Source organism: Scatophagus argus, chromosome 10, assembly GCF_020382885.2.
Source record: "Scatophagus argus isolate fScaArg1 chromosome 10, fScaArg1.pri, whole genome shotgun sequence".
In the NCBI taxonomy this organism is placed as follows: Eukaryota; Metazoa; Chordata; class Actinopteri; family Scatophagidae; genus Scatophagus; species Scatophagus argus.
The window spans coordinates 5,840,643-5,984,821 of record NC_058502.1 but is presented as its reverse complement, the minus strand read 5'-3'; the positions used below and the strand labels follow the sequence as shown (position 1 = coordinate 5,984,821).

At 41.0% G+C, this 144,179-nt stretch overlaps 4 protein-coding genes across 4 annotated transcripts in view; 1 reads left to right on the top strand and 3 right to left on the bottom strand.

The window, feature by feature from the left end:
- six2a (SIX homeobox 2a) overlaps positions 1-557 on the bottom strand; it is a 3,755-nt gene extending 3,198 nt beyond the window's left edge. The window contains exon 1 of the mRNA XM_046402826.1: positions 1-557. This exon is cut by the window's left edge and continues 505 nt beyond it. Coding sequence (XP_046258782.1) covers positions 1-55 — 55 coding nt within the window. The 5' untranslated portion in view covers positions 56-557.
- Positions 558-79,361: 78,804 nt separating this feature from the next.
- On the bottom strand, positions 79,362-123,889 carry srbd1 (S1 RNA binding domain 1). Its single transcript, XM_046402121.1, has 21 exons — positions 123,747-123,889; positions 123,233-123,297; positions 122,614-123,031; positions 122,026-122,265; positions 121,539-121,705; positions 121,138-121,255; positions 120,897-121,035; positions 120,544-120,640; positions 120,155-120,341; positions 115,284-115,387; positions 114,603-114,710; positions 113,640-113,797; positions 112,968-113,058; positions 112,560-112,667; positions 101,610-101,701; positions 98,893-98,975; positions 89,023-89,129; positions 87,802-87,963; positions 87,082-87,231; positions 82,409-82,593; positions 79,362-80,474 (listed from the first exon to the last, which is right to left on the bottom strand). The coding sequence occupies exons 2-21, from the start codon at positions 123,295-123,297 to the stop codon at positions 80,182-80,184; spliced, it is 3,072 nt and encodes a 1,023-aa protein (XP_046258077.1). The 5' UTR covers positions 123,747-123,889; the 3' UTR covers positions 79,362-80,181.
- Positions 123,890-125,238: 1,349 nt separating this feature from the next.
- On the top strand, positions 125,239-130,174 carry cd74b (CD74 molecule, major histocompatibility complex, class II invariant chain b). Its single transcript, XM_046401983.1, has 8 exons — positions 125,239-125,394; positions 125,498-125,583; positions 126,898-127,067; positions 128,145-128,215; positions 128,571-128,589; positions 128,799-129,011; positions 129,313-129,363; positions 129,542-130,174. The coding sequence occupies exons 2-7, from the start codon at positions 125,510-125,512 to the stop codon at positions 129,354-129,356; spliced, it is 591 nt and encodes a 196-aa protein (XP_046257939.1). The 5' UTR covers positions 125,239-125,394; positions 125,498-125,509; the 3' UTR covers positions 129,357-129,363; positions 129,542-130,174.
- On the bottom strand, positions 130,121-133,993 carry LOC124065977 (SLC35A4 upstream open reading frame protein-like). Its single transcript, XM_046401985.1, has 3 exons — positions 133,875-133,993; positions 132,788-132,886; positions 130,121-132,616 (listed from the first exon to the last, which is right to left on the bottom strand). Exons 1-3 carry the CDS (start codon positions 133,887-133,889, stop codon positions 132,419-132,421), a joined length of 312 nt encoding a protein of 103 aa, XP_046257941.1. The 5' UTR covers positions 133,890-133,993; the 3' UTR covers positions 130,121-132,418.
- Positions 133,994-144,179: the final 10,186 nt, after the last annotated feature.

Here is a 144,179-nt window from a genome sequence, read left to right as displayed (position 1 = left end):
CGCAAACACATGCCACTTGTTCCTGCGTAAAACCAAACGTCGGAAGCATGGACATGGCGACAACGTAAATCAGTACAGATTATACTGTGCCTCACTTCCACGTTTCTCCACTCAGTCTCACATTAAATCAAAACGCGTTAAGTCCATAAACGGCAAAGGGTCTCCAAAAGCTTAAAACTTAAAACAACCCAAGGTGAGGTAACATCCAACTGCGTGTTGTGGACCAAACTCAAGTCCATTCAGCCATGCAAAACCCCAGGCGACAAATCCTCATAAAGTTGGTGAGAAAGAGAGAAAGTTGCTACTCCTTCCACCGTCCTCCTCCACCTTTTCTATGCCGTTTCAACATAACCTACTCCGGGAGACCGGGCTCGCTGGCTCGTTTTAATAATATTATTCTAAGCTGGCAAGACAGGCGATTATATGAACTCTGATTGGTCGGTTATCTGACCCGGGGATGGTGAGGATAAGACAATAGCCTTAGTCAAATTATTTGCCATGGTTACGCTGTCACTCAAAGTAACCTGATATGCTTTGAGGTGGCTCCCTGGCAAAGTCAACCTGATTGTTCCCTTCACGACCAGCCCGCCTACCAACGGAAATATTGCTCAGATTTTTCGTCTAAAACAGTTTTTTTTCCTTTCCCCTCACTTTGACGGACACCTCGGGCAGCCAAAGAGCGCAGAGCTGCGGCAGAGTGGTTCCGCAGCTGGAGGAAGGATGGCGCCAGAGCGCACAGAGTCGGCTGAAGTATGTCTTCAAGCCTCAAGCGGCGCTCACAGATCATTCAAGATTTTCACATTTCGCCTGGATCTTTAAAGTTAGTCACTTCATCATTTCATACAAGTGAAATGACAAAGTAAACTGCCGACCACAACTGATGCACCCACTAATGAAAAGTGCGCAAACACAGGCCTACCTGATCAGCTTCCAGCTGTTACCGTGAAGCAATAATTAACATAAAAAATAAAAAAAAACAAATTTATTGTTATATTAACAATCAAAAAATAGATTTGTGCAGTTGAGCGATTTGTGTTTCCTTACCTCCTATCAATTTAGACGCATTTGATTTACGTTCACCTGAAGCTGTCAAAATCGTCATTTTGTAAATCGCAATTTATGCAAAGTGTGTGTGCAGGTGATTAGAAACAGCTGACAGCGTCGCGCTTTAGTCATATCAATAAATGTAGCCATAAAATGACGTCAGCAAGAGAGTACAAGAGAGTGAGAGCTTCAAATTACAGAATCAGACAAAAAATTGGACTTTAAGATTTCGAAATAAATAAAGCAGGATTTATTTAGAAATCAGTTTGTCAAAAAATATCTGGCAGATACTGTGCACGTTATGGCAAAGGAGCTTGTTAACTTAGCAACTAATTCAAGTATTTTTAAATCCAATCTGACAATTCTATATTTTTGATCCCCTGAAAGAATATTATATGTCTTTATTAAGTGAATATTTTTTGCTTAAAATGTTTTTGAAAATGAGGTCTAATATGTGCAACAACGGTGATGATGAATCCACGGGGATTTTAATGAGGGCTGAGGCGGTGACGGCAGGAGCGCACGGAGTGACAAAGTGGAGGTGAGCAGCCGGTCCAGCGGTGAAAGAAGTGTGAGTGTGAGCCGCAGAGCTTCTTGGACGGACAGCAGAGGAGGAGAGTCAGTCTGTCGGGCAGCAGCACAGAAGTAAAGCGACAGCAGCACACCGGTGAGAGAAAACTTTCCGTCTGTATTTCTGTCATCCGGCTGAGGCGCTTTGGCGGGACAGCAGAGGGAGATGGAAGTCAGAGATTATCAAAAATCACAAGCAGGATTGGAAAATTAGATTTGGGGAACTGTCTCGAATAATCAGCTCAGTGTGATAATTAAGATGAAATGTTAGGGAGACACAAAGAGAGGAAGAGGGAGGCAGTGGGAGAATTGATTTTAGTCGTTATTATTCACTGAGGACTTTTTGTCAGACTGCAGCGGTGAAGCAGTGATGAGCAACAAAAACACTCTCATGTGATTTGCTGCGGTGATGTCAGGCACATGTGGCGGCGTGTGTGTCCCGCAGACGGACACGAGTGTGTGTTATTGACTGCTGGACCAGAGATTGACCAGTTGGTAGATTTCTATCTCCTCACCATGGGACTCCTTCATTAGAGATACGATTGTCAGTCACATCCACACTCAGTATCACATCACTCCACACTGTTGCTTCAAACAACACACACCCACACACACACACACACACACACACACACACACACACACACACACACCTCCTGCGGCAGCAGACCTGTTTATTACCGGTGAACCACAAAAAAGCTCCAAAAGACCCAACTTCAGAGAGAAAAATAACTTCTAACGCGTGCTAAATGACAGACAGGCAGAGAGCAAAAATATCAAAGGTCTAAAAATTAATCTCAAATCATCGTTATTATAATCAGAAGGGTTTGACATTTCATATTTCCAAGCTGCAAATAAATATCATCAGCTCATCTAAGGTCTTAGCCAGGAGCTGCACAAAATCTCAGGGAGCTAAATAAATAAATAAGTAATTAAATGAGCAGATCCAAGGTTCCGTTTTATTTCAGATCAACACCAATTCATCAATATTTTCCCGATGTGCAGGCCTGTTGCGATGGGGTATTTCGTCCGAGTCGTGGCTGTTTTAGAGGAATTATTGGTGTAATTATAAAGCTGGTTTATCACCAGAGAAGAGGAGTCCTGTAAGAGGAGCCTGATCCCTGTTTCCGTGTTGTGTTCTCCCTGTGTTGTATAAACTGACTTGGGTTTCGCCTGAAGCGCAGTTCAGTGAGACTGCAGCATTAAAGCTGACTGATGGTAATCGTCAGGGGACCGGGGCTCGCCTGAAATGGATAGCGAGAAAAACAAGGAAGAGATTTAAACTTATAGACATACAGCCTATAGAAAATCCCATAAACTCACTGAGAACGGATGACTTTTATTCCCAAATAAAATAAATTAATAAAAATATAAAGAGGAAATATTAATATTCACACTAATATCTGTTTAAAAACGACTGAAGCGTCAGATATCTTAATATAACCCCGGGAATATGACATTAAATTGCTTTTTGAATGTGTTTTAATTTGGTTAATTTGATTTGATTCACGAAAATCGAAGAAAGCTCGAGCCCAGAGAGCGAAAAACGGATTTTAGATTATTCCAACACACACACACACACACACACACACACACACACACACGAAAGTGAGCTCAAAACACACATGAAGCTCTTCGACTGGTGACTAAACGCGCAGGGGTCCCACGATTTTCCTGTCAAGTTATCACCTAATTTTGACGCTTCATTTCAGTGGTCATTCAGACTGTAAATATTATTGAAAGGAAAAAATATCAACATGTTGCTGCATTTTATTTTATTTTCTATATATATTGTTAGGTTAAGTTCCTCATTTTTATCAGTTTCAACTGTTAGGATGGTACGGTATGCCTCATCCCTAACATTTGTAATCAAAATAGATTCCCGGAGGAGCTCCACATGAAGGCCATGAGGGGTCTCATCAGCTGTTACTCTGATGAGAGGACACACTGTGTGGGCGTGAAAGTTTCACAGGTAGCCTAGTTATCTTTATATCGTTTTATGACACGCATCCAGTTTTAATCTGTAATCACTGCGGAACACAAAACGGAAGTTCAATGGCATGAAATCTTGTTAACTTGAGGTCTTTTGACATGACAAAGTCAGAGATTAAACACCTGCTCCTTCGGTCTTTGTCATAACTGAAAACCTATTGACTAGAATTCATGAGAATCGTCTGGAGAGGAAATATCAGAGCAAACCAAAGTGCAGCGAGCAGTTAAAATGTGAATGGAAATGTGAAGAAGATTGGTTGTGTTGAGGCGTTCACGGCCGCTGGGTGTGCGCCCCGGCAGTGACAGGGCACATCGGGGTCCCATATCTGGCCCTTGACAGTGTTTGTAAACCACTTGTTTCCACGGATCAGTTTGATCAGAGGGCTCCGGCTCTCGAACTGTAATTATTACCGGCGCTGAGGAACGGAGATCGCGTTTCCCCTAATAGCCAATCACCCCCCGCCCCCCCCCGGCTATTTTCACAACCTCCCACCGCTCACCTCGGCCGCTCTCCACCAAGACCTGCACTAATTGAGCTGATTATTGCAAGATGTGTGTTTTTGGAGTGTGTTGCAAATAATATGTGTTGTGGTGGGAGCATATAGGCAGAGACGTGGCGTTTATTCTGTATTTGTGCTACACTGACGAGACAAGAGGCTGATGAGTAACATTCTTTAGCTCAGTCGTCCAAATGTTGGGCAGAGAGAGAGGGGGAGAAATTATTAAAGCCAGAAGCCTGTGTGTCTATACCGGCTGAAGGGATATGAATGAGGGCCTATCCAATAATTGGTTGTTTACATCTATCTTGTTACCCCAGAGGCCAGGGCTGTCCTATAGAGCAAAGAGGAGATTTCAATAAACCGCACTGGCAAGCAGCAGGGAGGGATGGGGAGGGACCGAGGGGCGGGGCAGAGGAGAGTGTGTGTGTGTGTGTGTGTGTGTGTGTGTGTGCTGTGGGGGCTCTGACCGGTCGGCAGGTTCATCAGATTGGACGGTTTACATTTCAGGCCCACTCCGCAATGTGAAGGCCTGCACAAAACGCAGCAATTTCACGGGCTGTTAAAAAACGTGTTGGGTGAACCAAACATCACCTTCAGTTTGTGATCATGTAGAGAAGACAATCATTCATGTTTTGAGTCAGCTTTTTCAGTGTCAGCCTCCGTGCATTTATTGTGAGAGTCATTTTGTAAAACATATACGACTGAATCATCTTAATTCAAGATTTTTGCCAATGTGGGCGACTGAATGCTGATTTGAAGCAGACACTCAGTTTCGATTTTTTCAGATTTTACTTTAAATGGCAAGAAAAACATTCAGTGATAACAAAATGTTGCACTCTTGTTCATAACTTATGACTCAACTCTCTGCTTATTGAAATCAAGTAATTATAATATATATTGTATTAATAATAAGTAATATATATGCTAAACATATATTGGCATAAAACATAAATAAAACAAATTGCTATTCCACAACAGGCAGCCACACAGAGCTGTCAAAATAATAATTTGCAAATGTAATCATAATCAAAACTTTGCAACTGTCCTGCAGTTCTGCATGTGGTTTGTCCAAGCCGTGTTGCCGTACCACAGCAGAAGTCGTTGCCTGACTGCTGGGGGCAGGTACAGTCAATGTCAAACGCTGCAGGTCACTGTCTGTCTGTTGTTACTTTCAAATGTATGAAAAAGTGGAAAACGAGAATGTGATATGAAGGCTCTGTAGGCAGCATCACAGGAAATGAGATGGGATGATGGGGCCTCCTCCTGGCAGATCACATTTGGTGCTCTCTATGCTGACTCCATGATTACAGCCTCGACGGTAATAAACTTTCCCAGGTCATTAAATTCAGTTTTTTTCTTTGATTGGGTATTATTTGTCATAGCATTTGATGAAATACCTGGACAGCATCTGATAAGATAATCAAAAGGGCATTTAACGGGTGCATCAATCTGAAACTGGGTACGCTGCTTTCAGCAAATAAAAAGCCTGCTAAAATCCTCTTTGGCGCATTTACATTCCACATAATTACAACCTGAGCATGTTCTGGAGTATGGAGAACAAATTAAAGGCCCTGCAATTAAGCACAGGCTGTGCACTTATGCAGTTTCAGCTGTTACTCTCCGGAAAAATGCCTTAACCAACCAACACCCCACTGCACACCACCCACCGCCGCCGCCTCCACCACCACCACCACACTGCTGTGGAACAAACTTAACTCCCAGACTGCAGCTGGCCTGAGCACTGGAGCAAACAGCAACAAGTGTCTGTTTTTCTAAAAGTCTGGCCATTGGTGCTGATGCATGGCAGTGTGTGTGTGTGTGTGTGTGTGTGTGTGCATAAGAGAGAGAGAGAGAGAGAGAGAGAGAGAGAGAGAGAGAGAGGGAGGGAGGGGGGGACTCTTGCTGCTGAGGTTAATTTATTCAATCAATCACTCCATTTGATTCCTGTTTATTTTCAGGAGTCGCACGGTCATTTCAGCCTCACACTGAGCCCTTTATGCACTGCCAAGGCGTTTCCCCCTCAACCGCTAAGACCGTATAGCATGCATTCGGCTATAATTTGGAGAGGAGAAGGTTTCCAGCACTTCTCAGAGATTTCACGGTTCCTAACCTTTATGGTGAAATCCCCTCAGACCTGTCTCTCGTCAAACTCGCAGAGTGCAGACATGCAGGTATACGAGCTTCACACATACACTGATTTATGTCAACGCTGTGGGCTTGCTTTAAATGACTGCAAACACACTCCACGGTGGAATTATGTATTACTGTCTACAGTCTGGCAAGCGGTGCACAGGGCAAAGTGTGCAGCCTTTCCAGGGATCTTATAGGCTGTATGTTTTCACTGTGAATTTTTGTTTTTTCCAGAACCAGTTAGAGTTGCACAAAATAGCACTTTTCACTCTCTGCTTTAGGTTTAATCTGATTAATACACTTTTCATACATTTTTCCCATTTTTATGTGGGAAGAAGGCTGAGACATGGAACTGGCTAATGATAACCTATTGTTACTGATCGCATAACATTTCAAACAGCAAAATAAATACCTCTCTTGGCCACTAGCATGAGGGAAGAGTTTACCCCACCCCGAAAACAAATAAAAAGAGGACTCGACTATGATACCACAATGTTATTTCAGTATGAATGAGGCCAGAGCTGGGATCAGATCTTATTTTGGAAACTGGTTTTACTAAAACAGTGAAGGAAGCACAGAGACACAAAACAACATGTCAAATTTCCCACAGAGAGCTCTGCAGCTGAAGTGCAGTTTTACAGTATGCCCGTTTGTTGGGTTATTCACTCTCAGAGAACTTGGCTTGAATGGCCAGGGTTCTATTTATATTCAAGAAAATGTGTGAATGCTTAAATTGAGAATTCTCTTTCAGTCAAACTAGGGGACTTTGGTATCCTGTGTGAATCTTCCAGATCTTACAGTATGGTATTCCTTCACATAGAACCCAAGCTGCTTTTCACTTGAAGTAAAAGTCTGCTGAGTCGCTTAATGTTTTTCCCTCGTGCAACATTCTTCCTTTTTTACAGTGTTGGAACTCGTGTGTCAGGAAAGAATTTATTAAAAGCGACCCGCAGTAATTAGCAATGTGCTAATGCTTGAATTTGTATCCATTCCTGTATGCAGGGCTTTTACAACGCTTTGTGGCTTCACTTGAAACACAGGCTTGACCCCGTGTCACCGGCCATATGGGCAGTAAATAGTTTCATGATAGAGTCAGCAGTTGTAGTGATACTGTATCGGGGAAAAACGTCTCATTATACATCATACTACATGGTGTTTTTATGGTATTAAGATGATTGACAATTAAGGTTTGATAACGTGATTGGTGCTTCCTTTTACCGTGTCCTCCTGACATTGGTTTGAGGGTTTTTTGTCATGAAGCCTCAGCGTGTGTGGGCATTGAAAAAAGCAGACGAACATGTCAATGTCAAAATTAATTTCTGTGAATATGCCGTGGCATGGTGTTCTAATTGTGACATGACAATGATATAATTTGCTTTTCACTAGCATAAACTACCCGTTGTCACTGAGGAGTCAGTGCACACTGTACATCCCAGCTGCAAGATACCATCAGTATTGATCTCTACTGACGGATTATGCTATCTGCAAACAAGTGACAAGTGTCAAAATGCTGATGTTAACATTTAACCATGTTCATTATTTTAGCTTGGCAATTTTTAATTGGTGCCAAAGTCAAAGTATGGCTCACAGCTGAGGCTAATGGGAGTTTCTTTAGGTTTTTGTGGATATTTAGTCATAAATCAAATTATTTCCAAAGACCTCAAGTAACTTTTATTGGCGATATTGATTCATGCTGTCACCACGGCACAGACCACCAGAAGAGGAACCTTCTGATTGGAGCTTATTAGCTTTGCTGCTTTGTCTTTACAGTAAAATTCACATTTATCTTTTCACAGCTTTTTTATGTGCTCAGTGTCTTAACTCAGTGTCTCATGCTTTGCAAACCTCAATCCCACTTTGAAGAAATCCCATTAATAATGTGTTTGCTTTCATCATCTAAATGACTTCTCTCTCATTAAACCAAACCATCCATCAAACTTCTTGCCATATTCCGCTCACTATTGGACATAATGTGAGATAGTGCGAAGATGAAGGCAAGTGTTTGCTTTGTAAACAGAACTGTGGCATAGCGTATTGCTCATTTGTTTTGATATGGAAGAATTGGATTTCATGATTGCTTTTTAATTCTGCCTGCAGGGTACATTAAAAGCCTGAAAACCTCTGAACACTTTGTCCAGGAAACTAACAATTATACTCAATCTGAGCATATGGCAACCGCAGCTATTTGAGGGAAAAGGATGGGGCTTAGTCTGAGGAGCTGCCTCATGCATCATTACACTTTACTAAGGTTTAGGTTCTCCATATAGCAGTGCTGTTTATGCCAGTGATTCAACATATTCCCTTTAAACATTCTTCAGAGTATGGATTGTAACATTAACACTTTCTCCTGACAGCAAATATTTAGACACATGAATATGCATGTCCATATTCATATAATAGGCATGATGCATATAATGTTGGATGTGAACCTCAATCTCTGGTGTCAAAGTTCTGCGCTTTGAATGCGAATCCATCCACCCTGACCTCCTCCCCTTAACCTCAGTACAGTAGCTACGGCAAGCCATTCTTTCTAGATCGAAAAAAGACGCTTGCCAGTAAACGTAATTCAGACAGTGGAGCGGCAGCTTAACTCTTGAGGTCCTCTTCAGATCCTCACTGACTGAAACTGAGCCCAGCTGCTTGATTTGGGTCAGCAGTAGGACTGACCCCCTGCACTGATAGCTTATTTTGTGGGTCAGCTCTCGTTACCTCCACAGTATGTCCATATTACAGTTGCCACTGTATCAAACCGGTGGTCAAGTCTTGGTTCTGGCTCTATTTTTATTATATCGCCTGAATGCAAGACAAAGAACTTTCTGTTGATATCTCTGCATCAGCAAGGATTCGTTCATGTACGTTTTCCCTGAGAGTGAGTGTAGTGGTTTACTGTGAGAGGCCTCTCCAGACCACCAGGAGAAAGTCTGAAACAAGCTGATAATGATATACAGTATGAGCTACGGTAGACCCAAAGCTTTTTGTACCAGCTCTGCAGGTCATCCCTAGTGAAGACGTGCCCACCAGCGTGCAGGGAGATGATGAGCTTTCACACAAGCAGAAAGAGGGGATTACTGTCAATTGCTCCCAAATTGCAATAATACCCGCTGCTGGGCCACCCACACATGTGCTGAGAGACGAGTGATAAATTGCTACACATGTCCATTCCACAGTGGCAACTCGGAGCGCACTGTCCACAACGAGCTCCCTTCTTTCACGCTGTGTGACATGAGGAAACAAGTGAAACGGCTTTTACTGTAAGAGGCATTGAAAATTTCAAATGTTTCCTTGGATATGGAGCTTCAAAACAAAGGGCTGTTTCATTAGATTAGACGCGTTGTCATGCTAAATATTTCCAGAAATATCATCTATAAATCAGATTTTTCAGATCAGATTCTTTTTTCAGAGTTTTTCAGTTTGCTAAGAAAAAAAGTGAAACCCCTGCGTTTGATTCTTTTACGTTTCATAAATCAAATCGGATCTCACAATTGTCATCTTGCGTTTCCTCACATTCTACTATTTGACACATGCTTTTTTTTTACAGTCTAAATGTTATCATTTATTTTCATCTCATAATTCCTACTTTAAAAGTTTGACAAAGTTCCCCTAAAAATATTAAATTTCTATCAACACCACAACTTTTATTGCACTGAAGAGCAATATGTTAAAGAATTCCACCACACAAGCGCATTTTTTAGCAACTCAAAATGAATACAGCGTATCGCATTTCGAAACTAAAGCCTCCAGTGTGTTCTCGTGTAGGGATACACAGTAATTAGTTTTGATCATATCATTCCTCAGCGTAAGAGCCAAGCAGATGGCTAATCCAGTCCCAGTATCTAATCAGAGCAGTCATTCTAATGACAGTATAATTTCATAAGAGGCCTTTGTTTCAGAATATTCAGGAGCAGCACGGGGGGAGATCGGAGTTATTAATCATCAGCACAGATTGGAAACAGGCCCTAATAAATGACACATTTGCTTCCTGTCTGTCTGTGTTAGAGGAATGGCAGAATGCAGTATGTGTGTGTGTGTGTGTGTGTTAGTGTGTGTGTGTGTGTGTGTGTGTGTGTGTGTGGGGAATGACATGGTTTGGGTGTGTGGGTGGACAGCAGCTGCAGGCCTCTCCATGTGCTCTGAATATGTATGTGGATGTATGCCCATGTGTACTGGTGTGTGTGTGTGTGTGTGTGTGTGTGCGTGGAGGGTGAGGTAGGTGTGTGTGTGCGTGTGTTTTGTGTCTTCAGTAGTGAGAGCTTCAGAGTTCAGTCAAGTTAATAGACGAGGCTTTAATGTAGAATTTACACCTTCAGGTCAGGGCACCAAAAGCCTAATGAGCGCTTACAGTGCAGCTGCTGACTCAGGAGTGTGTGACAATGTGTGTGTGTGTGTGTGTGTGTAGTCTTACAGTTGTTTTAGCTCACATAGAAGTCTTTACTGCTCTGGTCATCACCATCTCTAATTTCACTATCTTCTGCCTTCTTTCTTTATCTCTTTGCAGTAATAACAACGAAGCCGTGAGACGTTTCTAATACACGCGAAGAAGAACAGAGGAATGTAAAACGAAACAACGCCCATAAAGTCAGATGTGGCAGTAAAATCCAGTCATGTTTCTGTGTGAGCACCACATGGAGACACCAATCCGTGAAAAGACATATTATTTACAGCACTGTGGGAAGTCACAGCCCAGCATAGACAGACAAAAAATATATAGACGCACGAGGGCAGGATCTTCTTTTAGCCAACTTAAGGCTCACAGCCGTTTATCATGTTGGATCTCAGCTCGCTGTTTCCTGCAAACCGCACGTAGCCTGATGTTGTACTTGTACCTTGGGAAGGAGTGTCCTGGGGTCAGGAAGTGAATACAACACACACACACACACACACACACACACACACACACAATCACAGATACACAGTGAATCTTTCCCTGACTTCCTCACATGATCTGACAGGTACACGTTAAATCCATTCGCCTACACACACACACACACACACACACACACACACACACACACACAAAGGCAAGTCCCAGCTTTGCATCAGGTTGACAGAGGGGGGCAAGAAGGGCTGTAGCAGCAGAGTTATACTTACATCAGCCCGTGTAATATTATCAATAAAAGCCAAGAGGACAGCAGCTCACCATAACTCACGACAGGCAGGGAGCACCACAGCTGTTCAGAGTTCATCTTCCTCTGAAGCAGCGGGGGGAGACGAAGAGAGATGTTTGAGCAGGGACAAAGAATGAGAGGTAATGGAGAAGGAAAAAAGACAAGTAGAAAGAAAAGAGGACAGATAAAGACACAAAAGCGGGAGGTGAGTAACACTAATTCAAGACAGATTAGATTAGACAGATAAGACAAGTTATCAGTAACAATACTGTCATCAATGATTAGTCTATTGATTTTTCATCTCATCATAATCAACCAACTGTGTGGCTAAAAGTCGTGCAGGAAAAATGTGAAAAAGTGCAAGTGACGTCCTCAAATTGTTTTGTCCAATCTACATTACAAAAACTGACACGATTAAATCTAACATCATATGAAACAAAGATGAAACAGAGAAAAGCAGCAAACTCACACAACTGAGAGGTGAGAACCAGAAGATGGAATGATTCAGTGATTATCATAATATTATTTATTTTCCATTTTTAATAGATTAACTGTCTAATAGTTTGAGGGTCTTATTTGCATAAACAAACTTTTAGTTGAATGATTAGACTGTATTATTGTTTAAAAAAAGTCTGTTGTCCAAATGAGTTATTGCAAGCTAGTTTAAATTAGAAAACTAATTAGCCACTGGTAATAGCAACTAATAGTAACTAATAGCAAACTGACAGTGAGGATTGGTATTAAGGACTTCTGTTGATCGTATGAAACAGTGAAGCACCAAAAAAAATGTCTCTTTTTTCTTCTCTCGCTCTCTCTCTCTCTCTCTCTCTCTCTCTCTCTCTCTCTCTCTCTTTCTTGGTGAAATTATGTGTCACGTCTCATTTTGAAACGATGCTCTTTAGATACTTCATCACCGGCCCTCTCAGTTTCACTGCAGACGCCGGCTGACCTCATCGAGTGACCTCACCAATCACAGATCAAAGTCGTCGGCTTTCTGGCTGCTCAGGTTAATCAGAGGACCACCCTGAAGAACCAATCAGGTAACGTCTTAGTTGACTTAAAGGAATTAGGCTGCTTTTGATGAGCAATTCTGAGCGTTTCCTGTGGTGATGCGCTGATGCACATGTTTGAGGTCCTTCTGTTTTCTCTGAGCATGTCAGTCAGTCTGGTTTGGGAGGTACTGGATACTTTGATTTCAATTACATCAGTCGTTAGTCATTTTAAATGGTTTATTCTGGGCTGATTGACATGGTTATGCAGGCAAAACAATGAAAAAATAATTAGTTTCATACATGAGGTAGTGTGAGTACTACAAGCACTGAAACTTCATACTGAATTTTCTTGTATTGTTCATACTTTTTTATTTTTCTTATTTAGATTATGAAATAGTCAAAAACAAACTTAATGTTTGAAATAAACCTTTGAGAAAAAGTATTCCAGTCAAATTGGAGTCTGAATTGTGTGTGCGTGTGTGTGCTTGTGTGTGTGTGTGTGGCTAAGAAAGGAGGGCTTGTATCACTTGCCCCTTTTGAGGGGAAGTGACATGAGATACTTAAAGACCAAAATTGCCTCACTTAGCCAAACAAACTGGCTCTCCTGACATACACACTCATCCACACAAACACACACACACACACACACACACACACACACACACACATCTAGAGTTCCTTAATGGCCAATAAACTCAGGATGTTCATTCCTCCTCTCAGGCTCACAAAAACCGAACAGCGAAATTATTGAGGGTAAACGGATTCCACTGTAGCTCTGCCTAATGACCACACACACACACATGCACACACACACACACACACACACAGTTCGAGGGTCAGTGAAGGCTGAAGTAGATAGGATGTACCCTAATAAGCCTAACATGGTTTTTTATAAGCCTTCAGTTCTTTTGAAACAACAACGGCTGGGAGAGAATGCAGGCCTGCATATAAAAATACTGAGCTTTCTGGAGCAGGACTTTGAAGTTTTTTCTGCTTGATCTCAACTGAAGAGACACTCAGGCCCACAACACATACGTGTCTGTGTACACAAAAAGACATATTAGATAAGATTAGACTAGTGTGAAAAGATCAAACACGCAAAGAAAGGGATATAAAGTTATTATTGCCAACAATCTTACAGATGAAACTCTCACGTCCTAAAGAATTCAGAAAATATAATATCTGATTGGATAAAAAGGATTTGTGTCATGTAACAGAGGATCTTAATAGGAGTCCTGAGCTCTAAGATCATACTGAGGGACTCTGCACATAAATAACCATATAAACTTGAAACAGAGGAAGTACAAAACGCAGTCCAGGGGTTTTGATGCAGAGAAACACACACTGTTCCCAAAAATTTATAGGACATTTCCTTACTTTTCTTGATGCTCCCATCTGACCTATTCTCAACTATTATTGTTGAATTCACTTTCCCTCCAAAGGACAAATTTTCAAATTTTATTGTAATACCACCACAAACTTAAAGAATTCTGTGATTAAGGATGGCTAGAAAGGGTGGAATGGGCAAAGCACAGTGCAAGTGTGTGTGTGTGTGTGTGTGTGTGAGAGCGAGAGAGACCCCCACCCGTCCCAATACACCTAATGGTTTCTTTCGGGACCATATGTCCTTTGAATCAGCACAGCAGCAGTACGGCCTCTACAGTTACAGTCAGGTTCGGTGTGAAAGACAGACATGTTGTATAATAGAAGGTGGGAGGTGGAAGGTTGTGTGTGTGTGTGTGTGTGTGTGTGTGTGTGTGTGTGTGGATTGGGGTTGGGTGGGGGCTGCAGAGCCTTTTTGAAGAAGCAGATCTCTCCGTATTGCTTTACCATCAATAAATCCAGGAGGTCGCTATAGTGCTGACATAAATTAGCCTGCACCCCAAAACCCACCTACACCCAAACCACCACCCCAACCCTTTTCTTAAGCACACACACACACGCAGCTGATACACGCCCCAACACTCATCAAACTCCGGCTGACCCTCTACATCAGTTGATGTCATGTGCTCAACTGTGCACACAAACAGTCACATGCAAAAGTGCACTTACAAACAAACACAAGCATCCATTTGCACACACACACACACACACACACACACACACTCACGCCCAGCAGCAGCAGCACCACAGACACCCACAGAGTTTTGGGTAATTAGCAGTCTTTCTCGGTGGTGAGTGCGTTTCCTCTTCAGGGTCACTGATAGCAAAACGCCTGTTAAACTTTATATTCCCTGATGGGACGGAAAGGAGAGCGAAACAGAAGAAGAGTACACTCATTTACACAGTGCTCCGTGTTCGTGTGTGTGTATGTGTGCATGTTGTGTGTGTGTGTGTTGCTGTCTGGGTGGTGTTTCCATGTTTAGGCCAAGCCTTGTAAAGGTGAAAGGATACTCTTTAACCTCAATTTAGCCCGAGCAGTGTGTTTGTCAGGAGAAGAGAGACAATGTTTGTGGTTTTTATTCTCCCACACGGCTTCTGTCTTCAACAGTCCAGAATATCCGTGAAAAAAAAATAACAAAGTCATCTTATTATCCTTATGAGACTATGCTGTCTCAATTAATCGATTAATTGTTCTCAATATTATTCTGCAGTATTCCACAATACTTGAGCTATTGGGCCTTTAATTATTATGTACTTTTTAAGAATAATAAAATAATATATTTGCCTTCAATGTGTTTTATTCTAAAAAAAAATAATAGAAGAAATACTAATAATAGAAATTATTCTTTGATATCTGGAATAAAACTGAACTGAACCTAAACTGTCTGTAATAAGAAGTAAGAAGAAATAGGAAAGACATGAAAAATTAATAAATTAATAATCCCTTCAGTATGTCTGTGCACACGGCATCACTCATGAATCAAATAATTTCCCTGTTTAGAAAAGTAAAGGGGGCGTGTGGAAGATTTTAACAGACTCAGCAAAAAAAAAAAAAAAAAAAGGCAGCTCTGAGGTACTTTGGTGTTTTAAAACATACACACTTTGTGTGAATTAAAGAGATTCTGCAGATAGCTCTGAAAGCTTATCCTGTGCACCTCAGCAGATTCTAAAGCCCTTTTTCTTATGTGATCATTTTAGGTAATTGAATAAATTCCCAGAGCTCTGTGAGGAATTAGAAGAAGATAGACTTTGGTCAGAGGAGAGCTTTTAAGAAACCAGGGAACATACATCAGAGGCCCAGCAGTCGATGGTAATGTGATGAACGTTTACATTTACCTGCCTCTCACCTTTCCTGTTGGTATACATCCACAGTCTAAACTGCTCTCGTCAAGGCATCCGTCCAGTTTGTTTTCATAAATATACTGTATCTCTCTCTTTTTTTCCCTCTCATCTCTTGACCCCACCTTGAAAATGAAATATTTTGTGTTTCAGTGAGGGGGTTGAGTGGTGTGTGTGTGTGTGTGTGTGTGTGTGAAAGAGGGGGCAGATGCCTGGTTATGATGCCAGAACTAGCACTTCTGGTTGGAAAAAAGGGGTCTGAGTTTTCGTCAGACGTGCAGTGCAGACAGACAGGGCAAAGGAAAGGCTTTTTGAAAGCACAGTCCAAGAGCAACAGAAAACACTCCCTCTTGACCGTGTGGTCAGAAATGAGTGTAGAGGGAGAGGCAGCATCTGGCGTGTCGCCCGGGGAGAAGGGGGAGCAAACATGCCCTGCCTTGGCCTGCAATGTGCCCCTTCTGCTGCCAGCTGCAAGCTGTGGGTATATGGTGGAAGAAGAGAGAAAGAAACATGGAGGGAGACAGGTAGAGCCGAGAGGGAGAGACAGGCAGACAGATAAGAGTATCAGTGAGAAAGACAGGCAGACGGTGAGTCGGAATCATGTATAGAAGCACCAGGAAGGAGGATAGTGAGAAGCACGGAGGCATATCATGAACAAGGTCAGAAAGACACCGCTTAGAAGAACAGGAAATGATACAGGATATATCCTCTCTCTCTCTCTCTCTACACTCTCCGTTGCATGGGCTGTAAATGACAGCGCTACAGAGGGAAGTTGACATTGCTGAAGTATGAATTTCATCCGTTCGTGTTTTGCGGAAAACACGGAATCAAGGCTGTCTGTCTGGATCAGGGTCTGGGTCCTTGACCCCTGAATGTCCCCTCCGGAGCAGACAGCAGGCTTTTATTGGCCAGTCAGATTCAATATATTAAACACTGCGCAAGTCTATTCTCAGCTTTTGAGTTAGTCCTTCCAAATGTGGTTGTGATATGCATTTGGGCATGGATATGAAAGGTATTTCAGCCTTTTGGATAGACACCGTTTTCCTCACAGCAATTTTTTGACAAGCTAGCATGTACGATAACCTCTAATAGAGATGCTTATATGAAACAGTAATCACTGAAAACTGATGTTTGTTCTGCATTTTAACAACCTGTGATACATTTGAGTCCAGAATGAAACCAACACGGAATAAAACAACCAAAGGTGGATTCGTTATATGGATCCTCTGAAAGTAATAGAAGATGTTGCTCTCAAACAGGACAAAGAAATGCATCAAATATGATACACCCTTTAACAGTGCAAGGTACAGACTGCCAAAAATTGCCAAAATGCTACTTATAAGGCTTGGCTGGGGCTGGACAAGACCTCAATCTGAAGCACAAGCAATACGCATGTAGCATGCAAGTTTACATATCTGTGTACACATGTATATTTACACAAAGATACACACAAACACACTCACAGAACAGTAGGTAATACGATATGCTCGGCTATGGAGTGGTGGGGTAAAGTGAGACCTTCCTGTAATCAAAAGAAACAGCGTGCTACAATAAAGGATGTTTTGAAACGGTCTGTGGCCTGAGGGATGGATCCCTGAGTTGGAATGAGGAAGAGAAAACAGACACTAAGTCGAGTGTCATACAGAGAATAGAACAGCATAAAATAGAACAGAGCAGCAGAAAAGTGGCATTGGTACTGTCTTAACAGCATTGTGTGGTGTTGAGATCTCTTTTCTGTTTTCCCATTGTTTCTTTCCCTTTCTCGCCTCTTCTTTTGTCTCCTCCTCTCTCCTGACATTGCAGGTTGCGGCGTGGTTGTGAATCTCTTGGGCGCCATCCATCAGTCGAACGGATAGCGGCTTTGCAGCAGCAGCGCCACAGCAAAAGGAGGGCAGGGTGGATTGCCTTTCCAAAAACCACCAGAAACACCAGTCTGGAATCAATCTGCTATTGCACTACTGGCCCTAAAACACACACTTGCACACACATTTTAATCTTTAACCCTGGTGAGAGCGGCCCGTGCTATTTTTCATCCCCGTACGTTTATGCGTTGTGGTGTTGTATCAGGTCTGGGATATGGTTCTCCACTACTTGTCTGACTTCACCTGCTGCTGAAGCTCTTTACCAGAGCGCTGGGAGTTAACTGCTGCCATAAATAGTCAAAGGAGTGTGTACAGCGGTCTGCAGGGCGGCGCAGGGCAAAGATATATCTGACAGGAAAAGAGCATATCTCCTCTCCATGCTACCTGCTGTAAAAAGTCACGATTCCGCATTTTAAACGTTCAGATCAGAGACAAGTGGATCTCTACAAAAAAATAAATAAATAAATAAATACAGAGAAAGTATGTAAGATGTCTGCTGCGCACTCAATCTGATTTACTAGCTACTGTCTCAAAAACAGACTGCACTTGGACAGAGCATTTACAACATGACGTAAATCAAATCAGTTCAGAGTAGAAGAGTATCAGAGTTCATTTTTAAATTTCTGAAGCCACAAAGTTTGATTTTGCCCTTTTTTCCCACTTTTGAGGCTGTTTGACCTAGGAAGATATATCAGTCTGATAGATTTTATGTTTTTGTGCTTTATGTATCAAGCAGTACGTTCAGGACAGTCTGGCGTGAAGAGGTGGACATATAAACAGAATATATACAGAGGCTTCATTCATAAAAACATGCTGAGAGTTTGTCTTCAGTTTTTTTTTCCACAGTCATTTGCAATAATATTCAGTCCTTCTCAATAAATACTGTATCTTAAAGAAATCTATCAAGATTGTTTTGTTTTTTTAGCCCATGGAACAAGAAACATGCAATACAATGTTTAAATAAATCATTCTCGTGGTTGCTCTAAATGTACGAGCTCACTGAGTAAAAAAAGCTTCTGGTGTCAATAATATAATCTATATTTCCAAACAAAATGTTACTTTCACTATATAGACAAAAATATTTGGACACACTTTATTATTGAATTCAGATGCGGTTTGGGGCTGTTTTTCAGGGGTTGGGTTCGGCCCCCTATATCAAGTGCTTTAATGCTTCAGCATACTAAGACATTTTGGACAATGCTATGCTTCCAACTTTGTGGCAACAGTTTGTTGAAGACCCTTTTCTATTCCAGCATGACTGTGCCCCAGTGCACAAAGCAAAGCTCCATAAAGACATGGTTGGATGAGTTTGGTGTGGAAGAACTTGACTGGCCCTCACAGAGTCCTGACCTCAACCCCATCCAACACTTTTGGGATGAACTGGAACAGAGATTGTGAGCCAGGCCTTTTGGTCCAACATCAGTGTGTGACCTCACAAATACTCTACTGCATGAATGTGCAAAAATCCCCACAGAAACACTCCAACATGTTGTTGAAAGCCTTCCCAGAAGAGTAGAAGCTGTTATTAAAGTCCCTGTTGGTGTAATGGTCACATGTCCCAATACTTTTGTCTAAATAGTGTATTTACTATCAAAAGAAACGTTGTTGTTGATGTTTTTCCCCTTTGATTTCAAATCAAGTTATGTTTGTGGCGGCCAACTGCTATCATTGCTGATGCTGAGGACTGGTAGTGCCAAACCAAAGTGGTCAGGGTTCTCAAGTCAAAGATGCCTCTGTATGAGTTGCAAAGAGGAATTATTCTTTGATGCTGAAATGAACCAATGCAAACCACATTCATCTGTTAACCAACTGGTTTGAGACTCCAGGGCCATCACGCTCTACTAAATGAACAGACAGTGTATTGTTCCTCTCTGGCAATTTTAGCTGAATTAAAGGTTAATTGCGTAGAATAAGTATGCAACTCCTGCGAATGGTCCACATTTCTCTTTCCATTGCCCGGGTTTGTGTGTTGGGTGGGAAAGATATCTGGAATTTATCAATGTGTTCAGGAAATGACAGGCGAGTTTTACCTAACTCAGTGAGTGAGCAGGTACAAAACCAACAAGTGGGAGTGTGTGAAGTGTGTGTGCACACACAGGCAGGCATATGTGCGCACACACACAGAAGAATTCAGAACTCCCACCGTCATTTTTAATCAAGAATATGATCCCTCATCCCATCTGGATTTCCTGACTTGGTGGGCTGCACCGTGTACACAACACATCCATTTATGAACACACACACAGATATGCACACTCATGCATATTCAAACATGGATAGACAATCTGTGGAGTTGCTGAAGCTGAGACCACCAACTGTATGCTGGGAGTTTGGCCTTAGCCATCACAAAAGAGCAGATGGTCCTGCTCTCAGCTTCAACAGGGGTAGCCATTGTAGTAGTCATCCTGACACACACACATACACAGTATTCAACCCAAAAGCAAGGCTGGCATGAAGGGAGAGTGGAAGTGGTATATTTTATTGTAAATACTCATATATTTCAGTCAGTCAAGACTGCATGTGTCTGTGTGTGTTTGTGTTGTATCTTCCTTGTCCTTTGGTTGAATTAGTCAGGTAAATCTCTGTCACAGTGCTCCTTATCACATCATGATCCTTGCTGCTCACTCAGTAGGCTTGTGTGTGTGTGTGTGCACGTGTAAGTGTGTGTGTATGAGAACATAGGTCAGTAAGATAACATTTGGCGGACCACCTGCCGGGAGGCTCAGTTTGCTAAATACAAAGGCTCATCTAACCCACCTAACTGTGTGTGTGTGTGTGTGTGTGTGTGTGTGTGTGTTGGCAGTTTACCTGAACAACTGAGGTGAAAAAGAATTTGATTACTGATAATGTTATAGGACAGGAACCGTGTAAAGAAGAAGCGCAAAACATGGAAGCAGTGAGTTTTTAATCAGTACAAGAAGATCACACAGACAGGACAAGCAGATACAAAAACCCAATCGTTCTTTAAAGCTCTTTCATCCCTCTCCTGTAAGGGTTTACTTACAATGTCATGAATCCTATATCTTAATCTAACTTCAGCTTCAGAACAGTGAGGCCTAAATGAAACCAATTTATAGAGACCAATTAATAAATGCCATCTCTGTTTGAACTGGTTATTCTTAAAGCTTTTCCTGTGACAGGAACACACAACCACACATCAACTCCTCTCATCAGTCCAGCATCGAAGGGAAAGCCTTAATTGTCGGAGTGCTACTGTCTCATAATCTGGAGGGTGTCATTAGCCTGAGTTACATGATAGAAACAGACAGGTACAGATGGAGAAAGAGAGGACTAAAAATACACATGACCTACATGAGTTCAGCCATAAGACCCAAAATGTAGCATGAATAAGTTTATGTCCACAAAAGATCAAAAATGAACTGAAGACATTTGTACTTTGTGTGTCTGTTTAGCTGAGCATATACACAGGGGTGTGCATGTGTAGGTGTGTGTGAATATGCCTCTCAGGAATTTTAATTGTCTAAGACAAAGGAGGATTTAATTTTTTCCCAGTACATCTATCTTTCACTCCTTCACTCTCTTTGCTTCTTTTTTTTCACCGTCCTTTCTTCCATGAAACAATAAAATCGTCTGGCCTCTAAGTTATGGAGAGCTTTTGAAGTGGCTGGACGAGCCAGTAAATTTAGTGGGCACCTTTGGGAGCCGGCTCAGTGGTGCAGTGGCTGTGCCTATATTTCATGAGTGCATGTGTGCACATGGCTGTGCCTCTGTTTCTCCGTGTGACACAAATGGGCTTAGATTTGGGGTGTGTGTGTGTGTGTGTGTGTGTGTGTGTGTGTAAATGTTCCTGTGTCTCTTTATTTCATAGTCACGCTGATTTGTGGCCGTCTACATCAGGTTTCCCAGGACACTGTAAATCTTGCTGGACAAACTGCATTAGAGACAAATATGCATGCACATGTTTGTGTATGAGTGTGTGAGCGAACTTGCATGAGGCCTACATGTTGTGCGGCTGTGTGTTCTGGGCAGTCGTTGACCATCTGTGGCCAACCGGGGGCCTTTTTTATGCAGTGTCTCTGGTACCACTGATGCTGGCTGGCCTTTATTGGAGGTCATTCTGCAAGCTGGATCTGTGGCAGAGGCAGCAGGTAAAATAAATATCTCCGTTTGTTCAGTCAGGTATTTTTACTTTCACAAGAAAGAGACCAACATCAGTGTAAAGAGTTTGCAGTTTTATCACGTTCTCAATTTGTTTAAGCATATGATGAGACAGATTAAACAGGTGGTAAGTTGTTTGTTGTGGAACACGTGTGCTTTGTGGTGTGTTTAAGTGCAGAGTCCTAACAGAAGACAGCATGACCTGTCGTTTTTTTTTTCACCACTAATTTTTTTGAGATCAGCTTGGTCTGACTGGGTCCCGTCCCTTTTTAGCCTGGTGACCTGATCCTGTCTTTAAACTAGCACCACCAAAACCTTCTACTTAACAATACTTGCAGCTCCATGTATAACAGAGCTGCTCAGCAATTTTTGAGACATATCATTTCTACAGAAGCTAGAGTTATAATTGTTAAACAAGCACTTGCTAAAATGTTAAGCGACCAACATATCGGGTGAAGGTCTATGAATCAATGACAGCATGAACGTTAAGCAACCCAACACCATTCAGTGACAGAAGATCCCGTGTCACTTCTTGGATCACATTTCTAAGAATAACGAAGAATAACGTATCTTCTTCGAATCTCCATTTGTAGAAAAGAACAATCGAAAGAAGTTTAGACTGGAATAATGCAGCCCTATATGAAGATGAACTGTTGCATCCTGTCGCTCAAGAAGTGATTTTAAAGCTTTATCCATGCTACAGCTATACGCAGAGTAACTTACACGACATTTAGAAAACTGTCCCGCGGAACAGGACTTCAGCAGGGACGTACGGTTGTTTGTTCGACTGACCCTTTGACCTTTGGATGTGAGTCACCCGCTGTCCTGCAAAACCAAGTCCCCACACATCCCTAACTTTAACCATCCAAGCCCCTTTAAGACCTTGGTCTGCCGCCTTCTCATCTCTGCCTCCAAGATCTGTGATATCCTGATGCACTCGTGTGTGTTGAAATAATACTAATTCTCCCTTTAAGCGCTGTTGGCACTGTGTTTTACACCCATCACAATGTCTCAATGCATTCAGTGGAAAGAGCAGCATTTGAAGTTAGGAGGATAAGGAAGGAATATGAAAATGGTAAAGAGGGAAGAAATAGACAAGCAGATATGAGCTGAAGCAGAAGGAAATTAACTGCTTATTTACACAGAACGTCTCCCTTTGTAGCTTTCTGCTCCTGTCTGCCCCCCCCAACTCTCTCTCTCTCTCTCTCTCTCTCTCTCTCTTGCTCTCTCAGTTTTCCTAGACACCTGTGCAGGTCTAGTGTTTCAGCCGAGTCCCTGAAAAATAAATGGGGAGCTCCAATCTCTTAATCCACTCGGCTCCACGCAGCACGTCACACGACACCGCCACGACCGCCCTGATGCCCAGACAACACTGGAGGGAGAGATTGTTTTGTCTGTCTGTGTGTGTGTGTGTATGTGTGTGTGTGTGTGTGTGTGTCAGGCAGAGAGAGCCAAAGAAAGAAATAGCAACAACAAAGTACACAAGTATAAGGTGAAGTGTGGGGGAAGTCTGTGTTTGTATGTTGATGTATACTGGTAGTTGTTCTGTTCAGTTTGCACGTGTCTGTTTGAATGTATTACAATCTGCATGTATTTTAGACGAGAAACTGAAGTTAGGAAAGGGGAGGCTGACTAATGTTTTTTCATTCAAATCAAGGTCCTCCGTTCACAATTTCTGTGTGTGTGTGTGTGTGTGTGTGTGTGTGTGTTGGGATGATACCCTATCCACAGCAATCAGTCCGACCTCCACTCTGGAGTGAACTGCTCTCAATGATTAATGGATCTGCCTCTGTGCTTGGTCGCCGAGGCAACCAGAAACCCGATAGCCCTCAGGAATTCGCTAGCTTGCCCTCAAAGTTAGGCTGTGTGTGTGTGTGTGTGTGTGTTGCTAGACTGTGGGTGGGAGACAGAGTGAAGCTAAATGTGACTCTTTGGAAAGATGGAGTTGATTGTGGTAAAGGTGGAAGAAGAGGAAGGAGAGAGGTCTGATTCAGTCAATAGGACAGGATGAAGAGAATCCCACATTATGTAGTCCTTATTGTTTTCTTAAGATGTTAATACATTTAAAGTTCTGTTATATGAGAGCTTCACTCTGTCTTAAGTAGTAAGTATTGTTTTAGACCATTAGTCAAGTCACTTTTTTAATTTTATGGTCCAATACTAGGGATCAGGATTTGCTTCGAAGGGTTTTACAACACACACAGCATTCAACAGTCTGTCTTTAGACCCTTCATTTGAATGAGGAAAATCTTCTCCCAAAATTACCTTCTACAAGAAAAAAAATGGAGGAAACCTCGAGAAGAGCAACACAGGAGGGACTCCTCTCCCACAATGGACAGACAGATATGCAGTAGATGTTGTGTGGACAGAATAGATTCTCAGCAGAAAATCAGTAGTACAAATATGATGACTTAAATGCAGATTGTTGGTGAAGACGATGGATCCAGATGGACAACTGAGAAGCTTCAGGGTTGCTTTGTCCGTCGTTCATGTCTGATTGTGACCTGGTATGTTGAGGCTTGTGTGAGTCCCTTCCACCATCTGAACACACTGATGAGTAAATCCATGCTAACTAGATGGCGGCTCTTCAGCTGAAGTGCTGCAGCCCAGCTGGTGGACTGGTTGCCTGACAGACCAACTTAAGACTATGATGTTATTTTCAAAGGGTCACTTAACAGTTTATTGATCTGGAAACCGCGGAGGCTCATTAGACTCGCGCTCAGGGTTAGTGTGGCAAACATGCAGTCGAGTCTGATACTTTGAGACCAGTGGATAAAGATAATTTTTTCACTTTTTAACCCCTTTTAGCAAGCAAAAAGTCACTTTCTGCACTGATTCTGGTGAGGCGATCAAGAGCCACAGAAACTAATGCTTTTACTTTGAAGTTCTTCATATGTGTAATGTTTGAGCTTTTCAGTGTCTTTCATCTTAAGATGTTAATCTATCTCTTAAATTAGAGGCTGAGTATCAGCTCTCACATACAAGTTGTATGTGACTAAGGGCTCAATGTAATCATGTCTTTGCGTATGTGTGTGCGTGTGCATGTGTGTGGGTGTGTGTAGATATCTTGCATCAGTGCCATTGTGATAGTCGAAGTGAATCTCTAGCAGGAAACCACACAAACTGCATGTTCTTCAGCATGGATGTGTGTGTGTGTGTGTGTGTGTGTGCATGGGTGTGTGATTATGTGAGAGAAAAGGGGCACTCAACATATGTGCATCTTTGTTTCTCTCTCTGAGTGAGTGTGAGACTGAGGCCTGTGAATAAAACTTTGTGATTTTGCCTTCCTTCATCTTTACAAAACTCATCTGACTATCTAGAACGTGTAATGAAATAAAAAATATGTGCAGTTTGTCTGCAGAATTAGCATTTTGGCTAAGAGAAAGAATCAACTGACACAAACAAAGGAATTAGGTAATTTACATGGTAATACTGAAATAAACTTTTCCCTTGCTCATACAGTCAGATCTCTGTGGTTATTAATTTTGGGCGATCATAAAGTATGCATCCTTCCCAAAGACATTAGAATTTTCTTGTAAAAAACAACAAACTAACTAAGGCCATATGTGTACGATTTCTTTGATAAGTTCAAGAACAAAAACTATCAACAGTCCAAAATATGTTTCTGATTAATGTGTTTCACTGACAGATACTGATCGGACAGTGGTGGTGTTGGTGTTTAAACGTACTTAAGCGTGCATGTGAGTGTGTGTGTGTGTGTGTGTGTGTGTGTTTGTATGTTACTGTCTGGGTCTATGTGTGTATTTTTGCTGAGTGACGGACGCAGCGGGGGTATCTGTGACAGTGTGTCAGGCATGTAAACGCAGCCTGACCTGGTCTGCTATGGCCCTCCAAGTCCCTCAGCATGTGCGCACAACACACACACACACACACACACACACACACAGGCCTGATTAGTAGGCATGAATTGAGACACCCAGCAGAGTCTGCATTTTACCTTTCAAATACGCTTATTTCTTAATATTATCATTAAGCAATAGTGAGAAAGAAACCATCACGTTTAACTGCGTTCTCTCACTTAGAAATGTACTAAAACAGTGAAATATTTTAATTTTATTTTAATACAATTTTGTTGTTTGAAATGTTAAAAGCTCTTTCGTCTTACCTGTCTACTGTAAAACATTTTTCTCCAACGGTGTCCTCATTATGTAACAATTGGAGTAAAAGCAAAGTAAGTGAATTCATTAAGAGAATTCTGAACAGTCCTCGTCTGGTCTCCTTCAACTCTCTAAACTTCCTCTCTAATCTTAGTTGAATATATGAGGTCTAAAAATATAGTCCTGAGCAAAGAATGAAGTCACACTCCCTGTGTGTGTGTGTGTGTGTGTTGTAATCCAAGCTTCTCTGTTCTTTGTTTTGGTAGTCAGGCTGGTTGAACACGCGTGTTAGTGCATGTGAGCAATTCTGGAGGAAAATATTTGATTGATGAATCTCATTTCCAGCTCTTAAATGATTACTCTTCACCTTCTGTGTCTAACTCACTTGTTTAAAGCACAGCTGATAGAAACGCGCACATAGAAGGAACATTAAAATAAAAAAAATTTAAATATTAAAATGTCTCACTGTGAGACAGAACCATGTAAGTAAGACTTTCTGTGACTAATCGTATAAGGGACACCTTCACTCCCTGTAATGCCATACAATACTACAAATTTATAACAGTATACTGAATTAAACCTGTAAGATTACGGTACACCTGGAAGCCATACAGAACTACAGCGGAAACAGAGGCATCAAACTCAGGTGTACATTTTGTACAGTTTCTACACAGTTTGCCAGAAGTTTACATATTCAAAAAACTAATGAGACGTGTGTTTACCTTCTAATGTTGATATGCATGATTTTATGAGAAGGTGCTGCAGTTAAAAGCAGAAAGGGCCTAGAGGTTGGAGAAGCGGCTTGTGATCGGAGGGTCACCGGTTCGATTCCCCCTCCGGACAGGCAGGAAAAATTTGGGTGTGGTGGAGTGATTAATGCCACAAATGCTCCCCCCCTCCATTAGCCGGCTGATGTGCCCTTGAGCAAGGCACTTAACCCCCAATATGCTCCCCGGGCGCTTGATGCTGCCCACTGCTCCTGTGTGTGTTTCACTGCATGTAATTTGCTGGGTGTTGCATGTGTGTGTTCAACTAAGGATGGGTCAAATGCAGAAGACGAATTCAGTGTGTGTATGTAAAAATATATATACTGTCAATAAAGCTGATTCTTAATTCTTATACCTGTATATCTGTGCGCTTGCAGATGTATATTGGTGGCTGTTTGTGTGCATGCATGGGAACATGGGCATATGTATGTGTAGGTATCTATAAACAAACCAGAGGCTCAAGTGGTCAAACTTCAGATTATTTCCAACCACTGAGGCAAAAGCAGCAAAAGTGTTAAATCACGATGGAACATCTGAAATGTCCTCGACTGAAATAAAGACACATCTGTGTCTCTACCCAGGAGAGAGTTGAGTCTAAGTTCAATGAAATGTCTGTTCATGTTGTGTGTTTAGACACAACATGATAATTGTTTGTGACACTGAAGCGAAAGTCTCAGCCGTCGTACTGCAAACTAATAATCCCTGTAGGTGTGTGTGTTGCCATGGGTGAGAGCTTGGCAGAGAAAAGACAGGAGGCAGGTGGGTGGGAAGAAGGTCCACGAGGGACAGAGACAGAAACAAAACCGTGTATGTGAACACGTAGTGTGAGTTCATATGAATGGGTGTGTGTGAAAAGCAGAGATAATAAAGAAAACATGAAACTGAGGTCAGGTTATCTGTTACAGCTCAATTATGCTGCACGACAACGAGCCCGACTCAGTCAGTGATTGGACCTGTCATTTGTCGATGAATTCCAGAATTGTATTTAGTTCGGCGGTTTTACGTTTAGCTTGGCCTGTCAGCCCGTCTTTCACACTCCGCGTCCTGATGAGCAGCTGAAAGTAGTCATAATCATAACACTGATGTCAGTGTCTCCTGCAGCAGTGACACCACAGTGCTGTGCCCTCGCAGTTTAAGGACGACCTGTTGGTGCCTGTGGGTGCATACAGGTGTAGCATATGGGTGCACGCCCTTAAAGTTGCAGGGGCAAAAATTTAGGGGTAAGACTAAATCCCATAAAATTACCACAACCAACAATGAAATGATTCTCCTAACATGCAAAAGTCCTTATTCTTTCGCCACTGCTGTCCAAAAACACATCAGCTGGGAAGCACATGGAACATTTTTGTGCTCCTTCCTAAAGAGATCGCAGAGAAAAGAAACCTCGAAATGTCTTATCACAGCACGGACAGATCGTTCATATAAACAAAGGTTTTCACTGTATGGGTGTATGCATCATTTGTATGTTTTGTGTTTAAATAGATGGAAAATCCCATGTTGATACATCTGCGTGCACACACATGTGTTATCCTTGCATGTATGCATGATGAGAAGCCTGACAAAATGAAAGGCGGCGAGTGGAGCAGAGTTCAGCACAGGCCAGACCTCCTGCCCTAATCAGGTTACATGATTAATGAGGGGGGAAATGGGCTCATGTTGTATTAAGAAAATGTGTGTTTGAACCCAAAGCGACGGGTATCAGCAGCCTAATGCATCAGCCATCGACTGGACACCTGAGATCCACGGTCTGCTGCGCTGTTAGCTCGGTCCCGGCGGAGGGACGTTGCATCGATTCTCCTAAAATTCCCTCTCATTCACTCACTTTCTTCCTGTTTCTCTTTTTTTTCCCATCCTTTTCCTAATTAGTTTCTGATTTTATTATTAATTTATGTCATTCCATGCCTTTGTTGCATTTCTTTCACGCCTCCTTTGTTTCATCTAATTACCCCCTTTTTCTGCTTCTCTTTTCGCTCTGCTCTTTTTCAGATCCTTAATCTGTCTTCCTCGTCTTTCCTTACAGTGCTGCCCCGACATCCTCACTGGGTTCACACACACTGCACAATAGCATCAGTGTTTTCTCTGTCTGTTTTTTTGCCTCATGAGTGTTTTAGGTTCATTTCTGGCATTAGAGCAGTGGCCAACACTCAACCCTCACAACACAAATATTGAACAGTCATTTAATCTCTGTGACTCGTGGCACCATAGATTTGTCTGATATATTAGCTAGCCCTGCCTCATCCAATAAAGACTACATCCACCGAGTAACAGTGTGAAACACTCTGTAGCAGCAAAAACACCACCGGTTTCCACGACAAGACAAAGGTGTATTCATTATTCATGTCCCCAGGTTTCCACAAAAAAATAAGAAGAATTTGAAAAAAATTATCTGAGGGTTTTTGTGTCAAAACAAGATTTACTTTTAAGCAGGGCTACAGTTTTACCTCAGCAACTAAGTGACAGGCACATTTCAACTCAGCTCCTGGCCCTGCTGAGTGAAAGTAGCAGTTATGTTATTGCTGGGAGCCAATTAGACAGCTTCTGCGGTTCTTTGAAACCGACTGTATCTTGACACTCTCTGGGGAGGTGAGTTGTTATGTGCACAGTAGCTGATGAGTGATTATAGTCTGGATTCAAATACAAACACAGCTAAACCAGACCTCTACTCATTTTCCCCTGAAGCAATATTCAGTTTTCTATCTTATCAACGGCAGCGATTGTGGTGCACTAAATTGCAGTGTTACATTAATGTGTTTGGGTTGATTCCTGGCCACGCTTGTGTGTAAGTGGCTGCTGAGTTTAGTGCAGCGAGGGACAGGGGCTGTAGGTAGTTAAAAGCCAAATGGTCACGGGGTCCACAGTAGCAAAAAATGTCCTTTTGGCAGAAAAGCTATGGTGTATTTATAAACAGTGAAAAAATCTGGATTAAAACGAGGACATTTTGTGACACAAAGTTGAAGTTTTCCCTCCTTGTGGTGTCATTTTCTCTGAGTTTACTCCCATGTGAATAAGCCAGATTTATGAATAATCAGAGCACAGTCTGTGTTTGCTCCCCTCAACTGAACCATCATCTCCAATGAGATAGTTTACTCTGAAAAGTTCAGCGACTGAGTCTAACAAAAGAGAAGTATAAGGCGTTCATTAAAACAAAATAACCCCCGGCTCAGAGAATCAAAGCAATAACGCAAAATGGATAAATAAATAAATGAATGAAATGAAGAATCAAGTCAGGAATGAGGAGACCGCAAAAACCCCTTGAGATATGGAAACAAACCTGCAAGATATAGACAAACAATTAGCGCACCAAGTCACCAGTAAAGATGATTCACTGCTGCAGCGTTGCAGCGTGATGTACACACACACGCACATACAGACTCCCACTATGGATTCTGCAAAGACAGCAAGGAAAATATCTGTGTTTTGAAAGTATTACCAGTCATATTTTCATATTTCTTTCCCCCCGCTGTTATAATTTTCTCCCCTGTCAAACAAATCAAAACGCCAAGACCAAACGGAGGCTGAGGGAGCGGCTCACATTTTCCACTGTCAGGTTCACAGACGCGCTGCTCTTACAAACAGGCTCTGTGCGAGGAGACGTGACCTGTGTGTGCTTGTGGATGTGTGCACTCTGACTGTGTGTGTGTGTGTGTGTGTGTGTGTGTGTGAGAGAGAGAGAGAGAGAGAGAGAGATACACAGTGCAGCTCATTCTGTTTAAACTGTTTCCTCTTACATATGCAAATATATAATTATTATTAAATAATTATTAAATACATATGTTAAAATTTAGAGAAAAATTTACGACCCTATTTTAATTAATTTTAATGAATATTCTGATAATTATTCTGATAATTCATTATTCTGATTACTTTAATAATCATTCAATTTACTATCATCTAATCACTCGTGTTACAAGCTGATATCAGACTCAACTGAATTGTAAAATGAAGCGGTTACAGTAATATTCTGTACTGTAGATTGACAACGCTGACTTTTTTGGAAGTCATGATTGATGTTTGCTGTAATGCTGTGTGAGTGTTTGTGTGATGTGGTAGAAATGTAGTTTAGATTTCATGACAAGAGATTGTGTCTGGGGTGCAGATGTTTAACCGCTTCAGCATCGGACTCCAGCTTTCATGCTGAGGGGACCTTTTCAATCTGTTCACTTACTACAAACGGGATGTTTTCATTCACTGAAGTGAGTACGACATTTTTAATGGGGAAGTTCAAACATATAAAATGAAAGAATGTGAATTATTCAGCAATCAATTTGGATTTTAAAATGCTAAAAATTGTAATTCATGTTAATAAAAGACTAAATGAATTCCTCTACACTGTATGGCCCCACAAGCCATCTGCTACACTACGCTGAAACTAAATATATCATGGCAAAAAGAAAAAAAAAACTGGGATGATGAAGCAAGAGTCCATTTCATCTCCCAAACAGGATGGCCAGGCGATCCGCGGCCTTCTGGTTACATTTCCCCTCCGAGCGCCATCCGTCATCAAAGGGTCAGGGGTCGGGATATTCATCAAAACAGTTTGTGCAGCGTGAGGTACACAAAGGAGCCTCTCAGGATTAGAGATGGCCTGCTGTGTTTATGGCTGTCTACATTAAGACCTATCCCATCATCACCCGGGCCTGCTTGGTGTGAACTCATCAACCATTCCAATGGGCTGACACGGCAAACCATCGCAAACACAGCTCTCTTACCACACTCCCTTTCTCTGCAGCTCCGCACATGCCAAAGGAAGTAAAGAGTAATCAGAATGTACTTTAGGTACGCTTCTGAGTATTTCTACTTTTCTGTTCTTTCCTTTCTGCTTGTATTTTCCTTTTTAGTCACGAACACCTGCTGAAGGCTTACTGGAGAGAGGCTAAAGAGCTGAAGATGAGGGAGATTTAAGACACACTTTTAAATATATACTTATAATCTGAGATTAGCAGGAGGAATAAGCAATCTTATTGAGCTGACTCTGCAATATATTGAAAAAAACTGGCAAGGAATATTTTATCTTTGTTTATTAGATTTCAAAACTCTTTCTGCTTCTGCCTCAACAGGAAAATCATCTCTGTTTACTGTGGCTGGAATGACGGAGGCAGCACACAAAAATGTGCAAATCCCTCTTATTATCATTAGTGCGTCTTGCAGTGTATTTCCTGTGTTATCATCAGAGTTAATGCAGCAGTTCCTCTATGGTTTGTCCAGGATAACTAGTCACATGGTACTCATCCACAGACTACAGTTGATGCCTATTGTGTTTGACATGCGTTGATTGCTAGACAGCCGGCGTGGAAGAAGAACTTGCCCCAAGCGTCCGAGTGGCCTGTTTAGCACATTATTTTGGCTTTCATATTTTCTTTAATACGATGTCTGCCTGGACCTGCGCAGCAGAGTCTGGAGTAAGAGTTAATTCTAACGCCAGGATGAAGTTGTGACAAGCTAAAGTCTGCTTCCCATGCTGCTCAGCGGTGAAAAATCTCGCACTAACAAAATGGAGTCCACAGATCTTTCTGCGTGTCTCTTTCTCTCTGTGTTCCTGTCTAACGATCGTGCTGGCTCCATTAGCTTATGTTTGGACACCTGTAGGCGCTCGGGACTCGATGAGGAGGGCTGTCAACGAGGGGCTTTGGTAAATCGAGAGATTATCCAAACAGTGGGACACTAGCTAATAAAAACAAGCTCCCCATTCACTGCATTAGCGCTGCATTAGCGCAGAGGGTACGGAGAACAAGGGACCCAGGGGTCTGAGTGATGCACAGCTCAAAGCTGTTAAAGGGTTCTTCTGTAAATTATTAGTGATTTATTACAGGCTGTATTCATTATATTAGTTATTGGAGTGTTTCCTTGTTTGAGGAAGGTGAGCAGGAGCATGTAGTTCTGAGACAGAGACATCAGGAGGACTGGAAATCCAAAAATGAAAATAGTACAAGAAAAATATCTTATATTGTAAATGAACTTCCTGTATTCAGAAAAAGATTAATTAATCTGTTAATTAGATGATTAGTGAGGCTATGAGTTTTACGCTTGCAAAGTAAAGTAACAAAACCTCAGTTGTCAGTTAGGTTAAGGGACTGGCAGTTGAAAACATATCTTCATATTTTAACCAACTGAATTCGTGTAACTGTGAGCTTTGCAAACGTTAGGACAAGCTAGGTCATATACTCAGTTTTCTGCAAAATTAAAACATCTTATATTTTTTATAAATGTATTTTTCCTAGCAGAAAAGAAAATGTTCTTGTATGAGAACAAAAGCTCCACCAGCCCTTTAGTCCACCCAACCATATCTCATTACAAATGCAGACAAAAAAAACACGCCAGCAAGTGCAGAAGTAATAATTAGGAAGCAGCTTGTTTTACAGCTGGCTGAGTTTTCAGAGTGTGTATGCTGTTGGTGTGTGCAGAGGCCAGAGAATACAGTAAGCACTGTACAGCAGCCTCACACAGGGTGTGTACGCCGGTCATGGGCATAAACGTCAATTTCTGGCCATGACATTTATTAACTCCTACCAATACGACAGCTGCTGTTTTCTTTTTTTTTTCTCAAGGCATGGAAAATGAAATCATCTAATTTCCTTCACATAACCTTGGGCTTTTTGTGAAGTTTCTTGGGGTGAATTAAGGGAAAGGTTTCAATGCATTAAATCATTTATTTACACAGTAAAATGCCTCCTTTTCCACCAGTGACCAACACAGCGTGGGTGCCTTAACACACTGTAATCCATTTATACAGTCAGTTAATATATGGGCATGGGGTTAAGGGTTTAATTTAAAGCAAACGAGATTGGCTAAAATAAATCTGCTTCATGTTTCTCACTAATTCATATGCAGAGTCCTCACAGTCCTCATGTTTTAACTTATATGCATTTTGAGAGCTTGTGTGTCATAAAGAAAGGCTCCAAAATAAATACATTACCTAAATGTATTCATTTGTTTATTTAAAGATTTGCAAATAATAACTTTGCATATATTGTATGAGCAGTTTTAATGCCAATAAAGCGAGGCAGTGTAATGCCATTAGGGTATAACAGCTGCTCTCTGAGGTGGTAAGGACGCTGCTGGCAATAACAGTCGGAAAGGGGGAATTTTCCTTTTATTAAAAACTGCTTTGGTGACTGGGAGTAAATTCATTATCTGACTCTATTAGCTCAGCAGAGCGGGAATAAACTACTGAGGAGGTACCACAAGATGCCTCAGGCAAATGTGTGTGTGTGTGTCAGGTTTTCTATCACTGCTCACAAACAACAGAGAATCTCTTTAAATTGACTGCTGTCACTTTCCTCAGTAGTTGCTGTGCTTTCACCTTTTTAAAAAACAGAGATGATCACTGCAAGATTATCCTTTGAGGCAGATTTATGGGGATAAATTGAAAAGAAAATGTATGCATCTTATTTTTGTCACCAATAACATTTTTTTAATCCCTTATCCAAACAAAAACTTTGAAGACAGAATGTTTGTTTCTCACCACAAACAGCAGCGGGTGACACTGATAAATATATCTGTTGTGTTGTCCACAGTGACATGTAACATATGTTCAGACGCACACACACTGCCATACAGTGTGGCCCTCATCATTTATCATTAATACATTTATGTCATGAGAAACAAGCAATCCAGGCAATCGGCTCATCTTCTCCGTCCTCCCATCCTGCTTGGATTTACAGCTGAGTCCATCTCGGCCCCTGTACATCCACTCATCTCCCACCACTTCAACCAGCTCTCTGCCTCTTCCAGCCTGTTTCTCCTTAAAACCCATAATAATAATCCCTCGAAAAGCCTCTCCCGCTCTGTGTTTCCCCATTCTCAGAACAGAAACACAATGGAAGTGCAGAGGAGATCAGTCAGTTTGATGAATGCATACACATCTGTGGGAGATTTCCTCTGTAGATAAAATGAACACGTTTTTCTCTCCCACTGTGAGTTAAAAGTGTATCTGAAAGATAACTTTTGCAGGAGTCTGCATTGTTTGAGAATAAAATAATGACCTGAAAATTAACAAAGAAACTAAGTTTATACTAACATGTAAAGCACATTTCAGTCGTCCTTCACATCATTTCTCTGATATGGAAACTGAGTTGATGCTCATGCTCATAATCTGTGGCTTGTAATAACACTGATCTAGAGCCTGAAACACAGCGTACTGACATTACAACAACAATCCACAGTAGATGTAAACTAAAAGGCTCATCAGGGTGAGTTTGTTTTGTCACCACACAAAATCACTCAATATCAGCCGCGATACAGATAAGACGAATTGCGATGCTTAATTTGACCTCACTGACATATCTCCTCTTTGCTGTTTTTCCTTTTTTGCCCTTCACTGTGATGTGCTGCGGTGTGGAGGCTGGAGGTGAATAATTTGTTGGTGTGGCGGTGACAGTGGAGGTAGAAGCCTACAGGGCTTTAGGGACCAGACTGTGTGGGCCTATCAGGTTGCAGTATTGACCTGAGGTCTGGCTTGAGTTGGAGAAGAGAGCTCAGAATGAGAAGGAAATCCATGAAATGAAGAAAAATCAGTCTGTGTGCAAGAGAAGGACAGAGAGAGGAGAAAGAAAGATGAACAAAAAAATATTTGATTATTCTTTATCTTCCTAATTAATCATGGGAAAGAATGCTGATATTTAAAAATGGAGCACCAGACTCCAGTAAAGCAGTTTTATTTAAATAAAGAAAAACAGCTGCGTTCTAAGAGCCCATCAAACATCAGCAGCACTTTATGGTAGCATCTCGTTTGAGGCTAAAGCAGAAAAAAAATTCAGTTCTCAGATTACGATTTCTTAATACCAGTTATAAATCGTCATGATTAAACCAACAGAAATGCTTCTGCTTTATGAAACAGAGGCCTTTGTTTGTCTTTTAACTTGTTAAAATTACCTTCTCATAAAGAGAAGCTGTAGATGACAGAAGACAGTTTAGCATAAATCAAGTAAACTGAAAAACTATTGGTTCATGTCAGAAGTTCATCATTACTCTTAGCTGAGTCATGTTACAGTGACACTTGACTTACACAAAAGTCATATGAAAGATGCTACTCAGAAGTGAAGCAGGATTAAACGGAAAGATATTTCCAATTGTTAACTCCCTGTGCACAGGGTGAAGACTGAATTATGAATATTAAATAATCAGTTTTATGTTTTATCTGATAAAATTATGGGAATGTGGCCTGATGTTCTTTGTATTTCTGCATTAATTCTTACAATAACGAACTACATGCTCCTGACTGTGTTTTTCCTGCCCTCCAGAAAAATAAATGACCACAAAAGGTTTAACAATGCCGTGAAATACCTGTAAGACATAGAAAATCAGTCTGTCTGAATGTCAGATGTAAAAAAGGTGCACATTTATATTTTGTTTTTCTGTAAGATGCTATACGGCTGCAGCTGACAGAGGACTGTTTATCTCTACCTGACCACCGTTTGATGGCACCTCGGTTGCGTCTCTGCTGTCAGCAGAATGGGCTGAACACCTTCTAATGGCGGAAAGACCTGTTGAGCCTGATTTAAAACTTGTCGTTCTGCACAGCACCCTTTCCTGCTGTGCTGTGCAGCTCATTTGACCCCAATCCATATAGCTGACTCTTCTCTGCTCTTATGTTTTACATTTACACAAGGCTGTGGGACTTTAAACTGCCTCAAAAGAGAACAATTCAAACTGTGATTTCTACTTGATTTTTTTCCTTCTTTCTTTCTGTGTGTTTGTGTGTGTGTGTGTGTGTGTTCAAGGGACAGGACTCTGTGAGGCGACTGCCTTCCACGTCGGGGGCCGATCAGGAACAGATGGACGAGGTGATGACCCCCCTTGGCAGGCCAGAGCGGCGGCACAACTGCCACTCAAAATCCCAGCATGTGGATGTGTGTGAGCGAAGATTTGTGTGTTGGAGGACGATGGGGGGTTGTGTTATGGCTCTTAGGGTGCAACAGCAAACGGGGTCCCCATGATTTGAGTGACTGACACTGCTCCAACATCTGTTCCACGGAAAACTCTCTCGCTTTCTCACTAACCATCTCCCTGACTCTCTGACGTCTCTCTGTTGTCTCTCTCTCTCTCACACACACACACACACACAGGAGTTAGGTGATCTTTTCATTTTACAGTGAAGCCGAGAGGAATGGAGAAATTACATTAGCGCAGAATAAGATACTCCATTTATGATGTGGCTCTTTGCAGGGTTCTCTGCATGGTTGACAGAGGAGGCTGCAGACGGCACTGATGCCTTTACCCTTCTCTTCTCCTTCCTCCCTCATCCCCCACCCCACCCCCCCATCTCCACCTCTACTCCATGCTCGACGATCGGATTTCTCTCTGTCCATCAGCGGAGAGGGAGAGGTTGTTCTGATCAATGGCAGGAAACCAGACGATGGGAAGGGAAGACGTGAAACAGATAGGACCCATAACCTACCTACCAGGATACGCCAATCACTTCTTTCTCTCTCGTTCTCCATCTATTTCCCGCTCACTTCTGTGTTTCTGTCGATAATTCAAACACACACTCTAACACAAACAATGAACAACAGTCCACACGCCACACATACAAACATGCATCTGACCGCAAACATGCTGCAACCCCCCCCCAAAAAAAACCACACACACAGCAGAACCTGGTTTCAGACTCTGATACGCCAACACACACACACACACACACACACACACTGCAGATTACACAGAGTGTGTGTAGCCTCCCCTTTAGGCTGAAAGCATACCTATTTACCTGCTCCTTATGGGAGAGTGACTAATAATATACAAAATTAGAATATATTTTTCTCCCAGCTCTATGCAAATCTCAAACATATTGCTTTCAGTCTCCAGGGGGCCACACATTCCCACACATGAATATTCTTAGAGGCACACAAACACACACACACACATACACACCACACCCAAGATATGTGTAATTAGGGTAGACAGAGAGAATAGCTGTCTCGTTTGAGTTTATTAATTTGTGGTATTTTTATTGCCGTTTATCACCGGCGTTTTATGGTGGACAACACGGCTGCTCATTCCTCGAGGCACTTATTAGCAGAATGAGCACTCGCTGGTTATTTAACTCTATTCCTCTGGATCAAATTATGCAGTATTGGATCCTGGCAGAGTTATGAAACTAACACTGTTAATACGACAGGAAAAAGGTAGAGACTTCATTATACTGAAAGACTGAACACGATCCCACTGCTTCACGTGTCAAAAATTCATTTGAAAACATTCTTCCCCAGATATGATGTGAGGACTTGCAGTTGCACGTTTGAGCGCGATGCACTACGTGTGTGTGCGTGGCCATGTGCGCTGTGTGTTTCTGATCGACATGGTGCAGAGTACTGAGCCTTTTTGCCACCACAGCTAACTCTTAACTCCTGTCAAAACATGGTGCTTTAAATTGAATTAAGACTCCATGCTGTAGTCCCCGCTGAGCCCCCCAACCAACGCCTTTAACACCCTACACTGCTCTGGAACACACACACACACACACACACACACACACCTTTTGCATGCTGGGACATATGCAGAAAGACACACAAACATGAGCAACAACCTTGAGTTGTACACATGCACCTAAATTAATGACGACAAATGAAACCAAGCATGATTTTAAAAATCAGCCAGAACTCAGTGAACGCACACATGCGGCTAACTGAGAGTATTTTAAGTAGGATGAGGCCAGCTCAGCCTTGAAACTCTGTCGCCGTTAATTCACTGCAGCTGAAACAGAGACAAAGATACCTTTTCAGTGTCTACAATGCTGGCAAGAGTGTTTGCAAACTAAAGTCTTAGGATTTTCACTGCCCTCCTTAATAAGTTTTAGCTGAAGTGAAATGTGTGTACTGATGGTGCGTGCAGCACGTTCAGAGGGCTGTGTCGTCACTACGACCGGGTCAGATGAATAAACAAGGTTGTTATCTTATTTATTTATTCATTTTTAACTGTCATAAGGACATTTAGAATAAAAAAAGGCTGAATCTATGATGGGCATTACAACTGGTTCGTACTGTGTATTCTGATCTTAGTGGCATTTCAGCCCTGATATTTGCCACTGCGGCCACATGGAAAACTGTCCAAAAATGTCCAAAAACCACGAATTAGGAAAGCAAAATTAACTAGCAAAGCCTTGCAAGTCGAGGTCGAGGCAAGTCGAGGCATTTTATTTTTTATTAAAGAATATATTCTGTCATTGCTGGATACAAAAAAAAAAGAAAAGAAACTCTCTCACACTTTGCTGTTCACACCAAGAATGTGAGTCACATGGAGTTTAAAAAGCAGAGATATTAGCCAATAATTCGCTCCATACTTTTTGTCTGTCTGGCTTTTGTCTGCTGCAGTTTGGTTTCTGCTCCATAAGTGTCGATGTTCTGCGTTTTATCCAAAGATTAGCCTCCAATTTGTTCTGTGTGTTGTTGGCAGTTCAAGTTGCTCTATTAGAAATCATGTTAAAACAATATTGTCTAAGTGAGAGGGTCATTAATCATCAGGCTGACAAGAGCTCTGGACATTGTTGACGAGTAATGAGTGTGTTCCTAACCTTTAATACATTCGGGCTGCTGTTGGTCAGGTGGATAATTAGTACACTGATGATGGTACAAAAATATTTTGAATTTTTCCGTAATTCTGGTGATTATGTGACTTTAGTCAACTGAGAGGTGCCATTTAAGGCAGGAGTTCTGTTCAGTTTTTGCAGTTTGAATATTTGTCTGATCTTCCATGTTCAGAGCAGCCAGGAAAATATTACATCATTTCCAGATATTTGTGTGTGTGTGTGTGTGTGTGTGTGTGTGTTTGTGTGCTCAATTCTGAACTTCAACATTTACACTTTGAGAAATAAAGATTACAAAAAATTGTTGCAAAAAATGTAAATTAATTCATATCACATATATAGACAAAAACAAAAAAATGTAAAGGTTGTAAATGCTGTTCCTTTTTTTTAAAACATAAATTTTGCTTTGCGTTACTCATGACACAACACATTATTTATGAAGGTTTGTATCAGCTACATACATTAATGAATAAGCTCCTGTTCTAGTCTGGCTGCCACAAATGAGAGTTAAGTGGAGTGTGGGACATAACCTTTGCTCGGGGACTGAGTAAAAGGTTACTGCAGTGTGTGTGTGTGTGTGTGTGTGTGTGTGTGTGTGTGTGTGTGTGGTGAGTTTTGAGCAAAGGCCACTGCAATGCAACCCAACACCAGCTCTTTGTCTGAGCAGCAGCTCACCACAGACTGAACCAGAGTGATTCACTCTTTTCCAAACGCAATTCTTCAGTAGTGCATAAAATTTTAATTTCAAGTGAACATTTCCGGCTACAATTACATGAGCTTAAATTACTTAACTTAATAGATAATTACATGAATATCATTCATTTTTTGTGATCACCTGTAGTTTTAACTCAATCGTTTTTTGTTTTTTTTTTTTACTTTTAATGTTATCTATTTTTTAATTTTTATTATTTTATTTCCCTCCCCAATTTAAGTATTTATATTTCATCTAGTTCAAAGTAAATTCTGCGTTAATGTAAAGCAGCTTGTGATGTTAAATGTATTCCATCACTGACAGTAAAATTCACAGCTTTAATGAGCTATACGGAGTTCACAGGTCTTCTCCTGGGGGGACAAAAGGAAACATGTAACGGTTAAGACCCGAAAAGTTCGCAGTTCTTTTATACCAATCTGACATTAAGCTTTATTCTTCTTCTTTTTCTTTTTTTTTAATAATTTTTAAACCACCTGTTGTATGTGAAGTTTTCAGGAAAACACTGAAAGTCTAACTTTTAATTTTCCCACGTTGTAGTGAGGATTGCGTTACCATATCTACCATAAAATGTGACACCACTTGTGTTATGTGTGTGTGTGTGTCTTTCCATCCCTCCAGAGACATGACAATTGTTTGTTGTGATATTGTAATGAAGCCCTCAGGCCCTCTTAAACTAATCAGCCTCTGTCTCACTCTTGCAGATAGATCGGCTGTCAGGGCTGTGGGCGAGAGAGTGCAGTGAAGCACGGCGTCTGCCTTTTGGCCTTCGCCTTGTGTGACACACATTCCCTGCCTTTCCTGCCTCACACGTTAGCATGCAGTCTGCCTATCAATCAACCAGTCGACTCTCCCGGGCCGACCTCCAGCTGTTGTTTCTTGTCAGTGTGGAGGTGATGATACATGAGCATCATTTTAAGGTAATACAGCCTCGGCTCAGCTCAGCTACGGCCAACTACTATGCAATTGTTGTTAGTGATCCAAATGAGTTAGATCAGGTTACTTATTAAAATATTAGTTTAACCTTTTTAAATTGTCAAATGGTTTTGTGATATTATTTACAGAAACGGGCATGTTAGTTTCCTGTTTTTAAAAATTACTAATTATTTTGTCCCTGTTGCTGTTGCTCATACTCAGACTCACCCTGAGCATCTTCTGCAAAATAATAATAACAATAATAATAATGATAAATATATCATAAATCGAAGTCACACATGAATCATAGTCAATGCAGATTGGCCTGCTGGACTCATGACGTGACAAAAGAATTAATGAAACTGTGATTACAAATTCACAAATTTGATACATAAATGCTTTCATTTTTCAGAAGATCAGCTTCTCTTGAGAACTTCCTATTTTGATATTCATGCATTATGTACATTTGATTTGTAATAAATGTTGCTTTACAGATAGAAGATATTCATAATAATATTCAAAACTTTTCCGAATCGACCGTGTTGTTGCTCTTTTTTAGGGACCATCCGAATCAATCTGAAGCTCCTCCTTTTCGTGCTTTTGTCAATGTTCCAGTTAGAAAAGTACATTTAATTTGTGTACATGTGCGAATCATTTCACTTGCCTGTAAACTGAACAGTTAGTGGTCACCCACACACACCATAAACACTGTCCATACACAGACCTCCTTCCAGAAGCAACTTCCTGTCCGGGATGCCGCAGGCATGTTTGGCATGTCTTACATACTTGATGCATTTGTTTCTGTTTCGGCATTTGTGTGTGTGGTAAATAAGAAACACAAGAGATGTCACACACATCTGGCACGGGCCACAAGTCTGATCTTGTATGCGTACAAATACAAAACGATACATGAAAACACACAAACCTTAAGGCAAAGAAACAAAAGTAAAAAAAAACAAACAACCCCCCCAACACACACACACACAAAATGCTTACTGTTTGATACAACAAAAAAGATCATTTCTATATATTATATATTATTAACTGATATGCTATACAACCAGTAATAAAATTAACTCTTTCCTGGCACGACATTACAGTACAAAGTAGATTGCTGAGGACACCTCAGCAGCTTATCAAGCTTACAAAACAAATTACCCTCCTGAGAATGAAGTGAGACAAAACCAAGACTGGTGTAAATTAACTCTCAGTGAGTATCTGGGTCTGTGGCATGGAGTGTGTGTATGTGTACGTGTGTACGCAATGCTCACTTGTATGATGATGATGATGATGATGATGATGATGATGATGATGATTGCTTAATTGCAGGCAGCTTGCAAGTGCAGTGTAGAGCTTATCTGGTGTGTGTGTGTGTGTGTGTGTGTGTGTGTGTGTGTGTGTGTGTGTTTTGTTCACAGGTTGTAGTGCAAAGGGAGTGGCCTGCGGTGGCTGTGAGAGGCATGTAATATGTTTAAATAGGGCAAAGTAGTGTTTGGAGAATTGGTAATTACTTACATCCCTCTCTGGCCATAGGAACACTGTCCAGATCTCAACCCTTCCCCACACACACACACACACACACACACAAAACATGATATGAGACCCAGTCAAACACACAAACACAGTCGGTACCAGTGAGTCACTGCCAATCATCAATAGGAGGACGCTGGCTTGTATAGACAGTTTCAAGGCAAAATGCCACATATTTGTGTTTGTAAATGTGACCTCATGTTACATGGCTTTGTGGTCCTCTCTGCAGGGCCAAAGCTCACCGAAGATGATCCCCATTGCCCTGCACTGGTTTGCTGCAGAACAGGCTGGAACTCCTCCCAGCTTCAAATTCCACTGCAGCAATTTGGGGGGGTAGCTCTGATTATTATTTAGACAAACGTATGGTTTAAATATCTATCTTGTCTCTGCAGAGTCTGTGTCATAATGGAGTATTTAACAGGGAATGTGTGCATAATCCAGTTCTTGGAAAGCAGCATCATTACCACATAACACAAAGTGAAGTGTCGTTTTTCTTGTGACCAACTGTGAAACTCTGAGAAACCATAAATATCACTATAACAGTCTCACAGAAGTCAGCAGAAAAACCTGGTTTATTCTTTGTCCACAATGTTATGCAGTCAGTCCTGAGTCAAGCCAAAAGAAGCCTTTAATCCACTCTTGACAGTATGAATACTGATGATGGTTTGAACTGTCAAATTGACAAACTACATGAAATATAAAGACATTACTGAATAATGCAGAACAAAATTCAACAAGTGGACAAATTTAGCTCAACATTAAATTTTAACATAATTAAATAGCATGAAACAGTAATGCTACTGAAGTGGTTCTGTATCATAGTCCTCTCTGTCAAGTCGTGGCCACACCAGAATGTGGCGCAGCAAAGTCCATCCACACGGTGAGCGGTCCTAGAAGCTCAGTGACGTATGGCCGCTTGCTGAGCTACTGTGGCTACTGCTCGCTGCTAACTCACGGGCCATTTGGGAATGTGCTTGTCCTAACCAGTCACAAAAGCTAACAGGACAATATGTTGATGCAGTTTACGCATGGAACATACCTGTGCCACCGACTTTAAAGCTAAAATAAAAAGAGAGGTGCGACAGAGGAAACGTTCCCTGATAACTTCCTGTATTTTGGACTATCTGGCTCTCTGTCTCTCAAAGGTCAAACATAAACTTGCAAAAGACTGTTTAAAGTGCAAGTGAGACCAGGCCTTTAGGGAATTTTGTTTATTTGCACCACCCACTTCAACAAAGTGTGCACATCTTGTGCTTATTAGATGAAAGTAGCAAAAGCCATTGCTGTACTTGTGAACACGATGTAGGCTGCCATTCCACTGTTAAAACAAGACTGGTGGTCTTTGCACATTTCTGATCACTTTGTGGCAGGTGTGACATTTACTTGACAGACCGACTCTGTTGGGGTTATGTCTCGCAAGTTTCATGGAATTACAAAATGCAATTAAATAATTAATCTATATCATTCATTTGTTAATATGTAATTAATCATGCTTAATCAATAAAAGTTAATATAAAATTATCTTTAAAAGCCTTTACTGTTCCTTGTCTCTCGTGCCAAGGAATGTCAACTCAACTATGCTAAAAAGGCTTTAAGTATACCTGAAAGCGTGATGTGTTTTCCACAAATTAAAAAGAGTACACTGACTTCAGAGCTCAGACAATCAACTGAGAGTGAAGGAATGTCTTTGATTCAGCAAAATAAACTATATAAAGTCACGTCTGTGTGCCTGTGTGTGCATGTGTGTGTGTGTGTGTTTTGGGTGAGAGGGTCAGAAGTGGCGCCAAACTCGATTCCGAATTGAGTGTTAAACTCGACTTTCCACTGTCTCCCCTTTTACCAGTTCTGGCACTTAATACAAGTGAGCCATCGAGTCGTGACCACAATACCACATTCTGCGTAAGAGGACCTTTTCCTCACTCATAATATTGACTCTGATAATGTTTTCATCACTGCGTGGCAACAGCAGATCAGATGAACAGCATTCTGCACCAGACCAAACACACGACGGCCTCTGCGTGAGTGAAGGACAGAACGACTTATGTTGCTCTTACCTTTTTACCTCTGAATCAATAAAAGACACTCTTTCAGTTTTTCCTGAGTTGAGAGGCGAGTGTGTGCAGCTCGCTCATCAAGGCGCGTGTACTCGCTCTGCTCTAAGAGGTCCATCGCGCTGAGTGTTTCGAGAAAATGGACATGAAAATATACAGAATTGGCTGTAATTATATGTGAAGGTTTATTTAAGTTTGAGGGTAACATGGGGGGGGGGGGGGGCAGACAGAGATCCAGATGAGGGCCTTGTAGACTGGGTTAGTTCCCGCGTGAGTGTGTGTCCATGCATGTGTGTCTGTATTTCACATTGTGGCTTGATGATGTTGTCTGGGCCAATCTGCCGGAGTGAATGGTTTGAATTTACTAGCCCACGACAGTCAAATTGTCCTAATCACTAAGTAAATAGATACTTCCCCAAGCTATCAGGGTACACACGCCGACAAAACTGCCTGGGAGGAGGAGGTTGAGGGGGTGAAAAAAAGAAGAGAAGCCCTCTACTGTTAATTGTTGTTTTCCTTCTTATTCCGACCTATAAACACCCGGAGTAATTATTCATAAGTGCCACTTTGATTCGGGCAAATTTGTTTGAAAGAGGCTTAAGGTGTTTCGCTTCAGTTATTCCCTTACAGAGTGTGGGTTGTGCACGGAGGGTCTTTTCCTTGCAGCGTTTTCAGCTAAATTGAAGCTGAGAGTCGAGGGTTGGATAGAATTACACACCTTGTGCCCCTTTCTGAATGACTTGCCTCTAATCTAACCCAATCTGGCTTTCTGCAGACCTTATGGTGCTATATTTCTTTACATGCGTTGGGTCTTAAGATAGAATAACAACTGATGAAGATAATCCACTCAAATGAATTAGATTTGTTAAAAAAATGCTTTTAGCTAAAGTGAATCCACCACCTCTTGTAAACATTTAATTAAAGTTTACAGTGGATTACGTCCTGGAATTGGAGTCTATCTTGATTTAAAATCACAAACAATGCGCGCACTCATAACTCAGGAAATTTGCTGGGATAAGCATGTGCAACAAGGCATTTATACCACATTAGTTTGGTTTCTGAATACAAAACAATATAATTCAACAGCCAAACAATCAATAGATTCAATCGTTTGAGGAGTTTTCATACGGTTCATGTTTTGAAATTGAATTATCCAAACACATACATAAAACAGTATCAAGTAATTTACAGCATCCATACACTAACGCCTTCGGCTTCTCCTGACGACATGGCTGGAGGTATGTTGACCTTTCATAAAACAACAGACACACCATATATGTCATAGTATGTTATTGTATATGGAAATCAAGGCCTCGTCAGGTTTGCGTACGGTTCACCAGTGATTTGAACATTAGAGTGTAGTTCAGGCCAAGTCAGCAACCCTACACCGGGGTGTAGAGTGTCTGTCATGCCGGGTTTACACTGGACCCAGGTCTGGAACAGGAGAAGTGAGGATACTGTGACACACCGAAGACTGAAACTCTCAAGTGGAGCACGTCGCACACAGTGGTGGAGGTGGTGGTGGAGGTGGGGGGGCTGCGATGACACAAAACGCCACCAAATACACTTGACACAAATATGATGTTTGATCATTTTCCACTTTGAAATTTAAAAAAAGGGAAAGTTATGAGTTTGGCTGGGAGGCAGTTTTCTCCCTTGTGGCCTAAGTTGGAGGTGCATATCATAACATGGAGAGATCTGATTCACATGCGTCAGTTTTTAAACTTGTAGCAGACTGATGTTCGATATATTACTGTGAAATTAACTAAATAGCTCACAGGAAAAATGCGAACTTAAAATAAAATTTCATATAAAAAAATAAACATGCGCGCTCACTTGACTTACATGTTTTGGCTTCCCTAACTGTACATGACATGCCTTTAATTCGAGGATTCTCAAAGGAAAAAAAAAACAGATCGTCTAGACACTCGTGTATCAGATGTCCACATAACGTGGCTTATAGGAGCTCCAAGTCTTCTTAACGTACCTAAACAGCAGCCGCGAGCTTTACAGTCTCACATTAACGACAACACCGAATACCACAGCCCATGTTTAAGCTGTAAACTGTAAATGAGGCAGCTCAGTGTGTGTGTGTGCAACAGTGAGAGCTACACTAACAGCTTTTGAGCAGTTTGTAATAGAGACACAGTTTTTACAGCATGTGTATGAACGCGTGCGTTTCTGTGCGAGTGTGTTTATGGGCTAATTAGGATCAGAGTTACACCATAATTAGTTTTGTGGCATTCCCGCAGCACAGCATATCCTGTTACAACTCATATGCATAATTAGAGAAAATAAACATTCGGGGCTGTTGCTGGTTGTTATAAATCTTTCAACACTTTCCTTGTTTTCCTCTCTTTCTCTTCTCCCTCGTCCTACTGCTCTTGTTTTGTCTTTCTCACGTCATGTTTCCTTCCTTCCAGGTTTTCATTGGTAAAAGGCGAGATGTGGCATCTTAACAGTTTCTATCACATCCACAGCAAAACCTGGCTCTGCATCGAGAAAGAAAATACACACACACGTACTGTTTGTACACACACACACACACACACACACACACACACACACATTTAAAAGGCATCCATAAAAGTGAAGACAGAGCGAAGACAGAAAGCAGAGTGTCCATAAAAATCTAAGGGAGGATCAATTAAGATGTAGAAGCCAGAGAAAATAAAATGTCTCTTGCAGCACACACATGCACTCTCTCTCTCTCTCTCTCTCTCTCTCTCTCACACACACACACACACACAGACACACACACACACACACACACAGGAGGTAAGTCTGCTATCTTTTCTGGTTCTAATTTTCAGCTTCAGACACACCAATCTGGCATCAAAGAACTGGCAGTGACGAAGGCCGACTGTTGCGTCGTCTCACTTCGCGTGTGTCTCAGTCAAAAAGTTGCACTTGAACACACCACAAAGACTATAGCAAATGCTAGTATCTAAGTTCTATATAACTCTCCGCACCAGCAGGTGGCGATAGTCTGTGTTCGTCATTCGAAAAGGAAATCTGAAAGCCCAAGGACAGACATGATAAAGCAGTGTTTGCCTGCCCTTTTCACAAGCTTTCAGTTGTGCCACATTGTGGTGAAAATATTCGTGCACTGGAATCACTGAGTCTTCTGCGTATTCTCACTTGGCTTTAATAGTTGCGTTTCTGTTCTGGGGCACTGACTTGCTTAGCTGAACAGCCAATCAGAGTGATTTATCTTCACTGTCGACTCTGCTACTGATTCAACGCGGTCAATTAGCCGAATCGCCACTGACAAGGGCTGACTGGTGTCCACAGAGGCTCACCAGGCCAACTGTCAGCCTGGTGTGTTATGGGCCTTAGTGAACATTGCTGTTTTTGGTAGCAAGCTGACTTACACAGCTAAATTTGTGTAGAGCAGAGCGCCCCCTGTGGCGTGACTTCAACACTGTCTGAGCAAATAACAGTGCTAAGAGCTTATCACAAATATGTGATGAATAAAGACACATAAATCCTAAGTCAATCACTGTCGGTGGGGGAATGTTGGTCAGCTAAAAATCTAAGAGTAAAAATAAACCTTTTTCCTTCTCTGTCGATCTGTTTCTCTCAGCTCTTCCTGAATGAGTCCCACAGCATTTTGTTTTTCACATTGGCGCTCCAGAGCAGACACATGATGTCAATCCTTCTATTTATTATGTTTATTTTGCTCTCTCTCTCCCCATAACATACTGGAAATGTCAGCCTCAGTTTCGAGCTATGTGTCTCTTGGCTGGACATTAAAAGACATGACTGCAAGAAGTCTATTTTTCCTCGGTGTGTGTTTGTGTGTGCGTGTTACTGACAGATTTTTCTTTACACTTCATGCTGACATTGACATTAGCCATTTAGATCTGTGTGTATTTGTGTTTCTCCAGAATCACAGCCATGCTCACTTTGCTGCAGTTGACGTGTGTATTTGTTTGTGTATGTACAAGTGTGTGTGTGTGTCTGCTGTCATATTTACAAACCTTTCTAATGAGAAATTATTGAGGTGCAACACTGAATTTTCTTCGCCACAGGTAATCTGTTTTGCCAGGTGACACGTCTATATTTTAAAACCACCTATTGCTCGACAGATGAAATGAAATTTCGGAGCAAGTGAAAAGTTATCCCCTAACTCCCCATCTGTCCACTGCTTAGCCTTGTGTTTACAGCATGGGCTTTAAAATGGTTGTGACCTGCGGGTGTTTATAAGGCAAGTTTAGCTTGTGAACATCCCAGAAGTCCCCGAAAAAGAGTCTCAACAGGGGAAGAAATTAGTTCCAGAGAAAACAGGGAGCAGAGGGAGGAAGGGAAAGGGTAACGTGGGGAGAGGGGAGGGGAGGACAATGGAAAGATGAGGAGAAAAGGGGCACAGAACAAGACTTCATCATGTCTGGCTGTGTAACCATATCTGAATCGAATGTGAATTTGCAGTGTAGCAGCAAGACAACAGCAAGACCCCTTAATTTTGGTGCAATTTAATGCACACAACCCCTCTACAAAATGTGAAGTTAAAAATGTGCAAAGACGTACAGGTGCGTGTGTGTGTGTGTGTGTGTGGTGGGAGCGCTTGTGTGAGGCATGCAGACTTGCAGATTTGTGTGGACAGAGAGCAGATGTTTAGAACGTGCTAAATGACTGACTTGTTGATAATCAGCCTGCCATTAAACGTGCTAAGGTTTACACGCGTGTGCACATAAAAACCTGAGAGGTACATGCTAGTAGCCATGTCCAAGCGGAGCACACACACACACACACTCCTCTCTTTAACTAACTGAAAAACAGAAAACATTAAACAGATTATACAAGAATTATGCATGCTTGTTTGAAAGTAAACCCATTGATCTAAATAACTCTTCATTTAAATTCAAAATAAGCAATGTGGAATGTTATCACGTTGCCCTGTGACGATTATGTCAACATGCTTTCAAAACGTATTCTGTCATACAAATTTAGATGTTTATCTGCCTGTACTATGACATGTTGGGTGTAATCATATATGTTTGGTGTAATCGTGACGGGCAGGATTAGTCCATCACAGAGAATGAATTGGATAGATTTCAAGTAGTTAATTTGAGCTAAGGTCATGTAAACACTGCCTGATAGAATGGGTTTGATTTCCATCAAATTCACCAGGGACAGACACACTTCACCCACACCCACACACACACACACTCACACAGTCAGAGCGACATTCAAACACAGAGGCACCTGTACAAGCTGAACATTAAAGTATAGTGATTACTTGTTTAAACAGAGAGTTGGGGATGGAAAAGAAAGAACAAAAAAAAACTCCAACAAAGACACACACACACACACACACACACACACAGTCGCTGCGGAGCCCACTCTGTCGAACAGCTGCACTTCCTCATGGCTCCGACTCAGCACATTTCCATCAACCACCTCTGCCAGACCACAACACACTCCAACAACAGCCCATTTCAACGCACACACACATGCACGCACACACACACAGCTGAGTGCATTAGCTGTGTAGATTAATGAAAATGTCTCCCTGAACAAGAAGAGAATACCTTGCACTGTGAAATTGCTTGCAGACTGTGTGTGTGTGTGTGTGTGTGTCTCAGAGGCGAGAACAGCATGTTTCATCTCAAACCTTGTTTCTCACTGCTACTACCACCACTACTCTCTCGTTCCTTGTCTCTCACTCCTTCACGCTCCCTCGCTTGGTCATTCATTTGCACTTGTCAAGAGGTAGCCATTAAGGCCCAAAAGCCCGCGCCGAAATTTTATTACAAAACCATTTGTATTCCTGAAAGAAAAATAAATCCAACATTCCCTCCGACTGCATTAGGGCTGCGGTTTGGTGATTTGTTTAGGTTGATAACACTCACGGCCCACCAGCCACTCCAACACTGATGTGACTGGAAAATAACTAGACCTTTTCCTCTGTCCTCCCTGCTTGCTTTCTTTCTTTCTGTCTTTCTTTCTGAGGGGCTGCACAAAGGCCCTCTTCTGAATGTTAACCAGCTGGCTGTAACATCGAGTCATACTTTATTTGACTTCTACGAGGAGAACAAGACATCTGATGAAGAGGACTGCTTATGCACTGTGGCTCTATATGTCTGTGGAAAGAAAGAAAGAAAGAAAGAAAGAAAGAAAGAAAGAAAGGTGGGGAACTGATCTCAATAAAGCAGTTGGATTTGCTCAGAGCTCTCGTAAAAGCAAGTGGGCCCAATCAAAACGACCAGGAGGGAGAGGGCTAACAGGGCAGATTGTGTCCCAAAAGTGTCCTATTGACTGTTGGTGCTCGTGTGCACGGGTTTCTGGTCCAATGAGTGTCACTTTGTGTGAACTATCACATGTGTGCGTCTCGTTTCATAGAATGGGAGCGTCGGAGTGATTCTCCATTCACAGTTTCAAACCAGAGCTACAAATTCCTCCATGCCCTGCTCAAAAACTTGAGCCTGATCTCCAGACTGTTTGTCTGGCTGTTTCATGGTCGCAGTGATTCTATGACAGTATCCATACACAGGCGCGGGAGGATTGGGGTTTCATCTTCCTGACATAGTAGCAATTGTACAATGTGATGGCCTTGGAAAAGTAATGGCTGTTCACATCGAGCTGCCAAAACGAAACCAAACTCTAGATGACTGGGGGAATGTTCCCACATCTCTTGTTAAATTGTCTGCTCATTCATTTTGTGCAATTGTTTTTTTTTTCTTTGTGTCTGTCTGTCTTTCTTTTATCCCTTCTTTTCTCTCTCTCTCTCCATTGGGCTTTGTTTGAAGTCTGGTTTTGGCCAGTAAAGGGACCCCCCCATTCTTCTCATGGCAGTATAAATGACAGCTAGTGAAACATGATACACTGGCCCACCATTAAAAAAAAAAGAGAGAGGCCACGATAGCCATGCCGCTCGCTCTGTTAATCAAATTCGCCGTAATTGTCATCTGAAGATTTTAAAAGACGCAGAGGGGAAACCGTAAGACGAATCTCTGAACCTGTGACCCTGGGGTCAGCGCGTGTGTGTGTGTGTGTGTGTGTGTGTGTGTGTCTTCAGGGATCGTCTGAGAGTTTGTATATGGTCATGCTGAGTTAAGGAGCTGTGTCTGTTCTGGATGGAGAGTCTCCTAAGGGAGCTTGTCGTCCACCCACTCCTTGTCTCTCAGTCTGGTTGTCTGTTTCTATGTCTCCCCATTTTAAATCCTCCCACCCGTTCTGTCTGCTTCAACTTTTTTACTTTTCAAACTGTGGTTTAAAAGCTAATTTTACCACAACAGTTATAAGGCAGTGTCATGTTTTAATTCCAACAACTGACACAATAAAATAAGTCTTTTCTTTGCAAAAAAAACAAAAAAACTAATGACTTTGATTAAAAAGAGAGGAAAAAAGCTCAAGAGAGTGTGTGACAGTTTTGGTCATGCTATTTGCACATGTATTTAGCTTTCCTGCATGTTTTTTCTGTTTCTATCGTTCTTTGTCCTAAAGCAAAGGATCAACCAAATTGTTATGGTATTTATACCCAGTTTATATATAACTGCAGTGATATAAATTACAATTTATATATAATACTAACTAAATAATAAATATTTCCTCATTGATGAATTTTCTAAGCATAAATGTCAGGATCACATATTTCAGTGACTGCTCAGGTTTTAGCTATTTAAGAATGAAAGCCAAGGTTTGGACGCTGCACATTTTTGACCATTTTTCATTTCCCAGCCGATCCGCAATCCCAACCCTCTTTGATCAGAGAAGGTCTAACCGGTTTCATAGAGTAGGTGGTGGTGTGTGTGATCTGTGAGCTTTTCAGTGCCATCCTTGATGCCTATAAATAGAAACAACTATTTTGTTTTACCACATGCCCAGTATGTCAATCATGTGTTTTGTAATTGTCTAATAATATGCCCTAATCAGCCCTAATTAACCAGGTCAAACACATTGTACACCTGCTGTATTCAATTCCAATGCTGACTGAAGAGTAATAATTATCTGTGAGTGTTTTTATGTTGAAAACGATGTTCAATTTCCCCCACGACTGCACGTTAGCCTGTTGTTCTTATCCTACACAATGAAGAATCAAGGAAAGAATTATAGACAAATAGGATGACAAGCAATTAAAGATATGAAACACATGACGGCGCCAATACATGACATGTGGTTAAGCTCTTTTTGTGCCACCAGGAATCCACCCAATGAATTAAATCGAAGCAGCCGACTCCATTGGACAACCTGCATGACTTCACATCACTCAGTGAGCGTTTCACAGGGTAACAGACCGTATTACAGCACCAGGCAAATATGCACTTTATCGCCTACTCAAGTCTTTGATTTCCCTTTCTGCTCCATTTGGATTGACATAAATTGTGCAATATGGTAGTCTTGATTTCTGCTCCAGGTGGACAGGCAGCTGGCTGGAGCAAATGAGAGACACAGAGAGCAGTATGGGGTCAAGTTAGCTACAGAAATTTCAGTCTGTTCATCCCAAATGAAGCATGTGAATTGTGACTGCGTTTATGTGTGTGTGTAGGGGGCGATTCACACCAGTGCACTACTGACTAAACATTTAACAAGGCACTCCAGTGATCCTGCAGGCACAAGTGTTTACCCAAAGTCCTGACCTCCTTGCAATGACACTTTCACTGCTGATATAAATATCACACCCACACACACACAGCAGCAGCAAAGATGCAGGTAACTTAATCCTCATTGTCCTCCATTCCCCCCATTGGCTGACACTTGCCACATGTCCCTGTTCTCAACCAATCAGATCCCCACGTCCTTAATGACACAAAGGATATTTTTATACTAAGCACTTGTTGTTGAGAGGCCTTCTGTAAAAATTGTGTTAGGGTGGGAGTCGGATCATATTGGGTTGCAGAGTATGCATGTGTGCGTATGTGCGCGTGTGTGGTTTGAAACTGGATAAGTCAAAGAAGCCTGTGCTAATATGTCCTAAAGAATGCTTATGACGAGGTGCTAACTCGCAGTGATTGCAACTGGTAGCGGCAGAGAGCAAGAGAGAGAGAGAGAGAGAGAACACTCCAGTTTTATTTGGGTGGCTGTGGAAAGGTCCCATCATGCCTCATGTTGACAGGACATTTGTCAAACTGGAATGATGCAACTGCTCTGAGTCTTCTGTGTCATGTTGCCTGGTTCCAGTTACCCCGGTACATTTCATGTTGCTGTTTCAGACATTTTCACAGACAGAGATTCATGTGATTCTGAAAATATGTCTCCTATCTGTAAATACTGAGTGCCACCGGTTTTGTAGGGGCATTAAGGTTGTTCCCGAGTCAGTCAAGCCAACATCAGCGCTGTCCAGGATTGTACCTCACAATACGATCACATGCTTCAACAACTCCAACCTATACAGTAAAGGTATCAAAATATCGTTTTATGCTTGACTTAGAAAAATTGCTTTGCTGAAAAATTTAATGAGTCGATTTAACTGGTTAATCGATTGTGTTATTCCACTTCTTTCTTTTTTTTTTTTTTGCACTATGGCAAGTCACAGAAGTGTACACTTGACTGCTCGGGTCCATTGATTGTTCGGTTTAATAAAGCTGGGAAGCTATGACTATGGTTTTTCGTTCAAAATGTAAAGGAGTTCTTCACCATTTGCTGCATAGCTCTCCCATAAGATTGTCAGACTTTAACAGGTAGTTCAAACCAGCCAGTGGATATCACCCTTACCCACAATGCAACTTGACTGCAAACAACTCAGTGCTTTTGGGTGTAATGTAACTCCAAAACCCCATTTTTTTTCCTTTTCAAACTTAGTAGTCTTTAGTCCTAACCAAATCTTGACTCAAGCAGCATCACTTGAGGCACTTTAACAGAACTACACGCAGCTCCCCATGGAGCCACAACTTCTCACAAAACCGATAGTATTCTCCAAGACCTGTAAAAAAACAAACTTTAATGAGTAAATTCCATGAAACTCATATACTGACCACATACACCCAGGTCACTCCAATGGAAAACAGTACAGTACAGCATATTCCCTGCATTCTGTACGTGAGCAATGGATTAAATACTATCATGATTAGGTGGTTTGTAGCTTCAAAATTGCTAACAAATTCCCCAGCTTGGGATGTATCCACTCTCACTAATCTCGCTGATGGGTTAGCACACTCTGAAAGGCTCTTTGCAGCCCTTGTAATTGAGGAAAAGCCCTCATAGCAAACTGCCACTGCTGTGTTAACCACATGGAAATGTGTGTGTACAACATGTCCGTGTGCATTTGCATGCATCTTTGAGTGCACGGCCAGCCATACGACCACAAACCAAGCTGTGTGTTAAGGGTGGAATTTATGTCAAAAGTTTTCATATTCAGCAGTCATTTCCTTTTTGATGTTCACAGTCAGTGTGTCCAGGAAGGAATTTTCTTTAACTTTTGGCTGAGAGAAACAGAGAGGAGTGGGGATGGGGGTGGAGTTCAGGGGGAAAAAGGAAAAACAAAAACTGTTCATTTCTTCATGGAGCTGCAAAGGCAAACCCTCGTCATAACCACACCCTTTGCCCTCATGTTCTCTCTCTTCTAACCGCAAATGTTATGATACAATTTTCCTCTCCCTCTCTTTTTCCTAATTGTCAAACGCTATCATGCTTCCATCATTCATTGTCAGGCTTAGGTGTGTTCGTGCTTTTATGCGTCTCAGTGCTATGTTGGCATACCTCACTTAAATGCACATTCACATTTATTGACAGAGGTAATGGGTTAATGTTAATGTCAGTGCATGTTTGCTTGTTTTATTTTCTAATGTGTGTTTTTACATGACTGTTAGGTATCTGCTGCCCGCTTTGTGCACATTTGTATTTGTGTGTATAAGAAAACACACACGTCTCTGTTTTCATTTCGTTGTGTGTGCACGTACGTGCATTCACGTGTGTGTCGGTGTTTATCGATAGAGCTAATGGATTTTCTGCTGGCCCAAAGTTTGTTTGTTCAGTAACCCAATATGGCAGTTGGTTTATAAGTCAGAATAGAAGCATGACTCATGACTCTGTCTGACACAACTGTCAATGACCTGACACCCATATCAGGTAGCAGGGGAGAGAGAGGGAGAGGGAGAAAGAGGAAGAACTGTGATAATCGATAGACCATCAAGATAGGATGACGTTTAGCCCGAGGAGCTGGAAAAGAAAAGTTTAAATGTTTGAATGGAGGAAACAAAGTCTGGAAAACAAAGCAACACAAAGGGATGGAATGAGAGGGGAAAAGAGGGACAGGTAGCATTAGGGTGTTTATTTTTCAATCCCAAAAATCCCTGACCTTAACAATTAAACAACACACAATCGAAGCTGCTCATGAAGTGTTCTATGATTCAGCATGATGGCAGACAGAGCATTACTCACACAAGCCAGATAGTCAGACTGTCCTTCTCATTCTCTGTGCCACATGAAAGGAGTCTTCAAGGCATATCCAGCTCATGAAAGGCATTTGAGTTGAGCCCCTCTATAAAATGTTGTATGTCTGATGGTGGCTGGGAATTTGAAAAGGGCTCTTGTGACAAAGAGTGACTGAGATGAAATCATGGCTGCTGAACAGCATCTGGATATGCACACAGGGAAATGGCTATGAAGAGAGATTACATCAAGCTTTATGGAGGGACACACAGATTTACATGCATCAACTGCTCATGTAAGCATCCATGTAAGTGAAGACAGACTTTAAAGCAACTGGACACCACTGTAATGATAAGGCCTCAGCATGATGGCATATCTGCATTTCCCAGTGATTGACTGTATCACAGTTTTATATTGTACATGAAAGGATTTCAAGCAATGTAACAGCTGACTCTTGGCTAAGCCAAGTAACAGTAATGAGATTTCCATTTTGGCTTGGATCACATGCAGATTACAGTAACAACAGTGGCAGATTTATCACTCCCGTATTCTTGGGCAGGGTTTTCACTTGCTCACACAAGTAAACAAAAAGGTTACACTCATTACTAGCCGACAATCGTCGCTTCGTTGAGTAAAAATACAGAGTCAGTTAGTCAGTTACTACTCAGCGTAATTAAGTAATGTGATCGTGGTGGTTCAACAGACTCCGCAGCTCACTTTTAATGCTTCCAGCTTTGAACAAGAAAACTGCAAAAAGGTCTTAAATAAGCTCTTGAAGCTACTCGTCACAGACAAAGCCTCAGCATCCTCTCAAGTTCATGATCCACGCAAAAGGAGCAGCACTGTTGTATGCAGAGACAGGAAGTCAATGTTGCACTGTGGAATTAGAATCAGGAGGAACAATACTTGAACAACCAACGTGGATCTTCAGATTGTGCTTTTTTTGTTTGTGTGTTGAAACACTATATTCCACTTTTACAAGAAAAAAGAGACTATGAGGACGAGAACTAAACATAGCAGATCACAAGTTTAGCTCGAGTTACTGCAGGGTAAACTTCCCCAAATTAAATAGACAGCAGGACAGTGCTACTATTGTTACTCTCAACTTTGATATACTAGCAGAAGTTCCAGTCTTACATGGGGATTTTTTTGTAACTTGTAAACCCACTAAATAGTGTATGTAATGATGTGCTCATTGGCTTTGGAAGTAACACTGAGGTGTGACAGTAGGTAGTAAGCTAGTTAGCCAAACATGCTGACATTTGCAGCTTATATATGAGCTGCCAAATGTAGTGTTTATTCCATTCCAATTTGTGGAATTGATTCAATTTTTCTTTTGCAGAGGCTGAAAAAAGGACCAAGGACCAACCTTTTTATAAGCGGAATAGAACTTTTTCATCTTCAGCTGCACATTCATAAGCTGTACAGAGGACAGGTTTTGTGCTCAAGATAAGGGTGCTGAATAGAAAATGCTATTAAAATATAAGATTCCTAAGAGGGGCGGCACGGTGGTGCAGTGGTTAGCACTGTCGCCTCATAGCAAGAGGGTTCCAGGTTCGAATCCCGGTCTGGGCCCTTCTATGTGGAGTTTGCATGTTCTCCCTGTGCCTGCGTGGGTTTTCTCCGGGTACTCCGGCTTCCTCCCACAATACCAAAAACATGCACATTAGGTTGATTGACTACTTTAAATTGCCCCTAGGTGTGAGTGTGAGAGTGTGTGGCTGTTTGTCTCTGTGTGTTGGCCCTGCGATTGACTGGCGACCAGTCCAGGGTGTACCCCGCCTCTCGCCCGTAGTCAGCTGGGATAGGCTCCAGCTCCCCCGCGACCCTGACGGATAAGCGGTATAGAAAATGGATGGATTCCTAAGAGTCATAGCTAAGTGAATCCGGCTAAGGGGTCATTAACACGTTGTAAATATATATGCATTGTGCTGTAAACAGATACACTATCCGAGGTAAAAATGGAGACAATAAAATGGCAGTTAACAGGGGATAAGTGAACTCAAACTTGGATTAAAAAGAACAAGATGTACAGGAAATAAAGGCCGAAGGATCAAATGAATGGCAGCAGATTAAAATCAAGAAGACAGCATAAAAACAGAAAAAAAGGAAGGATAAATTCATGATGGAAGAAGTCAGGAATGCACAGAAGTAAACAAAGGCCAAAAACAAGTGAGCCCAGAATAAAGAAAAAAATCAAGCAAAGCAGTAGAAATCGAACTGGAAATATTTGGCAAGGACCTCGCTCAGAGTGAAGTTTATGTAACTACAGTACAGCAGGTTTGGCCTGACTATGACACGCCCCACCACGACTGGCTTTAACATTTCACAGCTCTACGCCACCATATTTCTGTCTCTTCCTCTGTCTCACTCTGTCCTTCTTCCCTCTCCTGTGCCAGCTCCAACCGCCCCCCCAGCATTGTTCTGGGGGGGAAAACAAAAAAAACAGAGGATGGATCGTCTTACCTTTTCAGGAAGGCAGGAAAAAAAACAGTCAGAACCTAAAACTCCCTAAAAACACAGGGGAGAACAGGGGGGAAGTAAGATGGGGAGGGATGGGAGAAATGGGTGAGTGAGAGTCCTGGGCGGGGGGAGGGGGGTATTGATAAAGGGAGGTTGGAGGAGGGATGCAGTGAACTTACTTTCTTTGATATTGATCACAACGCTCTGATAAGAAACCCTTTCCACCAAACTGTGCTTCATGCTGTAGAAACATGTAGAAGAGGGCGTTGATATGAGAACACATAGGTGGGATTAAAAGTAAAGCTGGGGCAGAGAGGTTTAACAGACCAGACTTACATTAATACGGCCGTAAGGATCATTTTCCACGTACACAAACACACGTATCCATTACACACATGCAAGCGCAAACTAGCATCGACAGTTGATACTAAACAACAGTTAACGACTTCTCGGATTACATTCTTCCTATTAATCAGTCACACTAGAGCGTCAGCATATTTGTGACTATAATGATGTTGATTTTATATTGCTCTGATTTCAGTGACATCTCAAAACATATTGATTCATTTGTTGTAAAGCAGGTGCAAGCAATATTACAGAGCCTAAATATTATACTGTATATTATCATTCAGCATTACTATACTACACTATATGTTGTCCTATCAACACATGCTCTTGATTTGTTTGAGTGCTTATGATATTATTATATTAATTTAAGGTCTACAGTTCCTCATTGTCCAGTGTTTTTGGTGAAGAGTGCCAAAATGAGAGCTAAATCTCCATCTCGCCCTGCCAGTGAGCCATGAGCCATATCAAAAGGGACTTTACAGAAAATTGAGACTTCTCTCACTCTCTCTCTCTCTCTCTCACACACACACACACACACACACACACACACAGGGTGGATGTTATCGTCATGATCAGGTATGTATGAGAAAAACGACACACACAGACTCACTTGCCCTCTAGATAAGGAGGTGCAAGTTTCCAGCTTTCTACTGCAGCCATATCCTGTTACTAATACTCTGCCCTGGGCACACACACACACACACACACAAACACACACACTCTGCCTTGGGGCACAGGAACATCAACTTCCACCATGGGCCTCCGTTTCTCACCCTTTTCTCTGTCTTTCACCTCTCTATCACCTCTTAGCTCACATTTTGACCTTTTCACACCTGTTCACATATAACTACTCAGCAGAAACACACACCTATGGGTGTGGGAAAGCTTTGCACATAAAACGTATGTAATTCAACATCTCAAGTCTTAAGACACACAGACATACAACAGCCATGTTGGAGGGAAGATGTGGATGAGACCCAGTAGGCACGATATTATTACACTCGAGCTTGGCGTTGACACACACCTACGCAGGTAAATAGGACAGTGGTGTATCTGAATACGTCAGTACCAACAAGCCACCTATGTTTTGCCTTAAATACAGTAGGAGACAACATCATCAGTACCATCATGTCCATCTTGACAGCAAAAATCTGAAAGTGTTAAAACACCACATCACACAGAAATATTTAATATCGAAAGAAGAATAAAAAAAACTGTGAAACAACACAAGACATATTTCAATTAATGGTTCTAAGCTCAACCCATTCGCTCTGTCACACTGTTATTATGACTCTGACATGAGATTAGGCACAAAGGTTAGCATAGTTTCCTTTCCCACAACCCTTCCTTAAGGCTGCTTTTGCTCTTTTGACTCCATTAAATCAAAACAATAAACATATGACAGATTTGCAGCCAGCACATAAAGGTGCGACAGGATTAGCGACTTTGCAACATGATGCTAAATTGTGGGCAGATGTCTCTCATTATGAACTGCATAATTCTTGTCTCTGGGTTTCTCTGTCTCTGCACTGTGTTGGGTTGGTTCGTACAAGGGCAGAAACGGCCGGCAGACAGACATCGACACGTAAAAGCAGACAGTTGGATGAAAATCCAAACGACAGTGAAGAGAGCTCAGGTGAGCGCATTTAGGGAGCTTCGCTGCTGTGGGACAGGTGCGGCTCACTTCCTCAAGGCAAGGTTCAAAGTCCGTGAACTGAATGTAAGGTCATGTGAATCCAAGTCTGAAATGTCGTATTTCCTTACTTCTGTGACACCTGCGTCCTTAAGACTGTCACTTCCAACTTCAGCTAACGGCAACTTTCGGTCTCTCTCACTGCCTGTCTGGTGGCCTTTAAGCAGGCAAGTCAAATTCACAAATAGTATGAACGAAGCCATTGTTCCATTTTAAGTTCCTGTATTGGTCCTCTGAATTTCAGAACTCCCCCCGGTCCGACTCGAGGTAAAAGTAATATTCGATTGGTTAGATTTTTGTGAAGATATGATCCTCTGCAGCAGGTTTAATCAGAAAGACGTTCTATAACTTATGTTAAGGTGAGTCATATACCTACACAAAACTGTCAGTATGTGTAAGTATTTAGCTGAACTAAGAAGGAGCTCTGAAATGCATTTGACTGTTTCATTGCAGTTATTTATAAGTTTCACTTCCCTTTATGCTTCCCAATAAGCATTTTGAACAACAAAGTAAATCTGACTTGCTCAAAACCTGTCAAGCCAGTGTTCTTTGGAAAGAGTAGTTTAATAGTCTTTCAAGGAAGCCACAAGCAAGCAGAAAAAAGGAGTCAGCTACAAAATCAATATCAGCATATGTATGCTGATAACACTTGAGAATATAAACGCTTCAAAAATACCAACATCAAACATTTAGATTAGCAGATACAGAATTTTAAAACATTACAACACAGCAGATTTTATCTACTTATTCCCATTTTTCCTTTTCCTAAAAACCTACCCTCTCCTGCTGATAATATCGACACTGAGCTTAGCAGAAGCACCTGGATAACGTGACAGCCTGTCACACACATACACAAAAATACACACACATACGCGCAAATGAGTAGAGTCTTGACACGTTCACTCAGAGCCTCAAGATCGAGATAAGATGGGCCTATCGACAGTTAACGCACACACGCACACACACCCAAACGCAGGCAGTGAGTGGCTGGATGGACAGCTCCCACAGCACTAAATGGTAAACAGCAGGTTTTAGGTGACATGACTGGAATGTGGAAAATGCTCTTTCATAATAAGCTGCTCTCTAACACTGCAGGGCAGGTCAGTCTCTCACTCATAGATTCTGTGTGTGTGTGTGTGTGTGTGCACACACACATGCGCTGCTGATCAACCTTTCAGTGTGAGTGAACCTGTCATGGCCAACTGCATGCGCTAAAGTGGCGGATTTAGCATGATGAAGTGGTTTAAGCCTGCAGAGATTAAACGTGCGAACAGCTGAGCACAAGGTGGCAAAATGGGAAACGCGATACATTGAACTTGTAGGCCCCGCACGCTCAATTGTTCACTTTGATGGATAACATGACACCTAACCAGACAGGACAAGAACAACAATATTGGAAATCACTTTTAGGTCATACTGTGCAAGATGGTTCTAATAAAGTCTTGATCAAAACCTTTGACAGATGATGCTAACAACAGATGCAGATGAGATGCCATCAACACACGTCATCCATTAGACTCACATTTTGAAAATGTGGCAAAACAAAGAAGCTTTGGCCAAAGTGTTGGTGCCTCTATGACTTAAAAACCTCAAGAGATAAAGAAGAGTGAGCCTATTCGGAGTCAGCGAGAACAGGGCCGTGTGAAAGGCGTCTGGGGAAAATATGTTGTTAACAGAAGCATCAGAGTGCATCAGTATATTTTGCATCGCTGTATGCCATTTTTGTGCTTTTTGCAGCCACATTGTGAGGCTTTCGTCTTAAAGTTCTGACACTTTTGGAATTTGACAAACAGTCTTTGGTTGGCTGATGTCAGAGGACATTTTTCACAGTACAAAGATTCACCACATGTCATTGTGATGGAGACATGCGCAAGAGCCTTTGGGCATAATAAACCGGCATACTGTTTCTTCACACACTTAAAAAGCACACACAACACAACCCTGTACATACAGCGCAAAGACATCACATCACACACAGGAATGCACATACTGACAGTAAATGCAACCACAGAAGACTGACAACTGTGTGAATTATGATCCACATGGGTGATTTGTGAGTACACTTTACACGCTCACTCAAACAGCCTTCCTTTGTCACTTTACGTCACATGTCATTAACAATAGTGCAATTCAACTTAGTTAATTAGATAGACAAACTGGAGCGACTACATCTGTCAATTTCAGTGGCCTGCAGTACTTCCCTCATTTTCACTGTCAGACACAGGCAATTAAATGCCTAAATGTGTGAAGAAACACTGTCCCACACAGTTCTGTTTCCTGGTGGTTGGCCATCTTAAGCCAGGTGAGAGTCAAGCGCGTACATGTGAGTCTGTTTGTCTGTTAGTCTGCTACTTGAGTAGTGACATCCTCAGCAGAGAGTCACAGAGAGTTCACCCAGCAAGAACAGGAGGATCTGCCAGGACTATCATGTCCCAACAACTTTACAGGAAAGTTGACTCACTCTCTCTCTCTCACACACACACACACACACACCACAACACAACACAAGGAACAATACCCTCTGTATTCTACACTTCATACTCAAATAAGATATTTTTAGTCATCACTGAAGAGGGAGCAGCAGGGATAACGAGGGAATAAAATAACACCTGTAAGTTTGTATAAATATGTCTACAAACCAGTTTTCATCCCTTGTTCTATTCCCATTCAATTCTGCCATCAACATTCCCTTGATCTGTTAAAAATACACATATAAACCATGCCAAGAATTAATTGAAAGAGAGAGGGTACAAGGTCACATACTTGCACAAAACATGAACTTATTTCCTGCATCTTCCTCATGTCCCTGGAGTTTTCTGGAAGTCCCCCTGTGAAAGCTGAGAGGGGCTGGGTCTCTGGTCAGGGTTTCATTCCTCTGCCCCAACCCCATCAAAGGCCTTCTGTTTTGGGGGTAAAAGACTCCAGTTTCTGGGCGTCCCACAACTGGGCTGCTTGGCGGCATGGAGAGAAGAGCCCGGAGCGGGGAGGTGCTAAGTGAGCGGGGGCCAAGGGAGAGCCTGGGGAGTGAGTAGACAGAGCAGCCCAACTAATGGTTCCCTCGCTGGGGAGAAGAGGAATGTCTGCTGGGGGAGAGGAGGGGAGACAGGGCCTATGTAAGAGGGATATGTGTGTATAAGTGTATGTTATTTGTACACGTTGGGGGAGAGGAGTGTGCAGACTATATTTCCCCATAGCACCCCCATTAGGGGGACCCTGGAGAGAAATACATTCAGCACTTCATTCATTATACTCAGCAGTCAGCTGTCATCTGTGTACTCACACCAAAGCACAAGCATACAATCATCCCTGCATGATCACGACTATGTGCACACAGCACACGCATACACACATTAACAGGGTCCTTCACACATTAATATGTAAAGCATGTTACTGATACAGTCAGGGTTAGACATTTAATCCTTCTGGGACTATCAGGATAAAACTGTATTCACTGAAGGCACAGAGGGAAAATTTTGCTTTTTCTACTTAAGCCTCTTGCATATGCACTTTGTGAAGTAAAACAAATTCAACATACAGGTGATGTCGTAAAGAGACATGACTCCAAAGCAGTCTGTATGAATTACGAGCTTTCATTACACGCAGTCATTTAGTGTGATAATCATTATTGTGTTTTTAGGGCATTTCTATAAGACATCTGTGGTGGTGTGAAGGTTAGTAAAGCTCCAAGCTTAAATATGAACAATGAAAAGAAATAGATGATAATAATCCTGTCAAAAGGTCCCAGTTGTCCTAAATGCAGTGAACTGTTGAAATGAAGCAGTATTTTATTGCAATCCATCTCCATGAGTTGAGAAGTTCCACCAAAAGTAATTCTAAACTTGTCACATTATTATTTTTGAATATCCGATCGAGAATTAAAAATATGTACTTTACCTGTACTTTGTATATCCTGCATAAAAAGGGACAACATTAGCACCAAATGCTCACCAATAAATCATACTTTCTTTTTCACTGCGACTTGAACATGTGCGACAAACACATCACAAAATACTGCCTGAAATTTGACCTATCAGATGAAGTCCTGGATACATGGGCCGTGCATTCACACCAGCTGGCCAATCAGATGAAGCCCCAGCTAGCTGTCAGCTACCCTCATATTAATTGGTGTCAGTTTGGTGATGACTGCAAGGTTATCTGGCATGTTGGCTGAGAAGATGGGCACACCACAGATTTTCCTCATATCCTGCAGGCCTATTAGCAAGGTCAAGAAAAAGTAGCGTAAGTGTATTTTGACTTATTTGCTACTTCTGATTTCCTGATCCCTAACATTTATCGTGTGAACCCTTGGAGGTCCCTGACACCAACTTTGGGAACCACCGCCTCCTAAAGAACTCGTTATAATGAAGCTACTCACTCAGCCAGTTGAAGCAGACAATGAAATGCATTGTCTGGCTACTGAGGGGGCCAACTGCCAGGTGTGTGTGTGTGTAAGCAACCATCTACCATGGATACATGACACAAAAGGAAAACTGAACAATAATTCAGGGATTTAAAAAAAAAAGAGCTTTTGTTTGGGGTCTTCCTGGTAGCTCAGCTGGTAAATGCAACAGATCTAATCTTTTACACAGCGTAACATACAAACATACTGTTGATGCACTGTCTCTGCCACGGAGTAAGTACATCTCCACACACACCACATGTATGGACACACCCTCACAACTGCATTTTTTTATATCCATATCCTCATCTCACTCTACTTATCTCTGCAGCTCTGTGCTGTAGACAATAAAAGACGGAAGGCGGTGGAAGGATGGAGAAGAGGATGAGACTCTCCTGTGAAAATAAGCATATGAAACAAACACCCAGAGTGTGGCGGTCGGGTTCCGGTGTCATGACGACAGTGAGCGTGAGGCAGAGGGCAGTCAAAAAAAAAATACTGTAAAAGGATGGCCAGTAAAATACACACACACTCACACACACATGACTCTGATCAAAACCTCTGCAGACAGAGTCATTTTCCAAGATATGTGGTACAGAAGAAAACAAATGATGATGAGTGTGGACATGCAATCAGACCTATAAGCATAAATACATGAATACACACAGAATCAGCACAGACCAGGGTAATTTGATCAGAAACCACTTGGGATAACCGCCCACATGAGCGAGAAAACTGACACAGTCAACACAGTTCTGGGAATCCCCACATACAACAGCACACAGACCAATGTACACATGCATGAGCGAGTACCCTGTACGCAACACTTTGTATGGCCACAATGACCTTCTTAATCTACACTGTTGGCATTTTTAAATGACGACGGCCAATAATGTTAAATTATAATAAAATCTTAAAAAAAGGAAAGCCAGGAAAACATAAATGTCAGACATTAATTAAAGTACACAGTGAATGAGCATATAGACAGTCAAGGAGGAATGTTAAACTGTGACCAATGATAGTGAATGTAAGATCGAGTGTCAGTGCGGTATGTCTGAAAAAACATTGCTCTGTTTCTCTAACTGTTTCCCTCTCGCACTCGTCTTCTCTGTCTCATCTGAGCTAAAGGTCCTGGGAACAACACGCTTACTCCTGCGTTGAGTGACAGCTCATGGCCCTGAGGCAGCCAGCTCTGCCTCCAGGTGAGGTCTGACCATCTCAGATTTCCACCTCAACCCCCTCGTTCATCTCCCACCATCGCTCACTCTCTCTCATTTTCTCATAGTGCACACCTTAATGCTCGCTCTGCCACCTGAAACACTCCAGAAATCCGCACAAGTGCAACGTTTGCAAAAGTTTCACAAAATCACAATGTGCAAAAACTCGCACAAATAAGATGACATAAATACACAGTGAGTCAAACACACAACGAGACATCCACATGTTTAGTGTATTAAAATGTTGTATACACAGACATGTAATCATACACACACAGAGAGATACATGCATGCTGTGACAAGAAAAATCTCTCTCTCACACACTCACACACACACACACACACACACACAGAAACAGCAACACAAAAATAAACCCAAAATGACATAACCTCCATCCAGCCAGGCCCAAAGTTGAGAGAGCAGACTTGTGTGCCTCTTTATGTGTGTGTACAGTGCCTGAGGTACTGGGTATCTATTACAGCAACACTTCCTTTCCCAGGTGAAAAAGCCAGGCAGAGAAGCAGTGTATAATCTCACAGCCTCAGGGGGGATAAAGCACCTACTCCACTACTACGGCCCCACCTGTCAATAAACCCATCAACAGTCTATAATCTGACCAAAATTACAATAGGACGGAAGTGTCCTTATGACCAGTTTATCTGACTTGTGTTAAACATGTAAACAAGTAATCATGGCTCGATTAATAGCCTTGGATGAGTTGCCAGTCTAATACTTATTGTGGAGTACATCCAGTTTCTTTGTTTTTAGATTATGGAACATCAAGGTCACAGAAGGATCCAGAAGAAAAGCAGCATCTTTGGGGAAAGTCTCCAAAGCCAGTGGATGTTAAACCACAAATTCTGAAAACATAATGAAGGAAATCTGGTTGCTTTGAAGCATGTGGTTAGCCTTAAAAAGTCTTAGTTATTTTCTTGGGACAATACAAGGCTCTTTAACAGATTAAAGAATACCAAATGTTTTCATATTGACAGTTATATTGAAGACAGTGCTCTACTCTTCACAGCTCACCTGGGAAAAGTTGTCCCAGTTCTCCTGAACTAGCTTGAGTTGTCTGACTTCCAGCTACTAGGCTGTTAAAACAAAAAAGTGTTTGCCAAAGCAAAGCCAGCCAGCCACCAGAGACCTGCCTTAATCTGGCTATTTAAATGAGTCATAGGTACAGCGCTGATTGTTCTGCTGTTTGTGTGTAAGTGGAAAAAAAAGAGAGAAGGTGGAATGAGATTAAGGTGGTAGGCTGAGTGTGTGCGTGTGGATGAGAGTGAGTGGGGGTTTTTGTGGGGCAGACCGGGGTGAGCGGTGACCATGCGGTTGTGTGCACTTTCTTTGAGCCAATCAGTGTGTCTTGGCGCTCTGGTAAAAGTACAGATGGTGAAGGCAGGAGGGAGGGACAGAATGAGCTATAAGAAAATAAAACAAAAGGAGGCAGGGATAATGTTCTCAGCCATTTAAATGAAAGTGCCAAAAAATGAGGTCTGAAAAATGTGTAAATTGAAACGGCCCGAACTTCAAGCCATTCATTTCCTGCGGTATCTGGATAAATATTATGAGCTCTACTCCAGAATGCTGAGCACACTATCCATCATGACTCACACGAGCCAAGTTTGAGCTCACTTTTACACCACTGCGAACATAATTAGCTGAAGAATCTTTGTGTGTGTGAGAGATGACACTGTTTTGCCCCTGCGAGTTTTAAGAAAGACAAACATAATGCCTTAATCCACGACACTGAGCTCTACAACAGCAAAATGGAGAGCCAGCCATGACACACACACACATGCATATTCTTTTAGGGCCTTGATAATCCTCCAGCTCAGCAGGTGTTGAGTCAAGTTTAATTACTTTAGAAGTTTTTGTCTTTTTTATTATTATTATTTTTTACTTCTGCATTCACTGTCAAGTATTTCTAGTGGTCTTAACAATGGAGGAGACATTGTATTCTTTTCTCATTTCTTAAAGATTGTCCTGATGAGCTTCACTTGACACTGAGACAGTTGTAAAGTGGCAAATACAACAAGACTGACATGAAATTTGTCTTTACAACTTTTTTTTCCCCTGATACAACTGCGGGCAGGTGGGTAACAAAAGGTTGCAACACATCAAGAAAGACTGTTGCCAACTCATTGTCTTCCACTCAATAAGGGTGTCAGCTGCCATAAATAAGACACAGAGAGAGAGAGAGAGAGAGAGAGAGAGAGAGAGAGAGAGAGAGAGAGAGAGAGAGACCTGGGAACTTCCTCTCTCTCTCTCTCTCTCTGCAGGCCAACACAAAAGGGAGAAGAAGAGAGCTCACTGGATGGATTTCTCTCCTCATTCCAACGCCTCCAACACTACCTGCCAGCTGGCCAGACAAAAGCAGAGACTTCTGGGATAGATTTATGTGTAGTGGTGGGTCTAAATTGGCCCCACATCAAGATGGCCTCTCAGTAAAGAAATTAATAATGATGGTTCCTGTTGGAGTGTGTGTGTGCAGGATCCTGGCAGCCTTTACATGTCTGGCTTGCCCTCTCGAAGCTGTTCTCCATCAGCAATACCGCACAGGCACACACAAAGAAGCACATTACCAGAAGCACTTGCAAAGGCCAGTGCACATGCATGCATGCACATGGAGACAGACACACACACACACACCCACACCCTCATCCCCACTTGGCTCAGGATGAACCGACCGCAGCACACAAAGAGGCTCAGGAGATAGAGCGTGATGACTAAAACTGATTCTCATTCATCACTCTCTTTTCAACTCTCTCTCACTTGCCTCTTTAGTCACCCATCATAAATACCGCTGGTGCGAGAAAATCTATTTCCCCCATGTCCTCACACATGCACACTAAAATAGAGTCATTTCACTGCCTGTCAAAAAAATCATTTTCATGTCCGATGTGAGTTGGTTGATACTCAGCTGAAATGTACTCAATATACCCTGCAACCCAGTGGCTTCTAAACCGAAGTGCTGATATTTAAAGTGCACACATAGAAGTGTTTATCTGGCAGATGCTGGATGGTTTGAAGTACAATGACAATAGGCTTTCACTAGCAGCAGGTTTTTAGATGTTAGCTGACCCAGACATACAAAACTGTGGAGACCAGGATGTGATGACAGTAAGGGCCCATGTCCACAGAGTGTTTTTTTTTTCTGGCAGAGAAATACTGGCTAGGGATCCCTGGGAGGAAGCACATTGTGATATTAGCCAGGTAGTTTACAACTCATAAGGTGCTAAAACCACAACATGGTCCATCAACATTCAGTGACGGCCGATCTGCTTCTACAAATGGGCCTTCCTATCTCTGTTGCGATCTCAACAAGCTTCTCTTCCATTTTTTTGGCTACCAGGATGACTCTCTCTAACATATGCTTGGTTGTCTCAAAAAGTCTCCGAAACTCAACGCACTTAGGGCAGTCCCACAAAATGGTGAAGTGGTCTCAAAAAGAACACAGGGCAGTTGCTTTTCTCTTGGGGGAAAAAAAAAGATACTCATGCTCAGAACAAAATGCTGGACATGGGCCCGTGCCCATGAAAGATCCCCAAATCAAGAATGCATAAATATTGTTTCAGTTACCTGTAGAACTATTAATACATGTCTAAAGTTTAGGTGTGAGTGGCCGAGTTTTGGAGATATCGGCTGGAGAGCGGTATGCCTTCTCTCGAATATAATGGAATTTGGTGGCACTTGAACTGTGGTAATCACAGCAGAAATAACAAAAAAACACTTTGTGTATTTGTCAAATGACCAAAACTGAAGATGGAGGCCTACGTAGCTGCAGCATTACAGATGTAAACAAACTTATATGTAATCATATGATGCCTTGAGCCTATGAATGAGATCTTAGATGATTAGAGTTCCCTCTTCTTTCGTTCTATTCATATATACTCCCCTCTTCACTTACTGTCCCATTTCCCTCTATTTCAGCGCCCTCTCTTGCTTACTTTCTTTCTGTATCCATCACTCTGTTCACCACCATATTGACCATGTTATGTGGTTCTGCTCTTTAAAAAACACCACAGCTGTCCACAGTGGCAGCCTGAGAACTGTCACTGAGACCATTAGAAAACCATTAACAACGGATCACGCTGCTCCACTGCAATCACAGCCTGTTTGCTTTGGAAATGGTGGGTGAAACAACAGTTACGTTACAACAGTCTTGATTAAAAAGGCTGTGAAAGATGTGAAATTCAGTTTCAGTTCCGTTTATGCAAATAGGTCTGGAACCAACAACGAGCATACGTGCAAGTTGGACAGAAACAGAGTCAACAGCCAACAAGCCCATGCAGTGGTCCAAGTGCTAATCTACATGACTCATAAGTTAAGATTTATGGCCTTCCAGCATGTGCACTAAAGAAGAGCTGTTATGCTGTTTTAATGCAATTCTAGCAGAAATCTACATTAGTGCTGTTGGATGTTGACTAAAGCTGGGAGCAAAAGCAGATTCCACCTAATTAGTGCACGCAAATTCTGTCTGGCAACTATACGCAACTCTAACTTATGGTGTATCTACAGTATGCAGACGGAAAGCCAGTGTGACATAGCCTGTGTCCGAACACATACACACATATGCATGCACAACACACATACTGTGAACTGTCAAAGAACATCAAAGCAATCCTGAAGAATGCAAAAGTAGACGGATCATTACACACACAGAAACACTAGTGGTTTTCCAGCGGCGTAGAAATATCATTATACAGTTAACTGTACATTACAAATGGGCTGCCAACTGTCTCTGGAGTACCACATGACCACCGATGGCTCATTCGATTGGCTGGCTGGCAGAACGGCTTGAGTATCAGGTTAGGGATTGATTGGGTGACGTGTGGTGGAACAGATGGAAGAGAGAGGAAGTGTATTCCCAGGAAACCACACCAAACCTTTGGGTTTTTCCACATGCAGGTGAAGTGGACACACACACACACTCTCTCTCTCTCTAACAAGACAATTCCTGAACCTACACCTCCCTCTTCGACTGGCTCAGGCTCTTCCTGGCTCACTCACTAGCCCTCACAGGCTATTTGGTTCTGCATAGATCTTCATTATGTTTAATTACCTTCTCATGTTTCACTGGAATGAGCCCACATATGACTGAGCCCACATACAAGTGAGGTGGGGGGCGTTCTTTTCCTTTCCTGATTCTAAAGCCATTTTTTATATGCCAAAGAGGCACAATAAATCAATTAAAGACAAAAAGCAGAATTGACATACTTTCCATGGCAAGATTTATATTGGAACTAAACTGAAAAATCAGACTGTAGGTCTGCTTTGCCGAGACAAAGTTCATAATGTTACTGGCTGACCGTAGAAAACACAGAACATGGCTGGCAGTGTTGAAAAATATGTATGAGCAAGGATAAAAGTCCATGTAGCCATAGAGAAGCCAACCAAAGCTGTTGCTTTTTAGGACTAGTACAGCAGGTGGCAGTAGCTATTGCAACAAATATTTGCATGTAAACAATATAAAAAAAAAACTGACTGTTTTTTAGAATCAGTACGGTATCACAAAACATAATAATGATTTCAACTGGATTTTCTGTTTCATTTAAGATTTTAATAACCATCTCGTCCTTCTCCCTCTTATTCAAAAAACAAAAACAAAAAAAAATACATAATTTTACACAATTGGCTTACAATCTATCAAATTAGCACACACAGAAATACAAGTTAAGAGAAAAGGTTGAGATGGATTACTGAGTAATTTGATAATGTCATCATACCTCAATTAACTTTCTGCCCTTTGTACATCTGTAGCATGCTGTAAGAGACTCCTGTTGGGAGACACTGTGGGAGGCAGAAGAATTATTCAAAAAGATGGCAGGCTAGAGATTTTATTTACCAAAGGCAATCTGAGCCGGGCTTCTTAAAATAGTCTCATCTCATTTCTTCTTGGTGTACTGCATAGTATATATTTCAATATCTACTTTAAAGAAAAAAAAATAAAATCCATCTGCACAGTTCCTCTCTTGTGGGGAAAACAAATTGTTCAATATTTCTCCATCATTACACAGGAACCAAAAGGAGGAAAAATAAACAAAAGCAACTGGAAATAGCCTCGGGGGCAAAAAGCTAAACAAACTCTTTGCGGAATATTCTTTTCTCTAGTTTTCTGTGTGGTAGGAGGGCGGCTCATTCACTCTCTGAAGAGAGGTAACCGAAGTGTACCTTCCAGAAAAGCCCATCACTGAGACGGTACCGTGTCCAGGCGAGATCAATTTTGCAACTCTACCATTTTTTCCTTTAAAATTACAGTTAGGTATACCGCAAGAGCGTGCTTTTGTATTTTATTTCACTGGCATTTTCCCTTTCTCTCCCTGTTTCAGGTGACCAATACCCCTTGCAGTTTCACCTGCTAGCGAGGAGTTTAGTACTTTATGCCTGTATAGTGAATCAAAATCATTTCATCTCACGAGAGCCCATATTTTACCTCTTATCTGTATCTGAGGAGCACATCTGTGAAAAATGTGCTCCTCCTGTACCACTATTTTTGAGTGTGCTGCCCACTGTGTCAAATTCTGCTTTGCTACAGAGACCCGTGGGGGTTTACAAAATGTCCTATGAAATCCAACTGCTGTGGGCACGCCAAATATCTCTCACCAGATAACAATATGTATCTGCACTGCTGGCGCACTTAAAGCCTGACTAGCGAGGGAGTGCTTCTCAACGTGCTACAGCGTGGAGGGGATGAATTTGCAGGTGTCAAACTGTAAACTAGATGAAAACAGCTCATTTCAAGCTAACTGGCAGGTAAAAACAGAAAAATCAATGATAGATTTGGAAAATAATCATACAAGAAAATTTGTTCCATTGTTACTCAGGGCTGCAGCAGTGCGACTCCCAAAATATACAATGATTTGTTTAAAAGAAATTTTATTTACAAAGTTACCTGAAGTGTCTCCAGCCGGCAAGGTGATGGTGCTGTATCTGTGAAAGAGCAGGGTTTCAAGCATCCTTTGAGGAACACCAGTGACTCCTTGTGCCTACTAACTTTGGAGTGCAGGACAAGATGAACAGCAGTATCATAGTCATCAGCAATTACCAAAGTTAATGTAAATGCTGCAACAGCGATGTCTGTTGTGGCCCTTGAAGCGATAAAAAGGGATTATTCAATGTCAATCTAATAAAGTTTTGCAAAATATTAAACTTTCTGTTCCAACTCGCTTTGCTACTGAACACATCAGAAGCTTGTCTTTAAGCCATACTATGAAGTAATCACAAAATGCATTTAACAAAACCGCAGGGTTTAAAAACAAACCAAATACAGAAGATGTGAAAATGGCCTTCATTTGCCATCAGTTATTCTTGAGAGCCTTCCTTAAGTGTTTAGTCCCTCTTACAGGTGCATTTAAAATACAGCTACTGGGAATTTGCAAAATCACTTTAACCGTGTTCATTATCTGTGTTCCATAAAAGGTGCACCACACCTTAGGATTTTAAGTCCAGGTTAAATCCATGTTCAGGAAGCACTACTTTGGTAGCCTAAATCCATGTGTAATCTGTGTCAAGGAAATTGCTCCCATGTGTGTTAATGCTACTGACAGAACGATTAGGCCCCAGTATTAATGGCTTGCTGAAACACACAGCTAAACAAACAACAGCTAACTCAGTCTGTCTCTGCCCTGAGGGGGCTGTTCAGGCTAGAGATGTTACTTGGCCCGTAATACAGTAGCAGCTGCGCTAGCAGTCACAGCTTGACGCGTCTGAAGTGCTAATGGTTAAGGCATTACAGTGACAGCATATTCACCAAAACACCACAACAGAACTGTAATTTCATACACATGTAAAACAACAAAACAAAACAAAAAATATATATGATCTTAAGCAGTTTGGAACAGCATACATAAGAGATCACAGTATTATCTACTAAACCTCTACTGACATGGAAAATTAAACATGTCCACAATATCAACAAGTGAAACCATAGTAATTTAAAGTTTTGCTTTGTGAAGGCAACATCACTCATCACCAGCTGAGGAAGGGCACTGATTATTGGCAACTTGTAATCCATATTTATGTTGCGTAAATACGTCTGAATATGTCAGATATTGGAGGATAAACACTATGCAATTATCTGGAACTCTGTCAACCTGCAGCTATTTCATCTATGCAAATTATCAACTGAAATACAGATGAGATGGAGCAACCACTTATTCAGTTTGGAGGATACACAAGGCTAGCTGTCAAGTCTATCCCTGTTAGTTTCATTTCGTCGAGTTTCCATTCTTTTCAATGGATAAGAAGTTGAATACATCTGAACATTTTCCTGGAAGTCAGCTGTGTCACCAGTTGTTGAATTATGCAATTAAAAATCTCAAGTTTGTTTTGAGAAAATGTCATTGCATGTCTCTGAGGTTAATGCTGCTACAGTTAATGTAGCATACAATATCATATTATTATGGGGGCCAGATCGTTAGTTATTTTCATAGCCTCTTGGCTGCCTACACTGAAAACACAACAGTGAGCTACAGTACACTCTCGTAATTAAAATCATAATTTTTTTCCAACCGAGCTTCCCATATAAATTAAGGGGGCGGCGGGGGGGAGGGATCATAATTCAGAGGAAACGTACAAAAACAGAAGGCATTTTCTGGAATATTCCATAACTTAATGTTTCTAAGTGTAAGTGAATTCCCCTTAAGCTCCCACTTCCTTCCTCCCCCTGACACAATGTTGCTGTGGTCTCAGACTGGCTTCCCTGTGGAACGAACATGAGATATGTCGACGAGATATGCTCATACACTCCTTGTATAGGTGTACATGTGTGTCAGCGGGGAAGATGGAGAGGTATGCCTGCACACACTGTCTATATGTGTCTGTGTGAATGTAAGTCTGTGTGTGTAAGAGATCTCACCAGTGTTCTGTATTGGGTGTGTATAAGGGCTTTGATTATAGTAAATCCCCAGAGGTGGCATTCCAACCCAAACACTCAGCTGTCAATCATGATAACCCAGCAACCACGGTCGTGACCCGGGAACAGGAAGAGGCCTTGTTGTCCCTGAACGGATCTTACTGTGCTCCACTGGAGGAAGCCATGTATGCAGAGATGTATCTATGTGCTTAACTCACGATTCAGGATAGAGTATGTTTGTGTGTAAAAGGAGTGGTGGACTTTTTGCATCTGGCTTCTATGACAGTCTTCAACCAATACAAACATAGTAGGTTAAAGTGATACATGACTGAGCATTTGTTAAATAGAATAAAGTGTGGTGATGAAATGCAAACAGTGCCTGCCATTCCTTTCATTTTCACACAGACTCGTTTGGATGGATCCCATTTCTGATCTGTATCAGCCCAGATACAGACCTTATTAAGTGGATCAGGTATCAGCCCTCATGTAAACAACCTACATAACATATAGTCTGTTGTCTGAGAGTCATAAGATTCAGTGCCTCCTCCATAAGTCTCATACATTCATTCATCCGGCTTACTAAATCAGTTTTCTAGTTCCACAAGAACCCCTGGCTTGATGTTATCTTGCCTACTTAAACACAGTAGAAAAAAAATGGTATCAAATCGAGTGTCAGTATGAGCAGAGACCCTGAGCACAGGTATGGCACAGCTATCAGCAGGAAACAAAGCTGGACTGGTGCATCCTGACTGTTTAATGCCACCTGCACAGTAAAAATCATCTTTGTATTATCCAGTATTCTTGTCTTGTTAGGTATGGTTAGACTGTGTCCACAAGCTTGCCTCGAAACATATGGAAAAAAACTTTGGAAGTTTGGATGCTGCAGTTGACTGGCTTCCCTGCACTGTGCAGTGTTTTGTTCCCAATTTCTTTCCTGTTTTCATAAATGATGCTCTAATTTATGAGCAGGCATATTCCATGAAGGGAAGGAGAACTAAATCATCGGTTATAAATACAGGGTGGCCTCAGTGTGTGAGCAAAATGAAGTACCAAAACCTAACCTCACTTTCTCTCCTGACTTACTCTGTATGAGAATGTGGAGGACAACTGATGAACACCTGGCACCTATGAAAAATATTTACCCAGGGCGAAATCACTGCTGAGAGGATTTTTCTCTTGACATTGACCCCATCCTCTGGTTTCTTTTTCCAGCTTTTCCACACCACATCCAAAAAGACTTGATACTGATTAAAACAAACACACAGCCTTAAGGCATTACCCACTTTGTGGAGATAAGTGTCAAAGCTGCTGGAGACCGGGAACTGTGTCATACAAGCGGTTCTAAAAATTGGTTAGCAAGGAGTAAGAGGAAAGAGGGGGAAACACACACACACACATGCACTGGAGATGCTTTAAAGGAGCTGCATCTCCCAGAGAGAAGATTTTACTCACTGCTATGATCAGATACTTGCTAATTTGCTTATATTTCTTATATCTGGGGAAGCATTTATAAGCTCTGCGAGTTAGGTGCAATGAAAAAAGTCACATCATCTTCACTCAGGAATACATGCGTACTTCTAATGTGTGGTTTTGTGCATATGTGCATAGACAGCTTATGATGTGGGGAATCTGTAAATGTTCCAGCTTTCACAGGTCTTATCAGCTGTGCTCAGCTTAAAGGGTTTATTTCATTACGCAGTCTCATACTTTCCTGCATGGGCTAATGCCACCAGTAATAAAGACGAATTTTCTTTTCTCTGTCAGTATGTGTGTGTCGGTGGCTCTAAGTGAGCGTCAGCTTTTTTTGAGCGTCCTGGTGTGTGATGAAGTATGTGAAAGGTTGACAGAGAGAGTGTGAGAAAGGGAACAGACAGAGAGACAAAAACACATGCACTGTGTGTTTGTCCCACAGCCAGTGATGAAATATACAGCCTGAAGAGAGGGAGAGGGAGAGGGAGAGAGAGAGAGTGTGTGTGAGTGTGAGTATGAGTGTGTGTGTCCTGGCACGTGTGAGGTGGTGTGTGGGCGTCGAGAGGGAAAGCTCATAAAACCCATGATCACACTGATGAGGTCACAGGGAGTGAAACCTGAGAAAGCCTTTCATTTCCTGTCTCATTCCATCCCTCGCTCTCTCCTACCTCCATTCATCCATCTCTCCTCTCTTTACTGTTTTTCACTGGTGATGCCAAAGCCAAGGTCCTTCTCACCCTCTACCTATCAGGAATGTTTCAGTGTTTGTCATCTGACACTGGAAAAAATTACAGGGGAGAGAGTTTTGTTTTAATGACTGATGTCTGCATTCAGCAAAAACTAATTCTTGGTTCTCGCATTAAAACTCTTCTTTCCTTTCTCAGGGGATTTTATCACTATTGAGTTGACATAATAACAGGTCTATATTTGTCTTTTTGTAAAATTGAAAAGCAAGCAATCATTTTCATCATCAATTAATTTATCAAATATTTTCTGTCATCATTTATCCCAATGCTAAAAAGTGAGTAAAATGTTCAAATGTTTTGTTCAACCATCAATCTGTTATCTTGATGACATTTCAGCTAATAACCATGTAAAACAGAGACTGACATCTGAACACAGAAATGTTACATATTAAAGTCAATAGTTACTGTTCTGCTAGGCCACAGTTCATGGGAGCTAGAGGGAAAAAACTTTTCAGCAAAACGAAATGCCAGTATGAGTTCGACACCAGATGTAGTATGTAAACATGTGAGTACAATTTTTGGTAATAGTGTCCATCTGAATGTGTGTAGACCACAGAGGATAGTTTCTCACAAAACTTACATCTGTACCCAAAAGAAGAGCGTATTGATGTCAGCGGTCACACCGCTAACCTGGAGTTATTTTCTGTTGGAAGGAGGAATCAGGACCAACCATTCCAATCACACTGTGGCAATCACGGCCACAGAGCAACACAAAGGAAAGAAGACGAGAGAGCGTTTAAAGCACGTGCGCCCGAGCAATGGAGACTGTTACTAGAGCTTTAACTCTCCCACAGCACTCATTAAGACAACAGGTAAAGTACATTCTACAGTAGACTGGTTATGCTATGTCTCATCAATGTCCACGCAACAGCATCAATAATTGCCAACTTAACTTTTATCTTCCCATTGTCACATGGGCTCACATACTTCCTACGATCACCATTACGGTCTTCACAGCGAGCTGCACATGTGACACTTGCCTTAGGGGCATGAAGATGATAATGTTGTCTGTGTTTCCATCCATCCATCTCTTTGGTCTGGTTTGATCTATGAGAAATTTGTTATGGGTACTCATGATTCTCAAAAGATACCACATAATCTGAGATAATCTTTTATGATACAAATTGAAGAAAATCATGCTACAAAGGGAATAAATCTCTAACTTTATTGTTTCCATTTCCTTCTACACAAATCTCAGGAAAAACTTACTTCTCACATCACATATAAAATTTTTTTAACTGTCCAGCACTTACCAATTTAAAAAGTGCCGCAGCCTTTAGGGGTTGTTTGCACTGCTTTAGACTTATCTTTTTTTGTTCTTTGACAGGTGGTCTGGGAAATCAGAGATAAACAAAGAAATCCATTCTCTACTCAATGTTCGCTTAGCAGGATGCATTTACTTGCTGCGAGAACCATTCTCTCCGCTACTGTGTGGAAAAAGTTAAGATGATTTTGTATCCACCTGTGTCCTCATGGCTGGACCTTGGGGGAAAAAAAAGGATGATAAAAAAAGAACCCTGCATGACCAGTTGGGATATTTTTCTTTGTTAGCTCAACTTTTAATGGGCCAAGACTTATGAAACAAGTAGCCAAGATATTTCATGAGTGAAAGTGTGAAACTCATTTAATTGCTTGCTTACCATCAATTTTCTTCACATTTCACCAAAACCTCGAGGCACACCTGAGCTCACTCCATAACACAACAGCTGTGAACCAGTTCAGCAGAGGATAACAGAGAACTACACAACTACTCCCGCAGTCGCTCTTCTTCTTACCACAGGCTCATCACTGGTCAGTGTTTGACAAAAACTCAAAGGGGCAGCAGGAGATGGCTGCCAGATTGCCTGTCCCATCTGTGTGCTCACGTTTAGTAGGGGGAGGAAAATTAAGAGCGGGAGAAGCAGAAACGATGCTGAGGGAAGCTGTGCCTGCTTGTACGAATGCATGTGTTCCCCAAGACAAAAACGCTGGAAACATTAAAACAAAAGGCTTTGCCAAGCTGCGGTATATGTGATGAAAACAAACAAAAGACAACACAATGACAAAGGGAGTTAATGTCAATTAAAATGAGGCACCTTGATTAGAAAATGGAATTCCCTTCGGAAAAATGAACAAAAAGATTCCAGAGTATGTGACTCCGGTCCATACGTGTGTGCAGTTTTCTCAGATCATCACTGAGCAAGCTGCCACTTCTGATTAATCTTGATCGAACATCTCTTTGTGTTTGGGTTTAGAACATCTTTGGTTTGTTCCCCCCCAAGGCGAGAAAGTGAAGCAGCAGCACTAACAGTGATTAGTAATTCTGCATTCAGTATAAGGTTTACCACGGGGGACTTCAGGCTTTCACAGAACCATATTTTATGTATTCTTTTATTTATTCCAGTTTCATAAAAACAAACAAATTAGATAATGTGGATGGGGAGTCTGGGATTAATTTTGAAGCAGCTGATTAGTGTGTGTGTGTCCTGGGATAATTGTGTCTGGGACCATGCCTAAAAAGCCTTCAGGCTTTACTGCAGTCGAGGAGATAGAAACTCTCCCTCCTCCTCTCCTCCCCGTCTCTGCCCAACCCCCTCCCCTCCAGCCCACTCACGCTGCCTTTTCATTTTCCTGTTGTCTGGAAGAAAAACTTGTTCTTTAACTAGTGTCTTCTTTCCTCTGTCCATCGCTTACACACACACTAACACACACACACACATAAGCCTCCTCTTTTCCCATTGTCATCCGTGCCAGTCCTGTTCCATGTGAATCAGACCACGCTGTTCAGTGCGTAATATGCTGAATTCTTAATTTTGAGGAAAAAGTACATCAAGGCATATAGGAGACATTTTTAATGTCAAAATTTCACCTGCACCTGCAAGTATTTTTACAATTTAGAATGTTTTCATGACTCCTTCAGTTGGCTTGTTCAAGTAAACTCAGTAAACAAAATCTGCTTTAAGTAGCTAAGATACAAAAACGACTTGAACAGTACAAAACAAAATATTTCTTGAAGAGTTGAATGCATGTCTAAGCATGTGAACAATATTTATTACATAATAACAACAATATTTATTATATTTATAGAAAATAAATAATAGTAGCTCAAGTATGAAGCTCTCTGCACTACTGTTAAAGTGCAAATAATTACGGGTTCCCTCTCAATAAACTGTCTCATCACAGTCTCCTATAATAACCAGTAAGCAGCAGTGTGTGTCTGCAGATAGCTCACCACAAGGTTGGCAAACAAAAAGGGTTATTTTGAAGCTTGAAGTAGGTAATTAGGTTTAGTGTTCAGTCACACAGGGAGCAAGTAAGTGCTGCCTGACAAAATGACATCAGGCAGAGAGGAAGTCTCCCAGCCATTAATGTAACTGTGAAGAACTTTGGTTTGATTTAACTGGACTTGTAGCAACACTTCTGAGTTGAATTTAAAATATTTTTTTTTTAATTTAAAATTTAAAGGGGACATTTCTATAAACACAACAGGCTGCCTGTTGAAATGCCATATCCTGTCAAATCACTGAGTATTACTTGTGGGAATTAACTGACTCTATTGGAGGACCCTGATCAGGTCCAGGCCGATCCGTCCCCTCTGAGGGTCCACATTCAGGACCCGGACCTCCACCCGTTCCCCGGGTCCCAGAGCTAGGCTGCGGCGGCGCTGGCTGACTGGCAGTTTGTCCAGAGTGATGTTGCTCTTGTGGATGAGGCCTGAGCGGCCAACACCGATATCTACAAAAGCCCCAAACAGAGCTGTGTTGTCCACCCGGCCCGTCAGCACTGCACCCACCTGCAGATCACTCATCGACACAATACCCCGCTTAAAGTCCGCCTTGCCAAAATCTGGGGATGGCAAAAAAAACAAAAAAGAGAGAAAATCAAGAAGATGGGGTGGACAGATGGAAGTGAGTGAGAGATCAGTGACATAGTCAAGTGTTCGGGAAGAGAGAAAGCAGGAAAGGATACAGGAAAGCAAGAGGCAGGACAGAAATGACAAACAGATATTATATTTCAAGCAGCAACCCAATACATTTGTCTGCATACTTTCACATTTCTCAGCATTCTATTTTACCCCACTTTCCACTTGGCTTGTTCATGAGAGATCGTTTTCCTTTCTGTAGCATTAACACAAACAAGGAAGGCTCGCGCCCCAGGAAATAGTCCGGTCCAATTATCCTCCCCACAGCACTGATTTCATGCGGTAGCCTCGGCCCATCTGTTTACTCAGCTGAGCACTGGCTAGGAGGCCAAGCGTAGTGTGCTGCAACCGAATAGGGCCAACCTGAGAATGAACCTTGGAGCTGCGTTCCTTAATTTTGAGACGAGTTAGCCGCCACGAACTGGGTATTCCAGGCGCCACTTTTTCTTCTCCACATGAATGTATGCAAAAGGAGAGACCAGTAAAGGTCCTGAATATCATTTGGTAGTTTCATTTTATATTTACTAGTCTGAAAATCAAAAAAAGTCGTAAAACTGCTTAATTTATAAACCAATGTTGATTAAGCTACCAACAAGGCTTTTATGCACATTTATCATTGTTCTCATTGTTCATTAGAAACAACAGACCCAGAGGCCTTATTCCGCTTTCTGCCTTATTCTTCAGAACGCAGATGAAAGCTACTGAAATAATCTGGTTTTCAGAAATGGTTCCTAAAATTATGTTTCCAGAGTAAGTGAGTGTGGGATTGCACAAAAACAAACAAAAGCACAATAATAACAACTACGTCGCCGGCGAACAATGCTCTCAGCGCCTTATCATTTATCCAACATTCCCAAAAGAATAAAGACTGTTCATTTAAACATAGTAAGAATATGAAGCAAAGGGATTTCCACTTAGATTTCCTCTATAGCAATGAACAAGCTTTTTAAATCTAATCAGTTTACAACATGTAACATTGGACTAATTGCTATTATAGTTCATACACCTTTTTTCAAAAAGGAAAAGTGAAACAGAGATGTGGCATAAATTCTTAATGAGAAAACAAAATTGAGCTACAGCAAAACTGCTGAAAATCTGAGTTTGCAGCAGTGTATGATTTTATTAGTATGTTTATGTTTATGTGCCTGAACAGTAAGAGGTTAAGGAGAAAAACAGGGGTCTTTGTGTATTTGTGTGTCTCATACTCTGTCCAACAACACAATCTGCTGGACACATCACACCCTGTCAGAAACATAGAGCTTGTGTTGTGGGCTACAGGGAGGAAGCCTCAGCACTGTCAGATCCTATCAGGTTACACTGCTAAGACATGCCTGTTATAATAAACGGCACGAGTAAAGTCAGGGTGTGTTTTAACTAGCAAACCAGTCAAAGAACTGGACAAATACAAGTTCAACTTTCTCAGTCAGTCGGGACCTATAAAGGACATGATGAAGGAAAGATGAGAGACTAAGAGCAGTTACTGTGAATGCTTGGTTGCAGATATGCGCTGCCTATAAAATTTTATACGATTCAAAACACTGGTAGCTTCATGTTCAGTGACAAGATCTCTCCACAAGAACATATGTACTAATAACTGATGTATGATCTGGGAGAAATAAGACTAAGTATGGGGTTTTCAGTTCGGATTCCTATTCACTGATAAAATGGGGTGTGTAATCAACATAAACGTATGCAATCATTGTTCAACTGCTCTCAGTCAGAATTATCAGACCATTAAAAAAAAAAGCTGTGTTGAATTTAAATGGTTGAATAACATGTATTTTTTCTTTTGGACATTTCTGCTTTAATCTTAATCTTATCAATATTCCAGTGCAGCTGTGAGCGGAAGGATTCTTACTCTGTCGTATGTCAAACCCTGGGGGCTGCGTGAGGCCATCTATGATGAGTTTGAGGGTCTCGGACGTGGTGTCCACTGTCCTGGCCAGTTCCTCGACACTGCTGCTCCTGACCTTCCTCTCAACACATTCTCGAAGGCTTGCACTCCCGATCTGGTCTGCTCTCCCACCCACGCTGGACAGAAATCTGGACATATATGTATGTATGTACAGAGTCACATATAGAGTGTTAAAATAAAATAGCAAGACAAAAAAATCTAAACTTTTTATGTATGTTTACGGACAGGTTTATGTCGTGGCCAGCAAGAAACAAAGTCTCCATAGATGAGTTTTAATAGCTCAAGAACTACATCCCTCATCAACTGAGGGACAGACCTGGAGCTATGAAGGATGGAGTGAGAGAGAAGGAAAAGAGGAAGGAATTGGGGGGGAGGGGGCTGACAGAGTGGGAAGAAATAAAAGATGAGAAAAGCAAAGAAGCAAGAGGGAGGGAAGGAAAAGCAAAGCTAATGCAGGTAAAGTGTGAGGGAGCTGGTGGGAAAGGAGGGAGGGCAGGAGAGGTGTGGGAGTAATTACACACAAAGTTGTGAGCAGTCAAGGCAGGGCTTTCTGTTCTTAAAGCGCACACAAGCACAAATACACACATTTATTTTACCCCCTATTAAATCAGGTAAATCCACAGTGGGCTGTAAACGCCCTGACACCTTGCCTCATGAAACTGCCTGCACTTTCCCAAAGCTGGACTGTTTGTCCATCCATCAACTGACTGGAAAAAAAAATCTCCTATCATTTTATTCTAGCAGGATGTCCCACCTCCAAAATGTCTAGACAGTCAGTCACCATTTAAAATTCACGGAGCCTGAGAATTAAATCCAAACTAATTAGCTAGTCTACATTCTAAACAGACTTCGTAACACACTGGCATGAGAGCCGGAGTGGCAAACAGAGGTTTTGGGAAAAAAAAAAAAAAAAAAGTGTCATGTGTGAATATTGTGCATACTGAATATATTATTTACAGTAGGCTCTTTTCACAGCTGGTGATAGATATGAATGCATTTGTCTCTATGCATGTGTTCATGTGGGGACCAGCTGGGTAGCGTCTGTGATGGATGTCGCGAACTGACAGCCTGACGCCAAACAGGCTCCACAACTGCCTCCCCCTCCACCCATGATGGACACAACAGGTGGAGACGTATGCGCACACACACACACACACACACAAGTTGATTCATACACAGTGTTGTTCAGAAATGCTCATTTGGCAGTAGCAGGGACAGCACGGATGTAACGGGACACGGCTTGTGTACAAACTATGCACGAGACAGCTGTGAGCAGAGAGGCCCCTGCCAGCATAGTCACCATCCTCCGTCCAAAAGAGAAAGAGGGAGACAAGCGGAATCAATCCCTCAACACCAGCAAGCCAGATCGGTAGAAAATAGAAGCCAAGTATGTGCCAGACATGGCTTAGCGGTGAGGAAACAGCACCTTTGGATCAAAATGGATGCTCGTCTAACACCAGGATCTTCTCCTCTGTGTCTCCCTAAGCTTCTCAACTTTCCAACCATACATCTTGTTACAGGAAAAGAAATACTTGCCTTTTGGTGGCCTAATGGGCTAAGACACACAGCACATAGACCCCATGGTCTGAATCCAGCCTGGGACCTTTGCTGCAGGTCATCCTTCTTCCTCTCTCTTACACACATTTCCTGTCTTTCTCTCTGCTGTCCCATTTGTCCAGTAATAAAAGAAATAAATCTACATAGGACAGGAGGTTTACCATTTTTAAGAAGTATGTTGGGTGTTCATCTTCAACACTGACTGAGTATAAAATACAGCATAGAAGGAAATATTATATAATAATAATTATTATATCAAAATATATAAGCAAAGGTACATCATAATCCTCATTTCTTTATGATTACAGACAATCAGAGAGAAACATGCAGCATTAGTGGAAAATCAGAGAAAGCTGTTTATGCCAATAAGAGCAGCTTTTCTGTTGATATATGCTGAGGCAGAACTGCAGCAGATACTCACTGACAGTACGCACTAACAGACACACGATCAGGTTCCAGACTGGATTTAGGAGCATCGTTTTAGCCTATGAGTGACATAAAAATATTCAGGATTGAATGCTGGAGAGACAGAGGAGCGCTGTTGGATTAACAGCAGGCTGAATTCTGGCTCTGGATCTTACAACAGTTTTGGTGGGCTCTACTTTCAGGTGTGTGTGTGTGCATGTGTGTGTGTTGCCATCTCATTTTTCCAAGCGTGTATGTTAGTATTTAAGGAGTGCCAGGAGTCCAGAGGCCTTCCCCACTGTTGGGTTCATACTCCCATAATCACTACCAACACTGTGTGTGTGTGTGTGTGTGTGTGTGTGTGTGTGTGTGTGTGTGTGAGAGAGAGAGAGAGAGAGAGAGAGAGAGAGAGAGAGAGAGAGAGAGAGAGAGAGAGAGAGAGAGAGAGAGAGAGAGAGAGAGAGAGAGAGAGAGAGAGAGAGAGAGAGAGAGAGAGAGAGAGTGTGAGATTGAGAGAATGTGGGGTTGGGTGGGCCAGTATATAGATTTTATCCAGGCCCACAGCAAGAACCCACTCTGTATTGTATTATAGAAATATTGGGCCCCGACTGTTACATATCAGAGAAATATTCGTCATGGAGTGGACCCCCTCTGTCTCATATCTGAGAGATATTATCCATTTCATGGAATGGACCCATCTGTCTAATAACAACACGCTTCATTGATATTCTGATGTGAAATATTCAAACACAAAAGACCCTGTACAGGTTCAGTTTTACTGGAAAGTTTCAGAGATATATTCACTTTTTAACACATCCCATTATTTCTGAAACAAAGGTGGACAAATTGATTTGTGTGTGTGTGTGTGTGGGGGGGGGGGGGTATATGGTTACAAAAAGAGGTTGATGTGTGGGCTGTGAGCAGTAATGGAGGATCCAGTTTCTCTAATGTGATGAACATGATATTCCTTATACACCATAAAGACACACGCGCACACACACACGAGCACACACACGGCATTCCTCCACATTATTGTCTCCATATCTCAGTTGTAGTTGAGGATGTGAAAAGTATAGATGTCATTCTATATCATATTTTCCTCCCTGATAACAATTAGTGTTCCACAAGGAAAATGTTATTTTTTAACAACTGTATATTACTAAAGGCGCTTCCGTTTAACAAACAAACTACTTGGTATTGGATCAGTGCATAGACTAATGCACTCACCAATACCCAATACAGCATTTTTTGCAGTACCAACATTAGAACTCAACTCCACTGACCGTTAACATTTTTAAAGAGGGATGTATCATACTATAAAACCGCAAGACACTCTTTGGGATGTTCTAAAATTGGCTTTCAAAGTTTGTGAAACCAAGACTGTCACAAAACATATGCACAAGTAAGAAATTAATTTTAATTTTTTAGAAATTAATCCGAATTTAGAAAATTGCCAGACGTCGCCAAAGTCATGAATGGTCTACATCCATTCCTGCAAGTCCAAAAATTTCTGAATTAAATGTGATGTTAAAAGTTTCTGAAATATCGAGACAAAGGGTATAAAATGTGCTCAAACTGTCAAGTTCTACAGTTAATATTTTTTTTTAGAGTCATCAGCAGACAAAACCATCAACTTAAATCCTGCCACGACTGACAGAACAAGACAGTTAAAACTGAAACAACACACAAACGCACTCTGCCAGGTGAATAATGATAACTTGAGAGAGCCCACTGAGTTGTTAACAATAACCACTGAAAAAAAGGAAGAACTGATTGATTGGATGAATTGATGGATGGATGGATGGATGGATGGATGGATGGGTATCCTCAAAAAAAAAGCAAAAAAATTTAAAGAAAAACAAGCTGTGTGGACTGTGTGGAAAAAGAGAACATGAAATCAGAAGAAGACAGCTAAGAAAAAAGAAAGGGAAAGGAACTGAAAAATGGAAAGAGGTGGTAACTTGTCTTTTTAAACTACTGACCCCTAGCAGCTCTCTGACGAACAATACAGTACAGTTAACCCACAAACACACACAGTCACTTAGTCGAAGTAGGAAAGACAAGCAAAAACACAGTTTCATACAAGCGGCATCAATCCATCTTCACACATAGAGAGAGAGAGAGAGAGAGAAAGAGAGACAGAGACACACACACACACAAGGCCATTAAAGGCGCATCAACACAAGGGGAGCCATGCTTAGAGCCACTAGTGTCAGAACTTATGTAGACTAAACACAGTTGAGTGACTACAGCTGTAGGAGAGAGGACCCTGCCTCTCTCTGTTCATCTGTTTCTCTGTCTCCGACACACTCTTTCTCACTCTCACACACACACACACACACACACACACACACACACACACACAAAGGCGTACATGTCGTGGGCAAATGCTCAATGTGCTTTTGATATGAATATCAGCAGTGCTAACAAAGATTTCTCACACAACAGAAACACACACATACAAAGTCAACGCCTCCTCTCTTGTATCCCACGTCTGTGTAAATCAAATCAGAGTCCTCCACCACTATAACCAGCCCCATATGAGACAGTGTCAAAATTAACTCCATCTCAGCCCGAGCATGCTTTGGCCAGTGGGGTAGGCTGCCGTACAAAAGTGTGTATGTGTTGGTACCTTTGTGTGTACTGTAGCCTACCTCTGTGCCACATGGTAAGACTCTGGGTGTATGCAGGTCTGGTCCAGAGGGTTAAATGAGGTTGGTATGTTGACACAAGTCTTTCCTTTGCACTTCTTCGCCACTGGTTTCTCTGGCACTGCTGGACCAGCGTGAGCCGAGTATCTGGCACTGTTTTGACAAAAAGGAAGGCATTTTAAATTTCAAGTCTTAGAGACCTTTCATGTAAAAACACAACTTTTTATCAAAGGGTCAGTTCATCAAATTATAAAACAACATATTTATCTCGCAATACAGGCAGTTTAAGTTTTATTTGAGATTCCCGATTCCACCCAAATGACCCAGTGAAGGTTTATTTTTTTTTTTTTGCATCACTCACAGCACTGAAAAATAACAATACATCGTCTTTCTATAAACAGTGTTTTCATTACTCTGAATAATCCATATACATTATCAACAACCATGACTATTTCACTGCAATACTGTCTACTTAAACTACATATGTATTACAGAGACTGAAATTCAGCTGGGGAAAACTCAGAGATATACGTCTCAAAGTCCAGGCTATTTAAACCAAAACTGCTTGCTTGGCTACATAAGACTAAATGTAAGTGAGAAAATAAGGTTTTTCTGTAATTTGTGAACACCGACCCTTTCAGGTGAATTAAATAAGAAAGCAATGTGGAACAGAATGTGTGTGTCTTGGTATCTGTACATACAGGTTGCGTGTCCAGTGTGTACCTGGTTTGTGGGTTGATTCTAATGAAGCCAGCACACTGCTGGTAGGACTTGGGCCCCATTCCTTTGACCAGTTTGAGCTGCTCCCTGTTGATGAAGGGACCATTCTGCTCTCTCCACTCTGCAATATTCCTCGCCCTGCCGACATTTAGGCCTGCTACATGCCTAAGAGATAAAACACCAAGTGAAAAGGGGGCAGACATAATCTACTGTATCTAATAAAACCATTTCTGCAAGTTTGTCGAGGTGTGTTTATTTCTCTGTTGTACATTGGATGCTGATGTATGTAACAGTACAGTGAAAAATAAAACTTGGGGGTAACCACAGTTTAGTTTCAAGATCAATATCTACAGCGTAACTGCACACAACTCTGTCACACTTCTTTACACAATGCCCACACCAGATTTCTACAATGCACAAACAAACAGAGGAGATTGTACCATATGCTGACTGCGACCTGGCATTTAAAAAAGGGGCAATAGTCGCAAGAGAAACGCATGAACTAATATCTAATGACGAGAGTTGTCCGGCTTTGGCCTAGCAATGAAAAGAGGTGATTTGAAACTCTATTAGGTCTGCTCTGTTAACGTCCACAGTGACTCACTCACACTAAAACACACAGCAATGTCAACACTCAACATAATACCTCAGTCATCAACACGTCTGTGTGTGCTTAATGTGTGGGTAACATAACTTCTGGCAGGAATGGAAAAAGCCCACTTGCAGAGAGCAGACGGGTAAACAGATGACCTGATGCCTGCCCTGCAGCTAATACCAGCTCAGTTTATACTGTTTGTATGCACCAGAAGTGTGGACCAAATTTGTGTACTTCTGAATCATCATGTGTATGCGTGCATAGTGTTCAACCAAAGATACGTACTGGCGATGTTGTGCATACATTTGTGTGCGAGTGTGTGTGTCTACCTTGCCTAATCCCCACCGTTGATTATAGTCGGCCCAGTAAGTGAGGCCAGGGTGTGAGGCATTAGTCTCAACAGAAAGCTGGCAGGATGTCTGTGTGTTTGTGTATGCATTCAGCATGCACCCGTACATGAATGTGAATGAAGCTCTGCCATGTTGTGACAGCTAAGGGAAAGTATGTCAGAGGTCTAAGCCCGACTTCATCTCCGTTTTGCAATTTGCGTGTGTGCGCGTGCGTGCTCGTGCAGAAGAGAGTTCTTGTCTGCACACATGCACTGGCTTGAGTCGTTATGTGTCGTCTACCTCATCAGCGTCTCGGAGCAGATGTTGATGTCCACTCCCACAAAGCTCACGCATTCCTGCACCACTCCGTCCAGCGCTGCCTTCAGTGCTCCGGTTGACACATCATGCTAGACACACATATTTCACAAACACACACACACACAGATGAAATGTAAGGTTGAAATCTGGATCAACAGAAAAACAACATTAAGAAAAACAGTAAATTACTGCTTTCAGCAAAAGAAAAAAAAAAAGTTTCCCGCGTTCTAAAACATACACATATACACCACATATGAATAAATAAACACTCCTTAGGAATTTGCGTGTTTAAAGAGCAACTAAATCCCTGAGTTACTCTTTAAAGACTTTTATAGTCTTTACATCAAAGCTTTTAAAACCTCCATGTATCAAAATTCTGTTTTATTCTGCGAATTTTCATCCAAGCATGTCTATCCATTAAATTTTAATGGAGATTTTTTATTTTTTTTTTAAATGGACCTTCACATAGGCATGTACAGTTTAAATAAACAATGTGCTGTATATTTATTCATCATTACATTCCATTTTTGCTATACCCTACTATTTGGTCCAGTGTAGGCACAATTTCCCCAACGGGATTATTCAAATTTCATTCTTAAAAGACATAAACAGCAGCAGAGAGTGTCAGCAATGAAATACTGACAAACCGTGAGAGTGAGAGACAAGTTTGATTGACAAGACGCACAGCAGTAAGTGGGAGAGGGAGAGAGAAACAGACAGAGAAACAGAGAAAGACAGAATGTTTAGCTTGGCTTGTCAACAATGTCAACGATGTCTCTCTCCTGCTAACACAGTCTTCTTGTTAGTGCAGCTCGCTATCAATAAAGATCCTCCAAATGAACTCTTCACACTTTTTAACCACAAGCCATTCAACCATTTACTCAGACATGTTTTCCAAAAGGAGTGAAATCTTTTCCCTAATAAGGAGCAGGGAGGAGAGCATGTGATGAAAGAAAAGGAAAGCGTGATATTGGAACATAATGAAAGGAGGTTCCAGCAAAAAGGGGAATAATTTATTTTCACTATAATTTCATCCATAAGAAACACAATGACAGACGGTATGACTATTTTGGCCATGGGTTTCATCCCCTTGCTCTAATAAAACCTCTAAAAGTAACATTCAGATCAGATGGGGGTCCGTGGTCTAATCTGTGTCAATTAAGGGATCCCTTGATGTGTAAAGGTTTGGGAACTACTGGTCTTGGACAAACTAAAAACCCTGAGAGTTCAGCTGCACTGAGGCCTCAGCAACTGCTTTAGGATTAGCTCACAGTCTAAATGGACTACTGCTGGTCTGTGTGTGTGTGAATGTGACTGAGAATAACATGGGTTGTCCTGTAACATGATCAAACAGAAAACAACAAAGCCAGCGAGCAAATGAACCCTTCTCTGTCAGCTATCACAGGACAGATAAGGACAGAGGGGGAGAATGAGACAAACGCATGGCTTAAAGAACACATGAAACTCCCAAGCTTTCCTCTGCCATTTATGAGACATTCACTAGTAAACTAGTAAGGTAAACAGAAGTTATCACTATACAGGTTCAGTCCTGAGTTCTAACCACAATTTCTGTTTTGTTTTTTTCTGAATGATAATACTATATGATTTCAGACATTTCCTTATTACTACCTGAAAGACATGAAACGACCATATTGCACACTCTTTAAACATCAATAACACAAAATGAAGACAAAATAATATTACTTGGACAGTCTTAAATTTAACAAAATCCAAAACGGTTCAAATAAATAAATAAAATAATATTATATGGGACCCATGTGAGTTATCTCCAAAGGAAGTACCAAGAAGGACATATAATCAGCTTGAAACTGTGTGGTTCAAAATTGCACTCGGGCGTTACCGCAAAGTGTTCAAGCAAACAAACTTAACTTTATTTTTATATTTAATAGCTATCAGCAACAATCACAATTATGTGATGAGTACACAAGAAATATTGACATATTTTTTTTTGCATTGATGACTAAGTGAAATGTCAACATTTAGTTTTTTAATTAGTTAGAATTAGGTCTCTTGTGTAAATGATGACGTGAATGAGTTATGTTTTTAAAATAATTAAACTGTTCTCTTTGATGTGCTGGAGAACCAGTTTCTCAGAGCACTTCCATCAAAGTGAGGGTTCAACATGGGCAGCAGTCATTACAAAATTCAGAACCCAGGCCGGCTGTTATACTGGAGGATATAAAACAGATAGATCCCAGGTCCTTAAAAAAGAAACTGAAGTACTTTGTGTTTCATAAAATTAAATCAATTAAACAAATAAATAAGTGATTTATAAATAAGATAAGATTTCCTTTATAGTCCCACAATGGGGAAAATTCACCTTGTTACAGCAGCAAGTGGATAGTGAAATAAACAGATGCAGACATCAGTAATAAACAATTTACATAAGAGAGGAGAGAATAGTAATATAATATAAAATATAAACACTATGTACAAAAGAAAGAAGCAGTTGCACATGGCTAATAAATAAATTGCACAGAGGAAAAGTGAAAAAATTAATAAACATTGGTTATTGCACATTATTATTACTACACAAGTGAAAAATGAGTCCTTAAGTGTGTGTGACCAATGAACAAGAATTTAATTATGCATGTCACCAGAACAGACATTTTTATTTGCCTTGCTGCCCTGTCGGTCTATAATAATTAGCATGATAAACAGTGCATGATTCAGCAGGAAGGGGAAGGCAGAAAAAGTAGCACTGGAGAGACAGCACAGCACCCCTAGTGACTCCTCACATAACCTGCAGTCTTATTCTCAGTGCAAAAAGGTTAGACGTTACAGCCAGAAGCATTTTGAAGACAATAAACACGACTTTTTCAAACAATAAGAAGGTCCCATGACACAAGGACTGAAGGTTTTATGATTTCCGGTGAGCGGCTGCAGAAAGAGGAGTGAAAAACAGTCAGAGCAGTCAGAAGGAGGAAAACACCTGTAATGTCACACCAGAGAATGTTTTCACACGAGAAAAATGGAGGTGTGTGTGCATGCGTGAATTTTAACCTGCAGTAAAAACCTAAATGAACGAGTTCTCACGTTCTTACTGAAACCTTATAGAGGTGGATGCAACATGAGAGGATCTAAGGTATTGTAAGACAGAGGTGCACACGTACCTAAGTATACAACTGTGCCCAGTAAGGGATGAGGAAAAACTGAACTGAAACTGTAATTTAAGTTTATTAGGTATACAGTTCATTCCAGGTAAAAAGGAAAAGTAATAGGAACACATTACCAAAACACATTAGTCTATTTTTTTTTAATATTGACACTGACAACATGCATCAACTCCAGCTGGTTAGAAATTCTCCACCCCTGTGCTCAATTGTGCATTTACTTTTTAATTAACTGTTAGCAGATGTCTCTATGTAGAGTATATTTGTACAGTTTAACAATTATTGGTTTCCCGCGAAGACTGCTGTATTTTCCATGAAGTGCGCTCTACTGTATAAATAAAGTTTTGCTTGCTTGCTTTGTTTGCTAATGATTCGCTAAAAGATGAGGAGTTCAGGATTTCCTAATGAAGCATACTATACCAACGTCCAATTTACGAAAACAAAATGCACAGTAATGCAATTAACCAACCAACAAAAATGGCTTACTAATAGCAGCTCGGTTCTAAAAGTAAGGACTTTTGGCACCAGTAGCAGTGACTTAATGTGTGGAAGGGAGTAACTGTTACACAAAACAAGCAAGTTCTGCTCTATTAAACAAGCACACATATAATCCAGTATGTGTGTGTCTGTCCTGACATCCAGAGGCCCTGATGGTACTCTACTCAGTTTACAGTGGCACTAACTAAATCAGTGGAGCACATCTTCCTGCATATTTCAATCCACTTCTACCCTATTTTTTCCCCTCTCTCTTCAGTAAAATCACCAGAAATCACATACTTCATAAATTCAGAATTATCATCTTATCTATAAATGTGTAGCCCTCATGTTGAGTCTGAAGCAGTGCCTCTCAGCTTTCTCTGATGTATTATTTCCTACTTTCCTACATTTCTCCTTCTGCCTTTTCTATCCCCATGGTTGACTCTGACTATTTCACTCTAAATTGTATTCTACTATGTGAACATGGACTGCATGGTGGCGAGGGGGCACAGAGATAGACAGACTGGAAGGAATAAGTAAGAACTGTCTTCACAAGAAAGGGTCAAAATGACACTGGAAGACTTCAAATAGATTTTAGACACTGCAACTGACTATATATCCAATCAAGACAAAAGCACATCTTACTAATTTGTGGGCAGATCCTAAAGACAGACAAACTCCAATTCCATCAGCACTCAGACTTGCTATCCATTTGTAAAACCACTTTCACTGCTTGGTCCCAACGCCTGGACACTCAAAGCCTCAAAATCAATCAGAACCAATGGACTACATCCCTACGTGTGAAGGTCATGTTTGGATTGGCCAGAACACAGTTCAATCCAGCCAACCAATACACAAGAACAAAGTGCTTCTGTCTGCACCTCAAGTACTAACATGCTGCACTGTTATCATGTGTCAATCGGGGAAAGATAGAGAGAAAGAGAGTGATGAGAAATAAACAGTAGGAGAAAAAGACAGAAAACTTTGAGTTATTTCACCCAGACACTGAAAAACATTAATGTCTGACACAGAAGCAAATGCAGAAAGACACATATAGCTTGTAACATGAACCGAATCTAAATCCACAAATTATAAATACAGACAACCAGAAAGCAAGAGCGCCAGAGAGGGAAAAAGGGAGGACAGACCACGGCTGAGTGCTGAAGTGTTGACTGACAATGATGGCGGAGGTCTTTGGACTGACAGCAGGATGAAATGCAATTCATGAATGATGCCACTAAGAGCTCGCAACTGGAACATGCTGGAGCCAGAATGGCTGCACATACCAAAAGCCTGAGGGCGGTAAGTGATGGAAGAATAACTGTAAGACGATTACAAACTGTAGGATCAAATGACACTTGGACTCTCTTCACTGCATTCAGCCTGAGAAACTTATTTATTAACCAATTTATTTAACTTTATTTTCACTTTCATTTTCAAGCCCCACGCCATGGTTTAATAACCAGTCAGGCTGTAAGGCATTGTTTCATCAGTCTGGCGTATTACTCATTTATTTTTAAGTTTAAAGGCTCGTAAAATTTTAATATGGCAATTGTCTTGAGCCAAGGGCAGAACATGTGACAGAAATACTGTATGAGTGACAAAAATATCATTATATCTATAATTATATTACAAAACATCAGCACAAGCAACATGGAAAGCTGCTCAGACTGATCACTAATGGAGACAGCCCACAACCGCTGCTCGGATTTAAGGGGAGGAAAGACTAGAAGCTGCAGTCATCAAAACTTTGGTCTCCTACATGGAAAAAAGAGACACCAGTATGCCAATACTACGTTCTACTTTGTTTGTGTGTGTGAGTGTGTGTGAGAGAGAGACAATGTGCCAAAACCCCAACTTCACATTTTTCACTCTCTGCTAATCAATGGACTATTGTTATACACAAACTAACAAGGTGTCTGAGGTTATCTGAAGGTCATGCAGTCCCTGACTGACAGCTTCTATAAGGCAGCTGAGACTTCCCCCTGAACATACTGTATACTATTCCAGGCATGTTGGCTTACCTTTTCTCTGTGTGTGTGTGTGTGTGTGTGTGTGTGTGTGTGTGTGTGTGTGTGTGTGTATGTGGGAGAGGCCAGAGAGAGAGAGAGAGAGGGAGAGAAAGAATGAATATGTGCAATACTAGTTATAAATCAGCAGCTGAAAGTGATACAACGACAAGGAGATGGTTTTATGTTTTTCTCAACACCTTTCATGAATGCCTAATGGCTATTTCTCACCTTCCTGCAACACGCACGCACGCACGCACGCACACATACAAACATACATACACACACACAGGGGACTGCACAACAGTATGAGAAAATCAAAACAGAATAGGTTTCAAGACAGGCATACGAAGGTGAAATGGCACACTGACTTAGAATAAAATCAGTTTAGACTGACTGCGGAAAATGTATTATTTCATAATACATTCACCGCATAAAAAAAGAAAGGTTGAAGCAACTTTTGCATTTTTTTTTTTCTGACCCGGAAGGGAAGAGCTTTCCCAGCAGTGTAAGCTCAGTACAGCTGATTTCACATCATCCAAAATGACTTCTAGCCTTGCTAAACAATCTGATTAATCTTATTTTACACTTTAAATTAGATTTTTGATATTTTGTCCTTTAACCACTGGTTTAAATTCCTTGCATATAAAGTATGCAACAACTTTAACATTAGATGGTACTTATGAAAATAATAGTTTATTTACTTAGAAACTTTACTACAGAATCCAAAAACTCTCATTCAGTGTAAACTGTACAACGCTGACATGATAGCCAATCAGTGTATTAAAAATTGTTGAATGAGCAGAGAATTGGCATGAGCCTGTTAAAATCCATTATGCAGGCAAAGATACAAGCTTGACTCATTCCCCAACACCAATCAACTCACAAACACACAGACACATGCTGAGACAGACCTACGGGAAATAATTAAAATAGTAGCTGATAATGTTTGGCAGCTTCTGCCACTTATCAAATCCTTAAGAGGCTAATCTTTTTTTCCCACGCCCAAAAAACGCAGAGGCAGGAACTATCAATCACTGTCAACCATCCATTTCTCGGTCTCCTTCCTTCTCTCAGCTCTGTCTGCTCCTGTCTCCCCTGTGGGCACTACCATTCAAGAGTGAAAGATAGCATGCTCACATGCACACGTACACATTTGCACTACCGCACACACATGCACACACCACTACAGGCACATCGACCTTGGCGTAGGAAGTGACATCATTTGAGCTGGCTTTAGGTGAAAACCTCAAATTCAATGAACTGAACTTTTAAGTCAGTGCAAACATGCCTGAAGGTATAGTTTTTCTATTGACCTGGCTGGCTCTAAAAGAAATTCAACACTGTTAATGGGAAAACCAAACAACTTACCTGCAGACATACAAAAAAAAAAAAAAAAAACTGTATGTAACAAGTTCAAATATTTGTTGTGTAAATACACGATTTCACTTTTCAAAAGATATTTTACTGACTCATGATAGACCCATCAGACACAGAATCATGTCTATTGTCAAGTATGTTTCACACACAAAGAATTTGTCTTCTCTGGTGAAAAATAACTAAAACAGAAGAAGAAAAGGAAAAAACAAAAGAAAAACAAACAACAAAGCAGAAAAACTACACTGACGGGTACTCTAGAGGCTACTCTAGAGGCTGATTTATCAAAAAATAATTGGTGACAGCTTAAAGGCAACAAAGAAATGTCAAGGATATGCTCTTTTCGCTAACTGGTTGTTAAACCCTGAAATACCGATATTGTTATCAACTTCAATAAGCCATGCTGGCTGCAGCTTCCCCAACACCAGCCCTATCCAAAGTCTTCATTTCTGGACCACATTTGGACTTTCCAGTTCAAACATCCAACATTGTGGCAAGCTTGTAGCAGCTAACCCAAACTTAAAACTCTGAAGTCATTTCAGTTTCATCTGCTGCGATGCCCTGCATGTCCTACCACTTGAAAGCCAGATGAAAACTGTCATGAAAGGAAAGCAGAGGAAGGGGAGTCACTGGGACAAGAAGCAGGAAAATTCGATGGAATGAGAGGCAGTGAGCATTTGAAAGAGGTGAGGAGAAGAGTGACAGTTTCTTTAATATCCGGCTTGCGGGCTGTGTTTTCTTACACAGCAGTGTGTGTCTGTGTGTGTGTATTTTCCAGTAGTTGTTAGTCTTCACAGCCTTGGGAATTACCCAGCTGTCAACAGACCATGGCAACATAAAGAGCTGATCGACAGATGAAGAAGCTGTCCAAAGGCCACACCCACTAAGTGTCTAATTATTGAGGACATAAGACTCCTGATATGTTTGTCCATGTACATGTCTTAAATCTATAAGAGTATAATTAGCCTGTTACAAGCCACGTACTGTAAGTAACCACTGACATTAAAAAAAAAAAATATATATATATGTGAATAACATCAGCTCTCCATTCCAGCACAGACGTCTACCTGGAAAACACGGTACCCGGGAAAACCTGTCAGCCAGCGGTGCTGTAGTGAAAACAGTGTTCCCACACCAATAGTTACGTCCAATCTGATTTTAATGGGCCTCACTTTTTTAGCCCTCAGCTCATTTCCTCCTTTCTCTCAGAGCTGTCACTCACCGAGTCAGCAGAGGGAGAGAGAAAGAGAGCATGCTGTGCCAGCTGTCTAGAGTTACATCTGCCCTTATGCTTTTTGGGTCGAACGGCAATAAACCTTTGGAAAGCTCAGAATGGCATGAATCATACAAAAGAACTTGCTAAAAAACACATATATGCACAAGTTCACTTTTTTCACACCCATGCTCCCAAACACACACGCAGAGACACATACAAAACTCTGGGAAAAAAAAGAAAAAAGAAAAAAAAGGTTTGTGTGTGTGTGTGTGTGTGTGTGTCTGTGTGCATGAGCTGACATGCAGGTCAAAGTGATGTCCCATCTCATATCTGTCAGCACCCGGAGTTTATTTACCCGGTTATATTATCATTTGTTGACCTAGTCACATGATCTGAGAGCGGGAGGTGCAGAACCCCAGGCACCCTAGAGAGCCCAGTCAGGCTGTGATGAGAGACACGGGCCTGCGACCTAACACACTCAGTCACACATCCATATGAGCAAAAGCTCTTACACAATGTGACCTCCTTTCTCTCTCAAATCTCCACCCCCCCACCCTTAAATCTTCCCATCATTCCTTTTCCTTTGACTTTTGTCACCCCCTGCTGTCCCTTTTCAACCCCCATTCTTTCTCTTATGCCCATCATCTTTTTATTGTTAACACTACATCAACAAATGACAATATTTTCACGCACCCTGAGTGTCAGCTGCAAAATATAACAACATTTTTACATTGAGGAGAGTACTTGACACTTTACCAAATACACAAAAAATAATTTAATGAACGAATGAATTATAATCAAGAAGTACATATAAGTAGAACTGCTCTTCTTCCGCCTGCCGTCGTCATCCTCCCCCTCCCCCACACCATGTATGAAGAACAATACTGCATTGATATCTGGTGTAAACAGACACACTGAGACTCTCTCAGTAAATTACACACACACACACACACACGCGCCGAAGAAATCAACATTGAGCTAACTGCTGTTTCATCTGCACACACACTTGAACACATACGGATGAGGAGCCTCAAGCACACAAGAAAAAATAAATGTGCAAACATACGTCATGCGTAAAACGCCTCCTCTCAATTAATTGAATTAGCCGTAAAGCTCAGCATCATCTGTTGACACAGACCTCAGCCAAGTTTATCTACTTCCCTGTATGCTTCTCTTCTCTGAACCTGTTCAAGTACTTATCATTTGTTCCCTTTTGCCTCAAGTCCCAGTTTCTGCTTTATTTGTTTTGCATGAAACACAAGAGCCACACCTCAACTCTGCAAGTAGTCTGAATGACAACAGTCAAATTAATGGCAGAAGACAACAGCATACTGCTCGGGGATTGAAATAGGTAAATGCATGTGTTTAATGTTTTGTTCCTCCTTTTTTTTGGGAAACACTGTATTTACAATGTGTCTGAACGGATTTTACATTCTCCTTTCTTCACTTTTATTCCCTCTGAACATAAACACTCATTTTGGACAGGACTCTCTTGAAAAGACTATAATGAAAAAACAAATGAAAGATATGAGAAAGATTAAAAATCCACATGCCTGCATGCATGTGCAGATATTCCACAGCTCAGGGACTCACCTACAAGCAGCATCAAACGGAAAAAACAAAACAAAAACATGCTTACCTGGTATGTTCCAATCCCTATGTGTTTAGGATCAATCTTCACAAGCTCAGCCAGTGGATCTTGGACTCGTCTTCCAATGGACACTGTTAAGACACAGACACACACACACCCATATTAGAGTCAATGTCTCTTGAGAGCCCGTGGTTTATGTTCTTCGTGAACTTGCTATCTGAATCACAATTATTGAATATGCAAATCCATATTATTTATAATTACTGAATATGCAAATTGTCTGCATATTACAGAGCTGGCCTGAGGGCAGGCCAAACCTAATTGTCATTCCTCCAAACCCAATAATAATAATTAAAGCTGGCTTTCAAATACAGTCTTCGCCTCTGTCATTTAGCTTCCTGATAGATGTTGGAGCCATGAACCTTTAAAACCACTAATTTAACCAGACCCGTGCACACTAGCACACACAGCCAAACATAGCACACAAATAAACACACACAGTCTCTATCGACCAAAGTACGGTTGCTTTTAATGATAGTCTGTAAGGCTTCAGCTTGCTGCTGCTCACGAAGCCAAATGTCTTTTCCATGAATATGCTGGCAGGGTCAGTGACAAGGAGAAAAATTACAAACAACCTTACTCACATACACACCATAACACATGACATCACCGTCCCAACACACACACAGGCACACAAAAGAGGGAGAGAATAACACAACCAAATAGCTGTTCACATTCAAGTCCCTGTAAAAATGAAGATAACACCTTACACTGCTATTTCTTTGACATTCTTGTTATCATTCTCAAAGCCACTGACCTATATCTGAGAATGTGCATGCAAATAATCTTTAGTTATCTCCTTTACTTAATGGCTTGAGTTCTATTAAGGAGTAGAGATTGAGCGGAACACATCAAATGTAGGTTTCAATAACAAAGTGTATGATGAATCAAAAATTACAGCACACAGCTCGTCTCCTTCCCTGTCCTTCATGTGCTGGTGCCGACACAGTTTCTTAAGTGAGCATGATTTGTATATGTTGGTCAGTGATGTAGTGTGCCGTATGAGATGCGTCAGTCAGCCTCAGATCTCTGAGGCAGAACGGACAGACAAAGAGAAAGAGAGGGATGGGGTGTAATAGAGGGAGTATGTCTGGAATCAATGGCTCTCCTCTCTTCTCTCTCCTCTGGCTGCGGTGGGAGGCTGCTGCCTGAGATAATATTTAGACAGGGATGGAGTTTCAACCCTGGCCTTGCTCAGTACACCACCAAAACTCCCCAATACTCTTTAAATCTCTTCTGTCTCTGATTCCCTCTCTCTCTGAGAGGAGGAGATTTGTAAACAGAGCCCAGGATAACTCTACAGCACTTTTAGGAGCAAATCACAATACTAGAAAAATGGGAAGCAATGGAGAAAGAAGCAAAAGAGTGAGAGACACAGACACATCACTCAGGAGAATTGGAGGGATGTCACGGTCAGCATCCTGGCAGGATAGGAGCACCGCTGTGATGTGGCTGCACTGATTTTGTTGCGGTGAAAAAAATTAAATCAAAACAGTTTGACTTTCACATTGTAACAGGAATCGAAAGAGCAAGAGTTATCGAGGTACCCTGATCTGTTCTCTTGACTAATTTTTCTTTCTGGTCACTCTCAACTAATCTCTTACTCTGTCTTGAAACGGAGAGGAGTAAGCTGAACACGAAAATGGCCCTCTTGAGAATGTTTGACATATTGTCTATCACCACTAGGTGTCCCTAGATCTCCCAACAATAAACGAAACAGATGGAAGGTGCCTATAACTCACAGTTCCCCACAAACTAGTTTACACACCCATTTGTATAGACGCAGGCAGAAACACACAAAGATAAAGAGACAGACACAAATACTCATCTGTACACAGATCCAACTTTGTAACCACCGTATCCAGACTGAGCACCTCCTCTTTTTATCCAAATGCTGTAAATTTCTAATGGCTTTCATAAGGGGTATAAATATGGCTCTCCATGGCTTTCAGTGCTGCTGACCACAGGAAACAGTTGAGGAATAATCCAGCCACGCTTGATTCATGGCTTTTATAGAGGAAGTCTGTTGGAAACATTTGTTCTTGAAACTTGAGTGTGATTCTCTTTTATTCTGCTGTGTTTTCATTGATGTAGTATGTGGAGAGGAGAGTAGGAGACACATAAGAGAACCTAATAGCAAAGCCAGAAATTCCCTGATAATGTGACAATATCGTATGTTGCTGGCAGGAAAAAAAAAGCGAAAAGAAAAAATCTGTGAGCGCATTTTTTTCGATGTATATGGCGGCTTACATTATAGGTTAAATTGTAATGTGTTAGTGTGTGACAAACAGAAATTAAGTTGTGGTTTTCAACTATTATATGTAGCTAGCATATTCATTTACTTTAACAGGGGATGATATCCAGAACTGAAAAATATATAAAACAACTTGGTGTACCTACTGTGGTGCAAGAGAAAGTCATTATTATGCTGAAACAACTAGTTAAGTGATCAGTCAATTGACTAAACAGTTTTTTTGATTGCTGGTGGGACAAATTGATCAATTTGAACAGGTCATCCTGTGGTGGGTATCCTTTGTTATTTTCTGACATCTTATTGATAAAACAATGAATTGTGAAAATAACAGTTAGCTGCGGCTCAAAACACCATGTCTTTGACAACACCAGTAACTTCGCCATAGACAAGTTCTCATCAAAAGCATGGCCAAGAACAACAACAACAATAATAATAATAATGGCTATCATACCTGCACTCCTAAGATTGGGGTCCAAGTCTGGCATCTCTTTGACCGCTTCAGGACTCACACTGTAAATGGATGCTCCTGCCTCATTGGTTATACTGGGGAAAGGAGGAAAGGGAAAAAAAATGTTAATGAGAGAAAGAGAAAAAGGGACAGATGACGGAAGAGCTATACAAAAAACAGGAAATAAGAGGCAGGTCGGCCAGTAGAAGAGAGGGAGAAAGAGATGGGTGCAATGGAAAGAAGGAAAAAGAGATAGAGCAGTCATCACAGCCTGAAAGACATAATGGTAGGGCTGTTAACTGCTTTGCACCTTAACGCAACTGACACTTTCTCACACTTATTCCTCATTTGATCCTTTCAGGGTCAAATCTTGACCATCATTACTGACATTATGGTCATTATCACTGGTAATCCTGCCTTAAAATTAGAGGCAAATTACAATCTTTACAGCAAATTATGATCTTTCAAATGCCTGTAGGAGTTCTTATTCAACTGACAGCAGGTGAAAAGTACCACATACAGTACATTCTGACTGCATGTATGAGCCACTGACTGAATATCCACTGAGGGAGATAATTTTGCCCATTTAAAGTATGACGCACAGTTTAGTTAAGTATAGATTCACAATAATCTGAGCACCTTTTCACATTGAAATGACTGACACTTTAATAATAGACAATATGACACATTTGTATTTGATAAAGCCCAGGAAACTGAGTCAGCAAAACTCTGCAGAGAGCTTCCCATTTATTTGACACTACTGCCATCTAGAGGTTACTGGGCTGTACTACTACTTGCCAGTATCCAAAGAACGTTAAGAGTTATGACTGAGATTTAGCTGTGGATCCTTTTTCTTTAATAATTCTCAGAAATCAAGATGATGTGCTTTTGTTCATTCCTCTGTAGGCCTGACAACAAAATAGACCAACAAAATTCCAAATTATTTTTTCTGAAATTACCAATATCCCAGATTGCTCCAAACTTCAACTTTAGATTGGCAGCCCACAGCTTAAGCTAATCACTGAAATATACCAAGTATGTTTCAAATCGCCAGGTCTGCCTCCACAATGAGATGATACCAGCATCTGTCACAAACACATAAACGAAGCCCCACATTTTATGAACAATTAAAAAAATCATAAACAAAAATCAGTGACACATTTACGTGAAAAGAGAAATTTCCGTTTGAGGCTGACAAGCCAGCCTTTCATTCTCAACAAATATTTTTATATTGCTTAGTTTAGGTAATTATAGTGCCATATAATTTACTTATTTAGATATAATTTCGATATATTAGATTCTTCTTATTCTTTAAAAATAGACAGTAATTATTCCTTACTGCAATCATACTTCAAAATCACCACCCAGTAAATCAACTTTCATTCATTTAACTTGTACACAGAAACATGATACCATTTTTTCATGTTAATGCATTCAGTCTAAAGTTGGCCACATATCCATCACCACAGAGACAAGATGGTGGGACAACAAAGCCATTGATACTTGTGTTAATGCTACCGACAAACAACTAAAGCAGTCATGTTGTTTAGTCATTCTATTCTCTTGGATGGATGGAGAGAAAGAGAGAGGGAGGACTGGAGGAAGAAAGGGGCTTTTTCCTCAGGGCTGACTAATATGACGAGGAGGTCAGCACCTCCCCAATGTCCACAACTCAGAATGAGGCCTTCTTCTGTGACGCACGCACACACACACACACACACACACACTACCCCAGAGGCCTGGACCTTGCCACAACAACCTTGCCAATTACAAGTATCTTGTTAATGAGGAGTGGCAGAGGCCTTCTGATGAGAATCACATTTAAATTAACTTGTCCTCCCTCCCTCTCTATTCATCGCTCCCTCCGCCTCACTGTTCTTTTTGTCAGCTCTCTGTCCATCGTGCTGACAGCTGACATATCGCCATGGTGACACTACTAACGAGCACAGACACATGACCTTCAAGGGGGTCAAAGCAGAGCTGGTCATTAACATGACACACTGTCCCATACGCATACATGTGTATATACACACACACACACACACACACACACAATAATTTATGCTGACTAAGACACAGAAGAGAACACAAAACAATGAAGATAAAAAACACAAATAACAGTTATACCTGAATTTAATTCATCACTCTCTCTTCAAACAGATTATGAAAGTATGAAGATAGAGCGGGCTTTGAATCATACTACTTGGAAAGAAAACACAAAATGTGCAACTAACTTTCCAATGCAACCCCATTCGGAGACAGCAGGACAATGGAGGTCAAGTACAGCGGCAGCACCTTGTGTTACCTTTTGTTTGAGAAAGAGAGAAAGAACGACAAAGAGAGAGGAAAGAAGAGATGAGGCAGACAAAAGCTAAAAGAAAAAAGTGAAAAGATATCATAAAGAACACACAGAAAAATAGAACACAAGAGGAGGGAAAAGAAAAGGGAGGCCACCAGCCCCTATCATGTCTAACTTAATTAAGGCTGCTGCTGGGGCAGCTGGGTAATAGCACTGTCATGGATACAGCTCTGAGCCCTCATCGACACAGAGTCCATGGCTGTCGCCTTAGTGAGGGCATCATCCTGGCAGCCAGCAGAAGGTTGTCTCCTCTCTGGCCTAAGTGGAAGGATGGTCGAAGCGTGGACACACACACACACACACAGAAACACAAAGTCAATGGTTGCCTCTTGGTGTAAAGTGATGACTTGGTAGCCCTGTAGGGTTATCACTTATTCGCACTCTCAATTGTGTATATACACACACACCCACACCCACACACACACACACACACACACACACAACAGAGGCCTGTCTTTTGCCCTGTCCCATCCTGGGGCAAAGTCAGTCAAACTGGCTCCCCTATCTGTTCCTCTACTGCTCGTCTTTGAGACACACCCTTCAGCCTGACACAAACACACACACATCATGAATGGTCGCCTGCTGCCCCTCAAGAAACTTAACATTGGAGGAGATGGATACACACTTTGATACCTCATTACAGCCTTCTGGCTCACAGAGCTCTAATCTAAATTAAAAACAGCTCATCAGATCAGTCAGAAAAGACAAGGGGCAATAATATCACCAACTAATATGATACACAGGACAAAAAGTTGGAGGGAGAAGGAGGGGGGGCAAAATGAATGAGCAGAGAAATTGGCTAAATTAATTTTTTTTTTAAACACTAAATGACTAGGTTAAAGATATACAAAGGTATATATCTTAATATGCCAATGGAACTACAGTGAAATGAAATGCTTGAAAAGTTTTTCTCCATGTGTACGAAATTGCATACATGTGACTTTTTCACACGTGTAAGCAACACCAGAACCCCAAATTGTAGACTGAAAAAGAAGAATGCAAGATTTATGTTTGGATTGAAGAAACTGCAGTATTCTAGGCCCATGCACACAGACAAGTGAAAATGTGGCCCGAGAAGAGTCTTTAGAGAATCCAAAATATTCAGGTTGTCATATGGATCCGATGAACCACAACTTTGTAGATTCAAACTTGATTTTGATCTTAATTCAAAGCTCGAACAACAGTCCATAAAATCATAGCTCATTTAATTGACAGAAAATATTTTTTCCTTTGGATCATATATTCTCAAACACAGTGCTGGGGTCACAGTTCTGCATGAAAGTTGCTGACATTCACAAATGAGGTGCTAGTAGAATATTGCAGTTATTGTGAAAAAGCTATATAACATAATATTTATATAGATTTGGACTCTATAACATTAGTAACTTCCACCATACAGCTGAATTACTAATATAATGATATTGGGGGAAAAAAAACAACAAGAAAACTAGTGTGAGATGTCTAAACTGAACCACAATTTCCATTTGATGCAAAGTCCCTAATAGGTGGGGTGATTTGATCAGGTAAAAATGCTGTCTATGGTATAAGTAGTCTGCAGTAGCATGAAAGTATTGAGGGGCTTGCAAGTTTAAGTGCAGAATTCAAGGTGGCTATTCAGACAGACTGCTGTAGTGTCATGTTCCTTTGTGCATAACTCTGTTTGTTTTCAAGTTACTTGGATTGGCCTCATTTGGGTACCTTAGAACAAGCTGTGATGTCACATATTACCAGCCAAAAATATAGTGACACACACACACACACACACAAAGTTTCTCTGTCCCGGCTGTTCAAACAGCTTGGGTCCATTGTTCAGTCAGCCGCAAAGCTTGACCTCAGGGAGACAAATTGAGGGACGCACCATCTTTCTGTCTCACGCACACACACGTCGGGTCTGAAGACGATGACATTTTTCACAGAGAAAAGCGTCCAAATGGCAGGTGTCAGGGGCCGTCAGTCTCCAGCGAGGCGCTAGAAGGCAGGCACACGCACACACACAAACTCCAACTGCCAGTGTGAGGCACGTCTGAAAAGAGCAAAGCCTCACAGACACTCATGTCAATCTGGTAGCAGGGAAGGCCTGCACTTGTGTCATGCACAACCGCATACACACCAGCATGCACGCTCACACGCACACAAACCCCAAATCACAAGTACACACATGGCATGTCACACAGACTCATCACACGTTTGTCACACACACACACACACAGGACCATCGCAGGGAACACTGGCACCCTAGGGGAGGATGGCATGGAGGGTGGGTGGAAGGAGAGGAAGAAGGAGAAGGGACAGAGGCTGACCACCAGTGAGGCGTGGTGGAGGGGGAGAGGGGGCTGTGGGTGATACAGACGAGGCTGGCAGATATTCACTGTGCACCACCTGCGAATGCCGGAGGTTTTCAGCCTGACACCACTTCCATACACATGACGAGTTACACACACACACGCACAAAGATATCTTTTTCAACAAGCAATGCTAAGCTGGGGTACCAACTGCAAATTTCTCATTTGTGATACTGCGATTTATGAAGAAAAACTGACTTAACCTTTTAATTTTAATTGTCTGTCTCAAAGCTGTTTGTACTGGTTATGTAATGTTAGTAATAAACGATCTATATATGTATAAATTCTAGAGGGATGGAAGGAAGGGTCAAAAGCAGAAAAAGGAAGGAGCAAAATAACAGCACATTAAAAAAGCAATTTAAAAAGCAATAAAGGAAAATAAAGGAGAAGAACACAGATGTAATATCAGTTTCATGACTTTTAAAGTAAACACTGTCACTTATGGTGAATGTGAGGAAGGAGAAGCACATATCAGAAATGGGAAAAGAGGAGATTTCACAGGTTCCTGAAAGCATCAATTTGAAGCAGAAGTACACTACAGCGCTTTCTACCTTTTCTACATCGCTCCCTCTCTTATCAGTTAACCAGTTAGTCACCCTGTGTAACCCTCAGTCTATAACCTAAATCCAATTCCATGAAATTACAATCATCTTAAGAGAAGTCCAAACCCTCACGTATCACTCTTGTTCTTCACTTCCCACCCTTCATTTTTAGTCTCAACATCGAAAGTAATGTGGTTCTGTGGTAGAGACACTCACAATTATGAATAAAAGGGCTCTGAGTGTGCTCATGCTTCAATCTCCAATTGTAACCTTCCACCCAGCACTCTCTTCACCTGTCTATCGATTTAGTATTACTTCAGATGTACACTTTGAGACTTTGCGATTGAAAAAGTGGTCTAACAGAGCCTCGAGAGGACTATAAACACCAACTCATCTGTTTTAGTAGCACTTTTTTCAAATCAACAATGATTAAATATATCACTATGTTGATATAGTAGCATACTAAATTGCGGTGGTTATCTATGACTTGTGTGACTTATCTTTTTGAGGGGGCTATATTTTTACTTTTATCTGCCATTATAATTTTCTTTTCCTAAATCTTTATACACACTAAACACTTCCAATATTTTTCTGCCTTGCTCTTTTTAAGTCTAAGATGCAAGCTTTTCCTGGACCCAATGGTTCATTTTCCTTCTTCTGAAATGAAGATGCACCCCACAGCCAGGCTGAGGCCTTTCCATGCCTCTAAATCCATCTGTCCCCCTGCTTCTCTTTCCCTAACAACCTTCGAACCCTTCCGTGAGGCCGGAGTGCCTGGATCTCACTCAGTCATTGCTGGTCCTGCCACTGTATGTTCATCACTCACTCAGTCTGGCCCTGGGAGCATGCCTGGACACAGGACATGACAGGAGATACACACACCCGCACCCAGACACAGTCATAAATACAGTCTACACCACTGTCCTCCAGGTCCATCAGCTAGCCAGTAATAATGATCTCATCCCACCAGGAGTGAGCTGGAGGGTGAGACGGTCAAGGACTTATTGTAAGAAACGACTACGTGTCAGGTTTGGCTATTTGAGTACGTTTCCTGCTACAACTGCTTGTACTGCTCTCGGACAACTTCAAGTATGAACCAGTCAAGGAGAGAATGAGGACTATTAGTAAAGAAAGAGATGACCTGCTACTTTTATCAGCTACAGAGAGCAACACCAGGCAAAGACACAGGAACTCTGACGGGCAAGTGTTTGTGCGTTCATGAGACAAAGACAAAAGTGGGTCAGTCATCTCATTGCGTTCATGAGTGGTCAAGATAAAAATACAGTTTGTATGACTTGGGAAAGATTAACGATCATGTGACGTCAGTCCATTCCAGGAATGTTATCTGGAACATGATTTGTGAAGATGGTAGTAAAGGGTAGCTGAGGATAGGTTGATCTCCGTGTGCTGTTGCACAGTGCTTCAACATCTCTCGGGTCGGTACTGCACACTCTTATGAGATTTGACAAAGCCTGTTTGCTCTACTAGTCACAGCTAAAGCACAATGACAAGGACATCCTGCACTGTCCTATCAAGGAGCCAGGGAGAAAAACAAACACATAATAATCTGAACACGTTTTTGCATATGCTTAACACACAGAGAACCACATACACACAGGTTTAAGCTACCTACAACCTAGAAAATAATTTGCTCAAGTCAAAACTGAGGAGTTTGTTTTCAAAGCTGTCACAAAATGACATCCAGCAGGAGGTCTTTAAATTATTGGGACACAGCTGTATGACAAATAATCTAATGTGTGTTCAGTGGGGGCCATCACAGGCACAGGCAATCCTTGTCAGCTAAATAATACCTCATGCTGCACAATGTCCGGCAGGATGCTGCTCATTCATAGAGGTTTTGTTCAAACTTAATCAGGGAAGGTTACTTTGTTTTAAATTTAATGGGGGATGAAAAGTTGAATCTGGTGATTTATTCCTCACTTAGCAAAGATAACAGTGAAGGGATATAAAGGACAGGAACATCCTGATAGGCTGGTAGCGCATGCACCAGGAAACTGGAATAAATAATCAAAACGCATGGTCCATTTACTAGCTTCTTTTAAGATTTCAACAGAATCTCATCAATTTTAATAATCAAGTAATTGTGTAATGTCTGTGGGTTCAAACTTGAGGATTTATTACTTTTCTTAAAGAGAATTAGAGTTAATGATTTATTGAAAGAAAATACATTGTTAGTTGCAGCCTTAGTGTGAACACCTACATTGTATGTAGGCATGGCCAGAGACTTGAATAAATTATTCAACGATAAAATCACACCTATTGCTCCACCCAAACGACACTGCCTAAACGTACGCAGAAAGATACGCAAATATGTGCCCTTGCTTTGGTCTATCGGGAAGGCCACGATACAAAATGTGGAAGCGGTGACTCAGTGAGAGCGATGAGTCTACTCGAACTGAAGACTGAGGCACTGAACACTGCACACACACAAACACACAGAAAAAAATACAAGTAAGGATGTCCCGCAGGCTGCCATTTCTGGCTGTCATTCCAGCTGAGCACTGAGGCAGAAGGACAGAGAGAGAGAAAGGCGGGTGGACAAGAAAGGGTGGAGAAGGGTGGGGGTGGTGGCACAATGAAGGCTCACAGGGAGACAGGAAGCAGATGGTGCAAATGAGACTGAGGTCTTTAATGAACTACTGCACTGTCGAGGCAGAGAGTAGAGTAGGAGAGAGGAAAAGAGAGGTACAGTGATTATGCCAAAAAACAAAAATGCATACACACACACACACACACACACACATATATATACATATATATAAATGTTTGGTCAACTAACACGATGAACGAAAAGCTAATACAATATATGATCTTAATGGCATCGAATTATACATATATAGACAGCTTTGCAGCTGCAACAGCTTCCATGGGATTTTGGAGTGTTTCTGTGGGAATTTTTGCCCATTCATGCAGCAGAGCATTTGTGAAGTCGGGCACTGATTATGGACCTAAAGGCCTAGCTCGCAATCTCCGTTCCAGGTCATCCCAAAGGTGTTGGATGGGGTTGAGGTCAGGACTCTGTGTGGACCAGTCAAGTTCTTCCACACCAAACTCATCCAACCATGTCTTTATGGAGCTTTGCTTTGTGCACTGGGGCACAGTCATGCTGGAATAGAAAAGGACCTTCAACAAACTGTTGCCAGAAAGTTGGAAGTACAGCATTGTCAAAAATGTCTTGGTATGCTGAAGCATTTAGATTTCGCTTCACTGGAAGTAACAGGCTGGGCCCAACATCTCAAAAACTGCCTCACACCACACCTGAATTCAAATATAAAAAGGTGAGAAGCAACTACTTTTGTCTATATAGTATATCTCTTGCTTAATCTCCATTTTAGAGTGGATGTGGAATAGTTTGTCTGTGTAAAGCCGACATATGTGCTGGTGGTTTTTCTCCACCATCACTGACCACAGCCTCTAGCATAGCACAGGCTGCCTGGAAGACTTTCTACACCTGTCGTTTAAAAACAGTCTGAACCTACGTGAGTATAAAGGTCAGCCAACAAACATTCATACATATAGAAATACACAAAGTCACAAAGTATACCAGAAACTGGGTCAATTAATTATACTGGGGACATTCGCAGCAAGCACTATGACCCCTTGCTGTTCCTGATGCTACATAGCTATTCTCTGTCATTGCCATCATCCTTTTGCTGTGATAATGAGGTTTCCCTAATGGCAGGTCAGGGTCAGCTGTGGGTCAGTCAGCAGGGAGTAAGACCCTCATAGTCTGCAACAACCATCACTTCTTGAGGCCAGTCAGATTTGAGCCATCAAGAACATATGAACCAACAAGAAAGGTGTACAGATACCACATCAATTTGATTTATGAAGGCAAGACAACCGAATCATGTATACCAAGAGATACGAGTTGTACTTGCATTTTAGTTTCTCTGATGACCTGTTGAAAGACCTCAATATCAATGTATAATCACACTGAAAATCTTTTTTTATGGTATAAATTAATATAATGTGATTTGTAATTTTATTGCCTTACAGTGGAGCTGATCTTCTAGTTGTGCTTTAAAAAAAAAACCAAAAAAAAAAAACAAAAGGTTATCCCCACCAAAGTACCACATATATTCCACAGTGCATGTAATACTACCTGTAAAACATTTATTTGATCAAGCTTCTATGACAGAAATGAGTGAGGAGGACAAATGACAAGAACAAAGACAAGAAAGGAGGAAGAGAGCAGAGAGGAAAGATGTTTACCCTTTAATTCAGACGACCAAAGTGAGGTATAAGACCAGATGACTCCAGGGTGATATCATCTAAATTACAATAACCATCCTTCTATGGCCAAGGTCAAAATAACATCTCTATGCTCCTTCAAAGATCATGCACTTTAAAAAAACCTTTATTGCACAAACCATATTTAGGCAAAGGCAGACCATTCACACATGTGTTATGTACTTCAAAAATGTAGTTAAATCATATCAGGTGATTTAGGACATTCAGCCAGAACCACATCAAACAGAAGTCGAACATTTTTACGTGCTGCTAAAAGCACAAACACCATTAGCACCGGTAAGAAAAAAAAATGAACATGAGAGACATTATATCAAGATGTGAATTTCTGCTGCTCTGGGGGAGTTCAAGTCTGCTCAGAAAGAAAAAATGTAAAATGAAAAATGTCTGTCATGAAAATAATCAAGTGGAAGTTAACTTAATAAACTCCCCACTTTGACCATTTCTGTTCTTGCAAATAGACAGAAAATGGAACATTAAAGACGTGGGCTATTACACCAAAGATATGACCTCTGAAGTGAGCATGAACTCGAAGATACCAAAAAAACTCTGACACGCAGACACACACACACACATCAACGCACAGCTCCGAATCATTCTAGGCTGTGGTCCCAAAGCTAACCTCAAGTCAACAAACACACATGGAACTCAGCAGAAAGAGAAAGAGACAGAGCAAGGAGAGGCCAGTGGTTATTATCTTTGGACTGAGGTTCTGTGCCTTTGTGTTCTGAAGTGTGGACTGGACCTGGTTATAGACACAACGTGGACCGCAAAACGTCTCTTTAATTGGGCTGAAGTGAAACAAACTCCAGATGGCTTTAATAGACAATATTGGCTTGAGGGACACATTCCAATTTGTCTTTCTCTCCATCTGTGTCCTGCTCTCTAGCTCCCACACATTTTCCTCCTGTCCTTTCTTTCACACTGCTGCCCCCTTTTATTAAGCAACTCTTTCCTCTCTACACACTTAACTTTGTCTATTTCAACACAGAGACCTCAATTCTCATACATCGCTATCATTCCTGACCTCACTGACACCCCCCTTCATCCCACGGTCTCCTCCACCCTTACATACCTCTCTCCAACTCGTCTATTAAGGCAGAGTGAAGCTTGGCGATGAATGTTTCCAAATGACACTGGAGAATATTCACTGAGCATTTATTCTAAAAGGTTAGGAATATTTAAAAGTCTCGAAAGATAGTTGAGGAGGGGGAAATATGAAATGCAGATTCTTTTACTTAAAAATGTAAAACGTTCTGTGAAATATTAATTAACATATCACAATATCAAATTATGCAATGAAGATCAGTACTCTGAACAGTAAAGCTCATCCACCCATCTACTTTCAATACACACTTTTTTATTTACTTATTTTTTTAACCAGAGTCACAGCTAACTGGGTCCTGTTCTAGCACGCACACTGGATGAAAGACCTTACCAGTAAGACACGTCCAGGGGGTGAAAATAGCGCTTGGAGATGAGGTCAGCGAAAAAGGACTCAGTCTCCCGACATGCTGTCCCGTTGCCAATGACAACCCTGGTGCAGCTAGTACCAACATGAGGAAGGACAATCAGGATTTCACACTTCACATCCCTTCACACATAATAACTTTTTTTTGCAAACAGAACACAAACATCATCAATTAATGCAACATTTTCTGACAATGTAGTGCCACAAATTGCACTCTTTGCAGAAAACGTGTTATATCATGATATGTATCATTATGGGTCATTATTTACTCACCCACATCAAGATATGAGACTGTGGTCATATCACACAGCCCTACACTGTATCCAACTAAACTAAAACAGTATCCTTTAACACCAATGACACAAGCAGCAGTACCTGTGTTTGATCATGAGGTGGCGTAGTTTGTCTGCTTCTCTTTTCTGGCCTGAACTGTGCAGGTACACAACATCAGCATGTAGAATCTGACCTAAGAGCAGAGAGATGAGGACAAAAAGAGGGCCAGGGAAAACAACAGGATGCTGAACAGTAGTATGTGTTATGTATTAATATTACAATAACAAAAGAAGGCTCAACAGAATAAATGATAAACTCTCAGCTTATGTCTCTCCACAGTATGCTGACTAAGGAGGCTGCAATGCAAAACACAACAGCACACTCACACTTATGCATACAAATGTTCCATCCACCAGGGTCATGCCAAGTGGTATCTAGTCTTTGACATACACACACACACCTTAATGTTAAAATGGTGCTGCCTGGCTACATAGAATCTTCTAAGAAAAAATATCTGGCTTGAAGACTTTTAGTGGAACTCAGCAGAACAGGATAAACCAGAGTTTGTTGTCAACATGCATCAACAAGTTCAGGTCTAGTCTTGCACGATTTACATAATATTCTGGTGCAAAAATTTGCCTTCATTTTTTTTTTAGCATAGATCATGCAAGTAATTTTTAAGTCAACGTAGGAGCTAGGTGATATAACCCAGATGTGTCCATCAAAGGAAAATACCGACACACCAGTCAAGTCAAGCACTCTGTGGTCACTTACTAGTGGGGGAGAGAACTGCCAGCTTACAGCCATGTTTAAAGCCAGGGTCCACCCCCATAATGACACAGCCCCTGACTGGACAAACCAACAGGCGCTGCCGAAGGTTCCGCACAAACATGGCGATCGACTCTTTTTCTGCTGCACTTGTCAGTTTGGTCCTTATAAGAGGGCATATAACGAAGAGACAGAGGATTAGGGGTGGGGAGAGAAGGAAAGATGAAGAGAAATTCTGAAATTACCACATCGAGGCTGTATGCCTCTGTGCACAAGTCCAGTTGCAGTTTACATCCATGTCTCTCCAACTCCTATAATATATGTAGTGGCTGATAGAAAGTTTCATCAAATGGTGCAGCAACAATAACCTGAAGTCCATTCATCAAAACCAATCAGCTTGTGTTGGACTACAAGACTTCAAATAAAGATGGTGCTGCAAGGACGCTACAAATTCTAAGACATGGATGCTTCACACACACCTTCAACACAGCAGAAAAGAAGCTCGAGACAATCAACACAATTTCGAAATGTGAAATATGGTCATAATCTCTTATGTTTTTGTCTTGTTATCTTATGTCTTTCCCTACATAAAATGTCATAATTTCATCTTTTTATCCTATGAGAAAATTGCTAGGAATTTCATAGTTAGTGGATGAATCCTTGAGTTATGGCTAAAAACATATTTTTTTGAGGTCACAGTGACCTTTGACCACCAACATCTAATAAATTAATCTTTTGGTGTCAATGAGTATTTGTGGCAAATCTGAAGAAATTCACTCAAGGCGTTTCTGAGATCCTGTTGAAGTGAATGAACGAACGTAATTACAACCCAATAACACAAAAAGAGAAAGGAAGAGGTGAGGGTTGGGGAAAGAAGAAGCTGGTACAGGAATAAAGTGTAAATGAATAAGTGATTATCAAAGAAAAAAGCCTTGAGAGCACACACGCACACACACACACTTAAAATACCTGTAACTCCTGGTAAGGAAAGGCAGAATAAGTCTTTTATAAGAGTCCTCCACTGCATTCCTGATGATTACACGAAGCTCCTCTCTTGCAAAAGTCCTTGGCCTCCACCTGCATTAGAACAGTGGAGGGGAAAATATGATTTTTTTTTTCCTATGGGTTACTTCTACTGATGAATACGATCTACATAAGAATATGTGACTTACTGTAGTCTGAGCTTATGATGTTACTGAATATTTCGCTAATCAAAAATTGAAAAGGATATTTAAATGTGGTTAAAACTAAAATTTACAGCAGCACAAATTAATGACACTTGTTTTCTTTAATCCATAAAATAGCTACCATATCTGTTACTTAAACTTTACTTCGTGAAAAAAAAAAAAAAAAAAAATCCAAATTCTTCTTTTTTAGATCTTCTCAAATCTTCTCAAAAGAAACATTGACCGATGAAAGGATTGTTCAAAAGTAAGAAGAGAGGAACTTCAAAATTTGTCTTGTAAGTAATTTAATGTTTAGTATTTCTGCATCAATCGGGATCCAATTCTCTCTACACCCTTTCATGTCAAATATCTAGAGTGTGTGTGTGTGTGTGTGTGTGTGTGTGTGTGTGTGTGTGTGTGTGTGTGTGTGTGTGTGTGTGTGTGTGTGTGTATAAAGGTGTTTGTGTGCTACTGTATTTCTGACCTGTTGTTGATGCACCACCTGGTGAAGTCACTCTTCACCCTGTCGGGAATGTTCACCTTCACTGTCAAAATCTTCAGACTCTCCCCTCGGTTAATAGCCAGGGTCTGTATACATACACATGCATGCAACACAAAACACACACACACACATCCTCTGTTTAATGCAATACAATAAAATGCACAAACAACGCACACAGAGGCACATGAACACACAGTGAAGAGACCCACTTCATTGCCAAGACCTCACAACCTCCATCAGTTCAGTTTGTTTATACACTTGTAAAACAAAGATTTGTTTTATTTCTTTTCAGCAAAATGCTGTAGTTGTGCTGCTAAATTTTGACACAAATCTCTCTGGAGAACCTTAGAACTATGCAGGGAGGGGGGAGCAATTATTCTTACTGCAGCAGATACATAGTAAAAAACACCCCACATGCAGACAAAAAACAAAAAAAACAAAAGCTTTTCACTCTCCACACACATGCTTATAAAAGTGACGAGCCTCGCAGTGTATCCTGTGGCCAGGCCTGTTGTGTTGTGTGCTGGCCACCCCCCCTCAGAGGAACTGTTACATGCTGTTAAGCAAACAGTAGTAAGTGTCTGACCTTTTCAGTGGGGAACCTTTAGCCCACCACAGAAAAGGGCCAGGAAACAAGACATCAATCTGGAAACCAAGCGGAAGAAGAGAGCTGACAAATGCCACCACTACGCCACCATCAGCGCTGAGACCGCAAGGCCTACACCCGAAACACACCCACACATGTGATGCCACAACCATTACCACTCAGAAGCAGCCTCGGACGTGCTGTGTCCGTATGCAACATACACACACACACACACAAAAAAATACAAATATAAAACACAGCTAATGGCATGGTGAGCTTACTTGAATTATGATTAAAAGTTAGATTTCTCTTCTGCTGGCATGTTTCTGCCCTGGGCTGCCTCATGGACTGTGATGAGATTTCTCAAACCATCTTCATCAAAGCACTGAAGTTTAACATGCTGTCAAATGGAGGGCTACAAAACACTTGCTTCTGAATTCTTTCAACATTTGGGAAAGCCCATGAGTGAAATTGAAGTCTTATTTAGAAAAGTGCCTCATTAAATCCATGTTCTCAGGGTTCAAAGTTCAATCCTTTGAAGACCATTTTGTGTAATAAGGAATGACATACAGCTTTACATGACTGTTAGGCTTTACACGCTGATTCATTTACTTTCTACAACTACCACACTGCGTTTGGTTAATGTGGGGACAAACAAGTATTCTAAAAATTCAATATATCATCAATTAAAACTAAGAAAGGAAAAACATTGAAAAAGCAGCGTTTTCACAGACACCAAAAAAATGTTCCATTGTTGGTCACAATACCTTAATACATGAGCGATAATAGAAATTACAATAAAAAAATGTGACTGTCTACACACTATGTTATGATTCATGGTTAACATGATCACTGCTGCAAATCTACTAACCCTAAAATGTAGCTTCTTTGCAATCTGTAATTTAAACACACACACACACACAAAAAAAAAAATGAATATTCATCTACGGTTAATGTACCAACATTTTAAAGCTCTGGCTGTCTCCAACAATTGTGTGATCTGTGTCCTCAGTTTCTGCCTGAGCTGGGTCACTGGTGAGAGACAGAGGTTGATCTGAAGGGATGGATGATGTGAGGCAGAGTGAGAAGCGTGTGCTTGTGTGTTAGACGGGCCACAAGTGACATGTTGCCAAGTACCGGCCAAACTCTGACAAGACCAGACAGACTGTCTTTCCTAGATGCCCCTTCATCCTTCCACCAGCCCCCAAGGGAGGGCAGTCAGCCAACAACTGTCCTCTCTCTGTCTGTCTCACCCTTTCTTCAGAGGAATACTATCATCAACACATCTATCCATACGACACATCGAGGATAAACAAACAGATACACACAGATTCACAGCAGACTTGTACACTTTTTGACCTGGCTGACAGACATGCAGCACCATGTACAGTGGTACATGGTGGTGGTGGAGTGGTAAATATACTTGTAGAAAAACATTGTAATAAAGCTGCTTGCAGATTAACCCTTAAAAACTGAGTGTAAAATGTTCCTGATTAACAACTATAAACATATTATAAATATATAGCATAAATAATAGCTGGTAAAGTATGTGGAATGTAAACTAATCTAATCTAATCTAATCTAAACAGTACAATTCCAGATAAACAATGACTCTAAATATCAGTCACCAGAAGGGGCTCATGGTCCAGCATGATACACTGATCCTGTATGATAGAAGATCTCCATCAATATCATTCCATATCAATCCATTTAGAAGCAGGATTAAAGGGAGCAAAACTCAATAATCAGAAGAATTGTAACTATGCTGTGTGTGTGCTTTTGTGTGTGGGGGCTTATTCTTAAAATGAGAAAGCAGTCATTCATGAACATAACGGGTAAAAAAACATAACTGTTATAAATCTTTAGATAATTTCCTATGCTTTATATCACAGAGTTATCACATTCTCCAAGTCGTGCGTTAAGTCCAGCACACAAACATATATAAACCGAGTGTTTGTGTATGGGGGTGACGGCGTAAATAAACTTGTTTTTCTTCACCTGTCCATCAAAAAGGAGTATTTAATTGATGAAACAGTTCCATTTACCAAAGCTCCTCTGCAGGCGAGCCCCAGACCGGAGTGCTAAATTGCCATTTGATCACAACACAAATCGCATTAAAAATACCCCACTGCACAGTCAACAAATCCGCCCTGGCATACAAGAGTGTACCGGCTGCTAATAGCTATGAGGTAAATGCGTTCCCTTCGAAGAAGACCTCAAATCAAATCTGACGGAATTAAATCTGAGCTAAGCATCTCCACCGGATATGTCAAATGGCTTAAGACAACCTGAATACCAGAGCTTTCTATATAACTTTAGATAATGTATTCTGTGAAGGGATACATCTGTGGACTTGTTACATTTCATAAGTTTCCTTAATAAAAGTTGTTTTTAAAAAGTACTTCTTGGGCTCAAATGATTAGTTGTTTAATTAGTTACTAGTGAGAATTGATTAACTGTTTCAGTTTTTTTGCCAAAAACATGCCAAATATTCTAAGGTTCTAAACAATTGCAGCAATTTGTAAATTTTGTGATTGCAAAATAAATGCCTTCAGGTTTGGGCTATATTTATGACATCACTTGCAGTATTTTATAGACTAATTAAGTAATAAATTAATCAAGGAAATAACAAATAAAGTAAATAAAGTAGCTTAATCCTTCTTTTTCCTTACTACTGGCTTTACATGTAACATATGTCTTTAAAACTTGCCAGTACCTCAATTCAAATTTCACATATTATTTTATCCTTTGTGAACTTCAAAAAATAAGGACGTAATGTCTTTTCTATTTAATTTTGTTCACCACCACGGGGAGTTATTACACAATATGAACTCTAACATTTTTTTTTTTAAATCACTTCTTTCACACAGTTTCCTGTCCTTTCCCTTTAACAAACTGCCAGAGCTGGGGCTTAATAAAAATGTGCTAAAGCAAACAGGCAAGTGTGTGCTCACACACATGCCTCCTGTCAAAACACATCTCCCACCTGCTCCCCCTTCCCGACAACTTGATGGCTAGAAAAGGTTCATTTTAGCCGGAATCTGACAGCTTCCAGGGTCACAGCAGCCTGTGGATTAACGCTCCGTGACAAAGGCGAGTCATCGAATTAAAGGCCTCCCATACGCTAGAGAGGAGAGGGAAAAGGGGAGGTGCGGAGTGGATTGGAGGGTTGAGGTTTAGTCAGAAAAAAAGACGGAGGGAGGGAGGGAGGGAAGGAGGCAGATCAGACCAGAGCAAGAGAGATAAGTGACAGACGCAGCTCAACGTCGCTCATCTGCTCATTCTCTCCCTCCCTTTACCAGCCCCACTCCCTCTCCCCACCCTTGCATCCGCCTGTGGGCCCAGCAGCAGTAGCTGTCACTACAGGAGAGCGCCTGTCAATCAAAGCTTCCTAATCCAATGGCATGTCGGCAGGGGACATGTCACATATGTTAAAAGGAGGGAATGAGGGGGCTTGCTGGGTGTGCTTGTGTGTGAGCAAGTGTGTGTGCAGGCATGTATGTGTATGTGATTGCATGACTGTAGGGCAGAGTGCGGTTGCCAGAGAGTGCGGTGTGGCAGAGAGGCAGCGGGTGACAGAAGCCGTGGTGACACATGAGGCCCGGGACCAACTCTGAGTAACCCACTAGTCACTAGAGGGATAGAGGGGGGAGCAGAGGAGGCAGAGCAGGGCACAGGAGGGGTAAATATGGAGGCACAGAGAAGGCTAACTGCGACTGACATGGCAAACATGAAGCAGACAGACATGGCAAACAAAACAAGATGTTGTGCATGCGTTTGTGTGTGCGTGCAAGAGAGAGCATTGGGCATGCAAGTACACACATGCAATGTAGGTAAACGTAAATGTCTAGTGTAGCATTGTTTATTTTCATGTTTACTCATTTCATATGCATTTTCTGAAGGCTGTTAGCTGTGTTAAATGTGTTCTGCATTTTTAATGCAGCTAGGAGGTTTTTTAAAAAAAAAAAAAAAAGGTGCACAGTGGAATGCGGGAATGTTAGCAGAGTTAAATTAAATATGCTGACTTGAAGCAATGTATTCAAGACTGTCATTATGTTAATAAGCTTAAAAACATACTTTAAGTGATTAATGATTTTCTCCACAAAAAAAGTTACTAATTTCTAAGTAAAATTGTCTGCTCTTGCACATACATCTCTGTGTAATACGTGACATTACCACTGCCCCGGATATGCTGATTTATTTGTTTCACTCAGAAACAGGAGGCTCGTAAGTACACTTTCAGCACAAGATTTAGTTCTCTTGTTACCTGATGGGCCTGGATGCGTTGGATGCTGCAGGTGAAATCAAAGTAGAGGTGGAACTTGTCAACATCCTTGCTTTTGTTTTGCTGGGCCCCTGGTTTTTTGTGACTTTGGACAGATTTTTCCTGCTCTTTCTCCTTTAGCGCTGACTTGGACACAGAAGACTGGAGGGTTACAAAGCTGCTTTCACACCTAATACAGCACATCAGAGAAAGACAGGAACAAGAAAAGGGAACCGTATCATTATTATTATTATTATTATTATTATTATTATTATCATTATCATTATCATTATTATTATTATTATTATTATTATTATTATTATTATTATTATTAGCACCATGGGAATCTCAAAACACTGAACACTTTATTGTGCATGTGGATACATTCTCACAGTGTTTTCACGTAGGTCAGTGTCTCAGGGTCTTTGGCGATCATATCAGCCAAGATGTGCTCCACCCCTGTAGCCACTTCTTCCACTGATGATAGACCTGACACAAACACACACACATTATTTACTTGATGAATATTTGTGAATATGTCTAAAGCTGTACATCTTAACCATTTGAATCAAAGCTGAAAGAAAGTACCCCAAAGTAACCTTTTAGATTAATTCAAGTTCATGAGTCTCACAATAAAAATGCTAAAAGGTCCAGGATGTTCCTGTGCAAATGTGCTGTTAACCTTTCATGTATAATTTAATGTTTACCAAACTGCTCATTTTGTGTGTACATGTTGAAGTCTTACCTTCAGTACCAGGTTTTACCCATGACCTTAATTCCAGAGTGTGTGGTGTTTCTATCAGTGCAGTGGCGGCCGCCTCAAGGCCAAGTGCTTTGGCCCTGCGAGCCTTCGTCAGCTTACTGCCTTTCTTATAGGGAGAATACTATAAAGACAAAAGAAGCACCAGAATGAGATATTTGGTAAGAAGAGGTGCAAATGATATTCAAATGATTGATGTTATTTTAGCATGAAATGTGATTCTGACCACATGATCCAGTTCATCAGCTGATCGGCAGCTCCTCAAGTTTTGCTCCAGCTCAGATGTCAAAACCCCATCTTTCTTCAAGGTCTGAATCACAGACTGTGTTTTCTTAGACAGCGAGCTGAAGAAAAAAATGTATATACACAATATACAAAAACAGATTATATACAGTGTAAAATTAGATACACACAAAAGGATAAAGTGACACATTTAAAACAATCCCACTCAACTGATACAGATTCAGGCCTTAAACCTCAAACCTTGACCACTAGCATCATCTAGTGGCCAATGTTAAATAGGTCATGCGGAACCCAGTGTGTCTTAGCTCATGCAAGTGTAGGAGTATGAGTGGATGATAATGCGTAGAAGTCTCTTTTTTACTTTAAGATATTTCATTTGCCTACCATAACTCCTCATAAACCAGCTGCACATCTCTGACAGCATCTGCATCCATGTGGTTAATCATGTCCTTGCGGTATCGCACCATGAAGGGTACCGTATTATCCTCACGAAGCAGCATAATGATATTTGCACAAACCCATCGCTCCACGCATGTCAGTGTGGACAGCACCTTAGGGGAAGGACACACACAAATATTCAAACTGTATATCTATACATAAATGGACAAGTAGGCAATAAGACTCTGCCCATATGGTCACCAATTACTATTTTTTTCAAGACAAAAAAACTGTCTGCAGTGTGGTTACTTCTGATGCTGGTAAAAGTGTCTTAGTGTCCACTGAGGTTAGCTTGCTAACTTTTGCTAACTTTCAGCATTGTGTGTCAGCCAGTCACTGAAAGAGAGGAATGTTCACAGGCTACACCATTTTAACAATCTGACTGGAAGACACATTCCCCACACATAAAACACATCAACAAATACTACAATACCTCTATCAAGTCCCAGCTCATATTGAGTTCATTTGTCAGAGCTTGGGCTTCTGATGATAGTACAGCAGCTGGTTTTCCCAGGCAGGCACCAGTGGTCTTCTGTTTCTTTTGACAGGGCTCATCAAAAGTGAAATCATCCTCCTCCACTTCCTCTTTCTTTGCTCCAAACCTAGCAAGTGACGACCCCTCACCTCCCCATCCATCTGTCTGATGGGCTTCTGACACAATAAATGACAGCCTCTACGAGATAAAAGAAGAAAGGAATATTGAAAGATATGAGCCAAAAAGCCAAAAAAGGATTTAAAAAAAATGTCAGAGACTAGAGATGTACTTAGGTAACATCAGGTGTAGGTGTTACCGTCTTCATAAAGTGTTCCAAAAAGAATGACAACACAGCAAAAATAATTGGATTCATACAACGCAGCAATTTTTGTGTACACAGTTCAGTAACACATTTTTTTAAGTTCACTGATAAACTGGGAGTAAATTATACTAAAAAAGCTGTGGTTATATTTGTTGCCAACTCTACTTCTTTTGTATATGCATGTGTATGCAAATATACTCTCAATAAACGGCCATCAGTCTTACCTCTTGCTTCACTCTGATACTTGGCCCACTCTCTTCAGCTGTTTCTCCCTCAGGACAATCTGTTTGTTTTTCTCCTTTGTCTTCTATAGCATTATCATCCTTTTTGTCCACATCATTTGTTTTCCTCTTTCTTCCAGCTAACCCAGGTGTCACAAAATCCTTCAGGATTTTAGCTGCCACCCTTTTGTTCTCTGCTGTAGGTTTCCGTGGTGCCCTTGGCTTAGGATTCTTAGCCACTCTGGGAGCTTTAGGTTGTTTAGGTGCTTTTTGCTCATTTGTTTTAACAGTTCTCTTAGCAGGTGCTTTTTTTTCTGCATCTGCAGGATCAACTCCAGTCTTGCCAGGGGCCTTTGGCTTTGGCTCTGGTGGCCTCCATTCGTCATTATCTTCTTCACTACTCAGTGTGTGGGAAAATGACCTACAATAGGGTAGAAACAACTAGTAAAATCAGCTGATTCTACATACAAAACTGATAAAACAATTTGGCTCTTTCTGATGAATTCTATATGATTTCCACACATTTGCATTAAGATAGACCTCAACAATTCAGGTGAAAGTGAACATCAGTCAATAGGCTGTTGTGAATAAGTGAATCAATGAATTCACGAAAGTCACTTACAGGTCTGAGTCCATGTCTCTGTAGTTTACAGATTTGACGGTTGTTGCTCGGGGTTTTCGTATCATCTGTTAGATAAGGTATTTAGTAAGCCAGCGTTTCATCAAAGTAGTACTAAAAAAAATCACACAATTTAGCTAACGTACATTATAAATACAAAAATTACTAACGATGTTAACTTGTGGCCAGTGTCTTAACGTTAGCGTTGTTGAAATTGTGAAAGTTAGCGGCTAACGCTATACCTTGTTACCTGGCAAATTATAGTTAAACAGAGAACAAGAACATTTTATCTGTGCCAACTTTAACAGCAGCGTCAATGTTACTGAATCAACTATGAACCTGCAAAGTTTGCTAGCTATCATAACCAGGTTCAAGTTAGCTGTCTTTTCAAATTTGGCGCTTCATGCCGACGCTAGCAAAGATAGCTTGGTTAAAATGGACGACAAAATGGCAAAATCACTGAAGACACTATTTATCAGCATGCCTTAAGACTAAGTACCTAGTTAAGCTTTCATACCTTTGAAAATACTTTAATTATTTGTCGGTTATCTGTGAGAAATCGTTGCTGACTGGAGATGCCTTCTTCCTACAACAGTATGGATTCAACCAATGATATCATCCAATAGTGCGACTTAATCTTCTTCTTCCTCTTTTGTTGGGCAAGTTAGCGTATCTTACCGCCCCCGCTGGACTGGAGGCAGGCATTACAGCATATTCGTAATAAAAATGCCTCACATTTTGGTTTCATAATTCAAGACGCTTTAAGACAATGTCAGCAGGGATTTTAAAAACAGCACCCACTCGTTGTACAATATTCAGTTTATCCTGTACCAAATTAATTTTTGCAAGAGGACAGGGAAGCTTTCGATAACTTAAGCCAATCCCTTTGTAAAACTGAAACTCCAGATTCAAGATTCAAGATTCAAGACCTTTATTGTCAATGAACGGTTGCCTGTACAACGAAATTAGACAGTAAGGTGCAAAGTGAAACTGTCAAGTGAGGAAGGCAATAAACAACAACAAACAAACTGTGTTTGTATTTTAAGCAAATTGCTTTTGACTACTGTGTTCAGCTGTTCAGCTGTCTCACTGAAATCCCCCATCTGGACTTTCACTTCCTTTAATCTGCAATTGCTTCTCAAACATCACATTTTCATTGTATCTCCATCTCTTGTAACTTTCTTTTGCTTCACAACTGATAAACAAAAAAAATTGGTTCAATAATTAATTGTTTTGTATGTGCATATTGTGAGAAGGAGGAGGAGCAGAATACCCTGAACCAGTCTGTGTCACATTCTTGAATATATGGGAAAAGGGAAATACCATAATTGTATCTACAGTAATGAATTTGTTTCAACGAGTTTAAGTCACTGGAACAAACAAGTCTGTAAGCACAGCATGGGCACAAAATTTCCATATTTACATTCATAATTATAATAAGAATAGATGGTAAAAAAAAAAAACAAAAAAAAAACTACAGATCACCTTTGTATAATTATTATGGCATTTGACATGTTAATGACATGCTGTAACAACTTGATAACTCTTAATGAGGATTATGCACAAGAACAAAATTCAAGAAGTTGGAATTTCAGGATTTATCAATTATTTATTAATTAATTCTATAGCAAACAGGGTCCTACAATGCCGAAATTTCAGCATGGTTGTAAATGAACAAAAAATAAATCACTAAATAATGGCACTACTTGAAATGGAAAAAGGAATACTAAAACACTAACATTAATATTAATGAAGTAAGTATTTTCAGTGTGCTGTGTTAAGCGTGTAACCTATGACAGAGGTAACCAAAACTTAATCAGTCTTTAGTTATTACTATATATTTTTCACATTATTTTCTGTTAATAAACGTGTCACTAATTACAGATTTAAAAATCATAAAAGCATATAAAGGGTGTAACATCTCAGCAGCCGTTTCAAGTGCTCTCGCGCTACAGTCTGCTCTTGGTAACAGATGATGCGTCAGCATTACGAACCAATCAGAAAATCGGTTTGAAAAAAATCCAGTCAGAATTTGGTTGTTAATTTAGTGGGCTTCCCCCCCGTTGCTTTCAGTTCCTTGTGGCTTTCATCAGCCTTAAAGGTAAAAATCTCACTGAAGTCTGTCACTGATATTTGTGAAACAGCTTGCAGCTTCCTGAAATACGGTAAGGTTATAATTTCTGTGGTTGTGTGTGTTGGTGTGTTTTGTGTAGCATCATAGATTGTGTTTAAACAGTCAGGTGGGTATGTACGTGTGTGTGTTTACAGGTTTGCGTCAAGATGTCGGACCCTGAGACCCCAACCCAGCCCCTCATTGGAGGTCAGGCAGTAATCGGCGTGCCATCACCACAGAGGTCAGCATTGTGTATGTGCTTTGTTATGGGGTCTCAGCAAAAGCAACAAAAGCTGGTCCCCATGAAATTCACCATTTCCAGCAAATTAGCTCTAGTTGCACCAGTGGGACCAAACCATATGAGTGATTATTCATGTTTTAATCAGAATCAGAATCAGAATCAGAATTCCTTTATTAATCCCTGGAGGGAAATTCTTTATCCATCCACCATGTATACTTTAATTTACAGGTAACCGTTTTGTAAATCAGTGCTCTGCTTCAGCTGTTTTAATTCACATTTTCTATCCTCCATTCAACCTTTGACTTTGTATTTATCTCCATTAGAATCAAGGAAGAAATATTTCAAAATTGGCTGATTTGTGTTATCCATCGTAGTGAACAAGTAGACTTTTCTAATCCATCCACACTATTCATGTAGGACAGAAAGTAATGGAGAACACGTGAAAACCAAGCAAAATGTGCCCAAAAACTGTAAAATATGTTGTGTTGTAGATAGAATTTACAAAATCAAGAGAGAAGTCCTTAAATGGGTTTTAATTCTTATTTATTTATTTATATTTATTGTTTAATTTGACGTTTTGTTTTTGAGTAAATACCACTGCATAGGGAAACTATATTTAATGATTTTATAATCAGTTAAATAAAGAATGTACATATAAGAGGTGAGATTTTAAAAGTAGTCTCAGAGTGAACACAGCATTTAAATTAGTGTGAATTTAAAAAAGAAGCCTGCTATAAAGGGTTAAAAGCAGACACAAAAGTTTCATCCGAGTCTCTGCTTGGCAACAGCTGATTTCAAAGGTGATCTGCGCTGAACGCTGCATACCATGGCAGAGTTTCCTCATTAAAGAACTTCCCTAATTCTCAGCCAAGTATCTCAGTAATGTTGTTTTCTTTCCTGCTTCCTCACCTCCTCTTCTACCTCTATTAATCTTTTAAGATTTAGTCCCCATTGCCTCATGTTCGGTGGCAGATATCAATTACTGATGTTATTTTCCCCCTTTGAAAATCATTTATCAGGTAGAATGCCAGAGAAGGTGAAGCACATACTGATCCTTGAATAGTTCAGGTGTTTCATTACATACATTTTAGTATATAAATGTCCAACAAATGCCCCGATTGTCTTTATTGTCATTAAGTGAAGAGGTTTCCCATTACTACCAATCACCAAGACAAATTCCTAGTAATGTGAAACTTCTTCGCTTACATGGCAATAAAGACAATTCTGATTCTGAAAGTATACATGTTTCTCCTCTCCTTCTCTACTCCCACGTCCCTCACCTCCTTCCTCCTTCTTGCTCCTCTTCCTCTCCAGTGGCCGCTCCTCCCGGGCCTATAAGGTGGCAGGTTTCACCCTGTTGGCCTGTGTCCTGATTGCTGGCCAGGCCATGATTGCCTACTTCCTCCTCAGCCAGAGAAGTGACATCAAGTCTCTTGAGGAGCAGAGCAACAACCTGAAGGCCGAGCTGTCAAGGGGGAGATCTGGTGAGGAGGAGGCCATATTCAGTTCACATTGGGAGGGATGTACTGACACTGCTGGCATATACAAGAATTTATTGTGCTGCAAAAGTAGGATAAGCTACGTTTCTCAGCTGCCTTATGAGCAGCGTGAGAAAATATAAAATGTCAGAAAAATCCCAGCGACCTGAAATATTACTCATTAATGTTAGTGCTGGATATATAAAGCATAAAATGGTTCCTGTTTTTTCTTATCTAAAGTGACTTTTAGATAAGAACAGATTAAAGGAAAAAAGGCATTAATTTTCATGCATTTACAATTCATACAATTTTTTTTATTTATTTATTTTTTGATCTGGGTCCTTTTGAAAGAAGAACACCAAAACAAGTCAAGTTATGTCAAGAATCAACTTTATTGACAGTATATATATTTTTACATACACACACTGAATTTGACTTCTGCATTTGACCCATCCTTAGTTGAGCACACACATGCAACACCCGGCAAATTACATGCAGTGAAACACACACAGGAGCAGTGGGCAGCATCAAGCGCCCGGGGAGCATATTGGGGGTTAAGTGCCTTGCTCAAGGGCACATCAGCCGGCTAATTGGGGGAGGGGGGCATTAATCACTCCACCACACCCAAATTTTTCCTGCCCGTCCGGTGGGGGAATTGAACCGGTGACCCTCCGATCACAAGCCGCTTTTCCAACCTCTAGGCCACACCACTTGACCCCTAGGGCAGTCGTGGATCAGCGGTTAGGGTGTCGGACCCGTAACCGGTGGATCGCTGGTTCGATTCCCCGTCCCGGTGTCCATGGCTGAGGTACCCTTGAGCAAGGTACCTAACCCCCACTGCTCCCCGGGCGCTGCACGCGGTCGCCCACTGCCCCGGGTTTGCTGTGTGTGTTCACGTCACTTGGGTGGGTTAAATGCAGAGAACAAATTTCGTTGGAGTGAGTTCCCTCCAATGACAAGATATGTCACTTTCCTTTCCTTTCCTTCCTTTAAGTGGTCAAGTGGTCTTCTTTAGCTTTAGTCTGAATTACTACGTTACAACTCACTCACTCACTCACATCCTTTTACTCTTTCTGTCTGTAGTGTCTGTGCCCATGCAGATGCACTTGCCCATGAACGCCTTGCCTGAGGTGATGGATGACACTGTGGATGAGGTAAGATAGTCTAATACTGGATCCCTGATTCTAATATTGATATTTGAGTTGAAAAAAAATCTCATAACATTTTTAGGGATCCTTTAAACTTGTTTTGTGAAACAGGAAAAGAGATTTTTTTTCAGTGCTCTCAAATGGATCTTTAGTGTTTCTCTGCAGTTTTTTGTGAAGTATCAGAGTGCACTAATACTGACAATAATTTGCAGTCAAGCCATTATATCAGTGAGACTCTAGTTGTGATGAGGTACAGGCATACTGACAGAATTTAATGGTTTGATTTTAAAAATCAAAATTTTAGATGTGGTCTTCATCGTTTTCCTAACTTCTCTGTTTTGTTTCATTGATTGTATTGCAGGAGGCTTCCAGTACCCAAGGTAAAACTGGCTGTTCTGTATGTACACAATGTTCAATTAATCATCTCCACACTAGAAGACATTGGATTATAATTTATTATTACAATTACAGCACATTTCAGCAAATTTCAGTCACCTCGTCTTCCCTCATGTTGACATTGTTTCAGCTGACATTGCTCGCCTCAAGTTTCCTCTAAGACAGACGTGATTTAACTCCTCTCATTTCCCAGCCGCCCGACAGGCCACTGAGTGCCAGCTCGAGGCCGCAGGTGTGAAGGCCGTGCAGGTGCCAGGTTTCCGCCCTTCCTGCGATGAGCGTGGCTTCTACAAGGCCCAGCAGTGCCACATGGATCACTGCTGGTGTGTGAACCCAGTCAATGGGATCCAGGTCCCTGGATCCTTGCGCTCTGGACCGGCCAGTTGCAGTACAACTGTCCGTGCTGGTGAGACATGACAAGTTTTCACTCATAGTACACTTTTGCTTTCTACAATGTACTATTTAAGTTAAATGTTATCATCTCCACCAAGCAGGTTAAATTTCTGAAGACTTGCCGACATTTAGAATTTAAATAACACAATCTAATCAATCTTTTCATTTTAATTAATTCCATTATTGTTTAATCACTGTGTACAAATTTTGATCCAGATGCTGATTTTTAAAATTATTTCTATTATTAAAAGACTGGTTATGTTGAAACCCTGATTGAAGCTACAGTGTTGACAGTCAAGGTTCTGTCTTTGCAGGCGGCATGAGCAAAGTGTTGGCTCTGCCCGACATTGAAGCCTAATACTGTGGTGAGTACACGTTTGGTTTTCCTCTAACTCACTGAACTACCTGTAAGCAGTACTGCATGTCAGAATTCGGTTCAGATGGACATTATGTCAGAGTGAATATTTAAATATTTTTACATTAGGTACATTATATTGCTGCTTAAATTTTGAAATAATTGTGTCCTCATGTTTTCTATTGAAGCTGAAGCTGATGAAATATCCTCAAGAGACCAGCAGCTGATCATGTCCCAATTGTGACTTTGCTACAGCTTTTTCAACTCATAATCACCATTTTATCTGTGGTACTTGATAAGCTAATGGGGTTTCATAAACTGCTGAAAAGTTACCAAATTATAACCATTTCTCTGCTTGCTATCATCCTATCAGTATAGTGTGACGCAGTCTTCGGTTTTTTTGTATGGCTAGTAAAAGTTAAGGATTTCTTTTCTTTGGTGTCCTTAAATGTTACTCAAATTCTGTCCCATGTCAGTTTGCTAAAAAGGACCAAGGGGCAATTCAATGAAGTGTGGGCACACTGTAATTATTTTAATTATTCATATATTTATTTCTGTGAAGAGTGGATATTGGCCAATTAAAACATGATTCATTCTCCGCCCCTTGAATTTAGAACAAGAAAATTGAGGTCAACAATGTGGTCACTTAAATGTTTAGCTTGTATCCTTCCAGTCTTTCCGCAGTGAAGGGAAACTGTGATTAAAAAATACTGACACGTAATTGGGAACAATCAGGAAACAAGAATACTTCAGTTATGAGACAATTGTAAACTGTATTTTCCACTTTTATTTGATCAACCCAAATAAACCTCTTAAAGACAGTTTGGTGGATTTCTTACAACAATGTCACAATGCAACTTTAAAACTGTCAAGTTGAATACTTGTGCATTGATGTACAGGAGCGAAAACCCACAACAGGCAAGACGGATTAGCCAGTGAAATAAAGCACCATCGAAAGACCCGTCTAAATTCCACAGCACATCTTTAAAGAAAGGGACTATTCAAAAACCAAGAGGAAACATGCAAACACATAATGGGCAGGAAATAAAGAAATAAGAAGCAAGCAAAATAGAGACAGCAAAACAATGACTGCCAATAGGCACAAGCTGTTCATAGTTTCCAGTTGGCAAAAAATCAAGTACATGTAGTTTTTTAAGTAACTTTCCAAACTAAAATGAAGATAACCTCAATATGAACTCAGACTTATGGCTTTCTGTGATAATTAGGGCTTTTTAATTTCACCAGCACCAACACATTACCTGGCATAATTCATGTTGGGGTCATGTGCAAACCATCTTAGTGTAGTTTTACATTTCTTTCTCTTTTTCCATAATTTTAGTTTCACACATTGCTGAGTAAGTTGCAGAAACATAGTTTTACTTTCTAAAATGTGTGTATTGCTGTACGGTTTACATGAATAGTATGAACAGTATATTTTGGCTTTAATCAGACACTTGCTGTGAAAGACCACATTTCGATATTGAATTTGTGCAGCTCTGTGGCATCAGACAGCTAATGTAATAGAGACCTTATTTTGGGGTTTAAATCTCAAATTAACAAAAACACCTTAAGAAACCTCAGAAAAAAATAATGCAGACATGGCATTTTAAATAAGTACAAGGTCACTATATCACTAGTGTTCTTTGACAAGTTTGATATTTCTGGGATAAAAAACATACTTGATTGCTGCAAGAAAAAAATGGAAAGATTACACATCCACAATTCATACAAGTGCAAAAGCTCAACTGGTTTCCAGCATATGAAATAGGCAGCCAACTCCTATGAGGAATGGCTATTGCACACATGGCATGAGATGACAATATCAAGTCCAAACCAGAGTAGGCACTCTTAACATATAGATTTGATTTTTAAAACATAAAATAATTCAACACACGCTACCGTGTTTTGTTAAATCTCACAAGTGCAACTGAAATTATACAGCAAATTTATTTCAGCATAAAATTTTCATTGGATTCACCGTGTTCTCAAGCATTTCCAGGCTGAAATGTGGAGTCAAATATATGGAGAAATATTACACACATTTACAGGAGAATTTTTCCTTATTTTTGTGCAAGTGCAAGTTATTTTTCAGGATTGTAATTTAAAAACAAAAATATTTTACCAAGTGAAAAAATTGACCTATAGACTCATGGCGTTTGTTGTGCCTGCGAAGACAGACCACGCCACACCTCAGACACACAGACCACAATGTGAGAAGGAACAAAAATCATTTAGGGGTTTTGACAAGTTTTACACTGAAAAGCACCATGAGATGTGAGATGGGACAGTTTTTACACGCTTCACCCCCTGAGAAAGTAAGGCTGCTATAACTGATTTCTGATCACTAGAAGACAACACATTTCTAAAACTCACATGCTTTACATGTATACTGCCTATAAATGAACATACATGGCACAAATCAAGGGCAAACTTTGTAAACCACCAAAACTCTATGTGCTTTGGTGGATACTCGCTTTCCATCTGAAAAAGAGAACAGAGGAGGTGCGTTCCTCTCTAGAGAACTTCCTTACAACAGCAGGTAAAAGACCAAACATGTCTTTCCTACATATGAGGATAAAGGCTGATCTCTTTGTAGGTTTCAAGCAGGATAGGGTTGAAGTCAGAAATCAATTACAGCAGCGAAAATGTTTCTATTACAGGCAGCAACTTAGTTACATCTCAAAGACTGGAAAGAAATATGTGCTGATGTTGCACTAGTGTTTAAATTAAATGAATTGCAATGCTTTCCACATGCATGGTAAAATACTGATTTTGTAAAAAAATGTATTTCAGTAAGCCATTCTGAATACTCATATAGCAAGAGTTCAGATGAATGAGCTACAACTGAATCAGAAAAAGAAATTTGGTAAGAATCACCATTTCATCTTACTCTGTAATTTGGATTTCTACTTTGGAACTTTTCTATTTACTCATGTGGAAAGTGAAAATAATAATAACTGAAAGCTTTTTAACATTTGAAATTCATATCTGTTCCCATATGAAATTGTACCGGCAACCTCTTCTAGATGTCCGTCATGTCTTATCTTCTTACTTTTCCTCTCTTCTTACTTGCTTCCTCCTCTCAGGTTGCGTATGTAGTCTTTCACTGTGTTTTCAATGTTGGGAACTGCATAAGTTTGTGCTACATAGATTCCTGTACATGTTCCTACAGCAACACCCATCAGTGCTGAAGAGCGTAGCCTTGCAACAATGTAGCCAGCCAGAAAACCCTTCAGGAAAGGAGAAGCCAGCAGACTGCCTCCCTAAGGATGAAAGCAGAGATTAGACCTGGTACATGGTATTCTGACCAATTACTTTATATCTACATCTGCATACCAGCTGCTTTCATATGTTTTAATAACTGAGTGGCCTGTGAGCAAAATGCAGGCACAGTAACCTGAGCATGTACATGTTAGAGTATGTGCGAACCTTACCGGAGGAACCCCAGCCTGTATCTCATCCTCCACTCGTCTCTGAATGTCTTCCAGCTGGTCCTTCAGCTCCACAAGGTCCTTAAGCTGGCTGAGGGGACTCTGCATACACACAGAGACAAACAACTGGCTAATGTGCTGACCAGGGTTTTCCTTTAACATAACGCATTTAGTAAAACACTGTGACTTATGTATTGTGCTAATAACGACATTATAAGATGCAAGGAAATGCTAGTTCTCATGAATTACAACACAGCAGATCAAGTAAAGGAGAAATCATTTACATTAACGTTAACAGACAACCAGGATACAAGTTTAAAATGGTTGCAAAGCAGCAACAAGTTGCTTTCGGGCTTATATCGCACCTCTTTTCATATCTATCAGTTATTAAAACATTTAGAGCACCCTGTTCATATTTAGCTTCAACCTGGTGTTACCATTAACGAAAACAGCACCGGTCTACAGTTTCTCAATACTAATCAACATGGTGCTGGTGTTAATAAACACAGATCTACAATGTCACAAGAAGGCTTCGTGCAACTTCATGGTATTTCAGCGCACTGACAGAGACTGGTTGATCACTCATTCACCAAGTTGGAATATTTTTCCAAAGAGAGTCAGGCTAATGTTACACCTTTTGCATTTTTGTCGAGTGGTGTAAGATTTTATTTCACCCTTGATCTACCCTTTAACAGGCACAATTCAATCTCCTCACTAAGTTAGCTGACATTAGCTTGTAAACGACTAAGCTAAATTATCGTTGGATGAGCAGTTAGCTCAGCAGTTCACTCTCTTTTTAGTTAGCTTGTCCATAGTTGTTGTGTTCACAGCACGAAAAGAAAGGTGTTTAAAACACCCCTAATCAGTTTAGCGTAATGACATTCACACAGCTGGTTAAGATAACTAGCCAACTATCGCACACTGACGCTAAGATAAGCTAAGAAACACGACTAGCCTGCGCCAGCTAACCTTAGCAACTAGCGCTAATTGATGGCAGCTGAATGACACTGTAAGTGAGGCCAGTTGTTATAATCACAGAGTAAGGCCATATCTAAAATGTTAAGTTGGCGTAAAAGTTGTAGACACCGACCTTGTCATCCGCCATAGTGTCGAAATACCCTGACACCTCTCTCTTTTTCTTTTTCTTGTGACTTTGTTGAAAATGAACCCTACTGCCCTCCAATGGTTGTTCCCGGAATAGCCCCACGTTTTAGATTTTCTTTCTTCCACTGTTGATTAGCTCTGCCCAAATAACTTTCAGGCAAAATGAAGATAAAGAAGCTTTAAAAAGACTGTCTTGCTCGGAGTATAAAATAACATATATGCCACTGCATGTGTGGAAAATGTTTCAGGGTTGTAATGATTAAATGTCAAGTTCCAATTTATATACATGATACAGAGATAGCAAACATGGCAGCTACATGAGTTAAATAACAGAATTCGATGTTGTTTAATAGTGGCTACATGTTTTGCAAAGCAGATTCTGCAACACTGGTGGTATTGCCATCCACCCCCACATTTGGAAGCAGTCAGTATTCCCACCATATTGCAAAATGTCACAAATCATGCAGTTTATCCTGCTATGACTGAAGAGGTCATGTGCTGCATCAAAACATCAGAGTTTCAGAAAGAATACTAGTGTCTCAAAAGCGTTAATATTCAAACATTAAATCTGCAAACACCTTAGCTAACCAAGAGGGAGCTGAGAAGAATCAGGCTAATTAACTTTGCCTGTACAGACTTCAGTTTTTTTACTTAGTGGTGCTAGAAAGCCTACGTGAGAGAACGCAGCTGACGAGACACTGAGAGGGGGATAAAGAATGGGTGAGATGGGGAGTAATTAATTAGTGAGACAGAAGAATAGAGTGTCAAGAAGTAATGAGACACTCAGTGAACAGAGCTGTTAAAACTGCACTGTTTTCACTGCAACAGCTCACAGCATAAAGGAGGAGGAAAGACTAGAGGGATTAAAGTGTAAAAAGGAGCATTTTCCCTCAGAAATACAGTTGCACAGTTTTAGTGCTTACACAAACTTGTATTTAAAACATTGTGGGCCTTGTAGGTTAAAATGAATGAGTCCCTTTTGAGAGCCTGGACAACAGGTCGCAAGTACGACTCCCAGAGAGAGTGTGAAAGTGAGAACAAATGGCAGAGCTTAGAGTCACAGGAAGCAAGAAAGAGTCTGAGAAGATGGAGAGAGGAAGGACTTAACCGAGAACAAGAGTGACTGCTGTCTGAAAAAGCGACAGGACCAGATAGACAGACACACACTACAACAGAAAACTGTACGTGAAGTTCTCTATACGTAAGACTAATTTTAAAAGCTTAATCTTGCCCAGACATAAATGAACTTGGCAGTTTCTTCCGCAGCACCTTGTCACTCTAGAGGTTCTTGAAGTATTTAATCCTCACACCCAGCAGGACAGCTAGTCCATTAACCTTTGCCTTAATCAGGATTATTACAGGACCAACCTGATACGGAGCAACATATTTAATGGTTGGTTCAAGCTGGAATCAAACCTCATCTCTTCCGGTCGCTTTTGCATGAGAGGAAACACAGCTCACACACTCCTGGACAGCAGACTCTTAGGATCTGGAGGGAGTGATGGAGGTAAGGTGTCTCTGATCTTCATAGCTGTTGATGGTTTAGGGGGTTATTGATTTTGGCTGAGGCATATTCGGCTGACTAATCTTTGGCTGCCACTGTAAAGGAAAGGTCAGTGAAGCTTATGGTGCAGTCATCACAGTGATGTTCTTTGTGGAAATGGGTTTTCATACACCATAAACGGCAGGGGCAGACAGCAGATTTATATTTGGACTGTCAGTCTGAGTTGAGAAGAGGGATAACAACCTATCGGTGCTTAAAATAAACAATAAAATAAACTGGAAAAAAAGTTTATATTTGTGAACAGCAAAACAACAACAGATGACTTGAGCTTCATCTATTATTCAACAGGCTCAGCTGAATTTTTAATCTTACATTATGAAAGATATCCTTTTCAATGCTCTGGACAGTAATTGCAAGGACTGTTTGTGCAGATGTAGCTATTATAATTCAAAGGATGTCAAAAAGAAAGCCCTGTGCACATCAGTTTCAGGACATAAAAGGCAGTTAATCTGTTCTGCCGTAGACTTTGAGAACACATTCAAAATTTACTCTGTAATCAGTCCACTGAGTACATCTTACTCTCTTCTGAAAATGATTTCTTTTATGGGGAAGTAAAGCAGCAAAAGCAGGTGTCAAAGAACCTGCAGGGAGAAGAAAGTGGCTTTAATGAGCAACCTTGAGTGCAATGTGAGTTTCAGTGATAAACATAATTTCTATAAATTCGGCTTCATCGGCAGTCATTAGAAAGTAACCACTTACAAATACTGTGCTGCAGGTAAACTGAAACATCATCGTCCTGGTTCACAAATGTGCTATAATATGAATTCACTTGTCATCAGTGCTCCCTTTGTGATAATATATAAATACTGTATATACACAGAAATATTCATCTAACAGGGCTTTAAGCTAGTATGACTGTCAGTCTCACTTCTTTCTTAAATAAAAAGAGACACACTGTGAGGCAAAAGCACCCAGTAGGAAATATTATTGACTTTAATTTTTTTTTTTAATCACTGACTGTGTAAACAAATTGCCTCCATGTTGCCCTGAGTTATAGTTTCATAACCTGTGGCCTGCCTCGGGAGTGTCATCTGTGCTCTGTTATGTGCTCCGCTCTGCTGAGCTACACAGCATCCTGCCACGTGTTGTGGTGTGTTGTTGCAGATAAAATGATCCCTGTGTGTAGATTCTGATACTCACTGTGTTGTGCATGGCTACACATTTTGTTGATCGTTGAAAGTGTTGTGCTGAAAGCCTTTTCATTGTGGCTCGGTGTTTTTTGTGGGTTAAGTTGGCCCACGTTCAGATAAGTTCCCCCATTAACCGCAGTGTTTAGTATTCAGCCAGCATTTCCACTCATGGCTGCTGATACAATATGCTCAGCTACCAGGGAGAAATGCGGTCGGCGTACAACAGGACAGAAAGAGAGTGGAAAGTGGACTTTGTGGAAGGAAGGATGGATGTTCGAGAAGTCCTCACTGATGTGCATGACTCAGCATTATTAAGATGGAATAATGAGCAGCCAGAAAATGCATGTGCTGCTTGAAAACATGAGATGCAATGCCACATTAATTAAAATACGGATTATTTATCTCACCAGACAGACAAATGAGAAAATCTAGGAAATATTTACCTCCCATATGATCAGAGACATTTTTCCAGACTTTTAAGACAACAGACCAGAAAGCAAGTATTATTGACTGTGAGAAAATTGATCTAACAGGCCTATGCACAATTGTTTCAGACTCAACCACCGAACAAAACAAAACTCTTCCACAGTATCCAGCTGATTTACCTTGCGATGCTGAGACGTGGCTTCGAGTGGATAAGCTCCTATGCTGCATATTGACTTCACGAATGAGCAGAATGCTAATCCTTTTATACTCTTTCCTGTTTATTCCACTGATGATTAAGGCACTGAAAGCTAAAGAGCATTACTGAATGTGAAGTATATATCTGATATTAAAGTGTTTCTGGAAGGCAAGTGATGCAGTGTTGTCACTTCATTCTTTTTCAGGAAAAAGCCTGAATACACTTTTTCCACTATAACACAAGGTTGTGTTGACTGTTGAATTGAGTTGGACGGAGGTTGAACTCCATACTTTGCCACCTGTAAATAAACACTCAATTTGCATCCTGGAAACTAAATACCCACATGGCATCTCATTTCTTATTCTATATTTTACAATATAATTGATACACCAATTTTATTTTTCATGTAGAAGTAGAAATATTTTTATGTTGGTTTTCTAGACTGGAAGCATTTCAGCAGCAGTAGCTGAGCTGAGTGTCAAGGCATGCAATTAAAATGGATTGTTTCCATTTCAAAGAGTTAAGGTGCACGGGCTTTTCGCCACTAATGATTTCAATATTTAGCTGGTGTGTGTGTGTGTGTGTGTGTGTGTGTGTGTGTGTCTATATGCCTAAATGCCAGTTATAAGCCAATTAAAGTTTTTAAGCTCTGTTGCCTCTCTGGCAAGCCAAGGTAAGGGAAGAAAGGTACTGCAGCCTCACTGCACCACTCTGCTGTGATGTGCCAAGGTGTGTGTGTGTGTGTGTGTTTGTGTGTATGCATGTCTGTGTGTGTGTGTGTGTGTTTGTGTCTATGCATGTCTGTGTGTGTGTCTGTGTGTGTGAATGTGCAGTCAGGGATAGCACACTGTCCACAGGGTCAAAGGAGAGAGCAACATCGCTGATTAATAAATACAAATTGCTGGTTTTCAGGTGGGAGTGGTGATGGAAAGAAAGTGAGAACATGACTGTGGATGTAGGCAACATGCAGAGGGAGGGGAAAGCATGATAGGATGCCCTGAAAGAAGTGACAGTGTCTGGTGTTTAAGTGGCTGCAATGGGGAACAGGAATGAGAAGAAGGTTGTGAGATATGAGGTACGGGTGTGACGGTTTACTCTGCTGGATCCACTGGTGTCTGTTTTATTGTTTTACTTCTGTGACACTGCATCAGCACCACAGCTCTCTCTGTCTCCTCTCTCTTTCTACCTCTTTCTCGGTTTCTCTGCCCCTCCCTTCTCCTCTCTCCTCCTCCACCTCCTCCTCACACATTTGCTTCCACACCGGGGGATGCCTGAGTCGGTGGAAGTCCTGATCGGAGTCGTCGGAGTCCCCGGTCTGCTGGGAGCTGAGCTTAACGGGTCTGTGCATCTGTAAAGCTTTTCTCAGCAAATACTGAAGCTCTCAGCATGTGAAGGTGAAGCCCTGCTGTTTTGCAGGCATACTGGAAGAGGATTTCCCCCAGACTGTGGACATTTGCCGTTAGTGATGAAGACAGGGATGCTCCTACTTTATGAGGACAGGGGTATGATGACAGTGAAGGCTCTTCAGTGATGCATTTAAGAAACCACAAGCTTCAAACTCAGATCTTGTGTGTTTAAGTCAGTTTTGGTGAAATGAGGACAAGGCTGATACTGAAAGCTTAGTGATATTTCTTTCATATTCTCAACATGTCACAATGGTATTCATTTTTTTTCACCATGTACAAAGGAACTAAAAGATGCAGTCAAGCATCCCAGAAAGGCAAGAATTTCTTCAGATATTAAAGGGAGATCAACAAGTGAACTGATTCTTTCACAAAGCTGAGAGACCAGCGCACCATCCACCCAACCAACTAGCTTACATGGAGCAACGAGGAACCCGCGGGCCAGTGAGTGGCCAGGAACTGAGGAGTCAGGGGTTAGGGTTCACCATCCCAGCCGCGGGGATGCCTGTCAGTTCCATAATAACGGCGGTGAGGCAGCAGGACTACTCAGCTAGCGTCTGGCTTCGCAGGAGGGAAAAACTGGAACATGTAAGTTCTGAATACTGCAGCTGATGTCTGAGAAACAGATGGATGGATATTTACAGAGTCAAAAAGTATGGAGTCAGTCGGTTAAAATAGATATATAATCAAGAAATACGTATTTGAAGAAATGTGAAGAGTTACTGTCATGAACACAGTGTCACGCTCATGCATTGTCTCAGCTAAGATCCACTGGTTTGTTAAGGCATTAAGAAAAGTTTCATGCATGCATAAGACAGGGGTACTTTAGTAAAATAATGTTTTGCTTTGGGTGTTTAATTAGGCTTTGGCACCAAAATATGATCATGTCTGAGAGAAGATATTTCTGGTTCTGGCAACTGGAAGGCTTGAATATTGGACCTAAGGCTGCACTGGTATTAAGGAAGACGTAGGAGTCTGTATGCAGTCTGCAAGTGTTGGAATCAGGGCTTGTTGAGCAGACACCACTGGACAAAATAAAATGTTAGGGCTGTGGTCTATTTTGCGGCGGTAGTATGGAGATGATATTCATAATGGAATGAAGAGCTGACACAATTAGCAAATTAATTGATTGACAGAAACCATTTTGATAATCAACTAAAAATGTTGTATATTTGCTGGTTTCAACATCTCCAATATATCTTTGGACTGCTGCTTGGACAAGACAGCACATTTGAATTGACTCTCCTGAATTAGAATTGGAATTTTTCTGCATATTCTGACAATTTCTTGACAATAATAATCAAATAAATTTTCAATCAAAACAGTTGTTGTTTGCAAACCAAATCATACAATTAAACAAAAGTTTGCATAACATGGAGTATATCTTTGTGGCCCATCAAATTATGTTGAGGAACCCTAAATGTTTTTGTTTCAGTGAGAGTGTAAGTTTTTAAATTTTGCATCTTGTGGAAGATTTCCTGTGGGCACAAGCTTTACAATGTGCCTTTCTTTTGTGTATTTCTGATATTCACTTTTGTTTTCTGTTACAAAGGATTTGTACAGTTCTCAGGAGACTTGCTGCTTCGACTAAGAGCTTCTAGGTGTAGAGATTTGGTGTTGGGGAAAGGAACGGAAAAGGTGTGCGTTCAATATTTGATGTTGGAAGGGAACAGTGTCATGTCCAGAGAGCTGCTTTCTAAGCCTGTCTGCATAACCAACTAGGATGATGAATCAGCCTGTCCCCTTTCTGCATACCCACACACACACACACACACACACACACACACACACAGTGCACAGCCACGTTAAATGCACACATACAGGTATACACATGCTGTAAGTGCGTTTCTGCAGACACTAGACCACATGCACTGACAACCTACTTCTCAGACAAGCCTGCAGCAGTTGCTTAACAGATGAGGAATTTTAACAGTTTAACACAACACAAATCCAATCATAGACACACAAACACACACACACACACACACACACAGTCATTTTGCATGAAATACTAATGCAAACCCTACAGTCTCTATGCAATTAGTTAATTAGTTCTTTTTAAAGATAAAAAAAAAAGGTCTGTGTCTTGGTTCTTAAATGTATTCTGGTCACATCCATTGCCCAGGACGTGCTGGCACCATCTGACTGATTATATTCCTCCTCCTACCATCTAGGCAGGAGGAAAACAAGACAAGGCTTTGGATGCAAAGTGTTTCAGGCACACTGAGTGCAAGTGTCAAAGCAGCGTGATTCAAGTCACAACTTCATCATTGACTTGTCAGACTCTGGGTCAACCTTGAGCCTCAGGAAGTCCTAAACTAAACTGCCATAACACAGATGAGCTCCTTTAACTTGTTTCATTTCTTTGTTTTAACCTTCCCATTCTGAATTAATTTCCTTTCCTTTTTTATTTGGGATAACCTTCACTGTTTTTGTACATGGAAAATTGCATATGAATATTTGCATTCAGAATTTATGACGGAATATGAATCTAAGGAATTTAGATGCACCAAATAAAAACCACTTACACAATCCATTTATGAGAATTTACAAAGTGTTAAATATTATATGAGGTTTCATTATACATCATTACAAAGTCTGTGAGGCTTTGGGTGTAACTGACAACAGTTATGGGTTCACAACAGCATCAAAGCCAATTAATACCACAGAAGAAAATTAATAAATAACAAACCTTTACTAAAAGTTACTTTTACTTCAGTCTAACAAGTCACTAACCTCTCTGACCTATTGGTCAAGAAATGACAAGGTTTTGAATTATTTAAGCATCAGTGAATAAAGCATGATGCTCGGGCCACTAGTGAACAATGCAAGCAGTGGTTATTAACAATCCAGCTGACGAGATACAGTTCCAGTATGAGCCTCACTTGGGGCCCCTTGGCAGTGTGTGATTTTTGGACTATCCCCAGACCAGTGCTGACAGATGTGAGAAAAACTGAGTCCTGGTCCAAGAGAAAGGCTGACAGGAAGTTTGGACCAAAAACAAAACACTGTTACTGTTGTTGTGCCAAAAGAGGCTTTGTTTTGTTTTCTAAACTAAACAAACATAATATATGACATAACATGACATAAAGCAACACAGTGGCAAGTTGGCTCAAGGCTACTGCCAAAAACATATTTACTACAAACTCACTCAGTTGGCATGTCATGTTGCCATACTTTTTCCTGGCTATAACCTCCTCCTTGATGGATGACTTAAGTCTTTGTTTGCCTCTGTTTCCCTTTCTGTTGTAGAGCTGCAAGCTTTCATCACAAACATCTCAAATGTCAACAAGTTTTACCCAAGTCTCACATGTTACATGAACCCATGCTGACTGATTCATTTCAGCTCATGTGCAGTGAGGTTTCCTAAAACTCTGTAAGTGCATTTAAGTGGATTTAATTCTGGTTAATGACCGTATGGATAATCTCTTACGTTATGTCATCATTGTTCTGTACTTTGTAGTCACTGATGATATCTTAACCTTCACGGGCTTTGTTTCAAATGCACATTGCACTGAGATGAGGCGAATTACCACTTCAGGTTTCTATTGATGCAATTACTGCATCCAAAGCATGTTCACTGTGCTCTTCAGATGGACTTAAATTAGACAAGGCAGCAGCTTACAGCCAGCCTGGGAGGCTGAGTCTGGATCAAAGACGGTGAAATCTCCCGGATGACTTTTAAGGGTTGGTAGCTCAGGGCAGAGCTGTCGCGCCACGCTGATGGAATTTTCAATTTCATGGTGACTGTGCTGATGTGTAGACTCAGGGCTTCGGTGAAACTGGTCAGCATGGGGCTCTGAGTCTTTAAGTCCTGGAAACAAACTGGCCCAAACATGTATTTAACTTTCATTTCATGATTTTGACGACTGAGTAAATCATGATTATGAATATTGTATAGATGAGAGTTAAGGACATTTGGAAGTTTTGTGTTACTTGCACTTAAACCATAAGGATTCACTTAATGGTACACATTAGCTGTTGCATAAAGCGTTGTGAAAAGTTTTGAACATACCCATTTGATTAGCTTTATCCTCTGAAATTGATAAGTGGTCTCCCAGTGACTTGATCAAAGAGTTGGGGACATTTTCAAATACATGACGATGATGATCAAAACCAAGTAAGTCATGTTAAAATCAAGTATTTCTGTACCAGTATTTCAATTTGCAACCTAAAAGTGCTGGGATGACTGCTTTTACATTATCATTTTTACATTGTTAAGAGAACTGGAGAACACACACATCTTTAGTATTTCATCGTCAGTGCTACAATGATGATGATGGATTCTTAGGAAGAGTTAAACTCACATCTGTTCCCTAGATGATCTTAGAAGACAGCAGCATTAATGAGGCTCTGATTTCTTCATGGTGTAATGACCCTTTATCAAAGGGATTTGTGGGGCTTTAATGTAGTGTTAAGAAGTCTTCTAGGAGCATTTCCTACAAGCTGAACGAAGCTCTGCTGCTCATCCCCGTTATCTGCTGAAGACCTCGGGTCTTGTCTCCACTTTCAAAGCAGCACAAACCTGATTTTCTCAGTTAAAAACGGGCATGCTTTCAGACTTTTGAAAGCCTTTCATTTTTAATTGGTCGGTCTCATCCAAGAGTTATTCAGCTGGAGGAAATGCTCTCCTTGAGCTTTGTGCTGTAACTGTCTTTCAACACTTCAGTTCTGGCATAAAGCAGCTTCTGCATTATGCTGTTAGATGGCTTTGATCTTTACGTAAGTTGTTCCGCTGCCATTGTTTGCTCTTAGACATTAGAAAATACATCTCCTGTCAAGCAGACATATTATCTGTTGCCGTGGAAATGTTTCTCTGAACAGCATGATTGATTAATCAAAGGTGTTTTCTCACATTCAGTAATACCGTCTCTGTGTTAAACAGAAGTCAGCCAGTGAATCGAAGGAAAACGAAAGAGGATTGAAGGGGACTGGGCCCTGCAGGGCCTCATTAAAGTGAGGCAAGATTTTAACATGTTAGGATATTTTTCCCACCCAAGTTACAAGGGCTCTTTCACAGGGAGTGAGACAAAGAGAGAGAGATGTCATTATTTCTGTGAGAGGAATATGCGGCTGGTGTGAATGCAATCAGATTTTATGATCAAAAATCAATCTAAACATACGTATTTGTAGGTGCCTTTGGCCAGAAGCTCGCAATCATCAATCACACAACAAACTCTCATCACTGTGTTCAATACTGGGTACCAATTGAATTGATGCTTGCAGTGTTTGTCTCTCTGTTTGACAGCTTGGTTCACATGCAGCTTCGCTTCACTTCAGCTGCACCTTAACGTTGCATCCAGGCTTCTGACTTTCAGTAAAGTTTTATTGCCTCCTGTCAGTTTGCCATCCAAAATGTGTGATGTTGCTACTGTTGAAGGCACATCAAAGTGATGATTCACTCACTGATCATCAACACTGTTGCATCAGCAGAGCCCAATCACCGAACGGGCCACACAGATCAGCCATTTGTACTGATTTACAGTCATCTTGCGGTTATCTAATTGCCTCCCACTGCTGCTAGTAAGACATAATCATCTGTGAATCACTGAGTTTTGAACTCACTTACTGT

Bases quoted from the DNA above. Each gene is read 5' to 3' on its own strand.
- srbd1 (XM_046402121.1), bottom strand. From the start codon at position 123,297: ATGATACGAAAACCCCGAGCAACAACCGTCAAATCTGTAAACTACAGA. The intron at 122,266-122,613 runs GTAAGACTGATG...TTTATCTCGTAG, and splicing joins GTATCAGAGTGAAGCAAGAG to AGGCTGTCATTTATTGTGTC. The intron at 121,706-122,025 runs GTATTGTAGTAT...CCTTCCCCTAAG, and splicing joins TGAGCTGGGACTTGATAGAG to GTGCTGTCCACACTGACATG.
- cd74b (XM_046401983.1), top strand. From the start codon at position 125,510: ATGTCGGACCCTGAGACCCCAACCCAGCCCCTCATTGGAGGTCAGGCA. The intron at 125,584-126,897 runs GTCAGCATTGTG...CTTCCTCTCCAG, and splicing joins GGCGTGCCATCACCACAGAG to TGGCCGCTCCTCCCGGGCCT. The intron at 129,012-129,312 runs GTGAGACATGAC...CTGTCTTTGCAG, and splicing joins CAGTACAACTGTCCGTGCTG to GCGGCATGAGCAAAGTGTTG.
- LOC124065977 (XM_046401985.1), bottom strand. The intron at 132,617-132,787 runs GTAAGGTTCGCA...TTTCATCCTTAG, and splicing joins TACAGGCTGGGGTTCCTCCG to GGAGGCAGTCTGCTGGCTTC.